The sequence below is a fragment of the Sminthopsis crassicaudata genome, chromosome 1 (genome assembly GCF_048593235.1).
Source record: "Sminthopsis crassicaudata isolate SCR6 chromosome 1, ASM4859323v1, whole genome shotgun sequence".
Taxonomy (NCBI): domain Eukaryota; kingdom Metazoa; phylum Chordata; class Mammalia; order Dasyuromorphia; family Dasyuridae; genus Sminthopsis; species Sminthopsis crassicaudata.
Genome location: NC_133617.1, coordinates 279,982,046 through 280,126,224, shown reverse-complemented (window position 1 = coordinate 280,126,224; position 144,179 = coordinate 279,982,046). Strand labels below are relative to the sequence as shown.

General features: G+C 33.6%; 1 long non-coding RNA gene across 1 annotated transcript; it reads right to left on the bottom strand.

Moving 5' to 3' along the window:
• Positions 1-39,457: 39,457 nt before the first annotated feature.
• On the bottom strand, positions 39,458-127,803 carry LOC141553987 (uncharacterized). The gene is made up of 3 exons (XR_012485750.1): positions 127,501-127,803; positions 40,297-40,442; positions 39,458-40,032 (listed from the first exon to the last, which is right to left on the bottom strand). It is a non-coding gene; the product is annotated as an uncharacterized LOC141553987 (long non-coding RNA).
• Positions 127,804-144,179: the final 16,376 nt, after the last annotated feature.

Here is a 144,179-nt window from a genome sequence, read left to right as displayed (position 1 = left end):
ACACATTTTCCATTCTGTCAAAAAATATCTAAAAGAACAAATGGTGAGATTTTATCAAATACCTCCATAGAAGCATGATACAAGACAGCTATAGTATTCCTTTGACCTACCAATATGATAATCCTGTAAAAATAGATGATGTTTACCATAAATGACTTTGACTCCATTGGTTTGGGAAGAAACTGGAACTGGTTGTTGAATGCACCTCAAACTACCCAGTGTCAGAGTGGGTCCCCAGTAAAGAGTTTATTGATCCTGTGAAGGGGGAAGATTATATAGTCTTAAATGCTACTTCTCTGTTATAGTAGTATTTGGGACTTGGGATGGGGACATAGAGTTAAGATTTGGATTAATATTACTGAAAAAAAGATACTTCACAAACAATTCAGTTTGATGTTTGTGAAAATGTAGAATCATAGAATCTTGACTAGCTAGCCATAGACAAGTAGTTACAATAGGCATTTGTGTCCTAATAGAGAAAGAGGATTTTATGGAAGTGCCTGTCCAATTTCGAATAATTTCTGGTTTGCTACAAGGGCTGGACATTTAGAAAATGCAGATAAAAGAATAAGTTAGGAATATTATGATAAGTATAGATCTCTTAGGAAGATTCGAAATCAAGTCAAGGACTTAAGGCAAGACATAAGGGTAGAATTAGTAAAGTATTCTGTAAAGAACATGAACAAAAAGCAGTTTCTATGTCTGTGCTATGTGTTGCCTTATGCCTAAATAGACCATTACCTTTGCAAAAACATGAAAATGAATTCAAGTGCAAGATCCTCCTGTTCCCAAAATAACATACCTGGAATACTTGCAGTGTTTTGTTCTACCAATAGCCTATATTAGCCCCTTAGCTCTGGAAATCAATCAGCTTGTCTCTCAGGGCAAGGAGAAAGATTTCAAGATCTAGTGACTGTAGGGGACTTGTATCTGAGTCTGGAAGCTCTGGGAATTCCTCAAGGATGTGCATACCCCAATCTTTGATGGTATTGTAGAGGCAGCACTTTCAAACCTGCTTTGCCTGGGAATTGAGTTGGGTACCTGCGCACCAACCTAATTGGCTATTGCTTTTACCCTGGCATTTGATGAAAAAAGGAAGAATTAGGATAATAACTGATGAGTTCAAGTTTAAAAATCTAGTTCTGAGATTCAAAAATAATCTTTTGTCCTTTGTCCCTAGCCCTCCACTGCCATCTTCCTCCTTCTAGAATGCTCCTTGGGGGCAGGGACTGACTATAATGAGGGGTGAAGATTCAGATCCTGAAACTTTTGTAACATTCAATTAGTGGGGAATCAGGGAAGGGACTTGTGCTTCAGAATAGGAAATAAAATTCTGCCTTTGGAATTTCAAAGGTATGTCTACTAATCTAGGCACCCATTCTTATAAGAATGTAAAATAAATCTTTCATATATGTTATACTTTTACTTAGGAAGCTCCCCTAGTGATTATTACCACCATCTGAGCTTAAAAGGTGAATGATTAGTAAGATATAAAGTATTTTAATAGTCCATGTCATAATTTTTGCTGGGGCTATAGCAAGATCAGTTCTTCCTTGGCATTTAAAATCTAGATGGCTGCTGGAGTTGCTTCCAACTACCAAATTCTGTGATTCTGTGAATCCAGGTTTAGACTAATCACATTCTAAAAAAAAACTGAAAAAATTTCAGGTGTGATTTTAGAACCAAGAAATAAGAAAAATTGAGGAAGGTGTCAGAAAACTGGAGATGAGAAAATATTGCTCTAGTTTTATTAAGTAAAAACAAGAGTGAAAGACTCTTATTTTTGTTTAAGAGACTTCTACTTTTGTTTTCACATATTCCTTTAATATATTCATAAAAATATGGTAAACTTTTTTTTTTTATCTTCAGCTGACACCTTCCTCATTTGCCATAGTTTCTTTCTGAAAGGTAAACAAATAACATTTCTACAATGGTACTTGCAATTCCTATAGTATCTTGCAATGTAATTAGTCTAGGCTTGGGTTCCAAAAATTATAGAACAAGTTAGTTTGCTAAATGCCCAACACAGATCTCAAATGGATTATTAAACATTTTTCAAATTGGTTAGAATATTCTACTGTTAGAATACTAAATTGGTTAGAATATATGATATATAACATTATGCTTATATTAATGTAAATGTAATTTACATCTAATTGATTACAAATAATGTAATGAAGTATAAAGTCCTGGGAATCCTTATCCAAACTTCCATTCACACAGAGGAAGCTACATCTCCTCCTTAAGGTCATAGTCAAATCCTTTGAAGTGTTGAGGAATGATTATATTATCAGCTCAAATTTCCACTGGTATGCTTTCCCAAGATTGTCTGTCAGTTGAGAATAATTTTATTCAGCTAGTTTTAATTAGCTTTTGGAAATAGATATTTATTCTCATGGAATAGTAACAACAATTCGTGTAAAGTATACTCTCATACCTTCTCCCTCACTTCTCTCTCCAAATCTTTGGCATACTCTCCTACAAATACATACAGAGTTCAGAAGAAAGTGGGTTCAAGATTAGAAAACACATGTGACAAAAGGGGAAATTACAGCTTTGGCAGTTTTTGGTGGGGAAAAAAAAGCATTTGAGTAATACTTTTTAAATTCATTAGTCTACTTATTATTATTTTTACCATTGTTGGAGCAACCTGAATAACTCTTCTGCTTTTGGTTTTTTTCCCCTAAATAAAATAATAGACTGTCTCACATTATTTTCAATCATATATAAATATCCAGTTACCGGGGGAAAAAACAGAATAATGTTATTTTTCTTTTTCACTTTAAATTACAAATAAATCCTTTTAGACACATCCTTTTATGTGGCTACCTCCACTCTGATTTGACACAACTTAAAAAGTCTCAGAAACAATTCTCCAGTCCTCAGATGTCTATAAAAGCAGTCTCTTACTTGCATCATATGTTGCAGTTGTACTAAAAGTCACTAAATTATTGCTTGAAACATTGATTGCGCTTCTTTATAGAAATCAATTTTGTTTACAAAATTCAGTAAGTTGTGTCAAATCAGAACTCCTGGATTCTTTCTCCATTGTTTCTGATTGCTGTTTCACATCTGTTGTCTTCCCATTTATCTAGTTTTCTAATTTTATCTACACATTTTTCTCCCTCCTCCTCAAATTTCACTCTTAAGCTCTTTTGATTACATGTCTCTTTCTATGAGGTTATGATAAACCAATCTTTGACCCAGAAATAGAAATAGAGAGCAGATTCTGTCTTTGGAAAACACCGTGTAAGTAGTAGAAAGGGTGAATAGAAGGGGGAACAAGGCTTGGTTTGTAGCATAGATAGATTCTGATTAGTCTAAATAATTATTTCTGCATTATGATTACATTATTCAAATTTACATAGTTTCATTGTGTTGGGTTCTATTTTCATATTTTATATAATTGCAACTTTAAGTAATATCAGTATGAAAACATGCAGCCACATCATGGGATTCATTATTAGCATTAATCAATATCTAGCTATGTCTTTTAAAAATTAGGGGAGAATTCAAAATGAATTTTACTAAGTGGGAAAAAATAAGTTAGGTCTACATAAAAAAGAACATATTCTGTATAACTATATCTAAGGAAAAAGTAACCCAAAAAAGAAACACAATACATAGAAAACCATAACCCATGCAATCTTAGAGGAAAAAATGTCTTCCTTCTCTTAAAAATCCCGCTCATTCAATTCATAATTCAATTTGATTCATCTCAATTAATGCTTCCATGGAAGATCAGATGTCATCATGAACAAAGAACTGGCTTCAGTGAGAGGATGTTGTGTTTGGACCTTGCTTTTGACTCAAAATTCTGATTCTGTGATTCTGGACACATCACTCTTAGCCTCATAGCAGCCCCAGAAACAATTGCAGAATTAGTTGCATATTTAAATTAATTTAGGATCTTTCACATCAGGAGTTCCCTTTAAAACAGGTTTGCTTTTTGTTGTTATTGTTTGTTTAATTGTTTTTAAGAAAAGCAGACGGATGTACTAATGCTGTAATGATAAAAATACCCCTCAAATCCATCATTTCCTTTTCCCTGCCCACCATTGTGGTTCAGGCCCTTATTGCTTCTCTCTATGATTTCTGTCTAACTTGTCACCTGATCACTGACTTTCATTTTGTTCTAATCTTGCACATAGTTGTCAAATTCCTCTTTCTAGTGAATAGATTTGATCACATCTGTCCCATATTCATAAATTTTCCCAAATTTACCATTATCCACAAGGTAAAAAAGGAACTCCTTGTATTGACATTTAATGCTCACAACAATTTCTCTCCTGCCCACCTTTCTAGCCTTATTTGCTTAAATTTCATATACTATCATTTCATATACTATGTGTTTCAGCCAAACATTATTATTCATGCCTCCCTATTATGCTACTGCCCTTCTCTACACCAAAACTTCTTAAACTATGGGTCACAACCCCATACTGGGTCATGCAACTGACTGGGGATGGGGGAAGTGTCACAAAAAAATTGGCAACAGTAAGATAGTAAAAGGTTTTTGAATACAATGACGCAAATGATTCAAAATCAAATGCATAAGTAAACCAGTGTTTCTGACTGCACTTGCTGGTGGGTAATACAACTTCATTGCATTCTTGGTACACTTTGCACTACACATGCACATTTGCTTACAGAAACACCTCAGCTCGGTTTCAAGATGAGGTCAAATACATATTTCTCAGGCAAAAGGGAGTCACAAGTGGAAAATGTTTAAGAAACTCTGTTCTATACATCTCCCATTTCTAAAGAACTGTTTTTCTCTTCTCTACTATTTGAAATTTTCTTCAGCTTTCCAGATTAAGATTACATTACTTCTTCCATTATTGTTTCATGATCTTTTCATACTAAAACATAGCTCTCCTTGAATTTCCTATATTGTATTATTGATATCTAATATTCATTTAACAATATACTCATTTGTATTATCAATATTTGTGTATATATCTTATGCACTTCCCCTAGTTTGCAGGGTCCTTGAAGGCAAATATGTTATCGTTTTCTTTTATCTTCATAGACAAATAATGATACTTCATTCAGGAGGCAATTACTGAAAATTTGTTTAATTGTATGAAAGTTAGTGTAGCATAGAAGACAGAATGGGGATCTGAGATTAGAAAGTTCTAGGTTTTAATTCTACTTCTGACATATACTTGCTATCTGATCATAGCAAAAACATCATTTTAACACTTTAAACCTCAGTTTTTTTATTGATAAAATAGGCATACTACTACCTATAGTGCCTGCCTTGCAGCTTTTGGAATGTTCAAAACAAGATATGTGAAAAGTGATCTGTAAATTTTAAAGCATTATATTTGTCAAGATTTTTATAGAAAAAAACTCAATGGATAGAGTACCACCCCTAAAGTCAGGAGGACCTGAGTTCAAATCTGGCCTCAGACACTTAACACTTCCTCCCTGTGTGACCCTGGGCAAGTCACATAACCCCAATTCCCTCAGTCAAAAAAAAAATCAATGGCCTGTGAGAAAGAAGCCTTTTTGTTTTTTAATCCCATATGCTTCTTATACTAGCTAGGTTGCATTTTGCTCATTTAAAAATAGGAGTAATAAAAGCTATTGGGCTTACTTCACAGGGTTTTGAAATGTTTCAAATGAGACTGTATGTAAAAGCACTTCAAAAAGTGTGAAATACTAAATATATAAATACAAGGCATTACTATCAATAGTGATTATTATTGTTTTATAAATAGGATAACTTCCTCAAAAGACCCAAAGGAGATAGGATAACATTACAAATGAGCATTTTCCAATTGGATTCAAAACTATGAAATATATTCTCATGATTAGATCAGTATATAATTAATAACTTGAAGTCATTTTTCTTCTCTGAGCCTCAGTTTCCCTAACTGAAAGAAGGAGTTATATTAGTTAGATTGAAAACCATCAAAATAGAGATGGTAATTAAATTAGTGGAAAGTGAAGTAGTAAATAGGGAAACGAAAAGAAGGTACAAAATAGAACCCTGAGGCTCATCTGTGATTAAAGAATGTGATCAGGAGGAAGATCCAGCAAAAGAGACAGAGGAGTCAACAGATACATAGAAGGACTAGGAAAGAATGGTGTCTTGTAAACCTAGAGAGAAGAGAAAATCAAGGAAGAGAAAATGATCAATTTGTGTCAAAGGCTGCAGAGAGGTCAAGGAGAATGAAACCATCATATTTGGCAACTAAGAGATCCTTAGTAACATTGGAGAGAACAGTTTTGGTGGAATGATAATGTCAGAATCTCAAATAAAAACCAAATAAAAAATAAGAGGAAAGCAGAGACACCTATTGTAGACAGTCTTTTCAGAGTTTGGTTACAAAGGAGAGAAAAGATATAGAATGGTAGGGGATGGAAAGGGCTAGTGAAGTGTTTTTGTTTGTTTTTTTTTTCCCCCAGAATAAAAGAGATGACTTATCTTTGTAGGTAGGAGATTTGTGAGTAGAGAGATATTGATAATAAACCAAAGAGTAGTGACAACAGAGGGGATTATCTTCTACATTACTATTTATTAATTATGCATTAATAATGATAATTAAAGGTGATTATTACTGTTGAAAGAGGAGAATGCGTTGACCATCAGAACATATTTACCATAAAATATATAGAAGCAATGAACCTTAACTATAGTGTTCAGACTACTGGAAACTGACAGAAATTAAGACAAGACCAGGGATTCTTAATCTCTTTTTTTAAATACATGGACCTCTTTGGTATTCTAGTAAAACTCATGGAAGAAAAACATTTTAAATACAGAAAAAAAGTTGCATATGGCAGGTAGGTGGAGAATGGTTAGAACACAGGACTTGGAACCTAGAAGCCCTGACTTAAATTCCTGCCTCAGATTAACTGGTTATGTGACGCAAGACACATTTAATCTGCCTTATTTTCCTCATCATAATAAAAGAATTTACCCATCAGGGGCATTGTGCAAATAACATAATATTTGTAGAAACTTTTCAGTTCTTAAATTGCTTTATAAAAGCTAGTTTATGTGTATATATGCAAATATTTCATTTTAGAATACATTTATGTGCAAAAATAACAACATTGTTAAGAAAAATAACTGAGAAAGTCCTAAAAAGACTAAGCATGCAATAATCAATCACAGTACCAGGGAACTAATGATGACACATGCTGCTCACTTCCTGACAATGAAGTGATGAACTCAAGATACAGATTGAGATATATATATATATATATATCTTTGGTCATGGCCCTTGAGGGGATTTGTTTTGCTTGACTATGCATATTTGATGAAAGTTTTTGACTTTCTTTGTTTCAAATTGGGGAGGGCAATATTGGTGGGGGATGAAAGAGGAGGGTAGAGATAGGATTACCAAAATGAAAACAAAAAGAAAAAAAACAAGAGAACATTGTATACAGTAACAGCAATATTGTTTTAAGAACTACTTTGAGTGACTAAATTTTTTGATTATTATAAATATACAAATTAAAAATTAAGGACTATGAGGAAAGACATTCTGCATCCAGACAAAGAACTGAGCTAATGGTATTTGTGACTAATGGTAACCATCTCAGGTAGGAGTCAGGGAGGGGAAGAGTAAAAATGTAACTTACATGATAGCTTTGTTATATATTTAGAGGGAATAGTAAGTTGCAATTATATGTGGGATCATCTTTCCTATTGTATTGTGTTATGGAAGTGCATTTTATTCCATGAACAGAAAATAAAATTTAACAAATTATAAAAAAAAATTTAAAATGAAGTATTTTTAAATTTACTTCAGGGATCAGAAGGATCAGTAGCCAACACAGCAAATAAGATATCTTCAAAATTAACACAATGAATTTGTACAAAGTTGGAGAGAGAAGTAAATTTAACATGGTATATATTTATGACTTCATGGGTAGTTCTTTTTTCTGGTCTGCTTTGTATGTGGAAACACTCCTTTTATTTGGTATGTGTTGAATCTAGAATAAGGACCAAAATTAAACTAAAAGATGTTTTTTTTTTATTTAAGCAGAGTCTTGGACTTGTTATAGAAACTGTCTAGTTTTTCATAAGCAATCCTATTTGCTTTCCTCTTCCTGTTCAATTCTGAGGCTGAGCTCATCCATTAGCAGTATCTATAATTGCAGACAATCTTATAAACTGTATAGTTCTTACACAGTGCTTTTGCATATATTATTTCATTTGATTCTCCACAACAGCCCTTTAAGGCAAAGGGGCAGATGATGCTTCCCTTTTTTGAACAATGTGAACTGAAAGTTAGATACATGGAGTGACTTTTTCAAGGTTGTGTTGCTAGTAGGTGGTCGCGATAAATCTTGAAGCTAAGTGTAATGCTCTAGTCCGATGCTCTATCTACTACAGATTTCAGCATGAAGTATGATAGGATATGTGATAATGGCACCATCTGGTGTTTAATACGAGCATAGTCGGCCAACATGGAGAATGGAACCAAGCTTTATCCTTTACCCATTGATTCCAAAGTAGTTCATATAACTGATAACCTGACCTAGCAAACATCTTCTTGAAGTTGTTCCTGTATTCTCTTATTCTCCAGTAAGTTTATTTAAATTCAAAGTCCATTAGTTTAAGCAGGATTGGTTAGTATCACACCTGTTTTCCAAATACTTCTCGACATTTCACCATTACAAATTCATTTCTAAAATATTACTTTAAAATACAGTACATGGGCTGTTCACAATTTTTGTACCTTTATTATTAAAATATTATCCCAAGGATCTGGAATATCATTTATATGAGTGTTCCCTCTATCACTGAGTTTTGTGGTTGTCATTATTGATGCTCTGTCAACTAATATGCTAGTTATTTATTTTGTGTTTTCTGTAAATTTTAATTATACCATATATCTTTATTCAATTGAATTCAACAGACAATAATTAAATGCACATTATTGACAAAACCTATTGTAGACACTGGGGAAACAATAAAACAAATGAAACATTCAGCTCAAAAGGCTTTTTGAGTCTGAGTCATTTATAACAACATAGATAAGAAACTGGAGATATTCCAGGGATAGGAGATAAAGAAGATAATATAAGGAAATGCATCATTGCATTCAAAGGATTTTTTCATAGGAGAAAGATGAAACTTTCTCTCTTGATCCCAAGAATGGCTCTAAGAGCAATGGAGTTGAGATTGTAGAGATTAAAAAGGGAATATTTCAGCTTGATTTAACAATTTCCTAACAATTAAAACTATGCCAAAACAGAATGGGTTGCCTCAGAAGTTTGTTTCTTTTTCTTTGACTTTTCCAAGTAGAGTTTAGGTAACTTGCTATTGATTCCACAGAGGGAGTATAATATTTAGGATCAGGTTAAATCCACTCAACATCCATTGTCTCTTAAAATTCCTACAATTCAATGATTTTGCAATGTTTTTACCTTTCCTGAGCTAGAGAAAGATTAAGATCTCACGAAAAGCATATATTAACATGTATTAGTCCTGACCTCTGGTGGCCACCACTGTTATAACAGGGACCATAGAAAAGTGTTGGGGGTAGAAATGAGAAAGCATTTATTTTGAGAAAGCTCATTGGCGGTTATTATTATATCACTTTATTTGTATGCTGTTAAGTCCAGAATCATCTTGAAGTCAGTGATTTCATGGTCCTGTTTCTATGCCTGGGATTTATCAATTTGTTTACTCTAAAATAATAATAAATATATATAATGTTTTAGTTACAAAGTGCTTTCCATTGTTACATCTCCATTTTATTTCAGCTTCACAACAATGCTATATAGAAGAAAAATATATTATGCCCACTTTTATAGATGAAGAAATTGAAATATGATATCAAATTGATTTACTTGAAGTCAGAGGTTGTATATGGTAGAGCCTAAGCTTGGGTCTAGCTCTTCAAAAGTCTAATCCACTGATCTTTCAACTTCATATTTATAATAGTCTATTTTAGAAAATGTTTCATCTATACAATAAATGACTTCCATTATATTTTCATTTCCAGTATCTAAATATTATCCCTTTCCCTAGCTTCTCATTTTCTTCTTAATCTTTCAATATGAATGTTTTCCAAAGATACATTTTAATTCTCTTCTGTCTCAAAAATTTTCTCTGAATACAGCTTCCAAATCTATATCTTTATTTCTGACCTCTGGGCCTAAACCTCTAGTTTTCTTTAGGACATCTTCATTTGGATGAGTATGGATATCTCAAATCCAACATATCAAAAACCAAGGTAATCAAAAACAAATTAACAAACAAAAACTTATACACACAACTCTTGCTTCTTCTGATTTTTCTGTTTATATATGTGATGCCACTATTCATTCAGTGTCTATTTTTTATAATTTTCTAAAATTTATTTTCAATTCTTTGCTATATCTTGTATATCACTAGTTACAAAATTCGTTGGAGCTATCAGTTTTGCATCTCTGTTTTTATTGCCACTCTAGCCCCCCTTACCTTCCATCTTACTACCTGCCTTGGCTATTACAGTATCTTCCTTAAATGTATCTCTGACTCTTCTCTACCCTTTTTCCAATTCATCGTTCATCATTGTGAGGAATAATTTTCCTTATTGGTAAACTAGTAACATTGTCTACTAAAAAATTCTATCATGGAATACTAAAGAGCAGAAAGAGACATATATGTGCCAAAATGTTTGTGGCAGCTCTTTTTGTTGTAGCTAGAAACTGGAAGATGAATTGATGTCCATCAGTTGGAGAATGGTTGGGTAAACTGTGGTATATGAAGGTTATGGAATATTATTGCTCGGTAAGAAATGACCAGCAGGAGGAATATAGAGAGGCCTGGAGAGACTTAAATCAACTGATGCTGAGTGAAATGAGCAGAACCAGAAGATCACTGTACACTTCAACAACAATACTGTATGAGGATGTATTCTGATGGAAGTGGAAATCTTCAACATAAAGAAGATCCAACTCACTTCCAGTTGATCAATGATGGACAGAGGTAGCTACACCCAGAGAAGAAACACTGGGAGGGGAATGAAAATTGTTAGCACTAATATCTGTCTGCCCAGGTTGCATGTACCTTCGGATTCTAATGTTTATTGTGCAACAAGAAAATGATATTCACACACATGTATTGTACCTAGACTATATTGTAACACATGTAAAATGTATGGTATTGCCTGTCGTCGGGGGGAGGGAATAGAGGGAGGGGGGTAATTTGGAAAAATGAATACAAGGGATAATATTATAAAATATATATATATATAATAATAAAAAAATTCTATCATGGAACAGTGACTAGGACTTAAAAAGTATATCATACTTGTTTATTGAATAAAGAGAAAAATTCAAAATGACCCACAGAAAATCAAAATGATCCACAGTTTTGAGTACCAATCTTCTGTTTTTTCAAAAAAAATGATGGCAAGGCAATGAAAAGGGAAACAAGAGAAGCAAAGCATTTAACTATGTGTAAACAATTTATGTTTTAAGTCCTAGTACTCTAAATATTCAGGCAATTCCTATAACTTTTGTTTACCTAAATCTATTGGAGAAGGAAATAATAAACCATTTCAGGATTTTTTCCCAAAAAACTTCATGGAAGTTATGATTCACAGGGTCAAGGAAAGTCAGACACAAATGAATGATTGAAAAACAATACAACTCTAATTATGAAATATTTGTCTAATGCTTCGCAGTTTGATATACCTCTGGAGGGACTAAACCATATCAATAGTAACATTGTCACTGAAAATGAAGAGAGATATTGTAAAGAAGTTGTAGCTGAAAAAAAGTATGATTCACAGGTCCTTTTTTGTTTGTTTTTGGAGAAGGAAATAAAGGAATAGAAAATATATCTCTGATCTGTCCTAATCATTGACCCTCTCACCTTGAAGTATTTGTGATGACTATAAATAGAAAAACCATCATGAAGATCATTGTAGCTTATACATCAATATCTACTTCTGAAAATCAAGGAGAAATTCTATAAAGACCCCAATCAGAAGAGAGGGATCATGGTAAAGTGAATAAACCACTAGTTCTGTAGTCAAAGGGCCTACGTTTAAATCCAGACTCTTGTGCTTATTGCTTATGTGCCTTGAGAAAGTCATTTTGGGCTTCAGTTTCTTATCTATAAATTAAGATTATTGTCTAGATGGTTATCAGAAAAGTGATTTCCTTAAGCCCTAACTCTATCATCCCATGATCCTTCAAATTAAGGTTACCCCAAATCTCTCAGATTTCACTATTTCTCTACTCTCTTATATTTGTATTTAAGTTGTAGAGACTTTTGAATAACTTCTTATCTTTCAAAAATTATTGTTGGGAAAATTCTGAATTTAGCTGAGGCCTAGGTATTCAGATGCTCATTATGCCAACAGATCTGGACAATTTATTGCCAAGATACTAATATTGAAATAATATAATACTTCATTTAGAAAAATTAATAATAAAGCAACAGAAGACAGTAAACATTACTATCCACTTTAATAAGTACTGTGTTCTCCCAATTTTCCCTTTCCCATAGCTTAGCAAACACATTCCTCTTAGAGTGGTGACTGGGAAAGTCATGGATTTGCTATGTCTCTATAGAAGACCAAACGACATTGGTGAAGAATCATGTTTTTAACTAAGATTATCTCTCCAATTAGAAAGATCTCCTTGAGATCATTTTTTCCTATTTGCTTTCCCACTAAAAACAGCATGTTGTATATGTAATAATTAATACATTTTTTCCCATTCACTTAAGCATTGGGATTTCTAAATGTGAGAATCTTGTCTATCAATTAATGAATGGAAATCTAAATGAACAAATTAAACCATTTTAAACCTAACATTCATGCTAAAAATGAAACCAAAAGAAAAGAGAAAGTTATGGCTAAATGGACTACCTCGGTATCATTATCAAATCAACTATCTCCAGTCAGATTATCAACTTTTTTAGTGCAAAATTGAAATAAATATTAAAATTAGAAGAGAGAATAATATTGAGAAGATATGGCTATTAAATGAGAAACTCCAACCTGACCTTTTAAAATGAACTTTTAATGGGTAAGAGAGTAAATATTTATACGGACTTAACATTATTTACCAAGAATTATTTTTGTTAATGTTTATTAATACCTGTGGTTTCATCAGTGTAGCAAACATGATTTCTTCTAGAGTAAAAACTCTCTTTCACAATTAAGATTCAAAATTTTTCAGTGTAAATTGGTCTTAGTTGCCAGGAGGCACTGAGAGAAAATAATAATAATAATAATAATAATAATAATAATAATAATAAAAATAAAAACTAGCATTATATGATACTTTGAAGTTTGTAAAGCACTTTACAAATATTATCTCATTTGATCCTTACAATAACCCTGAGAAATAGGTATAATGATAGTGATCACTATCATTCACATTTTGAGAAAACAAATGTAAATAATTAGGTATAGATAGATACCCAATAAGCTAGACATATTTGGAAATAAAAGACATTGGAAATAAGAGAGATTGAGAAAGGCTTCCCTGTAGAAGGTGAGATTTTTGGCTTAGACTTGAAAGTAAGGGAAGTCATAAGGTTGAAATAAGAAGGAAGAATATTCTAGATATGAGGGACAGCCAATGAAATTGCTCAAGGTTAGAAGATGAAGTGTCTTGTTTGAATAACAGCAAGGTAGCCAGATCACTGGATCACAGAGTGTTCTCTAGGGAAGTAAGGCATGAGAATACTGGAAAGGTAGAAAGGGATCAAGTTATAAATACTAGACTGTGAGCTCCCTGAGTAAAGAGACTGTCTTTTATTTTTCTATCTCCAGAACTTAACACTTAACCTTGATAAAGGTTCAATAATTTCTAATTGTTAAATAGACTAGTAATCTAGTATTACATTCTTACAAGATATCTCATGGGACTATTCTACATATATACACCAAGAGGATCATGAATGTGGTTATTAAAAGGAAATAAGCAGACTTTTGTAAGCAATATATTCTACAGTTGATTAATTCTTTATAGTCAGACAATAGGTAGAAAGGTATAAGGAATATAATATATCAGTGTGTCTAATATTTGTGTACCTTTTAAAAGTTTTCAATTCAGTAGAACCAAATACTGCATTAAAGACAATTCTCCAACAAGATATGTAATATATAGATCAAAACAGTAAAAGATTTTTGAAAGATGGATAATACAAGTTATCCTGGGATATTAAAACATTGTTGGTGGAGTTGTGAACTGATCCAAACATTCTGGAGAGCAATTTGGAACTCTGCCCAAAGGGCTATCAAATTGTGCATACCCTTTGATCCAGCAGTGTCTCTACTGACTTTGTATCCCAATGAGATCACTATAAAAGGAAAAAGGACTCATACATGTAAAACTCTTTTTGTAGTGGCAAAGAATTGGAAACTGAGTGAATGCCCATGAGTTGAGGAATGACTGAATAAGTTATGAGATATAAATGTTGAGAAATATTATTGTTCTATTAGATACAATGAGCGGGATAATTTCAGGAAAGCCTGGAAAGACTTGTACACAGCAACAATATTATGTGATGGTCAACTGTGATGCATGAAACTTTTTTAACAATGAAGTGATTTTAAGACAATCCCAATATATGATGGAAAGAGCCATGTGCAATTCTTCTAAACATTCTGTAGGATTTTCGCCTTTGTTGTTGTATCATTTTTCATGTTTTTTTCCACTTTTGATCTCATGTAGCATGACAAATATGAAAAAACTTTTTAGAAGAATAGCACATGTTTAATCTATATTGTCTTACTTGTTGTCTAGGGAAGGGGAGTTGGGAAAGAGGGAGGGAGAAAAATTTGGAACACAAGATTTTGCAAGAGTAAATGTTGAAAACTATCTTTGCATTTATTTTGAAAAATAAAAAGCTATTACTAAAATTAACAATATAAGTTAGTTTGTTTAATGATACCACGGTTGTAAATAACATGACAAGCATAAAACAAGGAAATGTGCTCAAAAATATTATTTCCCATCATCATAGAAAATTTGCCAAATAAAAAAAAATATCCTTTACAGATAGCTAAGTCCTTGGATCCTTTAGTCTTACAAAATATTAGGCTGATTATACACTTACTCCTAAGTGAGATACATAATCACTCAGAAGATTTTAGTCTGACTGGAAAAAACCAAAGTGAGTTAAGAGTGACTATTTCTCATACATACATACACATACACGTCTTGAATAGGACATCAGAAAACTGGACATTAAACCAGGTTCAATAATTAATAGATGAAAGAGAGCAGGCCTGGTTGTTTTGGGAAATTACAGTGTCTTAATGATTCCAATCTTCTATTTGAAAGAAAGGCCATTCTCTTACCTTTCCTTTCTCTAAGTCTCATGACTAAAGATATTTAGTGGATTTAATACAGAAAATACACAAACACTTAAGAAAAAGAGATAAACAGACAAACATACCTTTCCCAGGAACAAAGAGAAGGAAAAGTGAATCATCAAATGTGAGTTTGCAGACTTGTTTAACAAAACAGAATTTGATAGAACTTGTCATCAGACACTTCTATATCTATGGTGAAATTTCTATGCTTTTGATATCTTTGCTACTTATCAGAATTCTTTGTTCTCTACTATTTCTGTCTTTGTTTTTTTTTTTTTTTTTTTTTTTTTCCTCACCCTATCTGGCATGCTAACACTCAAGTTACCCTTGATTTTCCAGAGATTCCACTGAGATATGCCTTCTACCTTCCCTTCCTCTGGATAAGAGGGCAGGCTTATTAGTCAAGTCTGACTGAATTAATTAATAGTTTAAGGGAGAATCACAGGAATTTCTATTCTGATAAGCAGGCATACATCTCCAGCAAACATTTCCCTTGACACCCAAAGAAGGATTTTATACATATATACATATATATATATACATGTATGTATGTATATACACCTATATTAAAGATGCTTGCAAATACAATTTATTTTGTATTTCTAGCTGTCCCAGGGAGGAAGGCCCATCTTTTTAATAGTAACATTCTTTTGATGATTTTTCATGTCCACAACTTATGGAATAATATATACTTTTTGAAAATTAACCCAGAACATTATATTGAACATTGGACAGGTGTGTAGCAGGTTTGATTAGGTTGCTCCATACCAACAATCAAGAATTGGACAGAACCCATGTATGATCAAAAAGAAAGAGAACTTGTCACATAATGAAAATGAAAGACAGCCAGTGGCAGACTGAGTGCTCCATTTTCAACTAGGCAATGTCATGACATCTAAAGGAAAATCCCCAGCTTCCTGAGGTTTGGGGAACCTTCAATGGAAGACTTATGGAAGATCATTTACAAGAAAATCATATGATGAGCAGGCATAGATGGAGAGAGTACTGCCATTCCTTCAGGAAAACTTGTATTTCTTCAATTGGAAATAAACTTTCTCTTCAGAGTTCTCATAGCTTGTTGTGTTTACTCATCCTCTAGTATTCTGAACTTTAATTCATGTATACCTAATATCCCTCTGAGATTAATAATAATAACAATAAAATTTATTTAAATATCTAACTGAGTTGAGGTTTTAAGCCTTGTAACATTCCTTCAGAAAATTCTGAGTGTTTTACAGCTACAACACCCCAAGGATAGTATAACGTTTTAAAAACAGTAAATTTTTCTCAGGTAACAATTTGGTCATACATTGTTATTACTTGAGTAACAAGTAACAACAAGCAAGATGTGTGATAAGATAATAAAAACTCATACATGTTTGGTCAACATGAATTACAAAACATTGGAAATCCAATGTAAAAGGAAATAAATTGAGTGGTCAGTGATTTATCATGGAGAAAAGGATAACATCAAATGGTTGAAAGTGGGCGTGGTTTGTAAAAGGGAGAGACACACACATACAGAGACAGACAGAAAAAAAGAAAGGACAAAGAGGCAAGCACACACACATGCAGAGAAAGAGAAAGGGAGAAAAGAGAGAGGGACAGAGAGACAAAGGTAGATGGGAATTGAGACAAACAGAGAGAAATAAGCACACACATACAGAGAGAGAGACAGAGACAGAGAGAAACAGAGAATCAGAGACATACACACCGAGACACCCAGAGAGACAGAAAGAGACAGAGATCGAGGTAAACTCAGACATAGAAATAAGGGGAAAATGGTTGGAAATGAATGATTGGCAAAATGCTTGAATAGACTGTATGGGTAGTTTCTGAGTATTTGCAAAAGGAATTGGTAATAATTAGAAAATATGAGTTCATTCAAAACAAACTATTTGCTTTATTTTAGCTGTCAATTCTGCATATCTAAATTTCAGTGAAGCATCATGATATTCTGGTGGATAGACTCTAACATGAGTTAGATCATGGGGGGAATTGATAACTGAAAAACCATACCCAAAGTGTGGATTACTGGATCAGTCAGTCAACAAGTGTTTATGAAGCATTTATTGTGTGCTAATTATTGTTCTAAGTGCTGGGAAGACAAATGCAAGCTAAGAGAAATATAGAAAGAGAAGATAACTAATATTAAGGGAAGTAATACTTGTGAGGAATGGAGGCAATATTTATATCCTTATTCTATGTTATTCAGATATCACAAAAAGAATTGTATTTGATTATGGACCCTTCATTAAAGATGAAAGGACAAGTTCAAATATATGTAGAGAAGGGTGATAAATACATTGATGAGAATCAAAACCACACCATGTGAGCCAAGAATAACTTACTCAGAAAAAAATGAGTATACTGAATTATTTTCTATCCTAAGAAATTACCCAATCAAAACTACAGGAGAAAAATTATAGAACTTTAATTAAAGAGCTTCAGTCCATTCTGATGAAAAGAACAGAGTGAAATAGAAACTCTAGAGCAGAAAAATTGTAATTAAGAAAAACATTTAAAGGTTAAAAAGACAAGTAAACAAAAGGGACTTTAAAAAGTTTAAATGTTTGCATTTCTTTCTGGAAGGAATGATACATATATCTCCTCAGAATTGTTAAGTCAAGCAGGTTCATAGAGGAAGTCAAGTTAGACAGATGGCCTGAGGGAGGATGGAGAATGTAGTAGAGAAGAAAAGAACCAGAGTGGGAGAACACATCTCATATAATCAGGTTGTACAAGTTAAGTCTATGCTAATGAGAAAGAGAGGAAGGGGAAGCAAATGACCCTTAAATCTCACTTTCATCTGAAGTAGTCCAAGGAGAGTAGAAAATATATAGATTTATACAGAATGAATTTGGTATAGAAATAATTCAGGAAAACAGAAACAGAAAAAGAAAATAAGAGAAGGTAGTTTCAAGGAGTTATGAATCATAAGCAGAATAAACAGCTGTGAAGGTAGATTGTGCTATAGAAGTAAGAGGGGGAAGGGGGAACAGAAGGAAGCCAATAAAAGGGAGGGCAAGAGTAGAAGGAGAAAGAGATAAGAAAAAGTAGGTGCTGACAAAAAGAGAGAAGATTGATTGAGGTGGGGGTCAGATGAAAATATTGGTGAGAAGGAAAGGAAGAAAGAAGAGAGAAATGTATAAATGGGGGAAAATCTTTTTTTTTTAATTCATTTTTCCAAATTATCCCCTCCCTCCCTCCACTCCCTCCCCCCGATGACAGGTAATCCCATACATTTTACATGTGTTACAATATAACCCAGATACAATATATGTGTGTAAATACCATTTTCTTGTTGCACATTAATTATTAGCTTCCAAAGGTATAAGTAACCTGGGTAGATAGACAGTAGTGCTAACAATTTACATTCACTTCCCAGTGTTCCTTCTCTGGGTGTAGTTATTTCTGTCCATCATTGATCAACTGGAAGTGAGTTGGATCTTCTTTATGTTGAAGATTTCCACTTCCATCAGAATACATCCTCATACAGTATTGTTGTTGAAGTGTACAGCGATCTTCTGGTTCTGCTCATTTCACTCAGCATCAATTGATTTAAGTCTCTCCAGGCCTCTCTGTATTCCTCCTGCTGGTCATTTCTTACAGAGCAATAATATTCCATAACCTTCATATACCACAATTTACCCAACCATTCTCCAATTGATGGATATCCATTCAACTTCCATTTTCTAGCTACAACAAAAAGAGCTGCCACAAACATTTTGGCACATACAGGTCCCTTTCCCCTCCTCAGTATTTCTTTGGGATATAAGCCCAATAGCAGCAATGCTGGATCAAAGAGTATGCATAGTTTGAAAACTTTTCCGGCATAGTTCCAAATTGCTCTCCAGAATGGTTGGATTATTTCACAACTCCACCAACAATGTATTAGTGTCCCAGTTTTCCCACATCCCCTCCAACATTCATCATTATTTGTTCTTGTCATTTTAGCCAATCTGACAGGAGCGTAGTGGTATCTCAGAGTTGTCTTAATTTGCATTTCTCTGATCAGTAGTGATTTGGAACACTCATATGAGGGGATATAGTTTCAATTTCATCATCTGAGAATTGGCTGTTCATATCCTTTGACCATTTATCAATTGGAGAATGGTTTGGTTTCTTATAAATTAGGGTCAGTTCTCTATATATTTTGGAAATGAGACCTTTATCAGAACCTTTAATTTTAAAAATACTCTCCCAATTTGTTACTTCCCTTCTAATCTTGTTTGCATTAGTATTGTTTGTACAGAAACTTTTTAGTTTGATGTAATCAAAATCTTCTATTTGGTGATCAATAATGATCTCTAGTTCTCCTCTGGTCATAAATTCCTTCCTCCTCCACAGGTCTGAGAGGTAGACTATCCTCTGTTCCTCTAATCTATTTATGATTTCATTCTTTATGCCTAAATCATGGACCCATTTTGATCTTATCTTGGTATATGGTGTTGTATGGATCCATATCTAATTTCTGCCATACTAATTTCCAGTTTTCCCAACAGTTTTTTTTCCGAATAATGAATTTTTGTCCCTAATGTTGGTATCTTTGGGTTTGTCAAAGATTAGATTGCTATAGATGTACCCTTTTTTGTCCTTTGTATCTAATCTGTTCCACTGATCTATCGTTCTATTTCTTAGCCAGTACCAAATGGTTTTGGTGACTGCTGCTATATAATATAGCTTTAGATCAGGTACACTTAGACCACCTTCCTCTGACTTTTTTTTCATTAGTTCCCTTGCCATTCTCTACCTTTTATTCTTCCATATGAATTTTGTTGTTATTTTCTCTAGGTCATTAAAATAGTTTCTTGGGAGTCTGATTGGTATAGCACTAAATAAATAGATTAGTTTGGGGAGTATTGTCATCTTTATTATATTCGCTCGGCCTATCCAAGAGCACTGAATGTCCTTCCAATTATTTAAATCTGACTTTATTTTTTTGGCAAGTGTTTTGTAATTTTTCTCATATAATCCCTGACTATTCTTTGGTAGATGGATTCCCAAATACTTTATACTCTCAACATTTGTTTGGAATGGAATTTCTCTTTGTATCTCTTGCTGTTGCGTTTTGTTGGTGATATATAAGAATGCTGAGGATTTATGTGGATTTATTTTGTATCCTGCCACTTTGCTAAAATTCTGAATTATTTCTAATAGCTTTTTAGCAGAGTCTTTGGGGTTCTCTAAGTATACCATCATGTCATCTGCAAAGAGTGATAGTTTGATTTCCTCATTGCCTACTCTAATTCCTTGAATCTCTTTCTCGGCTCTTATTGCCGAGGCTAGCGTTTCTAGTACTATATTGAATAGTAATGGTGATAGTGGGCAACCTTGTTTCACTCCTGATCTTACTGGGAAAGGTTGCAGTTTATTTCTATTGCATATTATGCTTACTGAAGGTCTTAAATATATGCTCCTGATTATTCTAAGAATAATCCATTTATTCCTATACTCTCAAGAGTTTTTAGTAGGAATGGATGTTGGATTTTGTCAAATGCTTTTTCTGCATCTATTGAGATGATCATATGGTTTTTATTAATTTGATTATTAATATGGTCAATTATACTAATAGTTTACCTAATATTAAACCAGCCCTGCATTCCTGGTATGAATCCTACTTGATCATAGTGTATTATCCTGGGGATGATTTTCTGAAGTCTTTTTGCTAATATCTTATTTAAGATTTTAGCATAAATATTCATTAAGGAAATTGGTCTATAATTTTCTTTCTCAGTTTTCTATCGACCTGGTTTAAAAGGAGTTTGGTAGGACTCCTTCATTCCCTATTTTTTCAAATAGTTTATATAGCATTGGGGCTAATTGTTCTTTAAATGTTTGGTAGAATTCACATGTAAATCCATCTGGTCCAGGGGATTTTTTCCTGGGGAGTTGATTAATAGCTTGTTCTATTTCTTTTTCTGAAATGGGACTATTTAAGCAATTTATTTCCTCCTCTGTTAATCTAGGGAGCCTATATTTTTGGAGGAAGTCATCCATTTCACTTAAGTTATCAAATTTATTGGCATAAAGTTGGGCAAAGTAACTCCTTATTATTTCTCTAATTTCCTCTTAATTGGTGGAAAGATCCCCCTTTTCATTTGTAAGACTAACAATTTGATTTTCCTCTTTCTTTTTTTCGGATCAGATTTACCAAAGGTTTACATATTTTATTGGCTTTTTCATAAAACCAACTCTTGGTTTTATTAATTCAATAGTTTTTTTACTTTCATTATTATTGATTTCTCCTTTTAATTTTTGTATTTCAAGTTTAATTTTTGGTTGGGGGTTTTTAATTTGGTCTTTTTCTAGCCTTTTAAGTTGCAAGCCCAATTCGTTAATCTTCTCTTTCTCTATTTTCTTCAAGTAAGCTTCTAAAGATATAAAATTTCCCCTTATTACTGCTTTAGCTGCATCCCAAAGATTTTGTTATGATGTCTCATCATTGTCATTATCTTGGGTGAAATTATTAATTGTTTCTATAATTTGCTCTTTTACCCAGTCATTCTTTAAGATGAGATTATTCAGTTTCCAATTACTTTTTGGTCTATTTACCCCTAACTTTTTACTGAATGTAGCTTTTATTGCATTGTGGTCTGAGAAGAAGGCATTTATTATTTCTGCCTTCCTACATTTAATTTTGAGATCTTTATGTCCTAATATATGGTCAATTTTTGTATAGGATCCATGAACTGCTGAGAAGAAAGTATATTCCTTTCTATTGCCATTCAGTTTTCTCCAAAGGTCTATCATACCTAGTTTTTCTAATGTTCTATTTACTTTTTAAATTTCTTTCTTGTTTGTTTTGTGGTTTGATTTGTCTAAATCTGAGAGTGCAAGGTTGAGATCTCCCACTATTATAGTTTTACTGTCTATTTCTTCTTGCAACTCTCTTAACTTTTCCTTTAGAAAGTTAGATGCTATACCACTTGGTGCATATATGTTTAGTATCGATATGGCTTCATTATTTATGCTACCTTTCAGCAGGATATAGTTTCTTTCCTTATCTCTTTTAATTAGATCAACTTCTGCTTTTGCTTGATCTGAGATAAGGATAGCTACCCTGCTTTTTTGGCTTTTCCTGAAGCATAATAGGTTCTGTTCCAACCTTTTACCTTTACTCTGTATGTATCTCCCTGCTTTAAGTGTGTTTCCTGTAAACAACATATTGTAGGGTTCTGATTTTTGATCCAGTCTGCTATCCATCTCCGTTTAATGGGAGCGTTCATCCCATTCACATTTACAGTTAAAATTACTAATTCTGTATTTCCTGCCATCATATTATCCCCAGATTATGCTTTTTCCCTTGACCCCCCTGAACCCCTTCCCCAATATTTAATTTATAGACCCCCCCTTGTGACGCGCAGCCCTCCCTTTTTTTTTTAGTATCCCTCCTCCCTCCCTCCACGTCCCTTCCCTTATTCTCCTTTTCCTTTTCCCTTTTCCTCTCCCCCCTTTTAATGAGGTGAGAGAGAATTCTCTGAAAAACAAATATGACAATTATTTACTCTTTGAGCCTCTTCTGATGAGAGTAAGATTTACACAATGATTCTCCCCCTCTCTAAATTCCCTCAGATATGGTGTATTTTCTATGCCTCTTCCTGGGATGTAGTTTCCCTCTTTTTATCACACCCTCCCCTTTTTCTGATACTACCAATGGGGGAAAATCTAATGAAGGGAAATACAGAGTTAGTAACTGTTAATTGTGAATGGAATGAGCCCCCCTAAAATGAAATGGATAACAAGAGTTAATTAAAAGCCAGAACCTTACAGTATGTTATTTATAAGAAATACATTTGAAGCAGAGAGAGATACACAGAATAAAGATAACAGACCAGAGCAATCTATTTTGTGTTTCATTTAAAGAAAAAAATTCAGGGATAGTGATCCTGATCTCAGAACATGGAAAAGCAAAAATAGGCTAATTGGAAGAGATAATGAAGGAAACTACATCTTCCTAAAGGGTACCATAGGTAATAAAATAATATCTTTACTAAACATATAAAAACAAATAGTATTTTTTTTCCTCTTAGAGGAGAAATTAAGTGAATTGCAGGAAGAAATAAATAGCAAAACTATTTTATTTACTTATTCAGTGCCATACCAAGAAAACTGAAAAAATTATTTTTTAGAGCTACAAAAAATAATAATGACATTCATCTGAAAGAACAAAGAGTCAAGATTAGCAAGGGAATTAATAGGAAAATGAAAAGGAAGGTGGTATAACTATACCAGACCTATAACTATATTATTAATCAACAATTGGGAAAAAAATTGATACTAGCTAAGAAAGAGTCGTAGATTATTAGAATAGATTAGGCACACAAGACATAATATCAATGATTATTGTAATCTACTATATCTCATGCTCTACACCAAGATTAGATTGAAATGGGATCATTATTTAAACATAAAAGATAATACTATAAGCAAATTTGGAAAGAAGGGATAGTTTACCTATGAGATCTTGAGAGAAGGGAGGAATTTATGGCTAAAGAAGAACTAGAGAATATTATGAGATGCAAAGTGGATAATTTTAATTACATTAAACTGAAAGGGTTTTACACAAAGAAAACCAAATGCAGCCAAGATTAGAAGGGAAGCAGAAATCTGGGAAATCCTTTTTTATTGCCAATGTTTCTGATGAAGGCCTCATTTCTAAAACATAGAAAACTGAGTCAAGTTTATAAGAATACAATTCATTCTCCAATTAAAAATGGTGAAAGAATATGAATGGTTTTCAAATGAAGAAATTAAAGATATCTATAGTTATATAAAAGGCTCTAAATCATTGATTAGAGAAATTCAAATTATAACAACTCTGAGGTAGTGCCTCATACCTATCAAATTGGCTAAGATAATAAGAAAAGATAATGACAAATGTTGGAGGGGATATGGGAAAACTGGAACACTAATTCATTATTGAAGTTGTGAAGTGACTCCATCCATTCTGGAGAGTAATTTTGGACTATGCTCAAAGGACTATCAAACTGTGCATATCCTTTGATCCAACAATGGCACTACTGGATTTGTATTCCAACGAGATCATATGAAACAAAAAAAGAGCCACATGTGCAAAAATGTTAGTAGCAGTTCTTTTTGTTGTAGCAAGTAATTGGGAATTGAGTAAATGTCAATCAATTGGGGAATGACCAAATAAGTTATGGCATATGAAAGTTATTGGTATATGAATATTGTTTTTCTTTAAAAAATGATGAGGGGGCTAATTTAAGAAAACCTGGAAAGATTTACGTGAACTAATGCTAACGGAAGCAAACAGAACCAAAAGAACATAGTATATAGTAGGATTATGTGATGATAAATTATGATAGACTTGGCTCTTCTCAGTAATTCCAAGACAATTCCAATGGATTTGGGATGGAAAATGCTGTCTACATCCAGAGAACAAAGTAGTGAAACTGAATGTGGATTGAACTATAAAACTTTAACTTTTCTTTTTTGGTTTGGCTTGGTGTGGTTTGCTTTTTTCTTTCTGGTGTTTTTTTCCATTTTGGTCTGATTTTTCTTTCATAACATGACAAATATGTAAAAATGTTTAAAATGACTATACATGTGCAACTACATCAGATTACTTGCTGTCCTGGGGAGGAGGAAAGTAAGGAAAGGAGGGAGAAAAAATAGGATCCTCAAATCTTACAGAATGAACGTTGAAAACTATCTTTTCATGTGTTTTTCATATGTTTTCATGTGATAAAATGCTATTTGGAATTGAGGAAAACAAATGTATGCCAAACTTTGTTTGGAAAATATCATCTATATCAAGAGAAAGAACTGTGAAGACTGAATGTGAATCAAAGTATACTATTTTGACCTTTTGGTTTGGTTTTGTTTTGCTTCTTTCCATTTTGTTCTAATATTTCTTTCCCAATATGACATATATGGAAATATGTTAAATATGATTGTGCTTTATAACCTAAAAAAATTTAAATGAAAAAAAAAATTAAAAGAAAAAAAAAGGAAAAGGATTTCAAAAAATATATATATAAAGAATAAGAAACTGTAACTGGGAACTGGGTGAGGGGAAAAGAAATAGTTATCGTGCTTGAGTAAAGTCTTTCCATAGCTTCTTGTAGGTTCTCCAGTGACTTTTTCAGTAATCTCCAGGTACTTTCTCTGGTATAGGGGGTCTCATTCCATTCACAGTTAACAATTACTAACTCTGTATTTCCCTTCATTAGATTTTCCTCCATTTATATATTTCTCTCTTCTTTCTTCCTTTCCCTTCTCACCAATATTTTGCATCTGACCCCCACCTCAATCAATCTTCTCTTTTTGTCAGCACCTACTTTTTCTTATCTCTTTCTCCTTCTACTTTTGCCCTCCCTTTTATTGGCTTCCTTCTGTTCCCCCTTCCCCTTTCCAAGTCCTTTCCAAGGACTTAGATCAAACTCTAGATACAGTGGTCCTCAAACTTTTTAAATAGGGGGCCAGTTCACTTTCCCTCAGACTGTTGGAGGGCCGGACTATAGAAAAATAAAAATTCACACTCTGTCGCAGCCCCTCAGCCCATTTGCTATAACCGGGCAGGCTGCATAAATGTCCTCAGCGGGATCTGGCCCGCAAGCCATAGTTTGAGAACCCCTGTGCCATTAGATTGCTTTTTTGCTGGACTTGCCAAGCTCCCAGATTTGCTTGCTGTTTTATTCAGTATTATAGAAGTTTTAGCTAACCAAAGAATTTGTCTTTTATGGTATCATCTAACTTCATCTAGTGATCAAGAAATTTTATTCCTTTCAAATTGATTAAAGATATATTGATAACTAATTTACACTTTGGATTGAGTCAATGCCAGTGTCAGAAACTTTGATTATTAATTGGGGTATGGGTGAATACACAAGAGAAACTTACATTAAAAAACAGTAATAGAAGGTCATAGATTCATATACAACTTTTTTGTTATTTGTATATTAAAATGTTCATATTTTTTGATGATTGTTGTTTTCATCAGAAAAGGAAATTTCTCAAAAAAAAGTGTTGTCAAAGAAATTAATATTTTAAATAAATTTCACAATCATTATATTTTAAAATTATGTAGTAATTGTGAGAAGTGTGCTGACTATAGAGGAAGGACTTCTTCAATATCACATTCATAAGGTTTATTTACACTGTGAATACTCTGATGTTAAAAAAAAAAGCTCTCCAGCAAAAGGACATCCCACATTTGTTACATTCCTAATGTTTCTTTCCAATGTAAATTATCTCATGTTCAATAAATATAGCTGTCCAACAAAAGACCTTCAAACAATTCATAATATTATTTTCCATTATGAATTCTTTGGTATACAGTAATGTAAGTTCTCTGGCAAAAAAGTTTTCTAACATTCATTCGTTAATAAAATAATACTCTGATTTACAGTAAAGAGAACTCTCTAACAAACAGCTTTCCTATAGTCATTTCATTCGTAATGATTCTAACTGAAGTGCATGTTCAGACAGTTCAGCAATGTAGCAAAAAATTTCATATTCCTTACATTTATAAGAATTTCTCTAATAAGAATTCTCTGATTCACAGTAAGGCAAGCTTTCCATCAAAGGGTCTTCTCAGAGTCCTTACATTAATACCATTACTTATTAGTGTGAATTCTTTCATGTAGAGTCAATTCATCTTTCACAAAAGGCCTTCAAACATTTACTACACTAAAATATTTCTTTGCAATATACCATTTGAATAGCATGTCCTCTAGACTTCTCCCTCAGACACCCAAAGAGCTTCTCTTCAATCCAAATTGTCAACAGCATCTGGGTCATAATCTTCAAGTCCTAGTCTGTGGAAATTAAAGAATTACAGGAACTGATTGTTATGTCAGAATTCATTGTCTATCCTTTTCTTTTAGAAGGGGGAAATGGTAATTAAAGAAAGATCCAAGTTATTACAAGTATCTTGAAGGATTTTTTGCATTATGTTCCCAGAAAAAACAAATTCTTTTAGTGTCAAATGTCCCTATAAAAGTGAGAATGGTCCAAATACTCATATTCTTCCTGAATTTATTCTCTATTGGAATTGTGAATATTATCAGTACATCAGCTGCAATGATTTCCATAGGGCAGCTGTGTGGCATAATAGATAGAGTTTCAGATCAGGAGGACTCATATTCCTGATTTTAAAGCTAGCCTCAGATACTGAGCAACTTACTCAGTCCTGTTTGCCTCAGTTCCTCATTTGTAAAATAAGATGGAGAAGGAAAATTTGATCATGAAGAATCAGAAATGAGCCAACAACAATAATACTTTTTTTGTTCTTCCAGTGATGGAATCTCTCATGATCCTAGATTCCAGTCATATTATCCCTGAGTAAGGTGCAAATGGTTCTGTAAGTAATCAGGTTTCCAGACTGGGATTCAAGTACTTCTAATACCTAGGTCCAGCACTGTGCCAGGATGAGAACTCCAGCAATATATAATTATAAGAAATATACTTGAAACACAAAATCGCTGCAATAATGTAACAAATTAGAGCAAACTCTATCCTTCGGCTAACCTAAGAAAAGTGGCAATCATTGTATCAATCAAGGCAACAACAAAAAATAGATTTGACTAAAAAAAGATAAACAGGGAAATAGTTTTCTGAAAGGTGCCCTAAACAATTAATTATTTTCAATACTTAATATAGATGCATCAAATGATATACCATATAAATGTCTAAGGTAAAATCTTAATGGGTCATGGGAAGAAATCAGTAGTGAAGCTACAATATTGGGGAACTTCAAGTGCAATATCAGTAGTTTTGGAGCCAGACAAAAATAAGCAAAAAGTAAACAAAAAAGGAGGGAAAGTTGTAAATAGAACTTAAAAGTTAGATAAACTAGATAAATAGTAATTATAGAATTGAAATTGCCAGGAGTATGCATATAGTTCTACAAATATGCAGTCTTAGCTGTGCTTGGCACATTTTTCATAACTGACCAGGTACTATTAGGCTATAAAGATCATAAAATTGCAAAAATATTAAACATATTCTTTATTGAAAATAATTAGTAAAATTATATTCAACAAGTATCATTAAAGAAAGTCAATTCAACAGCAAACATTAAAAGGGAAATATCTAAAAATAACAAGATTAAATAATGTAATAAGGACAGTTAGACAGCAAGTGGGACAAAATATTGGGTCCGTAGTGAGGAAGACTCATCTTCATGAGTTCAAATCTAGTCTCAACTCAGAGGTACAACCACTTGCCTCTCAGATGACAGAAAAAGATAATGATAAATATTGGAAGGAATGTGGAAAAACTGGGACACTAATACATTATTGGTGGAGTTGTGAATTGATCCATCCATTCTGGAGAGCAATTTGGTATTATGACTAAAGGGCTATCAAACTGTGCATACATACCCTTTGATCCAGCAGTGTCACTACTGGGTCTATATCCCAAAGAGATCATAAAAAAAGAAAGAAAAGGACCCACATGTGCAAAAATGTTTGTAGCAGCTCTTTATGAAGTGTCAAGGAGTGAGTGGATGCCCATCATTTGGGGAATGGCTGAATAAGTTATGGTATATGAATGCTATGGAATATTATTGTTAAATAAGAAATGATCAGCAGGATGATTTCAGAGAGGCCTGGAGAGACTTACATGAACTGATGCTAAATGAACCAAGAAAACATTGTACATAATGACAACAAGATTATGTGATGATCAACTCTGATAGATGTGGATCTTTTCAACCATGAGAAGATTCAGGACAATTCCAATAGACTTGTGATAGAGAGAGCCATCTGCATCCAGACAGAAGACTGAATATAGATCACAACATAGCATTTTCATCTATTTTGTTGTTGTTCACTTGCTTTTTTTCCCCCTTTCTCATTTTCCCCCTTTTTGATTTGACATTTTCTTGTATGGCATAATAAATAAGGAAATATGTATAGAAGAATTACACATGTTTAACATATATTGGATTATTGGGAGTGAGGTAAGGGGAAGGAAGGGAGAAAATTTGAAATACAAGGTTTTGCAAGGGTGAATGTTGAATACTATCTTTGCATATATTCTGAAAATAAAAAGCTATTATTAAAAAATTCCGGCTTCCTCTCTTCGATTGTCTGCTCGAGGAGTGGGACGCCCTTCTCTGGAGAATGTACAATAAACTTTGCTTTTCTCAAAAAAAAAAAAAAAAATTCCACTCTCAGATACTTATTAGTTATGTAATCATGGGCAAGTCACTTAATCTTGATTCCTTCCAAAACCCAAAACTAAAACCCAAATTAGCAGAATGATAAACAGAGATTTTTCAACCACCCGATTTATTAAAAAAAAAAATTCAACAAGTCACAAATGAACTGGGGCCAGATGAATTTATGAGATAATTCTATCAAATATTTAGAGTACATTTAATTTAAAAATTATGCAAACTCTTTGCAAAATTAAGAAAAAGAATGGGTCCTACAAAATATCTGATATGAAACAAAATATCTTTGATACCTACAATAGAAGAGTTAAAAACAAAGAAAACCTATAGACCAATATCTCTAATTAGCATTTGCAATATCTTTAATAAACATATTACAAATATTAATCATTTTAATCAGGCTGGAATCATATCAGAAGTGTAGAATTGGTTCAAAATTGATAAAACTATAAATAAAATTTACCATGTTAATAAGATAATGATAATTCCAACTGATTAAAAAGCTGTTGATAAAATGTAATATACACTAGAAACATTAAGAAAAAATGGAAATTTACTTCTCATGGTAAGTAGTGTTTATTTAAAACTTGAGATCCAAGATCATAGTTAATGGAACTACTGTTCTTTAATAAGATTAGGTGTAAAGCAAGGGTATCTGTTGTAACCCCTACTACTTGATATAATGTAAGAAATTCTAATAACAGCAAAGCACAAGAAAAAAATGGGCAAAAAAAAGAAGCATAATTATTCCTTTTTACAGATAATATAATGGTATGCCTAAAATCCCTAGACAATTAACTAAAATTGAAGGAAATTAATAAATGAAAATTTCAGGATATAAAATAAATTCACATGAATCATCAGCATTTCTATGAATTCCCACCAAGGAGAAGGCAGAAAAAGAAATTTTCTTTAAAATAACTATAAGTTAATATCTATTTGGCAATTTACTTACCAAGTACCATACAGGAATTAAACATACCCCAAATAAAGTAATACTTACATTAATAAAGACAGAAGATTTTGCAAATATAAATCCCAATGTAGCTAAGTTTAGAAAGATGCTGTTACTTGGAGAAAATTTTTGCAGCTAAGTTTTTCTGATAAAGATTACGGAGGAGGAAAGGTTTTGCAAGGAGGAAACTGAAAGTCCATTTCACATCTATCTGACTGGCAAAGCTGAGAAAAAAAATGGAATGGAAGAGAAAGGAAAAAGGGAGGGGGGTGGAGGAAAGGGGAGGGGAGAGGAAGGAAAGGGAGAAGAAGAGAGGGAAAAGGAGAGGAGGGGAAGGAAAGGGGGGGAGCAGAGGGGAGAGGAGGGCAGGAGAAGGGAGGAGAAGGGAGAGGAAGAGAAGAAAGGGGAGAGGAGGGGAGAGAAGGGAAGAGGAGAGGAGAGGAGGGGAGAGGAAAGGAGAAAAAAGGGAGAGAAGAGAGAAGAGAGGAGAGGAAAGGGAGAAAAGAGGGGAGGGGAAGGAAGGGGAGAAGAAAAAAGGAAAAGGAAGGAAAAGAAAAAGAAATGGCAGTACTTTGTGAAAATAGGCATACTGATATACTTTAGGTGGCACTTTCAATTGGTATAGCAATACTCCCAAATTTGCTTATGAAGTATCTATTAATTGGAGAATTACTAAACAAACTATAGTATATAAATATAATTGATTAATATTTTACTTCAAGAAATGATTAAAAAATTGGTTCCAGCAAACCTGCAAAAATTTATATAGATTTATACATAATGAAGAGAGCTGAATCAGGAGAACAATTTATACTATAAAGACAATTTTGAAAGGCTTAAGAACTCCAATCAACACAATGCTCAACAATAATTTCAGAGAACCAATGATGAAGAATTCCATTCCCCTTCTGTCAGAGAAGCAATTAAATTAATGTGCAATTTACATACATATTTTGGGATCATGCTCAATATGACAAAATATTTTGATTATACATATTTGTTACTAAACTTCTTTATGTTTCATTTTGGTTTTCTTTTTGAGTTGGTGAAGATAAGATGGAGAAGAAATAAATACTTGGTGATAAAAACAATTTTAAAAAGAGTTAATAACTCTTATTAATTCAATAAACAATCATGTCCTAGACAGCTGATGAGAAAGTATATTATCCAACTTCTGACTGTGAGTTGAAGATTCTAAAAAATAATCTCATATTTTTTTGACATGGATATTATGTAGAATGATTTTTTTACTATAATTTTTATTTTAAGATTTTCTTCTCCCAGTTTTTAATTACAGGTGTGGAAGTTTGGAGGGGAAAGAAGGGTAGTAGTGAAGATGGCAAAAACTGAAGGCTAGTGAAACTTTTTTTTTATAAAATAAATAAAAGTTCAGAAAGAAGCATGGACAAGAAGGACAGTTTTTAAAGCAATATGTGGGATTTGTTATATACTATTAAAAACAGCATGAAATGGAGATTCATAATATATATATATTTGTGTGTGTATGTGTGTGTGTATATATATACACATATATGTATATGTATGTATATATATATATATATACCCACATATATACGTATATGTATGTATATATGCTAAATTAATATATGATGATAATGATCAGGCATTACTCCCCAGTATTTTTCTTGGTCAGACCAAGAACATACATACTTCCTTTCCTGCTCCTTACATGATGATTTCAAACACTCTCACTTTCTGTCCTAGTCACTTTGCTATTGAAATATTCAGGTTTTTCAATATTCTTTCTAAAATATGGAGCTTGGGAACTGATCATGAAAAGAGGACTTTAATAATGCAAAAGAAACTTTATGACTATATAGTAAACATAGTGATCTGCCATATGATAGGGAAAAGTAAAGGAAAAGTAAGATAATTTATTTCAAGGTAAACATTACTGGAATACATTCCTTCCAAAAAGCTAAGTTTATCAAAACAAAATAGAAATATATAACTTATGTAGAAACGTAATTTAATTCTACACAATTAAGCAGTGACAATACACTTTTCATCCTCATAAATTAAATTTAAAGCATAAATTCAAGTAGTAAGAATTATCATCTTCCTACTATTAAACCAGGTAATGACTTTTTAACTCAGGAGCTCTTGGCAGATAGCCAAGGGCAGCTGCTCAAGAAAAATAAGTCTTTTCCTGCTTCAGAGGAACTGCTCATAAACACCTTGGCTCTAGTTCTTTCTGTAGCACATTTGGCTTCTAAAAGTAGTCTCCAAACTCCACTCTATCAGTTCAAGGCTCTACAACAAGGCTAATACATCCCTCAGATGCAGGTTAGGGAGAAGTAATTCTGAAGATTTGAGCAGTATTTTTCTAATATTTTCGTTTATAAACCCTCCCTAATAAGTTTCCCCTAATGATGATCAATTGATATAAATTAGCCAGTCAGACATAATTGTCTTTTTGTTGATGTTTAGTTGTGGTAGTCATGTCCCATTCTTCATTGACTCTATGGTTTTCTTGGCAAAGACACTGGAATGGTTTGCCATTTTCCTTCTCGTGTCTGGAGAGAAGGATTATCTAAAGTAGCATAGTACCCTTAGGTCTAGATACTTAAATGTTACATTTTGTTCATTGAAATTCTAGGATTTTCAATGTGCAGAAATAAGACAGATATTTTCTGGTAGTTGGAAATTATTTTTCTTTCACTTATGGTATAAAACAGAATAATATGCATGAATAAGATTTCTATAAATCTTTAGGCTAACAAGTAGAAAGTCAAACACCACATTAAATTCAAAACTACTGTTTTAGATGTTCTGATAAATTATAAGTTCTCATGTATAATTCCATCTCCTACATCTCTGCCTGTGCAGACACTCTGGTTCTTTGTGTGTGAAATAGTTTTTCTTAATCCTCCCATTTCTAAAAAATTTCTAGATTTCTTCTAGGATCATCTCAGGTGTTACCTCCTATATTCACCAGACCTCTCTTATCCCCAAATTGCTTGTGTCTTCTCCTTCAAAATAATTTTTATTTACTTCTAAATATCTCTGTGTATTTGCAATATCTTACATATGTTGTTTTCCTTCAATAAAATGTAAATTCTATGAGATCAGGTATTGTTTTTGATTTTGTGTCTGTTTCTCCTTTACTTGTTATAATTCCTAAAATATAATAGGCTCCCAATAAATACCATTAAATGAATGAATTATCCAGGAATTTTCAGTTCTGCTAAATTTTTCCACAACTTCCAGTAGTTCAGTCATGTTAAATGGCCAAAAAGCAACTTCAAGAGTTGAGAGTTTCGAATATCCTTCTTCAGGGAGCTAGGAACTGTTAGAGATTATTGTAGATCAGTACCTTCGTTTTGCAAATCAAGAAATCTAATACCAGGGAAGTGAAGGTAGCGGCTCCCAAACTGTACAATTAGTCACTGGTAAAGTCTATTTGAGCCTACACACACACACACACACACACACATACACACACACACTGGATATTTTTCAGGTTATTTTTAATATAAAATTAATTTTTGTAACTACATATCAAATTTGATATTATACCAACACTATCTTTCTTGTGATCATCTTATTCTAATTTTTTTGTGTGTGTGTTCTCTACTATAAGTTCTAGAAAATGTTTTTTGACCCTTTTCCCTCTTTATTTTAAATTATTATGATTACTCTGCTACTCCCTTCTTAAGGACTTAACAGTACTTCCACAAAAATTAACAAGAACAATAATACCCCTTGATATACATAATTGCAATCAAGGAAAAGCTACATACATACTAACCTTTTTAACTACCAACTATGTAGTTTGCATTTTATCTCATTCATTAGATTGTGAACTTCTTGAGAGACTCCTGTCTTTTGCCTTTCTTTATATCCCCAGCACTGAGCAAATGTCTGACAATAGGAACTTTATAAATAGATAATGAAGCTATCTCAATATGGCTTGCAGGGAGACAAGAATAACATCTCTAGTGTCTCTCTCATCTATTCTTTTATGAGAAATACTTTAATATCAGACGGGAGGAGAAGTAGGAGGTTGGGACCAGAAACTGGCCACTCTGCTCTACTCAGAAAATGGGGTACAGGGCAAAAATTACATCTGTTTGTTACCTTAAATATTATTAATCTAGAGAAAAACTTTAAATTCTAAAATACTAAACTCTTTCTTCTTAAGAGAATAGCCTCAAGCTTTATATCCAAGGCTTAATTCTCCACCAAACATCAGTTCCATAATGAGCATATACAGCCAATAACAAAGAAACTAATTTTCTCAATATGATGGCAAAACAAGATTGAGTGATAGCATGTATAGGAAAATACATACCAGTGATACAAATTAATGGAACTTTCCCATTGGAGTAACATATTTCCTTCATTTGAGATCCATTGGGAGTTCAAACAAGAGAGACAGAGATAGATAGAGATACAGAGACAGAGTCAGAAGACTCCAGATCTCACCCCAGAAGAAAATTCTCTAAAGACTATTATATAGTAAACTGAGAATAGGAACATGATAGAAACTACCAACTTTGTTCCTGTTGGCTTCTTCACAGTTCCTTTCCCTTCAGTTACCTGAAGGGAGAATTGCATACTTATTGACTGATTGACCATTATTATGCACACTATTAATAATGATAATAATATTACTGCCTGTTAATAATGATAATTAATTATTATGCTTCAAGACTTATGCAGTGCTTTCTTTGACAAAAATCCAATTCATTTATACTATGTTTCCTTAAGTTGTCATGATTTTCTAAGACTTTGGCACATCTTGATTTCAAGAGCAATTTTCTCTGAATTAGTAAATGTTATCATAATAATTTAGGAAAGTACATAAATTCCCTTTACCACTGAATTTTCAATGAGATTTGAGAAGCCTCAGAGTAGAGAGGATAAACAGTAAATCTCAGATTGAGGAGAGTTAGAGTTTGAATCCCTCTTCTGGTATACACTAGTTGTATGATTCTTTCCAAGTCTCTTCACCCCAGGCCGCCTTATGAGAAAATAAGTTGAAGAGTAAATACTTACTGAAGAAGAGCAAATTATTATTGAAAAAAGCCTGTTTTTATATTATTTTAACAAAGAGGTTTGTTTGTTTGTTTGTTTTTTCCTTCTGCCAGTTTACTGAGAGGAATAGAAACTAAGTTGGGGAAAGATGTGGATAATGTAATACATTGGGAAGACTTTTGGACCAGCATTCAGAAGACTTGAGTTATTGTCCAAAATGTATAAGTAATTATGTCTTAGATATTTGACAATGACTTCCCTTCCCTGAGTCTTTTTCTTTAATAAAGGAAGGTATTAGAATAGATAAATCACAAAGTGTTTTTCAACAACAAAAATGTATTGTCTTCCCCTGTCTCTAATCCTAACTATCCAGACTTCATCACCATATCACAGGTACCTTGTCACCTTGGGAGGATCCTTTTGCCCCTGTGGCCCTCTCTTTCTATTGATGAGTTACTCCCAGAATATCCATTTTGAATAATTGCCCAGGCCAACTATCCTCCACTCCTTTTCTAGTACTGCTCCTGGAACTGTTCCTGGACTTCCTAAATTTCTGGCTTGAAATCTATGATTCTCTGATTCATATAATATTTGGGATTTTCCAAATGCTTTATCTACATGATCACAATAACCCTGTGCTATAGGTACTAATATTATCCCCATTTTACAGATGAGGAAATTAAGATTTTTAAAGTTCAATTGACTTCCTTGAAGTCACATAACCAATAATTATCATAACACAGGTTATAATTTCATTCCTTCCTGATTCCAAGACCAGCACTCAATCTAAAATTAAAATGGAGAAATGGCCAAGTATTATTTCATCAGATTCAAAGATTGAGAAAAGGATCTACAAAAAAAAGGGGGTACAGTGGATAGAGCACAAGCTCTGAAGTCAGAAGGACCTGAGTTCAAATCCAGTCTCACACACTTTTAACACTTCCTAGCTGTGTGACCTTGGACAAGTCACTTAATCCCAATTGCCTCAGCAAAAAGAAAGAAAGAAAGAAAGAAAGAAAGAAAGAAAGAAAGAAAGAAAGAAAGAAAGAAAGAAAGAAAGAAAGAAAGAAAGAAAGAAAGAAAGAAAGAAAGAAAGAAAGAAAGAAAGAAAGAAAGAAAGAAAGAAAGAAAGAAAGAAAGAAAGAAAGAAAGAAAGAAAGAAAGAAAGAAAGAAAGAAAGAAAAAGAAAAGAAAAGAAAAGAAAAGAAAAGAAAAGAAAAGAAAAGAAAAAAAAAGAAAAGAAAAGAAAAGAAAAAAAGAAACTGATCTACACAGAGCAGTTTTTTTTTTCAATTCTTCTGTCAATTCAACTTCATCATCCTTTTTCCTCTACTCCACCTCCCCCACCCCCTACCAATTCTATTGACCACTTTTGAATGTTTTGCCATTTATTATTTGGATGCAGAGGTTTATTTTGAACAGCAGAGGGCACGCTAATCCCAGTAATGAAACAAAGTGATGGAAATACAAAGGTGTTTCCAAGACCGAGAAACATTTTTGTTATCGGCTTACTTCACTGAGAAATCATTAAATAATCTTTATTGAATGAAATAATAAAACAACATTTTTAAGTCTATACTACTTGTTAAAGCAAAGTGAGTTTTAAAAACAAAGCAACTTATTTTAATGGGAAATTTCCCCTTGATCAAACACAAATGTGGAAGGTAGATGTTTTAATAGTACCACTTATGGGTATAGGCTTTTCAGTGAAGGGTATTGTCAAAGGCTGATTTGTGAATAAAATCAGGAGTCCCTAGAGATCTCTGATCTCCTCAGAGTAGGAAGTTTCTCCAGAGGGCATAGATGGAAACCATCCACACTCTCTCATCCTCCTTGACAAGTGCTCATTCCTTAAATAAATAAACAAACAAACAACTAAATCAATCAATCAATTGATAAAGTAGAGGTCACAGGACTTTTAGAGTAATTACTGATATAGAATAGATGCTGGAGCAAGAGGGCACAGTGTATCAGTTCCTCATCCTCACCTTATGATTGGCCCACCTTCATTTCTTTTGAAAAACTCTTTATTCCCTACTTCTTTTGCATGATTCTTTCTTTAGTAACATGTTTTAGTCTACTTATGTCTACCAAGCATAATAGCACAACAAAATACTATCATATAAAATATAATTAATAATGGAAGGGAATAAGAATCTATTAAGTATTTACTACGTATTAGCCACTTTGCTCAGGGCTTTAAAAATATATTTGATGACAACAATTCTGAGAAGTAGGTACAACTATATTCCCTATTTCACACATAAGGAAGCTAAGGCAACTTCCAAATGAAAGAGATAAGTATTTCCCACACTATGTATAAAAAGTTCTCACTGATTTTTTTCCTCCTAAGAAAAATTCAAGAAAGAAAAATACCAGCTAAAGAAAACCACATGACTGAGTCTGGATGGTAGAGAGACAAAGAGGAAGTGTTCCCAAAGACAGTGCATAACATGCACTGAGACTTTTTATAAAATGTAAACTGTTTATAATAAATTTATATAGTTATGATAGCAAATAATAAAATATACTAATAACATGCAGATTTATGCATTTATGATTTACTAATTCTTTTGGTTTTCTTTATATACACATATTGCAGTTTTCCACAGTACTTCACAAATCTCCACAAATTCCATTTAGTTAATCATGACCAAATCAGGAATAACCAAAACCCATTAATGTGAAACCCTTGAATATAGAGGTGACTATTTCTTCACTTTCCCTATGTTATTATTGCAAGAGCCATTTTTCATTTTGTATATATTAAGTATCAAAGTGGTAGAATACAAATAGGGTTCTTGTTCTGATACTAGATCACTGTAAAACCTGAAGAATATCTATTGTCTTTTTTTTTGTTTCATGTTTCTAGAAGAACTAGCAATGTCATCTAACACCAGTCTCCTTGAAAAATTATTTTCCCCTCTATTTGTGTTATTTCCTTTTTTATTAGAACATGCTATTTTGAAATCTTTCACCCTCCATAATGTTTTGCATAAGAAATTTAGCTTGCCTGCTAAATCAGTATGTCCCCTAGGTGCTTTTGGTATTTTGTTTTGTTTTGTTTTATTTTTGCTTTTGCTTTATAAGTTCAGTCTTTTGCTACTTGAAGTGATTTTTGTGGTCTTGCCTCTAGCAGTTCAGTCAATCCACAAATATTAATGATTACATACTTATATACCAGGCACTGTTGCTAAGTGATAGGGATATAATGAAAAGTAAACTAAATCAAACCAAACCCAACCCAAAATAGCATGGTCCTTTCTATTGAGGAATTCAAATTCTAATGGGAAGACAACTTGAAAATATTGTTCTGTAGGGGTTACATTAAGAATAACTAGGTGGCTTGGGTGGGTTGGGTGCTGGGCCTGGAGTCAGAGAAACTCCTCTTTCTGAATTCAAATCTGGCTTCAGGCACTTATTAGCTGTGTGATCTTGGGCAAGTCATTTAACTTGTTTGCCCCAGTTCCTTAGTTATACAGTGAACTAGAAAAGGAAATGGCAAAATACTCTAGCATATTTGCTAAGAAGATCCCAAATGTGTTTGCTAAAAGTTGGACACCACCAAAATTAACAAACAAAAATTAATTTTGTCCATTGCTCTGGCCAATTAATGATCTTATTATACACAGACAATTAGTTCTGATATGCCAGAATGTAGTAATATCTTTCTTTTGCAATAAAAATTTCATTTTTAGTTAATGCTTACTATTTCAATATATATATTTATTATTACTTACTATATGCACTATACTAAACACTGGGTATACAAAGACAAAAATAAAAGTGGGAACCCTGCCCTCAAGTTCCCTACATTCTATCAACTTTCTGGGAATGAGCTTCTCTATACTTAGTCTCAGATGGAGGGCACAAGTTGTCCTCAAAGACTTCAAGAAGCCAATGTCACTTCCATAACATGAGAAAGCATTGTAGTAGTATCCAAACTATATCCAACAACTATCCAACTATATCCAAATTAGTTAATATTAAATTCTATGAAGTTTTTTATGACCCCTTGTCAGTAATAAGACTTTGTTATTCAACCTCAAGCAGCACTTTTTTTTCCACTTCTTTTAATATTTTTCTTATAAATTATTGTACATTAGAGCTATTTGTTTGCATACCACACTGCACTACTGGACCACGAGGGCAGGAACCATGTTTTATCCAAACATTGTATTGCCACCAGTGAACTTGCTTCTCATTATTAAATGGGCACCTAATTCCTTTAACAGCTCAAATTTCCACAAACATTTTGTATTTAAAAGTGATATATAATATAATATTATTTGATTTTCACAATGACACCATTTGAGGCATCATAGAAATGATATGTCCATATTCTAGATGAGCTAAAAATGCAGTTCAGTAAAGTCAAATCATTCAGTAATGTCAAGTCACACAAATAATAATTTTTCAGAGATCTGGGATTTGTGCCTAGATTTTGACATAACACTGCAGTTCTTTTTTTTTTCTTTCTTCTCTCCTCCTCCTTTCTTCTTCCTCCTCCTTCTCCTCCTCTTTCTCTTCCTCCTTCTTCTTCTTTCTTCCTCTTCTTTCTTCTTTATAGTATACAAAAGGTTCATAGTCATTTATTGCAAACTTCTTTTGAATTTTACACAATGGAAAAGCTGAATATAAAACAAAATGGGATCTACTTGTTAAGGATGTGATAGAAGAGATTTTTTTACATGAGAGTGAGGTAGAAAGAGAATTTCAATATGTACTGAACTTTTCTCCAACTTATAAATTCTCTGGGCACCTGGAAAGTGAGTTATAGGAGAAGGGATTCTATCAGAGGATTTTTTCAGAGGCAACATCTCTGACACTTCCTTGGCAGGGACTTGTTTTGTTCAAAAGGTTGAAGACATGGGAAGAAGGAAAGAAATACCTACTCTTTTACAAGTACTGGGTCATATGTTTTTCATCTTCCAACAAGCTGGTGGATTTGCCATATGTAGAGTCCAAGACCCACCCCTCTCTATTCTGGAGCTTTTTCTATGGACATTTATTTCAGGACATACTGATTGTCAGTTTCCATCTGGAATAGAACAGAATACATAAAATGGGGGGAGTAATAAAACCTCTACAACTTTGTGCAAAACAGCAATGCCCTGAACCACTGTAATGAGCCGTGCTCCTATCACCTTTTGACACTACTTATGGGCATACAGTTATGACTATAACGATTCTCCAGGAAGTACTGAGAGATATATAAATACATTTTGATACCTTTTCTTTATATCTAAAGCTAGACATAGGCCAAATTGTAAAGCAAGAGATAGAATAAGGATTTTCCCCCCATGGGGCAAACATAGTTGTGAGAATAAGAGGCTTAGTGGTGAACACAGAAATCAGGGTCGTCAGGGGTATAGTCATCTAAGGAAAAGGTTATTTTTTTCTCTCACCCCACCCACATATATAACCTTTATAAATTGATCTATAGATACTGTATTTCTTTCTGTTTCTGTCTCTGTCTCTTTGTCTCTATCTGTCTGTTTCTCTCTGTCTCTGTCTTTCTCTCTGTCTATGTCTGTCTCTCTGTCTTTTCTCTCTGTTTCTGTCTCTTTCTCTGGTTCTCTCTGTGTCTCTATTTTTCTGTCACTGTCTCTGGCTCTGTGTCTCTGTGTCTCTGTCTCTGTCTTGCTGTCTCTTTGTCTCTCTGTCTCTGTTTCTCTGTCTCTGTTTCTCTCTCTTTTTGTCCATAAGGTGTTGTTTCCCCCCACAATACCCATATAGTATGGGCTTAATGAAGATTAGTGATCTTTAGTCTTTAGAATGTGGAATTATCAAAGTGCTGGTCTTATCCCATCATATCAATGTGTGAAGCAAATTCCTAGATGCCCTGCTGTAACTATGGTTTGTGAGAAATCTACATGTAAAAGATCCTGATAGATTTAAAAGTTTTACTGAAACTTTGTGACCCCATGTGGGATTTTCTTAACAAAACTACTAGAATAGTTTTGCCATTTCTTCTCCAACTCATTTTATAGATGGGAAAATTGAAGCTAATAAGGTTAAGTGAATTGCTCAGGATCATACAGCTAGTAATTCAAGGAATTAGGCATGTAGCTTAAAAAACCTAGAAAAAGAAAAAATGTAACACCCCCCCCAATTAAGTACTCAATTAGAAATTTTGAAACTCAAAGGAGAGATTAATGAAATAGAGTCTAAGGAAATTATCTAACTATGAAAAAAAATTAACAAAATAGATAAACCTTGGTTATTTTGATCCGAAAAAGATGAGATAAAAAACCAAATTACCACCATCAAAAATGAAAGGACTTTGAATTTGAATTCAGGACTTCCTAACTCCAGACCCAACATTCTATTCAGTGTGCCACCAAGCTGCTCTAATTGATCAGCTAGGGAGTTCTGAACAGGGAAACCAGGATAGTGAAGAATCTTGATGGCATACTATATGAAAATTGGGTGCTGTAGCATAGAAAAGAGAAAATCTGAAGAGAGCATGATAGCTGCTTTTAAGTAACTGAAGTGTTATTTATAAAAAGGATTACATTCATTCTGGGGCTACTTTGGCCACAGAGGAGTAAAAATTCAAGCAGCAGATGCTGCTCTTAGCAGTTGCTAAGAGTCAAATTTGAATATTATTAAGGGTGAACTATAGAAAGAAGAAGAACAAGAAGAAGAAGAGGAAGAGGAGGAGGAGAAGGAAGAACAATAATAGAACAAGAACAAGAATTAGTGTTGAAATGACCAGAGCTGCATCAAAAATAATTAACTTTTAAATATAAAAGTCTCAAGAAAAGCATAAAAACACATGAATATGAAATCATAAAGGATTCAACAAGATTATACTATTTACCTTTCTATATAGAAAGATGATGCATATAACTTCTAAGAAGGATTCCTAGAAAGAGGGTAAGAAATTGACTCGATTATGCTAGGATTATGTTTTTAAAGATAGATGGAAAAGGTGGATACCATAGGTGAAATAAGGAGGGACAGGAACAATAAGGGAAATTATCTCACATAAAAGAAGAATGAAAGGAAAAGCTTTTACAAAGGAAAGGAAAATGAGAGGTGGGCAAGTCTTGAAAATTTACACATTTAAATTGGTTCTAAGAGAGAAAAAATATATATGTATATGTATATATGTATAAGTGCATTTGGTTATATAATTTTTCTTTCCCTAAATTGGACCTATTTAAATATTTTATTTCCTCTTCTGTTACCTGGATAATTTATATTTTTGTAAATATTCATCCATTTCAGTTAGATTTTTAGATTCGCTGCCATAGAGTTGGGCAAAATAACTCATTATTGCTTTAATTTATTTTCCTTTTGTGGTGAGTTCACCCCTTTCATTTTTGATGATGATGATTTAGTTTTTTTCTCACCTTTTTCTGATCAATTTAACCAAGGTTTACCTATTTTGTTAGATTTTTCATAAAATCAGCTCTTAGTTTTATTTATTAGTTCAATAATTTTCTTAGTTTATTTTATTCATCTCTCCTTTGAGTTTCAAAATTTCTAATTTGGTGTTAGTTTTTTTTTTTCTTTTTCTAGCTTTTTTAGTTACATGTCTAATTCCTTGATCTCCTCTTTCTCTAGCTTATTTATGTAGTTATTATTAACTTATTATTATTAAAGGAAATATTAAATTTCCTCTAAAAACTGCTTTGGCTGCATCCCATAGGTTTTGGTATGTTATCTCATTATTGTCATTTTCTTGGATGAAATTATGAATTGTTTCTGTGATTTCTTATTTAAAATTAGATTATTTAACTTCCAATTGCTTTTTAGTCTGTCTTTTCCCAGCCATTTATTGAGTATAATTTTGATTGCATTGTGCTCTGAAAAGGAAGCATTCACTATTTCTACCTTTCTACATTTGACTGTGAGTTTGTATTCCCTAATACATGGTCAATTTTTGTGTAAGTGCCATGTACTGATGAAAAAAAGGTGTATCCTTTCTGCCTCCTATTCAATTTTCTCCAGATGTCTATCATATCTAGGCTTTCTAGCATCCTATTAACCTCTCTAATTTCTTTCTTGTTTATTTTGTGGTTATATTTGTATGATTCTGAGAGGGGAAGATTGAGGTCCCCCACTAGAATAATTTTACTATCTTCTACTTATTACTGGCTTAAAATCTCTAGGAATTTGCATGTTCTGCCACTTGGTGCATACACATTTAGTATCCTTACTTTTTCATTATTGACTTACCCTTTATCATGATGTACTTTCCCTCCTTATTTCTTTTAAAGATCTGTTTTTACTTTTGCTTTAGTTGAGATCAGAATTGCTACCCCTGCTTTTTTGTTTTGTTTTATTTACTTCATCCAAAGCATAATAAATTCTGTTCCAGCCTTTCACCTTTACTCTGTATGTGTTTCTCTGTGTCAAATTGTTTCTTGTAATTAACATATTGTAGGATTCTATTTTTTAATTCCCTATGCTGTTTGCTTTTATTTTATAGGTAAGTTCATCCCATTCACATTAAGTTATGATTACCAGCTATATATTCCCTCCCTTCTAATTTCTCTCCAGTATATATTTTTGTTCTCTCTTTCCACCCAATTCTTAGTACTGTGAATTTTTTTTACCTCATCCCACCTACTATCTTATCTCCTATCACCCCTATTCCTTTATCTTACCAATGTTTTTGACCCAACCCACCCACTATCTTCTAAGCTCTATCAATCCTTCCCCTCTTCTCTTACCTTTTTTTCCTAGTGCTTCTGCCCTCCCTTTGATCCTCTCCCTGTTTTTTTTTCTCTTTCTCTTCCTACCTCCTTATAGGATTAAATAAATTTCTATATCCAACTGAATAATTAATTATTCATCATTATTTCTTTCTGGCATCTTAACCAATGTGAGAGGTGTGTTGTGGTAGTGGTACTTCAGAGTTGTCTTAATTTGCATTTCTCTGATCAATTGTGATTTAGAGCACCTTTTCATATGACTAGAAATAGTTTTAATTTCATATGAAAATTGTCTGTTCATATGTTTTGACTATTTATCAATTGGAGATAGAATTCTTTAAAATTTGAGTCAATTATTTATTTATTTTAGAAATGAGGCCTTTATCAGAACACTTGAATGTAAAAATTTCCTCCCCCCGTACCCCCCAAAGAAACAGTTTTGTTTTTTCAATAGAAATAATTGAAAGTCTCTTTCTTCATGGGAACTCCATTTACTCCCCTGAAAGATGATGCTGAATCTCACTGAATAGTTAATTCTTGGTTGTACCTTTGCTTTCCAGAATATGGTATTCTAGGATCTCCAATCCTTTATTGTAGAAGCTGACAGATTCTGGATAATCCTAAGTGTTGCTCCTTGATATTTGAATTGATTTGTCTGACAGTTTGCAGAATTTTTTCATTGAGATTATAGTTTTGCAGTGTCCCAACAATGTTCCTTGGGGTTTTCCTGGTGGGATCTCTTTCCAGAGATGATAGATGGATTCTTTCAATGAGTATTTTCCCCTCTATTTCTAGAATATTGGAGCAGTTTTCCTTAATGACCTCTTATAGAATGCTATCCAAGCTCTTTTTTTGGTCATGGCCTTCAGGTAGGCAATAATTTTTAAATTGTCTCTTTTGAATCTATTTTCCAGGTTATCTGTTTTTTTTTTTTCAATAAGATATCTCACATTTTCTTTTATCTTTTCATTTTTTTTTAGTTTGCCTGATTCTTGCTGTCTCACAAAGTCATTAGCTTTCATTTGCTCTAATCTAGTTTTTAATGTGTGATTTTCTTCAGATATCTTTTGGATCTCTTTTTTCCATGGATTTATTCTAATCTAAAGTCTAAGTAGTTATTTTCTTCAGGCATTTTTTTTCCTTCTTTTTCCAAACTGTTGACTCTCTCAGGCATACCTCTCATTGCATTTCTCATTTTTATTTCTGTCTCTTATTTGCCATTTGAAGTCTTTTGTGAGCATGTCTAAGAAGCATCTTTGGTCTTGAGATCAATTTATCTCTCTCTTTGAGATGTCTTCTGTGGACATTCTGTCATCCTCTGAGTTTGTGTTTTGCTCTGCTCTGTCCCTATCGTAGCTTTTTATGGTCAAGGTTCTTTTCTGTTTCTTGCTCATTTTCTTTCCTTTGCTTTTGGTATTTCCTCTCTCTCTCTTTTTTTTACTTTTAAGGTAGAACATTGTTTCTGGGGTAAAGGTTGCACTGTCCCAAGCTTCCTGTGCAGCTCTGAGGCTTGGTTTTGAGCACAGAGGTCCCTTATGTTTGTAGGAGCTTTGTCTACTCTGTTCAGTAAGCAGCCTGATTTCCCAGAGTTTGCCTTCCGAGCTGGGATTGGAAACTGCCCCCCTGCTGTGTCTCTACTGAGTCAGGACTGAGGATTTTAGCCGCTGATATACTGTGATTAAGACCCTCTCATAAGCTTTCCTAGGTTATATCTGAGTAGTGCTGAGTAGTCCTTTTCACTCCAGTGAGATTGGCCTTTTTTGAAGTTTTTTGAGTTTATTTTGAGCTGGAAAGTGACTTCATTCTGTCAGATTCTGTCCAGAGGTTTGTTTTCATGTGGTTTTTGAGGGAAACTGGGAAAGCTTGAGCGGGAGATGTAAAGGGCTAGAACTGAGCAATGCACTTGGATGATGAAGCACGTGAGACTAATTGCCAATTGGACAGTTCCCTATTAACTTGTTTAAGGTTGACCCTCCCCAGCTGTTCTGTGCTGACTTGATTGGTGAGACAAAGAGAGGGAAGTGACTTGTGTGGGAGGAGCAAGAGAAACTTGGGTGGTGGAACTCACGCTCACTTGCACTCGTGACCTGGCGTTGGAGGCGACGGTAAAGAATAGAATAAAGACGTTTAGTGATCCTGACTCCTGCTGATTTCTGGAAAGATAGAGTTCATCTTGGCTCCACCCTGAAATTGGGGAATGGCTGATTTATGATTTCTTTGGAATATGGACCCAGTAGTGGCACTTCTGGATCAAAGGATGCATAGTTTTATTGCCCTTTTGGCATAGTTCCAAATTGCTCTCCAGAATGGTTGGACCATGTCACAACTCCACCAACAATGCATTTGTGTTCCAGTTTTCCACTCCCCTCCAACATTTATCATTACCTTTTCCTATTATTTTAGCTAATCTGTGAGGTGTGAAGTGGTAACTCAGTTATTTTAATTTGCATTTCTATAATCAATAGTGATTCAGAGCATTTTTCATATGACTATAGATAACTTTATTTTCATCTGAAAATTGTCTGTTCATATCCTTTGACCATTTATCAATTGGTGATATCTATACCTATTTATATTTCATGGTAGCCATCTCTATGGCAGGTAGGTGAAGGAGAAAAAATAAATAAATTTACATAGTAACTTTGGTGTGCATTTGAAAAGAATAGCAAGTTGTACAATCATATTTATTGTACTATGTTATAAATTTTTTAATCTATTCCATAAATAAAAAATGAACAAACACAAGAACATAATCTCTTTGAGGGCAGGTTCTATCTTTTTTTTTTGCTTATATTTCTAATCATAATATAAGTATACTTCCTGATCATAATAAATGGTTAGAAAATGCTTTATCTATCCATCTACCAAATTTCACATAACCTCATAGAAAGATTCAAGCTCTTTAAAGCCTTACACCCTTTCTCCTCTGACTCTTCATAAGCTTAATAAAATCATAACTCCAATGCATTTTATTTTCAATTCAATCAGCCTTTATTTAAACATCTTCTGTGGGCAAAGCAATGTGCTACAGGCTAAGTTAGATATACAAACTTTAGATAAAATTAAATCTCTCCCTTCAAGAAGTTATAATCTAATTAATGGCTAAGATATATACTTGGATTTTAAAATAATAATATGAAAACATGACAATTTTTTGGAAAGTTGTAAAATTAAGTGTTGTATGACCTTGAGAGTTATTGTGACATTGTGGCTTTACAGCTGACCTCAGAGAGAGAAAAAACCTGAGTTCTAATCCTGCCTTTTACACATTTTGACTTTGTGAGTCTAAGTCATTTCTTGGGAACTCATTATCAAAGAGAGAATGTTATTGGTCTGTATTGAGAGAGGAATTTTGCTTATCTGAGAATACCTTAAACTAAAGAGATCACAGATATAGCCCCTATGCCTTTATTGGATCTTCATGGGGAAGATCATTGCCAATTGTAGAGGTAGGGAAGGTTTTCTGAAGGAGGTGATATGTGAGATGGACTTTAAAAGATGGGTAGGAATTGAGCCCAGCAAGAGTGGGATAAAGGGCATTCCAGGCAAAGGAAATGGCATAAACAAAGCCATGGCAGAAGAAAGGCACAGAACATGGTCAAGGGCAGTTCAGTTTGGCTGAAGAAAAGAGTGTTTCAGTGGGAGTAATATGAGGCAGTGCTGGAAGCATCTGAAAGAGTTATGATTCCAGAAATACAGGATCTCAGCTATGGGTCATATTTTCCATTTTTATTATGATTTTGACATATTGACAAATTACAGTTTTTACTCATGGTGCAATTTCTGGTCTTGAATAAACTTCTTTCAGACTTCAAGTCCGTGAGCTTGTGCCAATTTGTATGTATGAAGCAATAAGGAGAGGCTTGCCCCACTTTCTCTCTCTCTCTCTCTCTCTCTCTCTCTCTCTCTCTCTCTCTCTCTCTCTTTCTCTCTCTCTCTCTCTCTCTTTCTTTCTCTCTCTCTCTCTCTCTCTTTCTCTTTCTCTCTCTCTCTCTCTCTCTCTCTCTCTCTCTCTCTCTTTGTCTCTCTGTCTCTCTCTCTCTCTCTCTGTGTCTCTCTTTGTCTCTTTCTCTCTCTCTCTTTGTCTCTCTGTCTCTCTCTCTTTGTCTCTCTCTCTGCCTCTCTCTCTCTCTGTGTCTCTCTTTGTCTCTTTCTCTCTCTCTCTTTGTCTCTCTCTCTCTCTCTCTCTCTCTCTCTCTCACACACACACACACACACACACACACACACACACACACACACACACAGAGTCAAAAGGGCAGATACTTAATTGCAGATCAGCTATGTTCTATCCTTTACTTCATGTATATGGAAAAGGTACCTCAGAAAATCAGTTGTATGAACCCTCAGTATTCATATTGTATATTCCCTGCCTGGAAAACTTATGTCTTCTACAATGCTAATGATGATGATTATAATAGCACTTACGTAACAATCAGCATGTGCCAGGCACTATGCTAAATTCTTTACAGATAACTCATTTAATCCTCATAATAACTCTAGGAAGAAGGTGATAGATGGTGATAGGGGGAGAAAGTAAAGGAGAAAGGAAAATTTGGAATTCAAAATCTTACAAAAATGAATGTTGAAAACTATCTTTACATGGAAAAATAAAATATTTAGTGCAAAGAGAAAATAAATACATTTTAAATGCAAGAAAAAAAGAAACATTTTCTGAGTATACAGGTCACAAAGAAGCCTGATGTCATAGTCCGTATTTCCAGACAAGAAGAGGATTTTTGAAGACAAGTTAGGCATGAGGAACTTAAATTTAGGGTTTGATGATGAAGTTTAGTCAGGAGACAGTCTAAGATTGAGTAGTTTTCTTTTAGGTGCACTTATAATTATATTATTCTCTTAAATTATTTCTAAATTTGGGTACTTTACTTGTGAATAAGCTATAGAAAATATATTCTTGGCATTTTTAATTTGTAATAATCAATAGTAGATTGGAAAAAGGATGCAGATGCTTGAGTAGAACATCTCATTCCAGTATCAGCAACTGAAGAAAGGAAAAGGTGATGAAGGATCTGATGCTGCAGATATCTGAATCCACAGAGAACATCAAAGCTGATAGATCCTTGAGTTAGACCTTAAGAATCAAGAGAATTTGTAAGAGAGTGAAAGGGAAGAGCATTTTAACCAAAGTTAAATTCACTTGCAATTGAAATTAGAATCTCCAATAAAATGCCTAAGGTGGGCTAGTCCTGAGGGACACATTTTCTTTCCCAATCTCTAATATCCTGTCCCACTGCCTTCTCATGAAGCAGAGGTGATCCCAGAGATAAGTGTAAGCTGGTTGCAAACTCTGTTTCTTAAAAAATGGAAAGGCTTTAAATATAGACCTGACAAGAAAACTAAATTAATAATAGCTACAGTAATGTCAATAAAGTGAAAACTAAACTGAAATTGAATGTGACAAAATTATAATTAACCATCTATGTCAGTTGGAAGGGATAAGAGAATGTACTTTCCACCTTTTATTGAGGAGCTGAAAGACCTGGAAATGGCATATTGCTGGAATATGCTATAAGATACTTAAGCTATTTTGGTTAATTTGACTTTATTATTACTATTGTTGTTGTCATCACTATCGTCTGTTGTTGTGAAAGAAATTTCACTGGGCAATAGTAGCAGAGAGAAGGTAGGGCTAAGTTCAGAAATGACTAGCATATGAAAACAAAATCCATTGAAAATCCTAAATAAAATAAAATAAACATATATAGGATTGGATCCAGGCTGTCTTCCCATGACTAGCCTAGTTGAATTTTACAGAGTTCACAATTAGAAGGATAATTAGAGGATAATTCTTTTTCACCCATAGAAACTCATAAACACAATCTACTAAGTCAAAGGATCAGAGCTTCAAAGGAAGCTGAGACTATTTACTTTGATCCCATTGTTCTTTAGATAATGAGAGAGGTTCATGGAGACTAAAGTGACATGGTCACTCAAGTAGCAATCATCAAAGGTACGATTTGAACTCAGGTCCTCTGACGCTAAGATATGTTTTTAATATTTTCTTGCACTGTCTCCTGTAGTATAGAGATAGTACCTTTTATGAGAAATTAAGGAATTGTTGAAATATTAACTAAAATCAGATCAATCTTATATTTCTATCTAATCAAGATTTCTTGGGATGTCAAACCGGCTATCCAATGCATAAGCTATCCTTCTCTGTCTGGTATCATTTTAAAGCCTCTAATTTCATCCTAGCCTGTATAAACTTTTAGACTATCAATGGATCCTAAGGTCTATCTATGACTAGACACAAGTGTCTTCCTTTTATTTCCCATTAGACTAAATTCTGGACTCCTCTATTATCCCAAAGGAACTTTTCATTTTGCCAAATCATTTTTGCTCTGCAAGTCATAGCTCAAAAGTACCCTCCACTCCTTTGACCCTTCCTTCTGATCAGACAGATCCTCAAAGAACCTCCATTTAAGGGGAAAAATGCAGACCCACCATTCCATTCCCACTTTTAACTTTTTTTAAATATATAAATTGTCTTCCCCCATTATAACATAAAATTCTTGAAGGTAAGGATTGTCTCTTTTTGCTTATATTTTATTCCCTGTACTTATCAAAATGTGTAGCCTAGAGTGAGCACTTAATAAATCTTTATTGACTTGCTGATACTTATGATGTCATTCAAGGAGAAGACAGTACATGAGGCAATGATGTTAAGTCATATGTCATATCTATTATTTGTATAAAAATGCATGGTTCTAGTATCACTAGGTACCTGAATTTCCCTGTCCCTGACTTTGTTGACAAAATGAAGCTTATCTATCTACTTAAAAAAATAAACTAGAGAAGAGGTTCATAAAATGCAAAAGTGGAGTAGCTTACATAGATCCCAAAGCCACAAAGTCCAAATGTCTTTGAAATTACTCCCACACATTCTCACATTCCTATATGTTATAGATAAGGGTAATGAGCCTAAGAATTACTGCCCTCCAGCTTCCAGGGGACTGAAACATTTAAGGATTATTTGCCATGTAATATGATTCCATACAGCTGGATCAATATTCAATATTGCCAAGGTTTTGCTGAAGGCAAATTTCTGCCTCTCTGTCCTGGATGTCATAGTGCACTCCAAGACAAGGAAAGTTGGTCTCCTACAGGATATTTAACTGCAAGATGAAAATAAAATTTCCTGGTTTGTGGTTTTCTCTTGTCCTTAGAATGTGGAATACAGCATGAATGTTGGCATTTGAGGAAAACAGGGAAACCACTGAGTCTTGAATTAATTAGTTCCTGTTTGTCCTACCATTCCTCAAATACAAGTACTAGTCTCTTGAACAAGAGCCAAATGTATGAGTTTCAAACTCAAGAGTTACATAGATATAGAGCAACAAGTGACCTGAGAAATCCTTGAATCTAAAACCATTCTTTGAGAGATAATAAAATACATTCCATAGAATTTCAGTGGTTTCCCCCAGGTTACCCAATTTACAAGCGGCAGAGTCAGGATCCCAATCTAGATCCTCCCAATCTAACAACCTTTTCTCTGTGCTATAGTATAGGCAAAAACCAAAGAAAGGATCAATTTGTTTTTTATTCATTTCACTTATATCCAATTCTCCATGACCCCATTTGGATTTTTTGGACAAGAATAATGGAGAGGTTACCATTTCCTGCTCCATCTTATACTGCAGAGGAGGAAACTGAGGAAAACAAGATAAAGTGACTTGTTCAAGGTTATATGGTTAGGAAGTGTCTGAGGACAGATTTGAACTCAGGTCTTCAGACCTGGAGCTCTATCTCTATTGGACCTCCTAGTTTCCCCAATGATCAGTTACTTACTTCGATAAATTATATAATTAATGGAATCATTATATGCATTCATTTATCACGTCTTAGAAGTAGCATGGAGTATGGAAAGGGAGCTGGTCTCATCATGGATGAGCAAAAAGTCCCAGCAAAAAATGTTGGGATTCCAAGTCCAATCTCACATACACTGACTATGTAACACCAAGCAAAGAAATCACTTAACCTCATAGTGCCCAATGTATCTAAATCTCTATATTGTCAAACATGTATTAATTGACATTGATGGATGGAGCTATTTCGCTGGAAATTTCCATCATCAATGAAATCAATAACCATGATATTTTATAGATTTATCTATGTAACAAACTTAAAATAATTTCTCCTCAATAGAGAACTAAAGCATGAATGATAAAAAAAATCTTAGTGATACAATATAGTAAAGGTTGAAGCATAATAATTTCTTTTAAGTTTTGGGCAAATTTAATTCTCTGTCTTCAATAAACTTCCCCCTTGTTGATTAATGTATTGGTTTAACTTCCTAATCTTTCCTCCATCTATACTTCATTTTTCTTCCTCTATTCTGATCCTCCTCTTTATGTCTATTATAATAACTTATGCCACTAGCTATTTCCAGATGCTATCACTAAGAAATAGTAACTGAAGCTGGAGCATGATAGATTTTGAAAAGATCTGAGTAGCACAGTAATCCATTTTGAATTGATTCAAAGTAAGTCTCCTCAATCAAAAACTTTTATTTGAAACAGGAGTTGAAATATATCATTTGGTGACAAGAGCAATTCACTCAGGCACTTCATATTTAGCAGTCTTATTAAACTATGAGTTTTATATTATTTTTACCCCTAAAATATTACATTGCTACCAATGAAGACCTAGAATTACAGAATCTCTGATTCTGAAAGTACTTCAAGTATAACTTGGTTTAATTGTTGCAAAAGACATATACATCCATACTTTTTTCCCCAATAAGTGATCATCTAGCTTCTACTTGGAGGTCCTCATAGAGGGGGTACCTCACTACTTCTTCACAATTCATTTCCTTTTGGAATAATACTAATTGTTAAAAGTTTTCTTCTGATATCAAAACTAAATTCACCTATTTGAGATTACCAGATTTCATTTGTAGTTCTGTTCTCTGATGTCAAGTGGAATAAATCAAACCTTTCTTTCCACATGATAGCCCTTCAGATACTCCAGAATGGCTGTAATTTTTCTCCCTAAAAACTAATTAATTAATAGCATTTATTAAGTCACTATTGTGTTCCAGGAAGCTAGATGACTCAAAATATAGACATTTGGACATGGAGTCAGCAAACCCTAGGTTCAAATGTAGCCTCAGAAACTTAATAGTTATGTGACCCTGGGCAAGTCATTTAGTTTCTTAATCTTAAGCTACTGGAGAAGGAAATGGCAAACCTCTCTAGTGTTTTTGCCAAGAAAACTCCATGAACAGTATGGCCCATAAAAATCACAAAGTGTCAGACACCAATGAATGACTGAACAGCAAATTATATTCCAGGGACTAGACTAGATGCTGGAGATACAACTACAAAAGTGGGATTAGTGCATGGCTTCAAAGAGCTAGCATTCAATTAGATCTCTCTTTTCCAGGCTAAATATCCCCTGAAATATAAATGCCCCTATATTCTACTCACTATAGTTCTGCTCCCTGAGGGCAATTAGATCAATACTAATTTGATGGAGGAGACAGAGCTAAGATGGTGCAGAAAAGGCAGAGTCTTGCCTAAACTGTCCCTCATCCCCCATTGAAGGCTTTTAAATAATGTCATAAAACAATTCTAAAGGGCAGAACTTGTGAAGTAATTTTTAAGGCAAGGAAAAACTAGAAGATTGGCAGGAAAGGTCTCTTCCACTGAGGTGAAAGTGGAGCACTGTCCAGCACAAGCTGTACAAACACAGACCAGTCTACAGCAAAACAGGAGTAGGTTTTGGAAGGTTTTGAATTTTCAATGGTAGTGCATATATCTCAGCCCACCAACTGATCAGGAAAAGATTACATGCACTAACGGCAGGATTCTGTGTTTTTTTCAAATTCAGATGTGGGTCACATTGCTAGGTGGAAGTCCCAGGACAATAACTAGCACACCAGAGCTTTGGATACAGTGCAGCAAGGATCCTTCTCATAGTTCTAGGCCATAAAAGAGTCCTTGTGGTCACTCATAGACCAAAAAATAGGCCAGAAGTATAGTAAACACCCCTCCTTAGATCATACCACCTGAGAAGAACTAAAAACTTAGAGATCTCTATAAGTATCTCTGAAATAGCTACACAAAATTCTTGAAGTTTAGGACCCCTATGCTGGAAGCAGAACCTTAGTTTACTATAGTTAAAAGTCAAGATATAAACTGGAAAAATAAGCAAAAAACAGGAAAAAGCTGGCCCTAGAAAGTTACAAGTATGACAAAGAAAATTGAAACTCACTCAGAAGATAATAAAATCAAAGAGCCTATACCCAAAACCCCTAGAACAATAAGAATTGGTCTCATGACATGGAAGAACTGAAAAAGGATTTTGAAAGTCAAATTATAGAGGTAGAGGAAAAATTGGGAAGAGGAATGAGAGTTATACCAAAAAAATCTTGAGAAAAAAAAAAGAGTCAAAAGCTTGATAAAGGAGACTCCCCACTAGGAAACTGAAGGAATAGGCCAAATGGTAAAAGAAGCACAAAACAACCAAAGAAGAGAAAAATGCATTAAAAAGCACAATTTGCAAAATGGAAAAAGAGGCACAGAAATTTATTGGAGGAACAAAAAGTCTTTTAAAAAGTAGAATTGGCCAAATGAAAAAGGAGGTACAAAATCTCAACAAATAATATGATTAGAATTAGAATTGAGCAAATGGAAGATGACTTCAAGAAAAATCAAAGACAAAATGAAATATCTCTTTGGAAAAACAACAAACCTGGACAATAGATGCAGGAGAAGTAATTTTAAAAGTATTAGGCTACTTGAGAGCCATGTTAAAAAAGGATTCTTGATTTTATCTTTCAAGAAATTATCAAGGAAAACTGTCCTGATATTCTAAACCAGGGATAAAGTAGAAATAGAAAGAATCCACTTATCAACTCCTGAAAGAGATCCCAAAATGAAAACTCCCAGAAATATTATACTCAAATTCCAGAGTTTCCAAAACAAAATATTTTAAGCAGCTAGAAAGAAACATTTCAAATATTGGGAAGCCGCACAAAATTTAGCATCTTCTACATTAAAGAATCAGAGGACTTGTAATATGCTTTTCCTGAGAGCAAGAGATCTGAATTACAACCAGAAATCACTTACCCAGCAAAACTCAGTATAATCCTTGGGGTTGGGAGGGGTGGACATTTAATTAATTAAATAAAGGACTTTCAAACATTATTGATTGAAAATCCAGAAGTGAATAGAAAATTTGACTTTCAAATATAAGATTTAAGAGAAGTCATAAGAGGCTTAATAATATTATACTGTTGACACTCTTCATGAGAAGATGATACTTGTAACTCATAAGAAATTTTTCATTATTAGGGCAATTAGAAAGAGTATATACAGACAATGGGCACAAGTACAAATTGAATATGAAGGGATGATATCGAAAATATAAAATAACGACTGAGAGAGGATTGCACTGGGAGAATAGAAAAGAAAAAGGTAGAATGGGGCAAATTGTCTCACATAAAAGAAAAAAAACTTGGGGGAAGGGAAATAAAAGGGGGAGGGGAAAATGAGGGAGAAAAGAGGGAGTGAATGAACCTCAATCTCATCAGAATTGGTTTAGAAAGAGAATAACATATATGTTTAATTGGGTGTAGAAAACTATCTTGCCCTAGAAGAAAATAAAAGGGGAAGGACATAAAAGAAGGGAAAAGGATGATAGAAAGGAAGGCAGATTAGTAAGATAGTAAGATAGTAAGAAACAAAACACTTTTGAGCAGGTGAAAGGAGGGAGAGAATACAATAAAACAAAGGGAGAATATGGTGGAGGGAAATATAGTTATCAATCATAATTGTGAAAAACATTTGAAGCAAGTTTTTCTGATAAATACCTCATTTCTCAAACATGTAAAGAAAAACCTGAGTCAAATTTATTAAATTAAAAACCATTTCCCAATTGAAAAAAAAGTTCAAAAGAGATGAACATTTTTCAGGTGAAGTATCAAAGCTATCTGTAGGCATGAGGGAAAAAAATTAAATCACTATAGATTGAATAAATACAAATTGAGAGAATTTTGAGGTACTGCCTCAGAACTATTAGATAGGCCCATAGGACAGAAAAGGAAAATGACAAATGTTGGAGAGGATGTGTTAAAAAAAAAAAAAAAAAAAAAAGACATTAATTCACTGTTAATGTGAAGTTGTGACCTGATTCAACTACTCTGTAAAGCAATTTGGAACTATGTCCAATGGACACTGAAACCACGAATACCTTTTGACTTGGCAGTACTATCACTAGGTTTGTATCAATTTAAAGATTTTTTTTTTAAAGACAAAAGGATCTAAAGTACAAAAGTAATTGTTACAATTATTTTTGTAACAGTTTTTTTTTCCCTGGGGGTTAAGAATTGGAAATTGACAGGATGCCTATGAATGGGGGAATGACTCAGGGGTTCTCAAACTAAGGCCTGGCCCATGGGCCAGATGGGCCCGCTGAGAACATTTATGCGGTTGCCCAGGTTATGGCAAATGGGCTGAGGGGCGGAGACAGAATGTGAGTCTTTGTTTTTACTACAGTCCGGCCCTCCACAGTCTGAAGGACAGTAAACTGGCCCCCTATTTAAAAAGTTTGAGGACCACTGGTCAACAAAGTGTGCTTTATAGTTGTAATAGAATACTATTAGTACTATAGGAAATGATGAGCAGACACTCTCTGGGAAAAAATCCCATGAAAATCTTACAGAAGCTGGTAATAGTGGCACATATGATGTACAAAGTGACAGCAATGCTGTTAAGATGATTGGCTGTGAATGACTTAATTATTCTCAGCAGTGCAATGATTCAACCCAACTCTGAAAGACTTAAGAAAATTGCTATCCATTCCCAGAGAAAGAATTGATGGTGTCTGAATACAGATTGAAGTATACTTTTCAAATTTGCATTTTTCTTAAATTTCTTTTAAATGATTATTATATAAATGTTTTTCATGACTATTCATAATCTCTATTGAATTGCTTACTTTCTCAGTGAAGAAGGTGGGGAGAGAGTAAGAGAGAATATTTGGAACTCAAAGTTTTAGAAACAAATGTTAAAACATTTTTAACATGTGATTGGGGAAAAATAAAACAATCTACAGCAACAAAAAAACCCCCAAACCCTAGTTCCTTTTCCATATTATGGTACTTAAAGTACTTAGAGAGAGCTGTCTTTTTCCCCTAAATCTTTTCTTCACCAGTCTAAGGTCCCTAATTTCTCCAAGTGATCCTTGTGTGATATGGTTGCCTTGTTTGCTCCCCAAACTCTCATCCATTGGTCTGTTATGGTCATGCATTAAATATATGTCATCTATTTAAAAATTTTAAGACAGTTGAGAGATTAATGTAGGGGAAGGAAAGAAACTTAATGTGAGATCTGAATGGTGGGCCACTTATTGGAGAGTAGCGGGTTATAAATTGAGAATAATATCTTTTTTTTATGGCTGGGACTGACATACATACTGTTAGTTCTGATTAATGTTTGTGTAAACCAAAGCACTTTAAGACTTTGAAGAGTTAACAAAAGGTAATTTACTTAACCAAAACAAAGAAAAGATGTTCAATAAGGAGATAGTGACACTTAATCTTTATAGACAAGAGCTCTTTCACTCCATGTGAAAATCCATCTGATCAGAAAGACAAGATGAGGTGACTTGTGTTCTTTAGACATCCACTAAGTCAAGAGTCAGGACTCTTATGTGAGTAGGATTTTGATATTCTTAGGGAATAGCAAATTATGTCAACAAAGCCAGGAAACTCTATTAACTAAGGTAGATTCCAATCAGGTCCTGGGGACAGCTTTTTCTCTTTTTTTAAGGAAGATGAATCGACTGGAAATGGGTGAGGAAAAGGGGTATGGGTTTAACCTATAAATGAGAGAGGGGTTCCAGAAACCCTGGTAAATAATAATCTAATCACACCATCAAAGCCATAGATGACAATTCTAAATTTTTCATATCACAGATTATTTAATATTGCAAAAGTGCAATTTAGCATGTATTTTTTAAAAGTTGTCAAAATCTTTTCCCCAGTGTTTTCACTTCTGTAAAATCCAAAGGACATTTTGGCAAGTGTTTTCTTCTTTCTTTCCTTTTTCAACAGATATGTGTTAATAGAGATTGCATCCAGATTTTTCTAATTCATCCACACTGCAGGCATAAAAATGTTATTTTTACAGTGCTACTTGAGGTCCAAGTCACTTGTCCAAGTACACATATTAGGCCTGGGGCAGCTCCAGAATTCTAAACACTCTGACCATTAATCTCCCCAGAACCTCATGGCATGAGCTCCAGAAATGTATCCTTCCAGACAGGGACAAGCCTTTACTTGAGGGAATTGTTTCAGTATCACCCAATATTGTTAAACTTGGCTTAGGGTCCTTGTTTTTTTCCCTTTCTTGGTTTTAAATATGTACTAAAATACCAGTTTTTGCATATGAAGCTAAAATACAAAGGCAGATCTCTGAAGACATTGGCTTAAAATACAAGAGAATTGTTTGTTTTTTTTTTCCCTGGGACTGACCATGTCAACATTTGTTCCTTTGATATTATTATCATCATTCAAGTATAGCAGTTCCTTAAAGCTCTGAGAAAGCCATTTTTGATATATGTTTGGAACATCAAACCTTTGTAGGTGAATGAAATGTATACACATTAGTATTAAATGTTTTGTTCAAATGTCAAGCATCCACAATCCACATCCAGATAGTCATCTGCATTTTGATTTAAATATATAAATTATACATAATAAACTGAATTCAAATAGCATATAATTCCAATAATATATCTAACAGAAATATCTATATATAGTGATAATTCCTTATAGGAAAAATTTTCTTAACCCATTTCTCCTTAAATGCTAGTAGAAACTATGTTAAGAATAAGCTATTTTAAAAGTAACTGAAAGAATGGATCATGGAGATGTCAGCTACAAAAATCAAAAGATTGGCACCAGTTGGATCATGATATTCCTGTCCTTGGATTCAAGGAGTCAAATTAATATATAAAATATGGCATGAAGAGGTTCATAAATTGACAGAAATTTATGTAAAAAAAGATCTGGGAATATTAGGAGTTGGCTAGTTCAACATGCAATGTGCAACAATGGGGCTTCTTGACCCATTCTTTCAGTTTCTTATAAGACAACTTCTTCCCAAAAAAACTTTTATAGTGGCATTTAAGGAAAAATTGGCTTAGGGTCCTTTCCTATATGGAATTATAATTATATGTAGATATTTCTGATAGATGCATTTTTGGAATTTGGGGTCATTTGAACTGTTTCATGATGTGTGATGTCAAGATGTCCTCATGTTGTTTAAAAAAGTTAAGAGAGTCTTATAAAACAGAATGATAGACCTTTCATTAATTTTGCATTCTTTACACATCAAACCATACCTTGCATTTCACGGTTAATTCTGGATGGCAAATTTTAGAAATCTGGAGGCACTCTGGAAGATTATAAAGAGGTAGTAAGGGGATGAATGACCATGCTATGTTAGGATTCATTAAAGGAACTAGACTTGATAAAACCAGAAAAAGCAAAAGATTATGATATGAGAGAAGTATGGTTGTGGATGAGAAGAGAAAATGGGATAGAAAGAGCATGAGAGTTCATTTCAAGTGTTTAAATAACTTACATGGAGAAGACTGACTAGATTTAATATACATCCCTCCAGAGGACAGAATGAGAAATAATATATGGAAGTTGCAAAGAAGCAGATTTGGGCTTGATATTACAAAAATACTTCCTAGTAATGAGTTAGCCAAAAGTAGAATAAACTGTTTCAGAGTATAATAGGCTGATATTCAATGGAAGACTTCAAATAAAAGTTGCATGATTGTTCACTGGGAAACTTCATGTTTAAATATAGTTTGATCTTAAAGATTTTTGATGAGAGATTCTGTGACAGGGAAAAATCCATGAACTGTTTCAGAGAAGTTGATACTTCTGGGGTGGAATTAACATTCTTGTTAACTCTTTGTATTGTGATAACTAGGACATACTCTTTCTCTTCTCCCTTTCAACCCCTAAAGCATATTATTCATTTCAAACAGAAACTTGTGGTGCTGGAAAAAGCTTTAGAGATCATTTATCATAAAAGCTCCCTTTTTAAGTAAATGAGCAAATTGAGGCTAGTAAATGGCAAAGTAGAAATTAAAATTCCAAAATCGTAAATAATAATCTTGTTTTGCCAAAAGGTACATTTACTTAGGAGAAGAGATTATAGACAAAATGAAGAGGTAAAATAGGTACAAGAAGAGATAAACATGAAATAAATTTGGGAGAGCAATAGGGTTAGAAGTGAAAGAGATTTGGAAGAACCCATTAAAGGAATATGCCATGAGGTGTGAGTATGCTATCAGACTAAATCCATAAAGGAGTTTAGCAGATTAACCAGATTTAGCTATAGCAAGGAGGAAGATGCCATTAAAGGGAAGATGTTATAAGAAGGGAGAGAGTACCTCATTTCAGGCTTAGTCCTGAAAAGGACTTAATGTCCTGTGCTCATTCAATCACATTACAGTGACTGATTTAACCATTATATCTAGTTTGCTTATAGAAAACTGAGACTTCAAACTGCAGATCCTCTGATGGACAACTATATTTTCAGCATATGAACTTAATATATATCCTTCATATCCATATATAATATCCTTCATACAAACATGCTTTATAGCCTCAAGATCTGAGATATATATATATATATATATATATATATATATATATATATATATATATATATATAATTTTTTTTTTTTGCTGAGGCCATTGGGGTTAAGTGACTTGCCCAAAGTCACATAGCTAGGAAGTATTAAGTATCTGAGATCAAATTTGAAATCAGGTCTTCCTAACTTCAGGCTGGTGCTTTATCCACTGTGCCACCTACCTGCCCCAATTGATATTTTCAAATGTCTGTAAGACTTTCTTTTCTGAAAGTGAAGGTAATGAATTTTTTTTCTTTGAGTTAGTTTAAAGAGAAAAAATATAACAGAATAGAGGGCCAGCTTAATTTTATTCTTTTATTTGTTTATTTTGCTTGTAAATAATATTTTCCTTCCCTGGTTACATGTCAAGAAAAAAATTAGCATTCATTTTTACAAGACTTTGTGTTCTATTTTTCCCTCTCTTCCAACCTTCATTCTACTCCCCTCTTCAGAAGATGGTAGGCATTTTGATATAATTTATACACTTGCTATCATGTAAAACATATTACATATAAATCATAGTTGTGAAAGAAGAAACAGGTCAAAAGAAAAAAATAACACAAGAAAGGATAATATAAGTGGAAAATATGTTTCAATCTACATTTAGAATTCATCAGTTCTTTATATGTTTATGCATAGCATTTTCCTTCCTGAGTCATTTGTACTTGTTTTAGATTATTGTGTTACTGAGAACTCAGGGAGTCATATCTGATCATCACATATTTTTGCTACTATGTATACAATGTTCTCTTACTTTTGCTCATCTTACTTAGCATCTATCTATTCATTCAAGTCTTTCCAGGTTTTTCTGAAAGAAATAATAAGAAATTTATCATTTATTATTATTAAATAGTAGTATTTCAATACATTCACATACCCATTTGTTCAACCATTCTCCCAATGATGGACATCTCCTCAGTTTCTAAAATTTTGCTACCACAAAAAGGATTGCTATATTTTTGCACATGCATGTCCTTTTTCCCTTTTTATGATTTCTCTGAGATAAAACCAAAATACTTTTATTGTGGGGTCATAAGGTGTTCACAGGTTGGTTGCCTTTTGACACAGTTCCAAATTGCTTTCCAGAATGGTTTGATCAATTCATAATTTCACCAATGCATTAGTGTCCCAATTTTCCCACATGTTCTCCAATATTTATCCATCATACTGATTATATCCCAAAGTTGTTTTTATTTGAATTTCTCAAATTAAAAATGATTTAGAACACTGCTTCATATGCCTATAGATAGCTTTGATTTCTTCATCTGAAAAGTACCAGCTAATATATTTTGATAATTTATCAATTGGGGAATGGCTCATATTCTTATAAAATTAACACAGTTCTCTTTATATATGTTGAGGAAATGAGGCTTTTATTAGAGTCACTTGTGGTAAATAGTGTTTCCTACCTTTCTATTAAGGACCAAGCCTAAGTGTGAAGGGGCAGGTCAGTTCTCAGAACCCCCCATTGCTATGAATTATAACACACTTGAAGTAATTGCAAATCAGCCTTTATTGACACAGATGTTTCGTGTGAATTGGGAATGAAATAAGTGGGAGGCAAGAAGGAAGGGGAGAGAGATCAGAGAATGCAATTGCCTCTCAGTCTTCTTGTATCATTATCATCGTCTCACATAAAGGGATTTATTTTGCTATTCAGAAATAGATCCCCAGCAGCCACTAAGCAGGTAGCACCCTTAACACCTAGCAGCCTTTAGCAGGTAACTCTCCTAATTTGATTATTAGATCTTATATTCTAATTACTTCCTTAATTTCTTTCTTGTTTTTTTTTTTGGTTGAATTTATTAAGTTCTGAGAAGAAACAGTGGAGGCCCCCCACTAAAATAGTTTTGCTGTGAATTTCTTCCTGTAAGAATTTGGATGCTATGCCACTTGGTGCATGTGTGTTTAAAATTTGTCTTTCTTCATTATCAATAGTACCTTATAGCAAGATGTAATTTCTTTCCTTTAATTTGATTTAATTTTTTGCTTTTACTTTGTCTAAGATCAGAATTGTTACCCTTATAACTATACTATTAGGGATACAATTTTTTAAAATTACAACTATCATTTCCCTATGTACAGATGTAAATGGTTTAGAATCTATTTAATTTCTTATGCTTTCTTTCCCCTTTTTACCTGTTTATGCTTCTTTTGGATCTTAATATTAGAAGTCTTTTTTTTTTTTTTGCTTTAGTTTATGAAAGTTTGAAATCCCTGTATTTCATTAAATAATATTTTGCCCCTTTATGTATTATACTTATTTTTTCTCATTGATTCTTGTTTATAGTCCTAGGTTCCTTTACCTTCTAGAATATCATATTCCAGGACCTCCTATCCTTAAATATTGCAGCTGCTAAATCTCATCTAATCCTGATTATGACTCCCTAATATGTGAATTGTTTCTGACCATTTGTAGTATTTTTTCATTGACCTGATAGTTCTGAAATTTGACTATAAGATTTTTTGAAGTTTTTATTTGGGGATTTCTTTCCTAAGGTAATCAGTAGATTCTCTCAAAGCCTTTTTTGCCCTCTGATTAGAGGAAAATCACAACAGTTTTTGTTGACAATTTCTTGAAAGATGCTGTCTAAATCATCCTTTTAGTTATGGCTTTCAGGTATTCCAATGATTTTTTAATACGGTCTTTCCTGGATCTATTTTTCAGATCAGTTTTTTCCCTTGAGATATTTTACATTTTCTTTTATTTTTTCATTCTTTTGAATTTGTTCAATTGATTCCTGATGCCCCATAGTGTCATTAGCTACTATTTGCTCAATTCTAATTTTAAAGAGTTATTTTCCTCAATTAGCTTGTATACTTTCTTTTTCATTTGGCCAATTGTATTCTTTAAAGGATTGTTTTCTTCAGTAGGTTAGCCAATTATACTTTTGAAGCAATTTTCCAAGTTGTTGACTCTTTCATAATTTTCATGCATCACTCTAATTTCATTTCCCAATTTTCTCCTATCTCTTTGATATGCTTTTGAGACTCCTTTTTGAGCTTTTTCATGAATTCTTTCTGAGTTGAGATTACTTCCTGTTTTGCTTTGGAGTTTCGTCCATAGGTTTTTTACATTATTGTCTACTGAGTTTCTGTTTTAGTCTGTTACCATAGTAACTTTCTATGGGCAGAATTATTTTTCCTTTTTTTTTTTTTGTTCATCTATTTTTGTTTGTGACCTTGTCCCTGACTTTTAAATTTGAGCTCTGCTCCCATTGTGTAAGAAATACTGTCTCAGATTTCTTGAGCCATTATCTAGAAGTCCTGGCTTTTTACCTAGTGCTACACTGATGTTGACCTGAGGCTCAAAAGATATCCTTGTGTCTGGTGGCTATTGTTGCTGGAAGGTATAAGAGTCTGGCAGGTTGACTGGTGCTGAGTGGGGTCCTGGTGGTGATTTTTGGTATGTTCTAAAGCTTCATGGGGTGTCTCTGCATTTACCTAGAGTTACACTGAAGCACAGGTGGTTTGGCCCTTAGAGACCTACCTGCCCTGGGGTCATATGGAAGCACATGGTGATTTTTTGAAAATGCAGTCCACAGGATGTCCTAGCTATGCCAAGGCATTGGGAAGTGGGTCTTGATATTGGCATTCCACTGTTATACCACACTGGGGCTCAGTATCCTCTGCTGGTTTGCTGACTTGGGGACTTGCTGCTGGCTCACTGTGAAGCATCCTGTCCTGGACTATAACTCTTCTTACTTGAGTGAGGAGAACCCCTCCTGCCGATACTTCAAGTTTCCTGGGCTATAGATTATTTCATCCCATCTCCTTGCTGGTTCTATTATTCTAGTATCTGTCTTCTGGCACTATATTATGATTGCCAAGAGGTGAACATGGGAGAGTTAAAATGATTCACTTGGCTCCCAGAAAGGAGTTCTCATCCTAGCCTTAACTTTAAGAAGACTTAGAATTTAAATATTAGCTCCAACAATTTTAGATTATAAGATCTTTTAGAGCAGTGACATATTTTGCCTTTTTGTGTTTCCCCTGCATTTAGCATAGTGAAATGCTATAATAAATACTTAGTAAATATTTATTAACTGGCAACATATTAATTATATGGCTATAAACAAATTAATTAGGCTATCAGCATCATCTCTAAAGATATGAAATAACAAATGAGTTGGTCATATGTTTTGGCAGGGAAAATTCCCATACCAAGAATTCCCAGCACTAGTGAAGTCACAGATATGTCCCAACTCTCTCCCCTCTCACCTTCAAAATGAGTTTAATGGATATGGAATAGTTTTGTTATTTGCTAATTATAACTTCACTTTAGATAAGTATGGTATCACAAGATAGATTGCCAAAGTTGACACGGATGCAGGAAATACCTCAAAAGAGCAATGGTAATTATTCTTCTGAAGAATCTTGGGTTCCATTCAATTTCTCAATAAAGAACTAAAAATCTGATATCAATTGTATGACATCAAGAGTATTAAACCGCAAAATGAATAGAAGGAAAAGATATGATACTGAAAATGTCATGTCAGAGTAAATAGTGGATCTCTTTGTGGCTGAGATAACTTTACATCAGCCCAGATGCCAACATATGGAAGCCATTAATAGGAACATTTTTTATGAGGAACAGGAACATGTCTATGACTACTATTGAAATATACTCAACTTGATGAACTTCTTGGAGAGGGTGAAAGAATAATATTTGTGTTTTAAAAAGTAAAATAAGGGGCTTTTGGCCTTTGTATAGCACTGGGTAATGTCAATGCTTCTTAAGCTCTTAATTATTTGAAAACTGTCAAAGCAGAAGTTTAGAGATCTAAGTATCCTAAATCGTAGGACCATACCTTTCTCTTCATCTAATTGGAGACTTTCACCCACATGTGCTGTCTTGAACTACATTTGTTTGTTTTCAAAATGGATTTTGAAATTTTTTGAGATTTTAGAATTGGGTTGGAGTCACACAGATAAATCCCTTTGGGGAGGTTTGTATTTTTTTTTTTTTTTGCTTTGTTTTGTTTTGTTTTGTTTGGGTTATTTGAATGAGAGAAATTGCATTTGCAGGGGTGGTGGAATTCAGACTTTTAATAAACAAAAAATGGCTTCTGATTTAACTTTTTTTTCTTTTTCATGCCAAAATTCATTCTGGTATTAAAAAGAAAAACACAATTCCCTTGGGAATCTTCAAGGTGTGGGATGAATTAGTAGTGACCACAATAGCTCTAGTGATAAGAATTTCTCAGTGAAAATGATGCCTAGTTCTAAAATTAACATAACAAACATGGAAAGTCAAATGGCTTTTGCCAAGTTTAAATACTGAGGATTCAAATGAGAACTGCACCTTTTTTGTGTCTGAATTCATTTACTCTTGGCAAAACTAGGCTTCCTGTTGCAAAGAGGAGGTGGGGAGCCCTAAAGACATATATATATATATATATATATATATATATATATATATATATATATATATATACATACATATGTATATGTATATATATATATATATATATTTAATCTTCAAAAGACTTTGGAACATCAAATAGCTCTTAGAGAATAACATTTTTTATGATTTAGGTTTAAATGAGTCAGAAACATATGGATTACAGTTCCCTTAAAATCCACGTGTTCAAATATTAAGGGAGAAAAGGTACTTGGCAAGCATATTTGGGGTTTCATAAAACTCCAAATGTCCCCAAACAAAATTTAGACTAGAGAGAAACCCAGCAGCTTCCAGAGATGTCAAAGGTTGGTCACAAATTTTAGCAGATGGACCATGTAAACATATTTGGTTCTATAATTAAACATTTTGAATGGTATACTTATTAGTATTATTGTTATTAATACAAAAAACTCAAGTCTATGCTTTATGTCCCAAAAGACTTAAATGTAATTTTATGGAACTAAAGCTTAAAGCTGAATATTCTGTTTTGTAGTTTATCACATAAGCTTTGTTAGGAAGGCAGTGCAAATAAGTATTATTATCTTTGCTAGGTAAAGAATCTGAGTGTGAAATGTTTAAACTTTCTTTATATTTCTTTTTTTATTTTTGCAACATGGCAAATACAAAAATGTTATGAATGACTTCACAAGTATCATTAATATCATATTGCTCATTTTCTCAATGTGTTTTTTTGGTAAGCAGTAGGGACAGAATTTAAAATTCAAATTTAAAATTCAAAATTTGTAAAAAGAATGTTAGAATTGGATTACTGAAAAAATCAAATAAATGGATTAACTTTAAAAAAATAATCTGAATTTCAAAGAGGTTATATAACTTTCTCATGATCTCACAGTTAGCACATGACCAAGACAGAACTGAACTCCTAGTCTTCTGGCTGTAAATCTAGGGCTCTTTGAATTACACCAGTACCTTTCAATGTTCATTTAGTCAAATCATCATTTAGAAACATTTACATGATGAAAAAAAGTTTAAAAAGTCACATACTGTTAGAAGAACAAACCAAGTAAAAAATTGCAGGAGATAGTCAAACCAAATGAGCTAATGACCAAAGCTTGGAGAAGAAAAAAAAAATCCCAAAAGTTTAAATACATATATTAAGGCTTTACCTTAGAGTAGGCTTAATATATTTCTAATAAACTAACTTTTTTCAAAGATGAACTGTGAAAAGGAGATAAATGATGCATATGTATGTGTATTTGTATTTATTTAATGGGCATATTTAATGAGGGAAACATCTTCCATAGTTTCTTGGATTGGATACCTCTTCAGGTCATATAATGTTATCCTTTTCCCACAATCCACAATAAGTGTAATTTATAAGTGAGATTAAGTGAGGGGATAGGGATAAGAAAATAGGCTACAAAAATGGGAAGAGTTGGATTCACAACCCATCTGAGGAACATCTTGGTTGTATACAAATACTATCACTACTCAAAGCCTCAGTTGCCATTGTTTAATTGTCTCAGACATGTCTTCTTCATCACCTCATTTGGTTTTTTCTTTGCAAATATATTACTTTGTTACTTCCCTCTCTAGGTTATTTTTTTTACAGATAAGTAAATGGAGGCAAATAAAATAAAATGACTTGCCAAATATTTGAGTCCAGGTTTTAATCCAGGCTTGGCATTCTACCCATTGTGTCATCCTAGCTTTCTTAGGATCTCAGGCTGCTCTCTAAATTTGGAATCAGGACAGGTAGAGGTTTCCTTATCTGGAATTTCTTGGGCAAATTAAATCCCAGAAGAAGCCCAAAGACTTTTAAATGGAGACAACATCTCCATCATTTGATACCCTAGCTTGTGTTATACTTAATGATTGTTGAATTGAATTTCATTCCTAACTCAGCCCAAACAACTCCTATAGTCATGCTCATTTTTTTTTATTAAGGAAAACTAAGTGAGAGATTATGAATGAAAGAGGGAAAATCACTCCTATAGGCAAAAATAACTCAAAATTCAGTCAAAATTGTATCTTGTTCTGGTGACCCTGAACATCCTCCAATCTCCAGACCTTGTTAACAGTGATTGTAAGATTTTAGGTAACTAATATAAAATAGTAGCAGAAAACAAGATTTCAAAAAGGAATCTCAACATCAAATACAGACTTCCCTAAAACTAAAAGAACATAATTTAAATAAAGATAAATCACTTATAAAATTCAGATCCTAGTAATATTCCTGTGCTGAATTAGGAGAAAACATTGAGTGTTTGCCTTTCAAGGCTTCAGGCCTATGACATGTAAATTCTAGACAACATCCAGATCTCCACAATTCCAATCAGAACATCAAAAAAGTATTGATAGCTTTGGTTGATGGTTTGAAATTTTATTGATAATTTTGAGATGATTTGAATGTACTAATCAACTAAGCCAAAGGTAGCAAAGCACAGATAGGAGATGAGATCTCAAACTCCTTCTTTCCAAATACACCTATCTCCATTGGTTCTAGTTGCTAGTATTGCCTAGGTCTCCCAACTGTAAGTCATAATTATATGAGTGATATTGTCTTTCTCTATCCTTCCCTAATATCCTCCCCAAACTGCCTGCTTCCCTTCACCATCCTATATCCTATGTCCACACCACCAGCTTCCTCGGTACCACTTTTGTAGTTTGATTCTGCTTTTTGAAGCTTTTTACCCCTATGCCCTTTGTATTTAATTAAATTGATTGCTGGCCCATTTCCTGCTGCCAACCATCATCTTTCCTGACTAGTATGCAAAAGTCCAGGTGTGCCTGCCTCTTTCATTATTTCATCATTTAATTATCAATTCAAAGTGAAAGATTATGATTCATTTAATACATTCACTATATAAAAAGGACACAAAATTTACTTAACAAATCTAGTGATTAGTGAAGAAATTATTCAGCATTTAAATTGATGACAACATACTTCCTGATCCTAAAATCTAGCTTTTTAATACCTAGGTGGCACAGTAAATAGGGTGTTGGAACTGGAGAAAGGTGGACTGAGTTCAAATCTAGTCTAGATACTAATTTTATGGACATAGACAATTCATTTAATCTGTTATTGACTTATTTGTAAAATGAGAATAATAATGCCTGCCTTTCAGGATTGTCATGAGGATCAAATGAGATAATGTTTATAAAGTGCTTTGCAAACCTTAAAGCACTATATGGATATGATTAAGAATAATGATAATTATTATTATTACTATTATTCTCTCCATGATAACATTTCTCTATATATTCTCCTAGATTCTCTAGGAGGGACATGGATTAGAATGATACAAGTTGAAAGGACATGACTTAATTGTCTTAGTTGTAATCTATACCAATGGAGGGGATAGCCCCATTGAGGATATCTTGGATCCCTTGATTTATTGCAATAGGGCAGTGCCTATATAGCAGCTTTTTGCCCTGATTTCTTTCCAAGGCCATTTACCCTGCTGGAGAAATGAATGACTTTGGAGTCAATAGGAATTCTTGTTCACTCAATTCATTTTTATTTTATCAAGATCAAAATGGTGAGCAATACAAGGGCCAGTGGAGAATGATGCTTGTTGGGTGTAAGTACATAGGAAAGAAATAAACACTTATTAAACACCTATTATGTGTCATTAGGCAGCGTTTAGAGTCAGAATGGATCAATCCATCTTTGTAAGTTCAAATCTGGCCTTAGCCACTATTAGCTGTGTGACCCTGGCCAAGTCATTTAACACTGCTTGCCACAGTTTCTCATCTGTAAAATGAATGACAAACTACTATAGCAAACCACTTTGTTAAGAAAACCCCAACTTTGGGCAGCTAAGTGGTTAGAGCATCAGCCCTGAAGTCAAATCTAGCCTCAGACACTTAACACTCCCTAGCTGTATGATTCTGGGCAAGTCACTTAACATCAATTGCCTCAGGGAAAAAGTGGGATCACAAAGAGTTGCAAATAACTAAAATGACTTAGCAACAATAGCACATGTCAGGATCAATGCTAAATAGTTCTCTAATATCTCATCTATATTCTTACAACCACTCTGGGATATAGTCACTATTGTCCCCATTTTATTTTACAGTTGAGGAATTTGAAGCAGCCTGAGGTTAAATCACTTACCCAGGTGGGCACAGCTAGCAAGTATCTCAGGCAGGTTTTGAATGAAGGTCTTTATGATTTCAGGTCCAGATCTCTATTTGCTGAGCTCTCTAGCTACTACAGTATATTACTAATACATAGGCTACAAGAAAGGACATCTAAGCGATGTTATGATGATAAAAGGAGGTGGGTTGATTATGTGGGAATACTGAGTGAGGGATAACTTGAGGGAACAATCAGAGCCCTATACTGGTACTCCAAAATGTTTAAAGGATTCCAGTTCATTGGCTAGATTCTCTAGGACAGACATGGATTAGAATGGCACAAGTTGAAAGGACATGACTTAGTTGTAATCTATACCAATGGAGGGGATAGCCCCATTGAGGATATCTTGGATCCCTTGATTTATTGAAATAGGGCAGTGCCTATATAGCTACTTTTTGCCCTGATTTCTTTCCAAGGCCATTTAACCTGCTGGAGAAATGAATGACTTTGGAGTCATTAGGAATTCTTGCTCACTCAACTCATTTTTATTTTATCTGGCATGAAGCAATAATGCTTATGAGAGCTGTTACTCCCTCACGTCTCTGTACACAATTATTTTTTTTTCTAATTTTCACATAACTTACCAGAATTTAGGCTTTCATCCAACCTTTGGGAAAATATATATGCCTGTGTGTCTGTATGTGTGTATATATAGATTTTATATATACATATATATATATATAGTTTTTAAATAAAATCTCATGCATATCTTGAATGTTTATAGTAGTTCAGATTTATTGTTTAAGAGTTACTTCCTTATGAAGAGAAAATCTTCTCAAAGAAATTTATGTTATATGTGTATCCTACTCCTGGGGTGAGGATAAAAGTGGGGAAGGAGGCTGTCATCAACCTATTGAGGGAGGGATATCTTCCATAGTGGAGGGGAAAAATCTCTTTCCCTCAGGTAAAAGTAACCCTATAAGTAAGAAGATTTTCAGGAAGTTGCATCTGTTGAAGGAAACAGTACCTCAAGGCCAGCTCTACTGGCATTATCACAAGAACTTAAAGGGACAGCCCTTCTCTTAATGAAATAACATACTAGAGAGGTAGCATAGAAGGACATCAGAAAGAAGATAATTTTTCTCATCTTTACGTTATGATAGAAGCTGAGAAAAGGCTAAGTACATTTTGGCCCTAGAATTTGTAATTTTTTTCAATGACACAATTTTCTAAAGACCTAATCTAGAAGGAGACAAAAATAAAATATTATAAAATACTTTGTTTTGTGTGGTGTGACTTACTGGTCTTATTATTTGAGTCTTACAACTAACCAGTCAGGTAGATGCTACAGGTATTACTATCTCAATTTTATTGATGGAGTAATCGTGGAGTAAAGAATCTCAATTAACTTTTAGATGATCACACTACCAACAAGTATCAGAATAGATATTTGACTTTTAAATCTTCCTGATTCTAAGACAAACACTATCCATTCTGTTATTAATCAAAGCATAAAAATGTACTTTCTATATAAAATACCAACACACTGTATACATTATGTCTTTTATTTCTTCTCTTGGTTGACTTTTTTTTTTCTCATCCTGAAGTTCATATTTGCTCACATTGTCAGAGACAAAACAACCAACCAACCACTAAAAATTCATCTATAAAATAACAACAAAGTGGCCTTTGGTTATTGTTTGACCTTTTCCACTACTTACCATCTGTGTGACCTTGGAAAAATCACTTAATTTCTCTGAGTTCCACTTTCTTCTTCTGTACAATTAGAGATTTACAGTAAAAGGCCTTCAAGGTCTCTTCCATGATTAAGTCTATATCCTTACACATCTCTTTGACCTTATCCAAAGGATGAATATTAAAAACTGGTTATTCCTTATTATTTTTTCTCAACAGTATGATTCAATGAACTAGACATTTTTCAATATGAATTTTTGATTTTGGACTAAAGAGGTCACTTTGAGTACCAATGAGTGCAGATTCCAATTAAAAAGTTTGGACAGTTGTAAAATCTTGCCTTTATTCCCCCATGCAGAAATGAAGAAGAACATTGAGCTTTACTTTTTTTAGTTTTGTTGATACTTTTTTTCTCATTTGAAACGACATGCAACATTACAGATCTGTACTGTTTACTCCCTCTTTTTTTAATGAACAGAAATCAATTTTCTCTGTGTCTGCTATCCCATTGAAAAAAAGAAATCAAAATAACATACATAGTCAAACAAAATAAATTCCTATCCCCAAATATATATTTCATTCTGTACCCCAAATTCATCATCTCTCTGCCTCGATAGCATATTTTATCATCAGGCCCCATAATTAATTATTATATTGATCAGAATTTTAACTTCTTTCTCAGTTCTTTGTTCTTGTAGGATTGTTGTCCCCACATAAATAGTTCTCCTGGTACTGCTCAAGTGAATCTTGATTTTAGGCTTACAATTTTAGGCTATCATTGAGTGTGAACGAGAAAACCTGAGAACTCTTAACAACTCTTTCCCTTAAAGAAAAGCCTTGGTTCTTTCTATTTTGAAAAATCATGTAGAACTCACATGGATGCTGGGTCATCCCTACCCTCCTACCTCACTCTGTTTCTGGAGCTGAGTTCACCAGTGGTTTGGAGGACAGTATTGGTATGTGATTGTATGCTTCCCTGTGGTTGTGGCTGCTATGGGAACCACCACTTTGGTATTCAAATGTTCAGCACATCTGACTCACTTTGGGAAGAGGTACTGTAATGTGAGTACTCAATTTCAGGGAAAATAAACATGGAAAATCAAACAGAATCTCTTTAAGATGAAATAAGAATATTTGACATCATCAAAGTTAATCAAGTTAACAGAGGCTAACTATGACAATCTAATTTGAGAGAAATATTCAGAAATTATACTTTATTCATTAATTCAATCAATTATTTATCCCTTCAGCAATCATTTATTAATCAAGGTGCTGTGTTCTTGGAGACACTTTATAGGATTAAGTGAGTGGGATATAGTAGAAAATAAACTGGGTTTGGATTCAAATGTCTTTGACTTTAGGCCATCACTATCTCTCTCTGATCTTCATTTTCTTTACCTGAAAAGGAGAGTTTGGACTAGATAGATTGTAAGTTTCTGATTCCATTAGAAATTAAACTTTTTGCCCAAATTCTGACTTTTGTTTTGATCATATATCAAGGAAAAATTAGGCAGAGATTCATAATAATTAATATATCATTTTCCTTGCTGGTTTAATAACAACCAGGAGAAAAGTGAGATTAAGTTTTAGGTTTTATTTCAGAGTTAAAGTTTTTATCTTTTTTTATTGATGCCTTTTGCTCTTATGTCCCATACATTCCCAAATATGTCCTTTCCTCTCCTACTTTTGTCAATCTTGAAAAAGATATATTTTAATTCATTTTATCAAAATGGACCAACACATTCCTCCTCTCTTCAAAAGTGGGAAAGGTGTATTTCCTAAAATCTTTTCCTGGGATCAACTATGATCATTATAATTATTCAATTATACTAATTAAATTTCATTACTATTACAAGTTGTTACAATCTATAGGATTTGGGATATGTCATTTTATCTTTCTTGGTTATAATTTCATCATTTGTCTAGTAAAAAGTTAGACTAGATTCCTTCCAGATTTAAATCTTTGATCATATGACCTATCTAATTCATACTCTGCTTTGGAATTGGGCACAGAGAATGCATTAAGACAAGCTCTCTCTTATGTATTGTGAGTTTTTAAAAACTTCTATAATTTTTATTCCAGACACTTAGAGTAATATATGATTCAAGAAACAATGTAGAGATGCTTTTTTAATGGGAAAAAGGATTGGGAAGGGAACCAAAAATGTCCTAAAAAGCATTATAATCTCATACCACAACCCTGCAAGTAATTGTTAGCAGAGAAGGCAAAGTGCTTTGAGGATGCAGGAAAAAAAAGAAAATAGAAATAAATACTTTTAAAGATTTCATTGCTAAGAGACTGAAAAAGTAGTCAAGATTGATGAACAAATATCAGCAAAGGGGACTCACAATAGACAGGAAAATGGAATGCTTTGACAATGTTAGAATATTCTGGCTCAACTTGTAATGGGTCTGTCCCAAATAACCTTAAAGAAAGCATGAGTCTTCCTTCACACCAGGAAGAATCTGGTTTCAAGAGGAATTTGTGTCACTAAGACATGAAGGCAGAAGGTGAAGAAAGTGTGATTAACGCCAGACAAACTGAACTCATACTTTGAAATTTATTTTTAACATGAAACTTTCAGTCTATGTGAATAGGAAGGAAATCAAAGAATAGCTGTAACGATAGCCATTGACAAATAGTCAAGGGAATGTTTGGAAAATGCAAGGTTGAAAAAGTCAGAGCAGCTCAATAACATAACACAGCTAAAGGAAGTGGCTGAACCACTTTTATTTATCTTTGTTCTTTTAATCATGGAAAACTTGGAAAGATTCAGAAAGATTGGGTAAGAGTAAGTATGGTACCAACACTCAGACAAAAGCTTGGAAACTATTCCAAAATGTCAAAACCTCATTGGACAGAGAATCCCATGAGGATCTGCTGAATTCTGAGCTAAAGAGAATCTAACTTTTAAGGAGAAGGTTTCAGGATTAAACTTGGCAACACAAAGCTCAAATAAGCTCTAAATTTCATCTACTATAATATACCTTTCTCAACTCTCCAAACTCCTTCTGCACAAAAACAAGCTTGCTGTAAAGTGATTGGTTTTTTAAAGAAGAAGTACTGAGCAACTGTGGTTTGACTGATATATAGCAAAAGGCTAACATCTTGGCAGGGAGTAAATAATATAATTTGTACCTGGAACAATGATAGGCCAACTCTTTACCTGTTGTCTTCTTTGAGAAAAATGAAAGACAAAAGGGTAGGGGAGAGAACCCAGGATTTCCAATGACTCCCTAATGATTCAATTTCTCTTATTAAGAATTCTATGACCCTCTTTAACAAACCTGAGAGAAATTAATGGAGAAATCTTTATTAAGCACCTAGTATGTGCCAGTCACTAAACTGAAGTTATAAATAATAAAAAGCTCCACAATTACTGTCCTCAAGGAATTTCCAGTCTGAAGGAGAAAAACATACACAAAAGATAAAAGCTAAATCCTATTCCTATATACTTACTAAGTAATACGGTAACAGCTTAAATTTTGTGTTTAATTTAAACTGGATATTGAGTAAATAACCCCTGATCAATTGAGTTCTTTCTTCTGCTTTCCACCATATTTGATGAAACTGTAAACATAAGGAAGCTATTGATGATTATTTTTCACTCTCAAAGACCACCAAATGACATCACTATAGCAGAGTCAAGTTAGTGTGTCCAATTATGACTGATCGGATAAATCTGAGCTTGGAATGCTTTGCTACAGGTAAGGCATAAATAGTCCCTATGAACATTTGGGGTGGCTTCTCTAATTTTACATATCTCACATTTCTTCTGAACTTAAAATCAGTTATGCTTTGCTTATAGATCACAGAACTTTCTCTCATAAGTATTTGGGGCATTCCTATGTCAGTGTCCTGTGTCCCATACAATACAATCATATAATCAATTCTAAAGTTCCTATGAGAGATCTTGATTGTGTCCTTGTATTAATTTTTTTCTTCATCTTGTGAGTGTTGGCCCTGTGTGAGTTCTCCATAATATAATCTTTTTGGGAAGTATCCATTTGGCATTCAATGTAGCCAGCCCAACGGAATTGTGCTTTCTGAAGTAGTTTCAATGATTGGCAGTTTAATTCAAGAAAAAAGAAAATCTTAATCTGCCAGGTGATCTTCAGAATCTTCCTAAAACAACTCAAATGGAAGTGATTCAGTTTCCTGTCATGGTACTGGTAGACTGACCAGATTCAACAGATATATAACAATGAAGTCAGTCCAATAGCTCTGTAGACCTTCAGTTTGATAGTCAGTCTAATACCTCTCCTCTCCCACACTTTCCTTTAAAGCTTCCCAAATACTGAGCTAGCCCTGGAAATGTGTGTGTCAACCATATCATTATCACTATAGACATTCTTGGAAAGTATATTGTCAAGGTTAGTGAACTTGTCCACAACATTCAAAATTTCTCTATTTGCTAAACTAATGGTTCCAAATATAGATGATGCAGTGCTGACTGATGGAGTACCTATGTTTTCTTGATGCTAATTGTTAGGTCAAAATTAGCATAAGCAGCAGAGAATTGATCCTTACCTTGTTGGTTCTCAACTTCAGAGACTTCATTGAATGTATAATCATCTGCACACACAAAAATCATACATCAACACTCCCTCCACTTTAGTTTTGGCTTGTAGTCTTTCCAAGTTGAAGAATTTATCATCAGTGCTGGTAGCTGATTTTGATATCATGTTTGTCCTTATTAACACATTTCTCAGCATGGCTGGAAACATCACACTAAAAAGGAAGGGAGCAAGCATTCAGCCTAATTTCATTGTATATATTGGTAACTTGGAAAGCTAGAACTTGGGCAAGCATTCCGTAATGGTTTTGACATATTGCTGATGAACTTCTCTGGGCCACTAAATTTTGACATAATTTTCCATAAACCCTCATAATTGACAGTATCAAAGGAATTGGTCAGATCTACAAATGTTGTGTACAGATCTCTATAAGAGAGACAATGAAGTACCAAACTCTCCCGGCATAAAGAACAGAGGGGGGCTGGGGGGAAGAGAAAGCTACTACTTCAAAAGAAGAAAAGTCTTCAATCAAACTTGATGTACTTGTAGGGCCTAGGCATTGACTCATTAAAGGTTCTGTAAAAGCAAAATGCACTCTCAGCAGTCAAGACTGTTAGCTCTTAGGAGAACTTCTAGCAGCGTTCAGCAAAGGTAAGAGTAGGATTTCTTTTTCTCCTATCCTGACTACCACATGGCAGTGTCCCATGTACTGGAGTCCAGTCATGAGAAAAGGCAGAAGATAAGAGTTTTGTGAGTCAAGAAAGAACTGAGAATTGGCCAGACATTGAAATGAGTCTTTCCCAGAAAAGAAGCTACACCTGGAAATTCAGACATTATGAGAAGATAAATGAAATTAAGGCTCTATACCACTGTAGATCTGAGTGATTTTGGCACCACATGTTCCCTGAGTATATACTTCTATACTAGTATTTTCTAAGTAGATGTCTACTCTTCCCACTAATGTTGTATTTATGGAAGAGTGAGGTGTAAGTTTTGGGGGAGAATATTTTGTAGCTTATCTTTTAATGGTGCTATCTGCAAATGTCTTTGCTTTGGCTAATTATATACAATAATTTGGACTGATTAGTAAAGATAAAGTCACTGGTTATATCATATGAGTTTCACTAATTTGGGCCCATGGGTCCACATAGACAGATTTAAAGTTGGCATAATCATCCCTTGAAAGTCTCAACCTGTGAGTGGAAATTAATGGATATTTACCAAATGCTACAGGTTATTTTTCTTTGAAGAAAGACAGGTTCGAGTTTACCATGGAAGAACTCTTTAAAAAAAAAGTTAGATAAATTCCCATAATTCTCAATGCTAAAGAAGAATTTCTAGTGTTTCAGAACATTGCTGTTTCCCTTCCAATTCCTGGATAAAAATACAGGAACATAGCTTACCCTCAGTTCATTAGGCAACTACACAAAAAAGTAGTCCAATTCTTCTGGAACGCTATTCCCCAAAGAGTTTCAAAATAGAATAGAAAAACAGCATGCACAAATACATCTAACTACTATGTAAAGTCTTGCCTTGTGCCAATTGAGAGCAAACATATAGTTATTCAGTTTTCTACTTCTTTTTGAATTTCCTCTTTCAGTATCTCAGCACCAGAGGGAGGATGGTCAAGTCTCCTTTCAAAACAGCTTTATCCTTGAATGATGTTTAAAATATGCCCCTGAGTTTTCAGTTGCCTTAGAGAAAAAAAAGTGTCTTCTAATTTCACTCAGGTTATTTTTAATTATCTTAAGCCATTTGACATTCTTACACAGAATGCAAAAGTAGATTATTATATGAAAATGAAAAACAGTCTAAGGAATATCATTCTTCTGTTGAATTTCCCAGAACTTCTGTTTAAGTGGAATTTGTTTCTCATTTCATTTAAATGGATTCATTCACTCCTGTTTTCACCCTTTTTTCACTTTCCCCTTATTTTCATTACAGGGGCCTGGACAACAATCTTGTCTTAGCCTCTGTTTCTATTTTGTTTAGTTGAAAGAATGCAACAATGGAACTTCTAGTTTTCCTTAACCCCTACTGAATTGTCAACTCGAAAGTAAATATGCATTTCCCCTACTAGTATTGTTCTTAGTGTGGAAAGATTTGAATAGGTCTGATCAATTTGCATAGGATTATATAATAACATATATAGAATTGAAAGGGACTTTACAGGTGATTTATCCCAATCCCTTCATTTTACTGATGAGAAAACTGAGATCCTGGAGGGTATTAAGTGCTTGTCCTATGTGAAATAGGTACTGTGTGACAGAAGCAAGATATTCTATGTTGTTAATATTCATTTCAGTGAAGTCTGATTCTTCATGATTTTATTTGGGATTTTCTTGGCTGAGAATCTCATAATAGCTCTGTGAGCTAGGGATTACCAGAATTATAATCTATATTTCAATGAAAGGGAAGTTGACCCTCAGAGAAATTAGACTTGTTCAACATTAGTGGCCAAGATGTGATTTGAACCCATGTTTTCTTGGCTTTGTAGTCAGTACCATAACAATTTGCATTTTTTGCTTCCCAATCTACTGAGCTGAAAAGAATTGTGAGAGAAAAAAAATCTCCCTAATATATATCAAATTTCATCTATGGTCTAATTTTGAATGAAGTTTTTGTTAATTCCTGAAATTAGTAGTAGTAGTAGAAAGTAGGAGTGCTTGGCTATTTTCTTTTCCAGCTTATTTTACAGATGAGGAATTAAGGCAAACAGGAATAAGTGACTTATCCAAGATCATACATCTAGTAAGTGTCTGAGGCTGGATTTAAATTCAAGTCTTCCAGACCTGATATTCTATCCACTGTGCCATCTACTGCCAGGGTGTTCTATATCAAAATGGCAATAAATAAATCACTTTGCTTGGGACAGTATTTGAAGCATAGGAAGCTCTTATTAAATGCTTTTTTGGTTAATTCCTTCAAGTTTTCTATGAATAAATACAGTTCCTTCTCTTATTCAGGAGACCTTATTAGATCTGTAATTTCTTGATGGACTTCCAACTGCCAAATATTCATAGGATCATCATATCCTGGACCTGGAGCTGGAAGATACATCAGATGCCATTTAGTTCTATCTTGTGTTTTGCATATTCAGAAACTGAAGAACAAAGAGCTTAAGTTTCTTACTTGAGATAACAGCTATTATAAGGGGGCAGAGATGGGATTTGAATCTGTCTTCTAAATCCACATTTTGCACCACACATTTCCCATAGAAAATAAAATACATTTGGTAAATGACCATGTTAGACTAATTCCTTAAGCTTGTCATAAAGAATGACATGGAGCTTTGTGAGGTATAGTATTCAAAGGCTTCCTGCCTGATATGCAACAGATGTGATGGGGCTGTCACTCAGAAAGATACTAGAGTTTCCAGCCTAAAGGTACAACAGCTACTTAGACTACTGCAGTTTTGTTACAAAACTGACATTTTGAGGAGGTCAGGTTAAAGGCTGCACAGACACACATCAATTTCAAATCCAAGGTGCTTCTTCTCAGTCTTGTTGGAATCAAACAACTTGTAAGTGGGATAATATTTCATCCCCTTCACTTGCTTGGTCATGATAGCTTTTGTGGTTTTTCCAACTAATTAAAATTGTTCTTAGCCAAAAGACAGGTTTGCAAGCTCTTTTTGCCTGGACTGGATTTTCTCTGTTGATAGAAAGGCAACAGGACTGTTTCTGTACAGAAAATCAAGCTGAAACCATGTAATACAAGATCACAAATCCCTACATTTAGTTCATAAACCAGAAAATGCTTTTGAGAAAAAAGTCTCAATCTAGTTATTTCATATGGCATCTTCATGTTGCCTCCAAAAGATATGTAAATTAAACATAACTTCTATTGTCATTTATCCTTAGTGACAGTAACTGAGCTCTTGTCCGATAGTATCAATTGCCATGAAAAGAAGTGAAACTTCTGGGTTATAGAGGAACTATATTTGTTTTATTAGACTGTCAAAAATTGATGTCATTGACTACTAATTTCAGGAATTAACAAAAACTTCATTCAAAATTAGACCACAAATGAAATTTGATATATATTAGGGAGATTTTTTTTTCTCTCACAATTCTTTTCAGCTCAGTAGATTGGAAAGCAAAAAATGCAAATTGTTATGATACTGACCACAAAGCCAAGAAAACATGGATTCAAATCACATCTTGGCCACTAATGTTGAACAAGTCTAATTTCTCTGAGGGTCAACTTCCCTTTCATTGAAATATAGATTATAATTCTGGTAATCCCTAGCTCACAGAGCTATTATGAGAGCAAAATGATATGTTGAATGTAAAATGTTTTGCATAAATTATTATAGAAATGTCAGTGTGGTAAGATAACATCTTCAATGTTGTCTGAACTGGTTTCCCTTCAGGGGATGAGATCACTCTCAGTAATGTCATTGGTCTAGTGTCCCTGATGCTTAAATCATCAAGACTGATGGAGGGGGAAAAAGAAAAAAAAAAAAAAGGGACACGATTATTATATATTTAAAAGGAATAATACGTTTTGTGGAACAGATTTGCAATTTCATATGCAATCATCTTCTCTGCTATAGAAATTGTTATTTTATTTCTTAAATTAAAAATAAAATAAATATTTTTTAAAAGTTCAGGGTAGAGGAAGTTGATGACTGAGGTGTTAGTGACCTTCCTAATGCCCTTTTGCAATGCTTATACCAATTCAAGTTGGTATCGTTCTCTGTAGCTTGTTGTTGTTCATACTTTATTCCTAAAGAGAGCCAATTACTCATTAGGAGTTCCAGAACTCAGTGAAATCACTGGTCCAATGCTTAACTCTATTCCTGTGTGCAAAGCACTGTGCTGGACTGGAGTATATAAAATTAAAAACAATTAGTCCAAATTTTGGGAAAAAAACAAACAAACAAACATATTCCACTGGAGAATTTTACTAGCGCAATTTGCAAGTAGATCTGTGTAGCAGGAAGTTGATGATGTGAAGTTATAATTCAGGTGTGAGTTAAGAACTGAACATGTAGAACTGAAAACTCTGAATAGAAATGATAATTCAACTCATGGTAGTTGATGAAATCACTGGGGTATAAAGAGAAGGGGACCTGGGAGAGAGCATAGCCAAGCAGGGAACATAGCCAAGACAACTCAAGAAAAAAAATATATATTTTTTTAAAGTGGGAGATATGAGTGGATGCTCATCAATTGGAGATTGGCTGAATAAATTGTGGTATATGAATATTATGGAATATTATTGTTCTGTAAGAAATAACCAACAGGATGATTTCAGAAAGTCCTGGAGAGACTTACATAAACTGATGCTGAGTGAAATGAGCAGGACCATGAGATCATTATATACTTTAACAACAATTCTATATGATGAACAATTCTGATGGATGTGGCCCTCTTCAACAATGAGATGAACCAAATCAGTACCAATAGAGCAGTAATGAACTGAACCAGTTATGCCCAGCAAAAAAACTCTGGGAGATGACTATGAACCACAACATAGAATTCATAATACTCCTATTTTTGTCTGCCTGCATTTTTTATTTCCTTCACAGATTGATGGTACACTATTTCAAAGTCTGATTCTTTTTGTACAACAAAATAACTGTTTGGACATGTATATATATATATATATATATATATATATATATATATATATATATATATATACATATATATATATATATATATATATATATATATATATATATACATATATATATATATATATATATATATTGTATTTAATTTATACTTTAACATATGTAACATGTTTTGGTCAACCTGCCATCTGGGAGAGGTGAGGAGGGGGGAAGGAGGGGAAAAATAGGAACAAAAGGCTTGGCAATTGTCAGTGTTGTAAAATTACCCATGCATATATCTTGTGAATAAAAAAGCTATTAAAAAAACTTAAATTATTTAATAAACTAATCTATTCAGTGATGAATTAAACAGAAAACAAAATAAAGTGGGAAATATATGTACATGTTTGTGGCCAGCAGGAAAGGCACAAGTGAATTGAGACCAAATATTATAAAGAAAAAGGATGGTTAATAGGCAAGATTCCAGAGAAGATAAGAATAGATTAAAACAGATTTGAAGGTACAGGCTTAGTTAAGACAGGAGCTGAGACTGGAGCAAGGAAAAAGAATTGGTGAGGGAGGAATTGGAGGGATTTGAAGTATAGATTTGGGGAGAAGAAAAAGTTGACAAATATCTTCATTTTTCTTAAAGTCTTTTGCTAAGAGGGATTAGTGAATAATGTAGGAATCTTGAGGAGAAAAGAGAAGGTTCAGAAAACATATGGAGGAAAGTGACAAAGGGATTCAATTAGAGAAGAATATAAAGATTATCATGCAGTTCTGGTCCTTCCTTAAAAATTATATCTTATTTTATTTATATGTACATTCATTTTTCCTTAATAAAACATAGTCACTCACAACATAGCATTTTCACTTTTTGTTGCTGTTTGCTTGCATTTTATTTTGCTTCTCCCCCTCTGAAATATGGCATTATAATATGTTATATCCCCTATTATAATGCAAATTGCTAAAGATCAGTGCTTGGTTTTGTGCTTTTTTTATAACTCGAGTGCTTCGTGCAGTGCTGCCATAGTAATTTTAACATAACATTATAATTATAATAAATAAGTCCAAGTTATATACAAAGTAGATAAAAAGTAATTTCAGAGGGGGAGGCACTAGCAATTAGAGCAATTGGAAAATTCCCCTATAGAAGGTGAGATTAGAATCTTTAGTTTATATTCCTTAAAATGACTATTTTGTTTTCATGTTAGATGCAGGTAGATGGCACAGAGTATATAGAGTACTGAACCTCTGCTTCAGTTTTCTCATACACAAAATGGGATAACAATAGCACTTTATCTCCCAGAGTTGTTGAGAGAATCAAATCAGACAAACATTATAAAGTACTTAGTATAGTATCTAATAATAATAGTTAACTTTTATATAGAACTTTCCATATTTTTCCATATATAGCATTTTCCATATTTTTATTTTTATATTCTTATCCCTAGAATATAGCACAGTGCCTAACAGGTACTTAACAAATACTTGTTGATCAATTGATTTAGTTATATACATACACACACACACACACACACACACACACACATACACACACATATACATATATTTAGTTAGCATTACTGTTTGATTTTTTTTCCCCCAGAAGCTCTTGAATTAGAGCAAACAGGATGGATTTGGGGGCCAAACTTGAGTAGAATTTTGGAGAACAATAGAACGTAGGTAGATGAGAACATAAAGTTCAATTGTTTAACTATAGTATCATCATATTTGAGAGAAAATAAGGATGAGAAATACTAAAATCAGGAAAGGATGAAGATCATATTCAGAAAGGGGTGATAACCAGGAAGAAATGAAAGGATCATAGGTAATAATGAGATAGAGAATTTTTAGAATTCTGAATCCAGGAGAAAGATGTTTTTTGGTAATAATGAGTCAAGGGCATTACCATCCCTTTGCATTTAACTGGGTTAAGTAAATGGGCAGATCAGGGAAGGTCCAAGGAACCAAGGAAATAGGTCTTTATATTGATTGCACAAAGTATGAGATTGTGGGAATGGGGTATTAAAGGAAAAAATGTTAGCTGAGTACTGACCATCTTGATAATAGAGAAAAAATCAAATGCCTTCCCCCCCCCCACTGAGGAATAGTGGATAACTGTACCATGATCTAGATTGTCTGATCTTTCTGCATAGAATAAAACTCCAAGGTAGAAAGGTTGTTGAGGATTGGCAGCAAAAAAGTCAGAATAGGAACAATGAGCTAGATGTATAACTATTCTTTTTCCTGGGTAGTACATTATAATAAAGAAGAGAAAGAAGTACTGAAGAGATTGCCTGTGGATGTCTTATCTTTGGGGAGGTTCTAGGTTTCCATGATTACAAGAAGATGGAAGGAATGAAAAAGAAATCTTAAAGAAAGGGCAGTGCCAATAGAAGGAGGGTTCCAGTAGTTCCCATCAATGAAACGAGACAAGTGAGTAAGATAGCAATATAAAAATAGTAAGACTGACATAGATACATGTGAAAGAGCAGATAGTATTAGCAGGGGAAGGCAGTTTTTAAACTAAGCATCCTCCAACTCCTAATCACAGGAATTCTAAAAGGAAGAGAGGAATGTCCCTAACCACAAGGCAGTATAAAATAATACTTTTCTGTAAGACAAGAGACCAATGCCAACACAGGAAGTTGGTTTGTTCTATCAAATATCCCTATCCTAAAGCTCTGGACCCAGGATTATCTCTGGACAGTGAAAAGTCTGCTTGCTATCCTGGTCAGGGCTGGTTATAAAGAAAGCACCAAGGGATTTGTTTTATTTCATAACCTTAACAAATAATAGCTCTGGCCCAGATTCAGACCCTGTATTAAATACTTCAATGTTCACTCAAGCTAGAAGGAAAAAAGACTGAGTTTCTGGTCATAAAAACATGCAGACATCTAGGTGGCCTATTGGTGAGGATCTGGTTCTGGAGTCTAGATGCTTAGCATGTGGGTCCTTCTTAGAAAAGAATGATTGAGACCTTTTCCTCTCAGGAAAGATAACTTCATGGCAGGTCTGGAGTCAGATGAATTGATTTTTCATTTTCTAAGATCTATTTCCAGATCAGTCTTGGAAGCCATAGGGTCTGATGGTGAGGGGATTCTCTAAATGACTTGATAATAAGAATCCAAGAATTAGGGTTTTTACTAATTATTGATTGAATGGCTTAATCATTCCAATTTGAAACACTTCCCCGTTTGCTTTATAATGCAAATGATACAAAGTGAGAAGAGCACTCAGGCACCCCTATGGACACCCCTGTAAGCATTACTTAAGAATTCTCTTCTGGGAACTAGAGGGTATTTCCAAGCAAGTTAGTTGGGGGAGGGGAGATATTTAGAATTTGACACAGGGGAAGAATCTCATTGAAGTACAAAGCACCACCCTAAGCAGTAGGCTTAGTAAACAAAGTCAGCCTTAGAATCAGAAAGGCCTTAGAATCTTGGAGGCATATTGGCAAGTCACTTAAACAATCAGTGCTCTAAGCATCTATCTGATATTATAAGTTCTTAACCTGCAGTTAGAATCAATAGTTATCTTCAAAGTCCAGTTCTGCCCTCACTACCTATATATAAGACCTTGATTTCTTAATTCTGCCAGTTTTTGTATTCTTGGTTAATTAATACATTATCTTACATTTACACTTTATCTACTTTGTACTGTGTACAGTTAGAAAATTCTTGATATCATAGACTATTTCATTTTTTTAAAAATGTATATATCCACCCTACCTCAGACAGTGCCTGACACATGATAAACACAAACCTTTTTGGAGTTGAATTGAATAGATAATGATTTCTAACATCCTACAGTGAAATTCTATCGTTCTTTGTACATGATGTTTCAGATATAGTGGTAATCCACATCCAAAGTAAGTTGATGGTGTTTAGGATAGATCAAAGTGATCACATGCAAAGAAAGAATGACCACAATTCTTCCAGGTGACCAAAGAATAGACAAGAGACTTGTGTACAAAAGCAACAAGAAAAATATTCAGGGCTCAAACTTACTTCCTGCTTTCACTCACCTTTGAAACAAATACAAGTATAAAGTCAGTTTTCACTGCAAAAGGCAGAACAGGTTCTACTACCAGCTCACTCTCTGGACAGTTCCCTTAGGCTCTCTCCAAAAGAAATTAGGTTTAATTACCACTTCCTACAAGTTAGAAAGGACATACACTAGCTATCTTTCTAGTTTACTGAAGTCAATGTGATTGACATTTTGAAAGAGAGTAATTTCCCAGACCTCCTGCCCTCATTCAAGTAGAAAGCATTTGGAAAATCATTTGTCATTGTTTAGGATTTGATGCTTGTGAAGCCAAAGAAAACTTACCCAGTAATTCTGAGAGGACATCTCTGTGAATACAAGCAAATCCATTGTGTAGATCCTGACACTGTAAGTTCTGACAATTCTCTGGTGACAGTGGTTTTGTTTGAATGCAAAAGTTCTTCTAGTGAGTATACTAGTGTAACTGTAACAATTACCTTCCTTTAAGATTACTGCTCTTTGATCATTACTGTATGCTTTACTGTAGTAGAAAGAAAAAAGGATGAGGTAATGGAGTTAAAGTGAAGGAAGTGTTGAAGGAGAAAATAAAGATAGTACAAAGTCATAAAAACAGAAATTCTGAGACTTGAAAGGGTCAACTGGACCAGTCCATTTTTGAGAAAAAATTCTCTGTATTTCATTCTGAATAAGTGGCCATTTAATCATTGCTTGAAAACCTCTAGTCACAGTGAACATTCCTTTTTTGGACAGTTATTGGGAAAGGGTTCCTTATTTATATTGAGCCAAAAAATGTTGCTCTATAATGTCTACCTAGCATTAGTTGCTAATTTTGTTCATTGGGTCAAACAAAATAAATGTAATACTGTTCTTCTCTTTAAATATGAGAACACAATTACCATTTTTCACTACTTCTTAAGTCTTCTCTTGGCTGTAAAATCTCAGTTTCTTCAACTAATTCTTGCATGACGTGGTCTTGAGTCTCATTATCCTGGTATTCCTCTTTTGGATGTACTTTAAAGGACTTCAGTGCCCTTTAAAAATGGGATATAGAGAATGAAAAACAGTACCCCCAAAGGATAGGGGAATCTCACTTTACTCATTCTAGATACTATGCTACTCTAAATCAAGCCTAAAATCAATTTTAAAAGTTTTTATTTAAAAAAAAGATTTTATTTTTGCCACTTACATGTAAAAATATTTTTGTTGATACATGTACATTCATTTTTAAAATGTATTTCCTCATTAATCATGTTAGGAAAGAAAAATCAGAACAAAAGAGAAAAACCACGAGAGAAAAAAGAAAAATAGTGAACATAGTATGTGTTGATTTACATTTAGTCTCTATAGTTCTCTCTCTGGTGTTTTCCAGCCAAAGTTTTTTGGGATTACCTGAATCACTGAGCTGCTGAGAAGAATCATGTCTCTCATAGTTGATCATCACACAATTTTGCCATTGCTACATAAAATGTTTTCCTGGTTGTGCTTGTTTCACTTAGCATCAGTTTATGCAAATCTTTTTAGATTTTTCTAAAATCAGCTTGTTCATCATTTCTTATAGAACAATAATATTCTGTTACTTTCATATACTATAACTTATTCATTGATTCCAAAATTGATGGCCATCTAATTCATATTCCAGTTCTTTGCCAATACAAAAAAAGATGTTTCAAACATTGTTATACATGTGGGTCCTTTTCCCTTTTTTAGGATTTCTTTGGGATATAGATTCAATACAGACACTGTTGAATCAAAGGATATGCAGAGTTTTATAGTCTCTTGGGCATAGTTCCAAATTGTTCTCCAAAATGGTTGGATCATTTCAGAACTTCACCAATAATGCAGTTTTCCCACATCTCCTTCAATATTTATCATTAACTTTTCCTGTCATTTTAGCCAATCTGAGAGATGTGAGGTGGTGCCTAAGAGTTGTTTTAATTTGAATTTTTCTGATCAAATTATCTTTTTAATCCTTCTTTCCTTCCTTTCTCCCTCCTCTTCCTCCTGCTCTCTCTCTCCTTCCCCCCCCTCTATCTTCCTTCTTCCCTGCCTCTCTCACTTTTAGCATCACACCACACTGCTGACATTTTTAATTATCTGAATTTTTCCCACACTAATTATTTATTCATTGTAACTTTTTTCCTGAATAACACATTTTTACAATTGAGTTTTTAACTCAAACATAAGACTTTATATTAATCACTATTGCATTTCTTTTTTTTTTTTCTTTTCTTTTTTTTTTTAAGATGAGATCCATGGTTCTAGGTTGTTAATAACTTTTTGGATTGAGATTCTCTCATCCAATATCTTAGCTATCTCCCTCAGCTTCATGCAGTTTTTAGATTTGATAGTTACAACATGTTTACCTTCATGTAAGATACTATTTTTAAAATGTTAAACAGAACCAAAGACAGACTCCTGTGACAATCAACTTCTGTCTTCATTCCAAGTTGACAGTTATTATTAATCATTCCTTTCTATATATGGTCATTCAACTAGTTCCATATGGAGAAACTAATTAAGAAGAAAGTGTGAAATAGAGTACTAATTGTATTCATCAGCATTTTAGCATAAGTAAACTGCCAAAATACTTTCATAGCTACTAATTAACTTATTCATCATTTAGTGTTATGAATTTCATATAAATTTATTATAAACTATAATTTTATTTCATCTTGGGATTAGTTCCTAAATGAAAACATACTGCATTGATAACACCTTGGCTAGATGTGTTAATTAAGATTAAAGTTACTGTAGAAAAAATGAAATTACACTTTGCAAACCTTCCAAGATTGAATTTTTTTAAAAATAGTGATGTAATGCTGAAAGGTAATGTTGATTGAATTGGGGAATTTTCCCTGAATGGTTGCCAGAAAGCATTTGCTCACCATTCATTGGGTAAGTTACTAATGAAACTCTCTTCTTTTCAAAATTTTCAAATGATCTTGAAGTTTTATGGTTTTGAAACATAATAAATAAGTAGAAGGGCATGAGATATGTTGAGGGACCTTACATGTTAGAATTGAATAAGCCAAAATAAAATTTGGGCAAGTTAAATATGGTACAGAAGACTTAGTACAAAGAAAAATAACTCTCTCTTTTCATCTTTCAACTAGAAAGATGTGCTAACAGAAAATTTTAGTGGAAGTGAAGAAGTGTATGTATTCAAGAACCATTTGGGCAGAAAAATCAAACTCATATGAAAGTCATTTATTTTTTTAATCTTTATAATTGAGCATCATATAGGAAAACCAATGTGACATAGTAGATAGAGCCCTGGATTTGAATTCAAGGAAATTTAGGTGAAAATTTTGTGTCTGGAACTGATTATAAGATGATAAATGAGTCATAGCACCTACCTCAAAGGATTGCTGTGAAGCTTAAATAAGATAATGGATATAAAATATTTTGCAAACTCAACATCAGTTATTAATTGTAAAGCACTATATGGTAAAATATCAGTTTGTAGCAATTTTTTCAATTATTTTCAGTTGTAGGATTGAAGAAAGAAGGAAGAAAGGAAAGAAGGAAGGAAGGTAGGAATGAATGAAGGAAAAAGGAAGGAAGGGAAGGACAGAAGAACAGAGGGAGGAAAAGAGGGAGAGGGGAAGGAAGGAGGGAGGAAGGAGGTAAGAGAGGGAAAAGAGAAAATAAGAGGGAAGAAAGAACAGAGGGAGAGAGGGGGAGAGAGGAAAGGGAAAAAAGGGAAAGAAAATAAGGTGGGAAGGAGGAAGGAAAAAGGAAAAGGAGGAAGGAAGGGAAGAAAGAAGGAAGCAAAAAATAAGGAAAGAAAGAAAGAATAGGGAAAGAGATGATTTTATTAAGCATTTATTATATGTCAGGCATCTTACAAAGTGTCATTGATGCAAATGCAAGTGTAGAAATAAAAGAGGGAGTGGGTCCCAGATTTGTAGAGTTCTATGTATGGCTAGGTGTTATCCTCCTGTGTGCAAGGCAGAATAGACATCTTAGTCTCTTCTCCCCTTATCTTTCTCCAAAATACACTTCCATTCCTGCCAGAAGAGGAAGCAGGACATTGGGCCTAAAAGCAACTCTGCTCTCTTCACAGAAGGGAATGTACCAGACTAGAAGTTTATCAATCTGCTTCCTTAAATTTTGTTCATCTAAGCATAGGGGATTATTTCATGTAACTTTTGGTATTTTGTAATTTGGGGGAAGGGAGACACCCAAGAATTATATCCAAGATTTGACCCCTTCCCCATTTAGTAACAATTCCACAATGAACACCCATAGAGAATAGCAAAGAAACCCATTTATCTAAACCATGATAGAACAAGAATTGGAGAAGATATAAAAAGACGATAGATAGATAGATAGATAGATAGATAGATAGATAGATAGATAGATAGATAGATAGATAGAGATAGATAGATGAATAAGATAACTGCTGAACCAAAAGAGAGGGTCCTGGATTTTATCCAAGAGGCAATCCCCTGAAGTCTCTAAAGTTGTAAGCTGAAAGTAGAAACATTATAGATTATACCTTTTTGCCTTTTCTTCTGAGTCTTTTTCTTTACCATCTTAAAGTGGTCTCTTCCAGCTTCTCTCTCAAAGGTGGAAGCTAAGTGTGGTTAAATGATGAGTCTAACTAATATATTATTCATGGAGTTTTGAGATGATTCCACCATTTTGGAAAGAAATTTGCAACTATGCCCAAAGGCCTATAAAACTGTGCATAGCCTTTGACCCTGCAGTGCCATTACTGGGGGGGTCTGTATCCCAAGGAAGACATAAAAGGAGTAAAAAGGACCTACATGTGCAAAAATGTTTGTAAGCAGCTCTTTTTGTGGTACCAAAAATTTAGAAAATGAGTAGATGCTCATCAATTGGGGAATGGCTGAACAAGTTGTGATATACAAAGGTAATGGAATATTATTTTTCTATAAAAATGATGAACAAGCTGATTTTAGAAAGGTCTAGAAAGATTAATATGAACTGATGCTGAGTGAAACAGGGAGAACTGAAAATATATTGTACACAATAACAGTAAGAATGTAGTATGATCAACTATGAAAGACTTGATTCTTCTCAGTGATTCAGTGATCCAAAGCAATCCCAATAGACTATGGGCAGAAAATGCCATCTACATCCAGAAAAATAACTAAGGAGACTGAATGTAAATCAACACATACTATACTTCATTTTGCTGTTTGTTTTTTATCTCTCCCATGGTTTTTCCCATTTACTCTGATTTTTCTCTCCCAACATGATTCATAAAACAATATGTGCTAAAAATAAATAAATTAAAGACAATTCTGAGGAACCATTACACACCTCTCAGATTGGCTAAGATGATAGGAAAAGATAAGGATGAATGTTGGAGGGGATGCGGGAAAACTGAGGCATTGATACATTGTTGATGGAGTTGTGAAGTGGAGAACTGTTGAACAAATTAAATAATATATTCAAGCCAAGTAGAGTTTGAAGACTCTTTTATCACTGAGGATTAATTAATTAAAGCAGATGATTAATAAATGTTTCTAGGTTCAGTGTGAACAATTTATACCTTGAAAATCAACAAATAGTATAACTATTAATTTGTTGTCAAAATTTAAGAGGACAGTAGAGAAAATGTTAAGAATGTGGATTAAATTTAGAAGTATACCGTGCTTTTTTAGAGATTCAGTTGTTGAATTTACTATTATACTACTGTATCAAACCAATCCCTTCCCCCAATTTTCCTGTTTTAGTTGAGAATATTATTATTCTTCTAGTATCCTCAATAAAACAGTTGGAGTCCTCTTTAAAGAGAGGGTTTGGGAAAATCTTTGGTCTCTCTTCTAGCCAATGCTTAGCATAATCCATGGCACAAAGAATCATTCTAGCTTACATTTGTAAATTAAAGTTTAGAAAACACTTATACACCTTATTTGACCATCACAGAAATTTTTATTATTGTCTCTGTTTTATAGATGAGTAAACTGAGGTGTACATATTAAATTAATTGCCCTGGGTTACCCACTAATTAAGTGTTGGAGATAAAATTTGAATTCATATTTTCCTGACTCCAAGTCCAACACTTCATCTTCCATACTACCTGATAGGTAAAAAAAAAAAATACTTAAGAAATGCTAATTGAATTAAATTGAATGAAATCAAGCAAAATTCTTTTCACCAGAAGAACAGAGGGTTAAGTACTGTATGTAATTAATGTCTCAAAACCAATGCATATTGGGAATGGGTAACGGGAATATGTAGGCTTCATTAATGTATTGGTAAAAAATCAATTTGTCCAATAAATAGCCAGTGTTTTAGAAACTATACCAAGACCTCGATGGAATTTGAAATAGCACAGTTAAATTTTAATGAGAAAAAAATTCCAGAAAAACTTTAGACTAGGAGTTCTTGACCTATTTATGTCATAGATCCCCTTGGCACTCTAGTTTGTTGAAGTCCAATAAACTCCTTCTCAGGTAAATTAATAAAACAAAATACTTAAGATACAACAAAATCAATTATATCGAAACAGTTGTCAATATGTTTTTTTAATTGCAAGTTTGTAGATCCTAGGTTAAGAATCCTTGATCTAGAGCAACATTTTTGAACTGTTGGAATATAACAGATTTCTACCAATCTTTGATATATTTACTTCCAAAGATCATTTCATATTTAAACAAACTTTTAAAAATAAAAAGACTTCCTTTTTTCTAAAATACCTCTCTTCTAACTGCAGGGTTCTTTCCTTTCTCCCATTTCCTGATCTCTTCCTACTATGTTGTTCACAGAGAATAATATTCAATTGTAGCACTTTAGCTATTTTCCCATTCTGCAGCACAACTTGGCTTATGAAATAATATGGAGAGTTTAAAGATAGAGGAAAGGGATTAACTAGGGTAACTAACAAAATAAAGAATCCTTAACAGTCAGAAGTCAACATGAGAAAGATAAATGTGTTGGAATGGAGAACTTAAAAAAGTGTATGTTGTGTGTATGTGTGTTAGACAAAAGGGGGGAGGGGAAGATAGGGATATGGGGGAGAAGAGAGGGAGAGAGAATAGTAACTAAAGATGAATCTTATCTGTTTCTCAGTTGTGCCTGCAAGTTTGCCTTGTTACATAGCACAAAAGCACTGGAATAAATATCATAGGATTTAGATCTGGAAGATTCTGTATTCTGGAGATCACCTGGGGCAATTTCCTTAATTTTACTCTTGTAATTATGTTATAAAATCGACAAATATCAAGAAACATAAACATTTTATATTATAGAGAAAAGTTTATATCGCTATATACATCTGTTATATATATTTTAAAATATGTATTACAATTGATATGATGCTTTTTTTCTTCCCTTCTGCTCTCTTATGAGTATTTTGTGTTTATTTCAAGTTCTTTCCTTTTTTCCCTTTAGTTACAGCAAAAGGTAATTCATGGAAATTAAATTAATTGCCTAAATTCACACATAAAATAAAGGACAGAACTGAAATCTAAATTCATATTCAGAGTTTTTTTTTCTCTTATGCTCTAAATTCAATAAGAGTTTTGAACAGAATTTGCAACATGTTTTTTTTTTTTACAGATCTAGATTTATGATCTGAACACCTTATAATGGTAAAGTAATATTTAGAATAATTTGTTGGGATTATTTGGTAGTAGTAGTCAAATTGACATGCAACTGAAAAGCAGAAAACATAAAATTATTCAGAATACACTGAGATTTGTGAAACTTTTAAGGATGTCTTCAACTTTCCAGGAAATTTTTAGGCTTACTGCAGATTGAAATGATGTTTTATTAATACCCTGAGTAAACAAGCATCTATGATCAATAAGAACCACATCTATGATCAATAAGAACCACATCTATGCTACCAATCTATGTTTGTGGTGATGCAAGTCCAGTAAGTTGGAAAGAATCCTTTATTCCATATATATGGTGGTAAGGCCTGTGAGATTCTTTTTATTAGCTCCTAATCATAGTTAATGCCTTTATTTTGGCATTATGCCTTCTCCATGAGGTGGGAATTAACTGGGCCATGGATACTTGGCCTTTAACATTTGTAGTTGATTCATTAAAGGCCAAGTCCAAAGCACCTGTCTGTGTCCTTGGGCTTGGATTTTAAAATAGAAACCAGAGACAGATTAATAGAATCAGAGCTGTGGCTCCTAAAAAGAAGCTGATCATCACAAATACAGTTACCCCTTCCATATTATAGAGGTTTGGGACGTGGCATCTCTGTGAGCTGAAAAATCCGTGTAAAAGTTTTTGGTTCTCCTTTCATAATGAGAAGTCTAATTTCTTTTCTCTTTTTTGGGATGGTGACAGTGCTTTATTGGGCTAAAGTATTTGATCATAGCTTCTGTGTCATTTACTGAACTTTGTATATCACCTGTGGCTTCTGCAAAACTCTTACAAAATTACCATTTATTTATTTTTTGCTGAGGCAATTGGGGTTAAGTGACTAGCCCAGGGTCACACAGCTAAGAAGTTTTAAGTTTCTGAAATCAGATTTGAACTCAGGTCCTCCTGAGTTCAGGGCTGGTACTCTATATACTGTACCACCTAGCTGCCCACCCCCCATTTAATTTCTTAAGTCAAATCTCAATATATTTAAACTGATTTTGAAGGGATAACTGTGTTTAGTTTTCTACAGGAAAATCCCAAAGAACTGTTCCTTATTCCCCAAAAGAGAACCATGTACAAAAGTTAACTAAGTGGAGTCAGTAAAGGAGGGAACTACATGACTTCAGAAACTGTAGTTATGAACTGGAAAGGTTATTGGCCCATGCTAGGACTGAAGGAGTGAGAACTATAAGCCTATAGAGGATTTCAAAAGAGGAGTTTCTGAACAAGCAGATAAATTCCTGTATCAAATCTACTAGATCCTGGGATCCTAGTTTCCTTAAATGTAAAATGAAGAAGTTGGATTTGATGACCTTTAAGGTTCTTCCCAATTTTCTTTATAATCATGCATAGATGACCACCACTTCTATTCAATATCACATTTCCTGAACCAAAGAAAAAGAGAAATTTCAGAAACAAGAAAGTACCAGATAATCAGGAACAGGAAGAGAATTGTGATGGAGAAATCTTTATATAGAATTGGGATTTATTAATTGTTCCCTAAGAGTTTGATAGAATTCATTTATAAAATAATCTGATCATGAATATGCGACTAGAAAAAAAAAATCTGGAAGCTCAAAGGAGAGAATAATAAAATTGAAAGTAAAAAAATAAAAGTAAGTTTAATTTTTTTTAATTGACCTGATAAATGGAGTTAAGAGCTGGATTTTAAAAAAATAAAATTAAAAAGTGATTTGTGTATTTGATTATAAAGGAAAGAAGAAAATAAAATTGCCAATCAAAAATGAACTTTGTAAATGTAACTCAACTCAACATGAAATTAAAATTATTATATATATATTTTGCTTGAATATATGCCAAGAAATTTGTCAATCTAGGTAAAATGAATGAATATCTACAAAAATATCAGATTAAAAAGGAAGAAATAGAATACTTAAATAACCATCTTAGAAAAATAAAAAAAAAAATTGAACACACTAAGCCAAAAAATACCTCGGACCAGTGAGATTTATAAGTGAATTCTACCAAATATTCAAGGAACAATTAATCCCAATATCATATAAACTATTTGGGGAAACAAAGTAGATAAAGAATCTTACCAACTTCTTTTATGTCACAAATATGGTTTTGATACCTAAACCAGAGAGAGCAAAAACAGAGAAAGAAAATTATAGGCCACTTTTCCTAATAAATATAGATACAACAAATTTAAATAAAATACTAACAAAGAAAATGCAGCAATATATTAAAAAGTCAAAGCACAGTGACTTGGTGGTATTTATATCAGGAATACAGGGCTGATTCAATATTAGAATGGAAAAAAAGCTCAAAATATAATTGACCATGTTACTAACAAAAATCATATGATTATATCAATAAATGCAGAAAAATCTATTGACAAAATACATATTAAAATACCATTGTATGGGGGGTAGCTAGGTGGCACAGTGGATAGAGCACCAGCCCTGAATTCAGGAGGACCCGAGTTCAAATCTAGTCTCAGACATTTAACATTTCTTAGCTGTGTGATCACTTGACCCCAGCCTCAGAAAAAGAAAAAAAAATACCATTGTATGTTAAAAATATATATCAAAATTCCATTCCTATTAAAAAGAGTAACCATACAAAAAGAGTCTTTCTTGAAATGATAAATAATATCTATACCTAAAACCAAGAGCAAGCATTATTTGTAATGGAGAAGAAAGCTAGAAGCCTTCCCAATTAAATCAGGGGTGAAACAAAGTTGTTCAATATCACCACTATTATTTAACATATTAGAATAAACTATAGCAATAAGACAAGAAAAAGAAATTGAAGTAATAAAAATAGTCTATAAGAAAATAAAATTATCATTCTTTGAAGTTCATATAATGGTATGCTTAGAGAAACTTAAGGAATCAACTAAAAGATTCATTGAAACAACTTACAACATTAGTAAAGTGTCAAGAGACAAAATAAGCCACATAAATCATCACCATTTCTAAATATTATTGACAAAATATAATAGAATGAGAAATTGCATTTCAGAAAATGTAAAATACTTAGGAGTCTACCTGCATAGACAAAACCAGGAACTATATAAGCACAATTACAAAATACTTTTTCACACAAATTAAAACATTTTCAAGCAAATAGAGAAATATTAATTGCTTACAAGTAAATCAAGTCAATATACTAAAATGAAAATTCTACCTAAATTAATTTATTCAGTATTATAAAAATTAAACTACAAAATAATTACTTTATACGGTTAGAAAAATAACACAATTCATCTAGAAGAAAAAAAGATCAAGAATATAAAGGAAATAAAGGGGAAAATGTGAAGTAAAATGGCTTATTAATACAGATTTCAAACTATATTACAAAATGCTGATCACCAGGGATGGGGGGGAACTAATATTGAATAAGAAAATAGCCTGTGGATCAGTGTAAAACATAATAGCAAATGACCATACCAATCTAATGTTTGATTAACCCAATGATTCAAGCTTTGGGAGCAAAATTCACCATTTGACAAAAATTTCTGGGAAAATTGGAAAGTCATTTGGTCAAAAGTAAATATAGATCAATATCTCACACCATATACCAAACTAAGGTCAAAAAGAGTACATAGTTTAGACATAAAAGTTGACATTGCAAATAAACTAGGGGAGCATGGAAATTTTTACCTGTTAGATTTAGGGAGAAGGAAAGAGTTTTTGAGCACATAAAAGACAAAGGTGATCATGGAAAGCAAAATAGATTCTTTTGATTGTATGAAATTAAAAAAATTTTTGCACAAACAAATCAATGAAGCCAAATTTAGAAGGAAACTGGGGTATACTTTACATCAAGTTTCTCTGATAAAGACATAGATTTTAATATATAGTGAACTAAGACAAAATTTTAGGGGGGAAAGAAGGAATGAAGGGAGGAAAAGAGCTATTTCCCAATTGAAAAACAGTAAAAGGATATAAACAGGTAATTTTCAGAAGAAGAAAACAAATCTATAAATAATCACATCAAAATGCTCTAAAATACTATTGATTAAATAAATTAAAATTAAGCAACTTTGAGGTACTATCTTACATCTATCAGATTGATTAACATGACCAAGAAAAATATTATAAATGCTGCAGGAAATGTGGAAAAATAGAATTGCTAGTTAATTATTGGTGGAATTGTGAACTAGTCCAACCATTTTGAAGACGAATTTGGAACTATTTTCAAAGGACCACAAAACTGTTCATACTCTTTGACCCAACAATCCAGCTAGTAGGCTTGTATCCCAAAAAGATCAAAGAAAAGAGGCAAGAGTCTATATGTACAAAAGTATTTATAGAAGCTTTTTTGTAATGCCAAAGAATTGAAAATTGGAGGAATGCCTATGAGTTGGAGAATGGCTAAACAAGTTGTGATGCAAGGAAACTACTCTGCTATAAGAAATAATAAACAGGATGATTTAAAAAAAAACCTGGAAAAATTAATATGAACTGAAGTAAAATTAAGTAAGCATAATCAGGAGAATATTGATGATTAGCTACTTTGATCAATTCAAAAAATTCCAAAGGACTCCTGATGAAAAATGCTTATCCAGAGAGAGAGAGTACTATTGAATTCTGAATGCAGATTGAAACACAATTTTTCATATTTTTACATTCCTTGATTTTTGTTTTTGTTTTTATAACATGGTTAATTTAAAAATTAGTTTTGCATGACTTCACATTCGTAATTGATATCATATGCCTTGCCTATTCAATGGGTTGGGGAGGAGCTTGGGGAAGGAGAAATAAGGTAATTGTAAATCCATAGAAACTGATGAGGTTTCTGGAGAGAGTGGAGAATTGGGGGAGAGGATCTAAGACCAAATTTAGAGAATAGATGATGAAGCAATAAAAAAGATTGAGAGGAAGGCAGGTAGAAAAACATCACAAAAACTAAGACAGGAGAAAGTATTCAGGAGAAGGTACTATGAAATGTAGTACATAGGTCTATAAAGATGAGGACCGTAAAAAAGCCATTATGTCTGAGAACATCATTGGTAATTTTGGAGTGAGCTATTACAGTTGAGTGAAGAGGCTAGAACTTGAACTGAATAGGGTTGAGTGAGAGAAGAAATAGAGGCAGGAATTGGAGATGTTTTCTGAAGAAGTATGATTGAGAAAGATAGAAAATAAGTAAGATAATAGCTCGAGGGGACAGTAGTAATTAACAAATGCTATTTAAAGAGTAAAAAAAAGAAGAGATTATTTGAAAGCAGTAATAGAAAATAATATAGATAAGGAAAGGCTAAATATTAGGGAGGGGGAGAGAATTGAGGTTGTAACCAGCTAGAGAAAATAGAATAGAATGGGATCAGACACATGTGTAAAGAGATTATGTTAGCAAGGAGAAAGGACATATTTTTGCCAAAAATGAGAGAGTAGAAGATGGTGTCAAGGGGTTTTGAGATATAAACAATGAAAATAAAAGGAGCTCACATTAAGTAGATCAGGTGACCCTTTTCCCTTTTTTGTGGCACTCTAGAAATGATTCTGAACTTCTTCGGAAAAGCCCTGAATAGGCACATGAAGTAAAGAATATGGAATATGAAAAGCCTTGTAGATTGGACTTGGTCCAAGTAAATCCAGAGAGATGATTCTGGGGCAAATTACACTTAAAAGTTACACATTAGGAAAGGAAGGTTGAGCTAGATGACCTTTAAAGATCCTTTTAGGTCTAAATTTATCATATTTTTAACTGTAGAGTCATGACAAAAGGCAAGTATCATTTCTACTTTAACAAGCACTTCATTGCCATGGAAGGTGAGCCTTGTTCAGCAGAACAAAAGGTCAGCTTAAAAATGGAATTCTTTTTAATTTGTCTTTGCTTACTTTTGAGTGCTAGAATTTCCCTTCAGGGAAGAGCACAATGCCATTTATATGACCATTTATTTGACTTAAAAGGGAACAATTCCTCCACAATGCCAATAAGAGGGCTTGTGTATGTTATATAAATGTATGGTAAGGAAAATCCACCTCTTAAAGTTAATGTAGTTTGTGTGATTCAATTTATTTGTCTTATGTTTGGAAAAAATCTGGATTTAGAATACTGTATATCATGAGTAAATTAATTCTTGGTTTCAACCATCCCAATCCATAATAACTAAAAAGGTGATTTTGAAATTTAGTATCCTCCCAGTTTATAACCCAAGTCAATTCTACCATCTTTCTTCAGCCAATTCATCACTTTATCACTGCATACTGTTCCTCATTTTTTTGTTTGTTTGTTTGTTTTTTGTTAGTTATCAGTACCCACCATCTTATCATTGTCTGCAGGTATAGGTACCACATCTTACATCTGAGTTTGACCTTAGGCATCAGGGGCCTGGCAGTAGGCTAGATTTCAAACTCTTATCTTTAATCCTAGTCAGAAATTGTCATTTTCAACAGGAAAAAATGAGTAATCAGCTTTTCACAGATTCTGAATGGATTAAAAAACCTTCTTTGGCTTATAGACAAAAAATTATCTTCCTTTTATGTGAACGTATCGCACTGAAATTCAATGCTCTATTTAAAAGGTTCACAGCAGCTAATTAACTGGCATTCATTAGGCACTTTACTATATTCCAGGTACTTTGGATAAAGTGCTGGATATATAAAGAAAAGAAAAAATATGAACCTTGTCCCCAAGTGCTCACATTTTATTAGGGAAAACAATATGCAAATAATGATGTACAAAAAAGTGACTATAGTCTTAATAGGAGTCTATCTTAGAGGAAAGGACTAATATAGACTGGGGATGGCAGAAAAATAAAGGGAAAGAATCAGTACGTCTATAAAATGTGAAATTTGAGTCTAATCTTAAAGGAAATCAGTGAAGTCAGTAGGTAGATGTAAAGAAAGAGAATATTCTAGGCTCTGTAGACTTTCAGTTGGGTATGAATCCTAACACCTCTTCTTTCCCACACTTTCTTTTGGAGTCTCCTAAATGCTGACAACATGTACATCAACTTCATCATTTATGTATGTATCCCTGGAAAGAATATTGCCATGATAAGTAAACTTATCTACAGCATTCAAAATTTCTCCATTTCCTGTGAACAATAGTTCCACATATGGCTCAGTGCTCATTGAGTAGAACTTCAGTTTTCTTAATGTTGACCACCAAGCCAAAATCAGCACAATGGCAAAGAATTACTCTATCTGTAAAAACAAACAAACAAGCAAACAAAAAAAAACATGCACCAACTCTTTTTCCCCTTTGATTTTGTCTAGTAGATTCTCAAGCTAAATACTTTACCATCAGTGTGGAAGATGATCTTGATGTTGGAATGGAGGGAACTTCTTGTGGGAGAACCCATAAATTAGTGACTTGGTATTTTACCTGGAACATATAATAAATACATGTTGACTGACTGACCAATAGCACAAGTAGATTCTGATGAGTGAGAGAAATTACATGAAATGAGTTAGAATTCTTTTATAGGCGTGCATTATTTGTGGGGACTAATGACTACATTTTACATAATTAAATCTTTGCACAGTATAGTTTCAAATACATGCAATTACTTCATAGGATTCTGCATGCACATTAATTCAGATCTCACTGGAGAGAATTCCTAGAGAGTTGTCTGAGGAACAACTCACAGGTTAAATTATTTGCATGTGACCATACAACTAATAAGTGTTAGAGGTGGGAATATGAATCTTAATCTTTCTTGCTACAAACAGTGCTCTATCTACTACATCACAATGACTCTAATTAATATCTGTGTCATCTTGCACAAATAATTACTTTGGTACTTCAAAAGAGTCCAAAGGAAAGGTCACTAAATCCATGAACTTAGTCACCAGATCAAACTTTTGTAAAAAAATAAAAAGAAACAAGAAACAAGAAACTACAATACATATGAATAAATACTTCAAAGTAAAAATCTAGCAATAGATTGAAAATGCAAATACATAGAAGTGAAAGAGAACCAGAAGAGAATTTTTTTAAAAGGACATATTCCCTGCTTTGGATTATTATTCAAATTTTGTTTGCTTAGGAGAGTACAAGTATTAATTAGAGTCATCATGATATAATGGATATAAGACTGGGCCTGGAATAACAAAGGCTTCAGTTCAAAACTCATCTCTAGTATTCCTAACTATGTGACCTTGATGAAGTTACTTAACCTATGTGTACTGCAAGTAACCCCTTAGGGCTTATTTATTATATTTATCAGTCATTTAACAAACATGCATTAAACATAATCATAATTTTATTGCTTTGCTCTTCTCCCTTCCTGCTCACTTTTTTAGATAACTAATTTCTAATATACCTCAAATCTTTTCTTCAGATCTAATTTTTTATTTTATTTATTTTCTATAGAACCTCTTCACAATACTGTACTACTTTTAGATCAAACCTAAAAGCTCATTATCTCCATGGTATCATCCAATTCCAATTTTTTCAGTATTGTTTATGTAGTTTCATCTTCCCAGATGCTAAGGCTTAATATGCTGCAGACATCTTGGACATTTCTCATCCCTAGTAGTAACATGGAAAATGAGAACAATTTTCATTAATTAGAGATTGTAGGAGCATAGATTTAGAGTTGGAAAGGATATAGAGATCATCTAGTCTATTCTGTGAAACCTAGAAAAGGTGATTGACTTGCCCAAATGAAAAAGAGATTTTCATAATGTTTTTTTGTCATCAAGTGTTGGGATAATTGATTGGATTTACAAGTTGTTATTTAGATATTTTAACATTCTGTGGATCCAACCTCACTCTTAAATGAATATCTGAACATTCTAGAATTTCATTCTAATTATTTATTTTAACCTTTGTAATTCTAGCAAATATGGTTCTCTAGCAGCACAACCAATGAATCTGTGAATCCCTAACTTGGGAAATGAGAGAAATAAACAATATGTTGGATTTAACTAACATAAATTTCAGTTTTCAGATTGTCAGCATTTTAGGGTATCATTTCCAGATGGGAAGAGGATGGAGTGAGCAACTACTGTCTCACAGGGAACACCTTCTACAACAAATGGAATGAATTAAAACATTAAAAGTCAAAGGTGAAAGCTCTAAAGCTTCCTTTTCAGGGCTGGAAATATAAAGTGATTTATTTCTTTATTTACAGGTTAGGAGTGTAAAAATTTACACTTTCCTTTGCCTTACCACAAACTTTTTCCACACATTCACAGAGCTGCTTGGAATGTGAAGTTGGGCATTTTTAGCTGTATCCCTTTGTTTCACCCCAGTGACTGGGCGGAGAGTAAAAGAAGAGGTCAATTTGACCTATGCAAACATGTCAGTAAAATCAAATTAATGCACTGAAGTAACTCAGATACTGAAGTGTGAGCATTTGATTCATATATGATTTGAACACTAAATTGAGAAAAATGTAGAAATTGTGAAATAAATAAATCAGATCTTGAGATTTGATTCCCAATAAAGGAAATGAGAGTTCTGATGATTCTTACTCTACTTTTGCTTCTATATATTATTTTTGCATTTAATTTTCAAAACTTTGCTTGCTCTGTTGAGATTTTATTTAATTTGTGAATACTATAGGGTTTATGTCAAAAGTCATCAATCCTTAAATCTTTTCTTGATAAAAACTTACTTGAATCTACTGATTTTTAACATTCATATTTCATGTCTCTTGTTAGTAGAAGTTCACCTTCATAGCAACCCTATAACCCTTCAATAGCCTTAGAAACAGATTTATTTTACATGAATGGAAACTATTAAGTAGTAACTTGGTGCTCTATATAGCAATTTTAGACTTTTTTTTTTTCTATTGCTAGCAACAATCTTGTCCTAATTAAGAGTTGGATATTTTCCTGTCCACATCTGGAAATAAGAATCTATCAAACTATTTTTGTCAGTCATTATTAACAGTTCTTTGCACATCATCTTAGAAAAATTATTCAGGATGGCACTTGAATATTGCTAAGTCACTTCAAAGAATATATGTTAGTTGTTTCCAAAGCACCTGCACAATTCTTCTAGATACTATTATGACACTATACATTTTCTTTTTAAACGTCCAGTAGGACACATTCTCCCTCAAACCCACAAGAGGGCACTAGTTTAACATCTTTTGGGGGACATATAGTTAACCAGTATAAATTCTCCTTTGAATTTGGTTTCTTAGGAAGCTTGATGCCTGGCTACAGAGAAGAATTCACAGTAGCCTTGCTTGCATTTAACACAGGAAGGAAGAAGCTGGGAGAAAATGTCTAAAGATATGTATCTTTCCCTAGATCAAAGTGCATCTATCAGGGGGTCAGAAAGGCAGACGAGACTCTATCACTCTCTTGAAGGTCCTGCTATGACATATTTGTCTGTCAGTCTTAATTGTACCTTAAATTTCAGGGTAATGAAAGGAAGATAATTCTCTCACAATTCCTTTTGAAAGTATACTCTGATACATGTGTTCTCTGATGACATCATGTGCCTAATTATTAACACTGTAGAGATAAAAAAATGGGACACTGATGCTCATGCACCTATAATAGAGAGTATAACTGTGTATACTTCTTTTAGGAGTATGCTTATGCAGGAAGTGTTGCTGTTTCATAGGAGATCAGGGAGAAGAGTAATAAGAAAATGAAGACAGAGCTAATCAGGAAAACCTGAGTTCAAATTCCAACTCATGTACTCCTTGTGTGACCTATGTAAGTTCATAATATTTTTCAGCTTTAGTGCCTATGTGTAAAATGCACATAACAATAACACCTCTCAGGGGAAATCATGAAAATCAAATGAAATAATAAAGTTAGTAGCTCTTATCATCAATTCAACTTAATTTGATTTTGAAGGTATTATGGCAGTAAGCTGCAGTTGTCTTTCCCTTTGGGGAATTCCAAAATGTTTAGTCCCTGGCCTAAAGGGACAGAAGTATAGAAAGAAGATTGATAAGAGGTCAGAAAATTTAAATGTATTACCTCATATCTGATGCTGACTTGCTTAGTCAGGCCATAGCCAAACTGGAGAGAGTCCTAGAGAATGTTGAGCTACTAGTATTATTTTCACATGAAATCTACCTTTGGCTGCAACAGATGTATGGGTAGAAAGGAAATATTTTTACTCAGCTTTCAAACAGGAACAACTGACAAATAACTCATTGTAATTTTGCCCTGAATTGGAAAGCCTAGAGTAAATATCTTACTAGGTCCAAGTTAGGACTTGTTTGGAGGAGAACTTGAGTTTTTGGATTTAGGGCTCAAAATTTTGGACTTAAAGTCTTCTCTCCTCAATATCTAAAGCCAATGAGTCTCAGTTAAGTAATTTCTTTCTTTGTAATACATTTTATATCCATTGTTTCTTTTCATTCTGATTGATACTTTCTTAATCCAAGCCCATATTTTGTCATATCTGGATGATTTCAAAGTATTATTCTGATATCACATGTGGTAGTGAGGTGACCATATATTATTTTTTTAATATTTTAAAAAGTTTTTATTAAATACGTTTTAAAGATTTCATAGCTTTCTTATTGTATCAAATAATTTAACCAGGAACAACAAAGCTAGAATGACTGGGATTTTATCTAAACTTTCTATCTAAAAAAGAGATTATATGTAGTCAGTTTACAAGCATTGACTGATGCTTTTATCATGTGCCAGCAACCTTAAAAATTCTGAGATAGGTTGGAGCCAAGATAGCAGAGAGTAGGCAGAACATTGCCTGAGCTCTCCCCACTTTCCCTCCGAATCAATGGTAGGTCAAGCCTCTGAACATATTTTGGAGTGACAGAAACCACAAACATTTGAAATGTAATAATTTTTCCAGCTTAAGTTATCTTGGAAGGGCATCAGGAAATGTCTGTCTCAATTGGGCAAGAAGGAATGTAGCTCAGTATAGGGATCAGTATATTCCCTGATGTAGGGAATCTATCAAAAGACTTTTAGCCAAAATATTTCAACTACTATGTACCGATTTAGAAGGCTATTGGTCATTAGACTAGCTATGAGAACTTCAAAGCAACTATAGAAGGACAATTGTGAACCTCTGAACCCTAGCATGGTAGGTGAGACTCAGCCAGGCTCACACAGATCAGCGGGGAAGCCTATAGCACCACTAGCCCCAATACACTGAGAAGTCTTCTACAGAAGAAGCTCTGAACAATCATCCTTGTGCCCTAGTTGCAGACATCAGACTTTAAAAATGAGCAAAAATTCAAAAAGAGCTCTGACCATAGAGAGCTACTATGGATTCAAGGAAGATCAGAACACAAATCCAGAAGAAGACGACAAAGATAAAATGACTTCAGTTGAACCTCAATGGGGGATATGAACTGGCCTCTAGTTCAAAAGTCTTAGAAAAATAAAAAATAGGATCTTAAAAGAGAGATAGAAGAAAAATTGGGGAAAAAATAGAGCTATGCAGGAGAATTATGAAAGTTTTTTTTGGGAAAGACCAACACCTTGGAAAAGGAAGCACAGAAATTGGTTAAAGACAATAACTACTTAAAAATAAATTTGGCAAAATGGAAAAAAATAGAATGAAGAAAACAACTTACTAAAAAATAAATTAGGTGAAATGAAAAAGGAAAACAACTTAAAAATAAAATTGGCAAAATGAAAAAAAAATCCACTGGACAAAACACCAAACAAAAATTTTCCAAATACAATTGGCCAAATGCAAAAGGAGGTAGGTAAAAAAGCTTATTGGAAAAAATAATTCACTAAAACTCAGAATTGGACAAATGGAAGTGAATGACTTAATGAAACATTAAGAATCAGTAAAAAAAAAAAAAAAAAAATAGAGGAAAGTACAAAATATCTCATTGGAAAAACAACTCATCTGGAAAATAGATCCAAGAGGGATAATCTAAGAATTATTGAGCTACCTGAAAGCCATAATGGAAAAAAAAATCAAGTCAAGAAATGAAAAGGAAAAGTGGCCTGATATCCTAGAACCAGAGTATAAAATCGTCATTGAAAGAATCCACCAATCTCTTCCTAAAGGACACCCCAAAATGAAAACCCTAAGGAATACTATAGTTAAATTCCAGAATTATCAGATCAAAGAGAAAATACTGCAAGCAACCAGAAAGAAACAATTCAAATATCAAGAAGCCATAATCAATATTACACAGGACTCAGAAGATTTCACATTAAAGGATTGAGAGACTGGAATGTGATATTCCAGAAGGCAAAGAAGCTTGGACTATAACCAAGAATCAACTATCCAGAAAAATTAAGAATTATCTTTCAGGAAAAAAACATGAATAATCAGTGAAATAGGGGATTTTCAATTATTTTTGATGAAAAGACCAGAACCAAACAGAAAACCTGATCTCCAGATGCAAGACTCAGGAAAAGCATTAAAAATCCTACTTTTTAAAGATTAAATTTTTTACATACCTCGTTGGGAGGATCATATGTGTAATTCTAGAAAACTGTAACTTTGTCAGGATAGTTAGCAGAGATATACTTAGAGAATATAGGTATAAGTTCATTTTAATGTGATGATGTTAAAAAAAGGAATTAGGAGTGGAAAATCATTGTACTGGAAGAAGAAGAAAGAAGAGGTATAACAGGATAAATTACACTACATGATGAGGCACAAAAGACCTATTAAAATTGAGGGAAAGATTAGGAGTACGATGAAAATTGTTTGAACCTTAATCTCATCAAATTTGGCTCAGAAATGCAATAACATACATACTTAATTTGGTATAGAAATTTGTCTTATCATATAGGGTACTAGGAGGGGGGAAGGGAGAAAGAAAAAACAAGGCTAATAGAAGAGAGGGCAAAAATAAAAGGGGAAAAGGATAAAAAAGGAAAACTAAAAAAAAAAGAAAGGCAGATTGAGGGAGGTGGTGGTCAGGAGCCAAAAACACTGGTGAGGAGAGAAAGGGTAAAAAGAGAGAGAACAGAATAACTTAGGAAAAAATAGGATGGTGGAAAAAACAGTAATCTTAATTATGAATGTGAATAGGATGAACTTTCATGCAACACAAATGGATAGCAGAGTTGATTAAAATCCAGAATCCTAAAATATATTATTTACAACAAACACAATAAAAGCAGGAAGATACTTAAGGAAGTGGAAAAGTAAAGCCAAGAAGCTGCTCAAACTTTCCCAGTTTCCCTCAAAAACTACATGAAATCAAGCCTCTAAACAGAGTCTGAAAGAATGAAACCACTCTTCAATTGAAGATGAATTGGAAAAACTTCAAGAAAGGTCAGTCTCACTGGAGTGAAAAGGGTATTCAGCTCAGTTCAAACAGTCTCTGGGAAAGCTGGTGAGAGGGTCTTACATGGCAAATGAGCAACTGAAACCTTCAGTCCTGGATCAATAGAGGAGTAGATCAGAGGGATAGAATCCAGACCCAGATCAGATGTCAAACTCTGATAAACCAGGGTATTTCTTGAAAAGAATAGGCAAAACTACCGCTACAAGCACAAGGGAGCCCCTATGCTCAAAGTGAAGGGTCAGGGCTGCACAGAAAGATTAGAACAGCTCTCCCTTTGCCCCAGGAGCAGAGCTCTATCACAAAAGTTTAAAAAAAGAGGAAATAAACAAAAGAAAAGGAAAGAAAATGAGCAAGAAACAAAAGAACCTTGCCCATAGAAAGCTACTATCATGACAGGGAAGACCAAAACACCAACTCAAGTAAGATAAAATGTCCATAGAAGAAATCTCCAAGAGTGATATGAATTGGTCTCAAGCCTGAAAAGCATATACAAATATGCTACTGATACCAAAACCAGGAAGAGTCAAACTGAAAAAGAAAATTATAGACCAATCTTCCTAATGAATATTGATGCAAACATTTCAAATAAAATATTAGTAAAGAGACTGCAGCAACTTATCAGCATAATAATACACTATGACCAAGTGGGATTTATACCAGAAATGCAAGGCTGGTTTAATATCAGAAAACTATTGTCTTGATTGGCTATATCAGTAAGAGAACTAAGAAAAATCATATGATAATCTCAATATATGCAGAAAAAGCTTTTATCAAAATATAATCCCCCCTATTAAAAACACTAGAAAGCATAGGGATAAAGGGAGCTTTCCTTAAAATAATAAGCAGTATCTATTTAAAACCAACACATGGCATTATTTATAATAGAGAGAAGCTGGATGAATTAAAATCTTGCTAAAGTTGTTAATTATTTTCAGTAGGTTTTTGGATGATTTTGTAGGATTATCTAAGTATATCATCATATCATCTGCAAAAAGTGATAATTTTATTTCTTCATTGCCTATTCTAATTCCTTTAATTTCTTTTTCTTTTCTTTTTGCTTTTGATTATTCTCTCCCAATATAATTCATAAAGCAATGTGTATTAAAATAAATAATTAATTTGAAAAAAGAATAAAGGTAAAAAACTGGAGCAGAATATATTATGCTTTGGCTGAAGTAAAAAAAAAGAAAGAAAGAAAGAAAGAAAAGAAAGCAGGGTTTGTGATCCTGATCTCAGAACAAGCAAAAGCAAAAATAGATCTAATTGCAAAAGACAAAGAATAAAATTACATCTTGCTTAAGGATACCATAAATAATTAAATAACATCAATACTAAAAATATATGCACCAAATGATATAGCATCCAAATTCCTACAGGAGAATTAAGAGAGTCGCAAGAAGAAATAGACAGCAAAACTATACTACTAGGGAATCTCAACATCCCTCTATCAGAACTGGATAAATCTAACCACAAAGAAATAAGAAAGAAATTAAGGAGATGAAAAGAATATTAGAAATTTTAAGTATGATAGACCTTTGGAGAAATTTAAATAACGATAGAAAGGAATGCAATTTTTCTCAGTGTTAGAAGCATCTACATAAAAACTGACAAGGCATTAGTGTATAAAAACCTAAAAATCAAATGCAGAAAGGTAGAAATAATAAATGCATCCTTTTCATATCATGATGCAATAAAAATTATATGTAATAAAGAGCCATTGAAAAACAGACCAAAACTAATTGGAAATTAAATAATCTAATTCTAAAGAATTTTAAAACTGGATAATTTCATTCAAGAGAATGACATTAATGAGACAACATACCAAATGTCATAGGATGCAGCCAAAGCAGTTCTTAGAGGAATTATTTTTTTATCTCTTGATGCTCACATGAATAAAAAAGAAAAAGAGAAAATCAATGAACTAAGCATGCAACTATTATAAAAATAATAAGTTAAAAACTCCCAATTAAATACCAAATCAGAAATTCTGAAAATCAAAGGAAATAAGAAAATTATTGGACTAATAAACAAAAAAAAACAAACAAACAAAAAACTAAGAGTTGGTTTTATGAAAAAGGAAACAAAATAAAGCTTTGGTTAGTTTGATTAAACAAAGGAAAAAAGAAAATCAAATTGCCAGTATAAAAAATGAAAAGAATGAATTTACCCCCATAAAGAGGAAATCAAAGCAATAATTAAGAGCTATTTTGCCCAATTGTATGCCAATAAATATGATAATCCAAGTAAAATGGATGAATACATATAAAAATATAGATTGCCCAGATTAACTGAGAAGGAAATGAATTACTTGGTCCCAATTTTTAAAAAAGAAATTGAACAAACAATTAATGAACTCCCTAAGAGAAAATTTTCAGGATCAGATGGAGTTACAAGTGAATTCTACCATACATTTAAAGTACAATTAATTCCAATACTATGTAAACTATTTGGAAAAAATATGGGAAGAAGGAGTACTTACCAAATTCCTTCTATGACACAGATATGGTGCTGATATGTAAAAAAGGAAGGGCAAAAACAGAGAAAGAAAATTATAGACTAATTTCCCTAATAAATATTGATACAAAAATCTTAAATAAAGTATCATCAAAGAGGTTACAGCAACTTTTCATCAGGACAATATAATATAACCAAGAGCAATTTATACAAGAAAAGCAGCATTGGTTCAATTTCAGGAAAACTATCAGCATAATTGAAGATACCAATATCTGGATTTACACACATATATTGTATCTAAGTTATACTGTAACACATGTAAAATGTATGGGATTGCCTGTCATCTAGGGGAAGGAGTAGAGAGAGGGAGGGGAAAATTTGGAAAAAATTAATACAAGGGTTAATGTTATAAAAAATAATTACTCATGCATATATACTGTCAAAAATTTTATAATTATAAAATTTAAAAAATAATAATAAAATTTTAAAAAGAAGATACCAATATCAAAACTAACAAATCATATGATTATCTGAATAGATGCAGAAAAGGTATTTGACAAAATATAACAACCATTCCCATTAAAAACACTAGAAAGCATAGGAATAAATGGAATTTTCCTCAAAATGACAAGTAGCATCTATTTAAAATCACCAAGAATCAAGATATATAATGGTGATAATTTAGAAGCATCCTCATCAGGGGTGAAACAAAGTTGGCCATTATCATCACGATTATTCAATATTGTACTAGAAATGTTAGCTTTAACAATGAGAGAAGAAAAAGAAATCAATGGCAGCGTGGAGGCAGACAGCTGCTTGAGCTCCTCGTCTTCTCTCAGAACTTACTTCATGACAAGGCTCTGACTTAATGCTTGACCCAGAAAGAAATCCACAAATAATCACCAAGAGAAGACATCCTTGAAAGTCACCAGAAAAGGTCTGTGTTTGCTCGGGGGAGGGTCAATCAGACTGGGCGCAGACTGAGGGCAGGCAGCCAGAGCAAGACAGGCAGCTCACACAGCTCAGACCTGAGGGGGAGGAGTGTGATCTCTGCCGTTTCTGCTAAAGGGCTTTTGCCCCAGTGTGGATGCTCCGTCTTGGCAGCAAGCCAGGAGCAGGGAGAGGGTGTAAACACCGGAGGTGAAGATTAAAACCCCAGAAAGCCAGCATCTCTCAGAGCCCGGCCACCCCCAACCCCCACCTGGACTGACTCAGTGAATTCTCGGAGCCTCACAGCGCAGACTCAGTACAGTCATTGCTGTTCTGTTAGTGGCTCTCTGCTGCCCTACCCCCAGTCTATAGAGGAAGCCCATTAATACCATCTAGCCTCATCCCCCGCAAAACAGACCAATTGTTTCTCTTGTCAATTTGTTTTCTTTGATTCCTACTCTGACAAAATGAACAAAAAATTCAAAAGGGCTCTAACCATTGACAGCTTCTGTGTGGAGAGGGAGCAGACTTCAAATGCTGAGGAGACTAGGAACAGACTGTCCCCAGATGTATCCCCTGGGAGGGATATAAGCTGCTCCTCAATACAAAAGAACCTCATAGAGGAAATCAAAAAGGCTCTCACAAGAGAGCTGGAAGAGAAATGGGAAAAGGAAAGGGAAGCTTGGCAAGAGAGCCTGGAGAAGTCATCCCATGCATTCAAAGACAGAGTGGATAAAGAAATCAAATCATTGAGAAACAAGATTAGTGAGCTGGAAAAGGTAAACAACTCCAAGGAAAACAGGATTAGTGAGCTGGAAAAGGTAAACAACTCCAAGGAAAACAGGATTAGTGAGCTGGAAAAAGAAATCAGCTCTCTAAAAAATAAAATGGATAAAATGGAAAAAAATTCCATAGAAGATAAAAACTCAATTGGACAATTACAAAGAGATATAAAAAAAGTGAGTGAAGAAAATACATCATTGAAAATTAGACTGGAACAAGTAGAAACGAATGACTCAAGGAGAAACCAAGAGGTAGTCAAGCAAAACCAGAGAAATGAAACAATTGAAAAGAATGTCAAGTACCTTACCAGAAAGACAACAGACCTGGAAAACAGATCCAGGAGAGACAATTTGAGAATAATTGGACTCCCTGAAAAATGGGAGGAAAAAAAGAGCTTGGACACCATTTTCGAGGAAATTATCAAAGAGAACTGCCCAGACGTTCTGGAAACAGAGAGTAAAATAGACATTGAAAAAATTCATCGATCACCTACTGAAAGGGACCCTAAAATCAAAATGCCAAGAAATATAGTGGCCAAGTTAAAGAACCATCAGACAAAGGAAAGATATTGGAAGCTGCTAGAAAAAAACAATTCATATATGGAGGATCCACAATAAGGATAACCCAGGATCTAGCAGCGTCCACATTAAAAGAACGCAGGGCCTGGAACATGCTATTCCGAAAGGCTAAGGAACTTGGTATGCAGCCAAGAATAACTTACCCAGCAAGAATGAGCATCGTTTTCCAGGGAAGAAGATGGACATTTAACGAAATAAATGAATTCCATCTATTTTTGATGAAAAAACCAGACCTACATAAAAGATTTGATCTTCAAATACAGAACTCAAGAGATTTCTAAAAAGGTAAAAAGAAATCTTGAGAACTATACTTCTGTCAAAAAAATATGTAAAGAACATATGTACAATTTGTCTTAGAAACTAGAGGTGGAAAGGAAATTATATCATAAAAAAAGTGTAAAGTGGTGGTACTACATCTCATGAAGAGGCAAAGGTAACCTATTATATCTGAGAGAAAGAAAGGAGGGAGATGAACATAGCGTGTATCAATAGACATATTCAATTTATGGTGAAACTTCTTCCACTTCATTGAAAAGTGAAAGGGAAGGAGTAAGCTAAGGGGAAGGGAATACAGTAATTTCGAGGAAAAGGGGTAAAATAAGGGGAGGATCTTTAAGGTGGAGGAGGGATCCTAAAAAGGGAGGGCTGTGAAAAGCAAGTGGTGTTCACCAGTTTAATACTGGATAGGAGGGTAAAAGGGAAGGAAAGGGGAAAAGCATAAGCAGGGGTTAATAGGATGGCAAGCAATATAGAATTAGTCCTTCTAACCATAAATGTGAATGGGGCAAACTGCCTCATAAAGAGGAAGCAGTTAGCAGACTGGATTAAAAGTCAGAATCCTACTATATGTTGTTTACAGGAAACACACCTGAAACAGGGTGAGAAGTTCAAACTAAAAGTAAAAGGGTGGAGCAGAATCTATTATGCTTCAGGCAAAACCAAAAAAGCAGGAGTAGCCATCCTCATCTCAGATCAAGCAAAAACAAAAATTGATCTAATTAAAAGAGATAAGGAAGGGCATTATATCCTGCTAAAGGGCAGCATCAATAATGAAGCAGTATCAATATTAAACATATATGCACCAAGTGGTGCAGCATCTAAATTCTTAAAAGAGAAATTAAGAGAGCTGCAAGAGGAAATAGATAGCAAAACTATAATAGTGGGAGATCTCAACCTTGCACTCTCAGAATTAGATAAATCAAACCACAAAATAAATAAGAAAGAAGTCAAAGAGGTAAATAGAATACTAGAAAAGTTTGATATGATAGATCTTTGGCGAAAGCTAAATGGAGACAGAAAGGAATATACTTTCTTCTCAGCAGTTCATGGAACCTATACAAAAATTGATCATATACTAGGGCATAAAAACCTCAAAATCAAATGCAGTAAGGCAGAAATAGTAAATGCATCCTTTTCAGACCATAATGCAATCAAAATAACATTTAATAAAAAGCCAGGGGAAAATAGACCAAAAAATAATTGGAAACTAAATAATCTTATACTAAAGAATGATTGGGTAAAACAGCAAATCATAGCCATAATTAATAACTTCACCCAAGAAAATGACAATAATGAGACATCATACCAAAATGTGTGGGATACAGCCAAAGCAGTAATAAGGGGAAGTTTTATATCTCCACAGGCCTACTTGCATAAAATAGAGAAAGAGAGGGCCAACGAATTGGGCTTACAACTAAAATTGCTAGAAAAGGAACAAATTAAAAACCCCCAGACAAACACAAAACTTGAAATTCAAAAAATAAAAGGTGAGATTAATAAAATTGAAAGTAAAAAAACTATTGAATTAATTAATAAAACTAAGAGTTGCTTTTATGAAAAAACCAACAAAATAGACAAAGCCTTAGTAAACCTGATTTAAAAAAGGAAAGAGAAAAAGCAAATTGATAGTCTTGAAAATGAAAAGGGTGAACTCACAACTAATGAAGAGGAAATTAGAACAATAGTTAGGAGCTACTTTGCTCAACTTTATGCCGATAAATTCGATAACTTAAATGAAATGGAAGAATACCTTCAAAAATATAGCTTGCCCAGATTAACAGAGGAAGAAGTAAGTAGTCTAAATAGTCCCATCTCAGAAAAAGAAATAGACCAAGCTATTAACCAACTTCCTAAGAAAAAGTCCCCAGGACCACATGGATTTACAGGTGAATTCTACCAAACATTTAAAGAACAACTAACTCCAATGCTATGTAAACTATTTGAAAAAATAGGGATTGAAGGAGTTCTACCAAATTCCTTCTATGACACAGACATGGTACTGATACCTAAACCAGGTAGATCAAAAACTGAGAAAGAAAACTATAGACCAATTTCCTTAATGAATATTGATGCTAAAATCTTAAATAAGATATTAGCAAATAGACTTCAGAAAATCATCCCCAGGATAATACACTATGACCAAGTGGGATTTATACCAGGAATGCAGGGCTGGTTTAATATTAGGAAAACTATTAGTATAATTGACCATATTAATAATCAAATTAATAAAAACCATATGATCATCTCAATAGATGCAGAAAAAGCATTTGATAAAATCCAACATCCATTCCTACTAAAAACGCTTGAGAGTATAGGAATAAATGGACTATTCCTTAAAATAATAAGGAGCATATATTTAAAACCTTCAGTAAACATCATATGTAATGGTGATAAACTAGAACCTTTCCCTGTAAGATCAGGAGTGAAACAAGGTTGCCCACTATCACCATTACTATTCAATATAGTACTAGAAACTCTAGCCTCGGCAATAAGAGCTGAGAAAGAGATTCAAGGAATTAGAGTAGGAAATGAAGAAATCAAATTGTCACTTTTCGCTGATGACATGATGGTATACTTAGAGAACCCCAAAGACTCTGCTAAAAAGCTATTAGAAATAATTCAGAATTTTAGCAAAGTGGCAGGATACAAAATAAATCCACATAAAGCCTCAGGATTTTTATACATTACCAACACAATCCAACAGCAAGAGATACAAAGAAAAATTCCATTCAAAATAACAGTCGATAGTATAAAATATTTGGGAATATATCTACCAAAGGAGAGTCAGGAATTATATGAGCAAAATTACAAAACACTTGCCACAAAAATAAAGTCAGATTTAAATAATTGGAAAGACATTCAGTGTTCTTGGATAGGCCGAGCGAATATAATAAAGATGACAATACTCCCCAAACTAATCTATTTATTTAGTGCTATACCAATCAGACTCCCAAGGAACTATTTTAATGACCTAGAGAAAATAACAACAAAATTCATATGGAAGAATAAAAGGTAGAGAATTGCAAGGGAACTAATGAAAAAAAAGTCAGAGGAAGGTGGTCTAAGTGTACCTGATTTAAAGCTATATTATAAAGCAACAGTCACCAAAACCATTTGGTATTGGCTAAGAAATAGACTAGTTGATCAGTGGCATAGGTTAGGTTCACAGGGCAAGATAGTGAATAAAAATAGCAATCTAATCTTTGACAAACCCAAAGATCCCAAATTTTGGGATAAGAATTCATTATTTGACAAAAACTGCTGGGAAAACTGGAAATTAGTATGGCAGAAACTAGGCATGGACCCACATTTAACACCACATACTAAGATTAGATCAAAATGGGTCCAAGATTTAGGCATAAAGAATGAAATCATAAATAAATTGGAGGAACATGGGATGGTTTACCTCTCAGACTTGTGGAGGAGGAAGGAGTTTGTGTCCAAGGGAGAACTAGAGACCATTATTGATCACAAAATAGAACATTTTGATTACACCAAGTTAAAAAGTTTCTGCACAAACAAAACTAATGCAAACAAGATTAGAAGGGAAGTAACAAATTGGGAAAAAATTTTTACAGTTAAAGGTTCTGATAAAGGCCTCATCTCCAAAATATACAGAGAATTGACTTTAATTTATAAGAAATCAAGCCATTCTCCAATTGATAAATGGTCAAAGGATATGAACAAACAATTTTCAGATGATGAAATTAAAACTATTTCCACTCATATGAAAGAGTGTTCCAAATCACTATTGATCAGAGAAATGCAAATTAAGACAACTCTGAGGTATCATTACACACCTGTCAGATTGGCTAAGATGACAGGAACAAATAACGATGAATGTTGGAGGGGCTGTGGGAAAACTGGGACACTCTTGCATTGTTGGTGGAGTTGTGAAAGAATCCAACCATTCTGGAGAGCAATCTGGAATTATGCCCAAAAAGTTATCAAAATGTGCATACCCTTTGACCCAGCCATACTACTACTGGGCTTATACCCCAAGGAACTACTAAAGAAGGGAAAGGGACCTGTATGTGCCAAAATGTTTGTGGCAGCCCTTTTCATAGTGGCTAGAAGCTGGAAGATGAATGGATGTCCATCAATTGGAGAATGGTTGGGTAAACTATGGTATATGAATGTTATGGAATATTATTGTTCTATAAGAAATGACCAACAGGAGAAATACAGAGAGGCTTGGAGAGACTTACATCAACTGATGCTGAGTGAAACGAGCTGAACCAGAAGATCTTTATACACTTCAACAATGATACTGTACGAGGATGTATGCTGATGGAAGTGGATTTCTTCAACATAGAGAAGAGCTATTCCAATTCCAATTGATTAATGATGGACAGAACCAGCTACATCCAGAAAAGGAACACTGGGAAATGAATGTAAACTGTTATTTTTACCTTCTGAATCCAATTCTTCTTGTGCAACAAAAAATTCGGTTCTACACACATATATTGTATTTTGAATATACTGTAATATATTTAACATATATAAGACTGCTTGCCATCTGGGGGAAGGGGTTGGGGGAGGAAGGGAAAAAATCTGAATAGAAGTAAGTGCAAGGGATAATGTTGTAAAAAAAATTACCCATGCATATGTACTGTCAAAAAAATGTTATAATTATAAAATAAAATTTAAAAAAAAAAGGAAAAAAAAAGGAATTAGAGTAGCTAATGAGGAAACAATGCACTCACTCTCTGCAGATGATATGAGAATTCTAGAGAATCAACTAAGAAAAAAACTAGAAACAATTCACAACTCTAGCAAGTTGTATTCAGTACATAAAATAAATCCACATAAATCACCAGCATTTCTGTATATTATCAACAAAGTCTAGTTACAAGAGATAGAAGGAAAAATCACATTTAAAATAATTGCAGACAATATACAATATTTTGGAGTCTACTTGTCCAGAGAAATCTGGGAATTATATGAACACAATTACAAAGCACTTTTCACACAAAATTAGATCTAAACAATTGGAAGACTATCGATTGTTCGTGGTAGGCTGAGTTAATATTAAAATAGAAATGACAATTTTACCTAAATTATTCTACATATTCAATAACATACCAATAAAACTTCTAAGTAATTACTTTATAGAACTAGAAAAAATAAAATGAATCCGAAAGGAAATAAAAAAGTAAAAAAAAATTTCAAGGGGATTAGTGGGAAAAAATGCAAAAGAAGGCAGTTCAATTATACCAGAGCTAAAAGTATATTATAAAGTGGTAGTCATCAAATCTATTTGGTACTGGCTAAGAAATAGTATAGTGGGTCAATGGAATAATTTAGGTTCACAAGACACAATAGTCAATGACTAAAATAATCTAGTGTTTGATAAACCCAAATACTCTAGTTTCTAGGATAAGAATTCACTATGTGACAAAAAAAATTGGTGGGAAAACTTGAAAACTGTATAACAGAAAGTAGACATGACCAATTGACCAACATCTAATACTACATACACTATATTAAGTATATTAAGATAAGGTTGAAATGGATTCATGATTTAGACATACGGGTGATACTATAAGCAAATTAGGAAAATAAGGGATAGTTTACCTCTCAGATATGTGAAGAAGAGAATTATTTATGGCTAAAAAAGAACTAGGGAAAAATTCAAAAAGCAAAATGGATATTAGAAGAAAGCAGAAAGCAGGGAAAATAATTTTCTGCAGGCAATCTTATTAAAATATATAAAGAATTGGAATTTAAAATATATAAAGAATTCTTAGTGTTGATAAATGATAAAAGGATGTGAACAGTTATTTTTCAGATGATGAAATTAAAGCCATTTCTAGTCATTGAAAAATGCTCTAAATTACTAGTGATTAGAGAAATACTAATTAATACAGTTCTGAAGTACCATTTCACACCTCTTAGATTGGCTAAGATGACAGACAAACATAATGATGAATGTTGGTGAGGATATAGGAAAACTGGGACACTAATGCATTGTTGGTGGGGTTATAAACTGATCCAACCATTTTGGAGTGTCTCTACTGGATCTGTATCCCAAAGAGATCATAAAAAAGAGGAAAGGACCCATATATACAAAACTGTTTGTAGTAGTCCCTTTTGTAGTGACAAAGAACTGGAAATTGAGTGAATGCATTGGGGAATGACTGGATAAATTATGCTGATGAATGTAATGGAATACTATTGTTCTATAAGAAATGATTAACAGGCTAATTGCACAAGGTCCTAGAAAGGCTTACATGAACTGATGCCAAGTGAAATGAGCAGAATGAAGAGAATATTGAATATAGTAACAAGAAGATTATATGATAATCAACTGTGATAGACTCAGCTCTTTTCAACAATGAGGTAATTCAAGGCAGTTCCAATAGTTTTGATGGAAAATGCCATCCACACCAAGAATTATGAAGATTGAAACCTTTTTTTTGTTGTTGTTATTTGTTTGCTTTTATTTTTCTACTCATATTTTATTTTTCCATTTGAATCTGATTTTTTTTTTTTTGCTCAGAATGATGAATTTGGAAATATATTTAGAAGAATCACACACATTTAATCTACATCAGATTTCTTGCTAATTGGGGGAGGGGAAGGAGGAAGAGAGGGAGAAAATGTGAAACACAAGGAAAAGGTGAATATTAAAAACTACTTTTGCATGTATTTGAAAAACTAAAATATTATTAAAGAAAAGAAATAACAAGGTCAGTTAATTTTTTTAAAAGGGGGCTGAATTATTAAAAAAAAAAAATGGTCACTGATCTCAAGGAACTTACACACACCTAGGAAATGGTGTCTCATCTTTTAGTAGAAAGTTGAAATAAAGACATAATGGCCATATATTCTAAATCACTTGTGTTAAACTCAAATAGAAATTAAAATTGAATTAAATTATATATACTGATTTAGAAAGCTACACATATTTTCTCTGGTATTTTTATTTTTTAAATATTTAATTTAACATTTAATATTAAATTTGTTACTCAAGAATGATGTGAAAAGTTAAGTGACTTAACCAGGATTACCAGCCAGCATGTATCAGAAAAGGGACTTGAAGTCAAGTTGTCAATGAAAATTTATTAAGCATCTACTATGTGCTAGACACTGTAAAACACTAGAAATTTTAAAAAGCAGGGGAGAGACAAAAACAGTCCCTTGCACCAACGTGCCCATAGTTAGTGGAGGATATAATATCAATTTCAAAAAAGTATATACAAATAAGATATGTACAGGATAAAATGAAGGTAATCTTAAATATTCCTGACTTTATTCACTGTGCTTTGCTGCCTTCGGCCTGGAAAACAGTAATAAAATAACAAGTGATTATTGATTGACTGTTTAATTAACAGATCAAAAGTTTTGGGAAGTTAGTGACTTAGTGTATTTTCTCAGGGGCAGAATATGTCCATGGTATCAAGACCTACATAACTATATACAAAGAATTAATTACCATCAACTTGGCTACTACTTAATGTATTCATGAAATTACAAATATGTAAAGTAGCCATGGGTCATTCATAGGAAAGCATGAAAATGATAAATAGGAATAAAAATTATAGACAGTTCTAGGTTTTCAGTTTGAAGAATCAAAAAGCATAAACAAAATCAGTAGCAGCAAAGCTAGGTTTGTAAGTTTAAGGGAAATCACAACCCTCAAGGAAAGTTTCAATAATGTTTACAGTTTGGTAATACAGAAATCTGCTTGATCAGAGACTTCTACCACTTTTACCATTCATCATCATCACCATCATCAACAGCAATAGTATTCATCATACCAATTGTAGATGTATAAGTAGGAATAGTAATATAATGAAAAGTAGCTTAAAACTATGTTTTTATTGTTTTTATCAATCTTTTCATTTATAAATGTATATAAATATATGTATTAAATATAAATATCATATATAAAAATTTATATATTGATAAATATAAAATATGTTGTATTTATAAATGAAATAACATTTATAAATATGCATACATATTTATATTTTGTTTCCTTCTCCTCTAATCAATGAACTATCTTTAATAAAATGTGAAAAAGGAAGACAAAAAGTTTCATGAAAAAATGTTCCAAAAGTGTATTAGAGTACTCATTTTCCCTCATCTCCCTAGCATTTGTCATTCATGATAATTGTGAACTGATAACTGCAAATGGTTTTAATTTGCAATTAGGGCATTTTATAAGTCTTGATAGCTTTGCTTTTTTTTCTTCTGAAAACTAATTTTTCAGATCTCTAACCATTTATCAAATGAGAAATAGCTCTTATTTTTATGTTTGACTACATTCTTTATATATTTGAAAAACAAGTTTTTATCAGAGAAACTTGCTACATTTTCTTCTTACTATTACTTCATTGTCTATATTAGCAAAGTTTAGTTTTTATGATCATCTCTTTTAATTAGGTATTTTACTCTGCTCTTGCTTTTTTTTTTAAATAATGATTGCTACCTCTGTCTTTTTTAGATCAACTGACCCCCTTATCATTTCTAGATTGATATCCTAGAGCTGAAACTGTTGCTGCTGCTGTCATGCTTGCCTCCCAGGCCCCCCACTAATATTTCTTTTGAGTGAGTTCTGAGCTGCCCCCATTCTAATGTCACAGACCTCTCCTGCTGACCTTCTATATTGAATTAGGCTTTAAAATGCCTCAATCTGACCTATTGTTAGATTTGTTGATAAAAAAAAATTTAATTATATGAGTTATTTCAAAGTTGTTTGGAAGGGAGTATCAGAAGAGTTTTACTTTGTTGAGGCCTCTACTCTGTTCTCTTCCTATTCACATTTTTAAAAAATTACTTTAAGAAGGCACAGATAATAAATTTATTAATTAACAAATGACAGACTTGGGAGAAACTGATAATCTACTAGGAAATATAATCACAATTCAAAAACAGTTTAATGGACCAGAATGGTAAGCTGAATCTCATTCAGTTGTATTTAACAAGGATAAATATAAAGTTTTACACTTTGTATTGAAGGGAAATAACTTACAGAAAAATAAAATGAGTAAACATAGATAGCATAACTTTTTATATAAAAGAGATTAGGTTGGTTCTGGTGAGGCAAAACATCTAACATAAAATATAGTATTATATGACAGTTAAAAAGACCTAATGATCCTAGTCTAAAAAAGTCATATATAGAATTAAAGAGACATTTGGACGACAATATTGATAAAAGGGGAGTTTATTTTATGAAAGGACTTTGAGAAATTGGAATGCATTCAGAAAAAGGCAACCAGAAATTATTGTCATTCTAAGATGAGTTCAAGGACTTAGGGCTTTTTCTCTTCTATACCAGAAAATTTAGAAAGTAAAAAGGGGGAGCACTGGGAACAGAAATAAGTAATTTGATGTAGTTAAAGGATTGTCAGATGGAAAATAGATTACATTTATGTCAGCTGATCTCTGAGGTCAGAGCAACAATGGGAGGATGTTGTAGAAAGGCAGATTTCTCCTGAATATAAACATAAGATTCCTAAAAATTAACTCTGTTGAGGATATAAATGCACTTTTGGGTGACCCTTTAACAAGCTATTGTCCTGAAGATTCCTTTAGTAGACTAAATGATCTCTGAGGTCCTTTCCAATTCTGAAATCCTTTGATTCTTGATTAAATTCTCCTTTTCATAAATTATCACTTTTGCTAATGAAATCATCCCTATTGGCTGAATATTGCCTTATGATCCTCATCAATCTGGGGGAGAGTCTGAGTCCCCACTTCACTTCAAACCTTAGATTCTCTCTTTGCCTTTCAAGATGGTGAATTAGTTCCCTCTAATGTCTCTATCTACCCTTCCAAGGTCTCTTTTGGTTGAGCAAGGAATTGCTAACAGATTTTTTTCTGATAAGATGAAAAACCTCTAAGTCTTACCATTTGTTCTACAACTGAATCTTCTATACCTTCATGCATTGTCATTTCTTTCCAATGTATTATTAGAACCACAGGCCTAATCTTTCATCCTGCATTTATATTCTTGGGACCACTGGATTGTTCTAGCTACCCTACATGGGAACCCTTTTTATGTGTGTCTCTGAAAATTAGAATGTGAGCTTCTTGAAAGGGAGGATTGTCTCATTTCTATTTGTATTTCCATGGACTAGCAGAATACTTGACCCAAAATAAGTGCTTTATAAATGTTTTTTTTAATGTATTTATTTACCCAGTTCGTCACTCATTTGATTTATTATAGAATATCACTTGTGTTCCCTTCTTATATTTTCATCAATAGCACCTTCAATATAGGTATAGATATTTTTTTATTAAAAAGATTTTATCAATGAGAAAGCAGTCATATAGTTTGGTAGTTATTGATATTCTTTTGATTTACATTTTGGGAGGGGAAGATAATTAAAAGCTTCAAAGTTGTGTGTTTTGGGGGATTTTTCCCCATAACTTTGAGATTCATGTTCTGTGTCACCTACAACATGGACCTTCTCTCTTGTAGATGCTTCTCTGATCTTTGTTTGCTATACTAACATTACTAATTCCTTATGTAGAAAGCACATCTATTGCTGGTTTAAAATCCAAATATGGTAACCCCACTGTACTTGAAGGTGTACTTGAATTTACTATTTAATAACAATAATATTAAAAGCTAGGATTTTAAAGCATCTACAATCTGCCAGACTCTAAGCTAAAACCCTTTAAAATCTCATTTGATCTGCATAAGCCTGGGAGGTAGGTACTATCATCATTTCCATTTTATAGATGAGGAAATTGCGGCAAACATGTTAAGTGATTTGTCCAAGGTACCCAGCTAATTAAGTGTCTGAGGCTGGGTTTGAACACAGGTCTTTCTGACTGTACTGGGCCTGCACTCTATCCATTATGTTACATAGCTACCTATTTTTTAATTATAGTTTTTCTACCTTTCTAAAATAAAGAAAAAGAGTAAAAGAAAATACAATGTAAATTTTATGTAAAGAAATGTCTCATAATTTTCTCTCTATTTCTGTATTTCAGCCAACTGTCAAATACATTTGCTAATCATAGATAAGTTTGACTTTCCCTTTCTAGGAAAAAATAATTTTCATCTTTAAGTAGTATAACTTCAGCCCTGCAGATAAAGTATTCTTGATCTGAGGTCTATGAATGTGTTTAAAAGAAGAAGGAAAAAAAAATAATAACTGCATTTTAATATGATTAGCTTCTTTGAAATATTATATATTTTCTTTTATGTGTTTAAGATCATTTTTGTAAGTAGGGGTCTGTAGAGTCCCTCTCATTGCCCACGGAGTGTACTACACAATAAAAGTTTAGAATCTCTGCTGCACATTGTTTCTAAAGGAATTCCATTATAAAATTCCAGAAATAGTCCTCAGCATGGGCTTATCCCCAGCAACTAAGAAAAGACTTCTTTTTTAATCCATAGAGTACAGTATGCTTTAAAATATTGCTAGTGTTTGGTCAATGTATGTGTATATATTTAAGTATATATGTGACACAGAGAGACATAGTGAAAAATCCAATTCTAATATGTCTTTTTTATCACCCCACCACCAGTACCATAAGCATCATTAAGAAAAAAAAATATATGAGGGTACAAAGGAGACTTCCATCTATCAACATGAACAAACAAAATTTCTAGCCTTCATTTTTAAAAAAAATCTTCAATCAAAAGAGCTTTCTTACATATTTATTATAAGCTGATAACTGGTTGGACAAGCTCCTCCTTAGTGAGTTGTAAGGGATCACCTTAGAATCACAGACTTTAGAAATCCTGTGTCTCTAGCTTCTTATTTGACAGATGAAGTAAATCCTTCAAGGAGGACAAGTTGCATGTCCAAGGTCATGCTGCTAGTTAATGAAAAAGGTAGGAATAGATTCTATATCCTTGATGTATTCATACTGTCAACAGTACAAGAGTAAATATCATAAGATCAGAAGGAAACTTGGACCAAACCTAATGTCCATTGCAACTCTCAATTTAGCAAGAAAGTGTACAAATGAACTTATGTATTACTTTGTATGCAATGATCTAAAGATAATTAATTCAAGAAACATTTATGGAGTGTCTACTACATATAAAACCCAGAGAGTTGCAACAGAGATTATAGCCATCACACAGTTCCTGTTTGTAAGAAATCAAACAAGATATAGATTCTGCCTTTAAGAAATTTATAATTCAGTAACACATCTGTACAATGACTCGTATTCAGTAACTTTTGAGATTACTTCTAAATTTCATGTTGTAGAACATGCTTACAAACTCTACCAGCAATGGAATAATCCTCCTTCCTCAACTTAATAACTATCCTTCTTCAGCTAAAATTAATAATGTGGGAATATGTAGAGATACTAGATGTAACCCCACATTTTGGTTTTATTTTGTTTTGTTATACCGTGTTCCTTAAAAGTGGATTATTTTATACCTTATTAGAGGTGCAGATAATTTTCTGCATTCCCTTTTTGTGGAAGGATAGTATAAAATTAGACTTCTTGTTTGTCTCTTTTTTCTCAAAGAGGACCATGATATCGGGACAGGATGCTACAACATGCAAGTGAATTGGATTTATGTGAAGTTAAGCTGTGCAAAGTCACCTGCCTCCTCTGGAATCATCTGAGTCCAAGGGTGAGATATAGATCAGTATGACTAGAGATGGCTCTGGATGTAGTTGGAGACAGTTCTTTTTAAAGTAAAGTCTTTAAACGGTTTCAGTTTGACTAAGGAAATGTCCAATCTATGATTAAGGCTAAGTAAAAAATGGAAAGACAATGATCTTGTGTGTGTGTGTGTGTGTGTGTGTGTGTGTGTGTGTGTGTGTGTGTGTGTGTATAAGGGAAGACCTTCCGGGTTTCTGGCCGAAATAATTGTAATTTACATTCACTCTGAGTAAATCAGGGCCCAGTGACCAAGTGAGGCTTGGTCTACGCTCTTGTATTGGTCAATCAATGAGAACTAGAGTGATTTGGGTTGGCCTTAATCTCCAAAATATATTGCAAAATTTCAGCTATCCAAACTTCTATTCATTAGGGCAAAACACAGTTTCACAGGCAAAGTAGTATGCCTGTGAAACATGGACAGTATACCAACTCCATGTTAAGAAACAGAATTGCTTCCATTTGAATTGTCTTAGGAAGATTCTGAAGATCACCCGTCAGGTTAAGATATCAGACTCTGAGGTCCTTTCTTAAAATAAATCAATTCTATTGCAGAGAGCGCAACTGCTTTGAGTTGGCCACATTGTTTAAATGTCAAACGTACACTTGCCAAAAAGACTATTTTATAGAGAACTCACAATGGCAAGTGCTCCTGTGGTGGTCAAAAAAAAAAAAAAAATGCTGGACCTACCACCTCTCTGTATACTCTCCCTCCCCTTTATTTTAAATCTCTGTAGGCATGGAAGAGATTATAAAAAACTATGCTGAGTTCCCCCTCCCTTTTGTTTTTCACCTCTTTTCACATCCTTTCTTTGCTTTGCACAAATACAAAGATTAGATTATTGAAGGAGTGAATTATTAAGAAACATCTCCCTAATAAAAATAAATCCCTTAAAAATTGTCTGTTCCGGCCTTAATGAAAAATCAGATTAAGCTCCCCTCCAAGAAAGCTATCTACAATCAATCCTCAGATGCTTTCTTCTTTCGCTCCACACCTCTTCCCCCTCCTCTTTCCCCCTTCCATTTGCTCTCAGTGTCAAAGTTGCTACTTAAAGATATGACCGGGGGCAATGAGGCTCAAGGCCTCAGCTGTCACAGGATCATGAGAGATGAAGTGCAGGTAACAGCCACAATATTGTTTCCTCAGCATACAATAAATCATGGGAGCTGTCTCCTGTCAGGGACTTGGTGTGAACCCCCCTCCAAACACACACACATACACACATACACACACACTACAAGGCATGACAAACCTGTAAACTTGGAAATAAAGAAGTTTACAAAACCCCCAGGCCATGGAAACATCAAATAGCTGTTTCATAGTAAGGAGAGAACAGTCTCATTTTACTAATGACATATATAATCAGTCTTGAGAAAATCAGGATCATCTAAGGAAAAAAATGCTTCCTTTCTAGTATTTGCATAACATTTAATTATCTCAACATGAAATATAGCCATGTGTGAGTCACTGATAGTCATATAAATGTTGCTCCTGTCCCTTTCCAAAATATTGCATAAGCAGAAAATTTTCAACTATTGGCACTAAGATTTGGAGTTTGCTTTCTGCAGAGTAGAAAGACTCAGTAAATGAAAATTTGGGGGCCCTTAACTAAGTACACTAAGTACTGCTAAGTACTGGAAGTCAATTTAAAAAATATAGAGGTCTCTTAGGTTTAATGAGGAAGCATCTTAACAGTAATAATCAAGTAGAAAAGTAAGTTCAAAATTCAGAAATAAGTTCCTTTCCATTGTTCTGTTTCAGAGAAAAAGAAACCCTCTTCCAGTACACATATCCTTTTTTGTCCTTCATATATCTTAGAGGAAGTAGAATCTGATTCCTCTATCTGGACCATCTGTGATTTTTATGAAGCAAAACATTGATTGCATCATTGCAGTTCATAAAGTGTTTTTATCTGCCCATAAAACATAACAATTTTCCTATTAGGAAAGCAAATTAATTTTTTACACATGCATACATAGATATTTAACCATTTCATCCCTTGATGGAAATCTTCAAGGGCAAATTTCAATGAGGGTATAAATGGAAAATAACAGCAATTTCTTGTTAAGTGAAATCTGCTTATAATGCAAATTACTCTAGACTATATTGTCCCTTTAGAGGTCTATAAATTTATCCCAGTAAGCCATATCAAGTTATCCCCATTTGATAGACAATCAGTATACCTGAGAGCTGCCCTTTTCTGTTGAGGCATTGCATCTGATAGAGGATCAAATGGCTTGTTGATTATTCTGACTTCAAAGGCCACTGGTGCTGATATCTTCAAGGTGGTCTGTAATGCCCTGAGTGATGAGGCCACCTGTCAATGTGACTTCAAAATTAAAGAGAATCTGTGGGGAAATGAAGGGTAAACTTCCTCTCTTTCAGATTAGGCTAGTTAACCTTGAACAATTTAACTTCTTCAATACCGGCTTGTTTCAGTGAGGAAAAAATATACCTGCCCTAGTTGACTTTAGGTTGTTGTTGTCATTATTGTTAATGTTCTTTTAAATCATAATGAACATTATTTGCCAGTTTTCTGAAAATTCTATGCTATTTATATGATATCATGCTGTCTCTTTCTTTCTCTTATATATAGAAACATATATATATATATATATATATATATATATGCAAACATGAAACAGAACATAAAACACTATTTGAACAGATTGTTTTTAATCTAATATTAATTTTAAATTACCATAATATTACTTGTGATATTATAGTATCATATCATCATAACATTAAAATATTTTAATTAAAATTTAACTAATTTAATTACTATGTTATTATAATATTATATTATCATAATTCAGAAGACAAAACATATTAAGTCCTTTTAAAGTCACTAACATCTTTAGTCAATATCTAAAAATATAAGCTAATATGCTATTTTCATGTTACTTAAATGTATGCCTCCTTCTGTTATTTGCATACAGTTGTTTAATTAATTAATTGTTAATTAATACATATTAAGTGCTCCCAATGCTAATACAGTGTTAGTAGATTTATTTGTATTTATATGATGTACTTGTACCTACAAACCACTTCGGGTGGTTTTGTCCAAAGGTATAAGTATTCAACGAGATGAATTTAAGAAATGCATTCAACACTTTGGGAAAGGCATTTTGCTGCTCATTTAAAAACATGAATAAAATAAGGTTATGAAATGATATAAAATAAATTATGCTGTCAAGAAGATTGCATTCAAGTAAAGAAGTATTTATTAGGTATGTACTTTGAGCCAGGCACTGTGTTAAGTGCTAGAGATACAAAAAAGAAAAAAAAAAATCACTCACTGTTCTCAAGAAGTTCACAGTCAATGCATAACCAGCTATATATAAGTAATGAACAGCATCATTTATCATAGTTGTTTATTGTAGATAATCATAGAAGGTAGTTACAAAGATTAAAGAATACTAGAAACACATTCTTGAAGAAGTTGGTAGTTTAACTGAGACTTGGGGAGACAAAAACAAAGCAAGAGGAAGAAATGGAGAGGAAATGAGATCCAAGCCTGAGGGATAAACAGCAAAAATGCCCAGAATCAGAAAACGAAATATTTTTATAATGAAGTTTACATCACTGAATCACAGAATATGTAAAGGCAAACCAGGTGAAGAAACATGGTAAAGGCCATATTACAAAGGGCTTTAAAGGCCAAACAGAGGATTTTATATTTGATCCTGGAGTTAATAGGGAGTCACTGGATTCTATTGGATAGTGGTGTAGCATGTTCAAATATGTCCTTTTGGAGGATGTGTTTGACAGGAGACAGCTGGGATGGGCTGGAATAGGGAGAAGCTTTGGCAGCAGGCTATTGGGATAATCCCTGAAGTAATGAGGGTCTGGATCATGGAAGTGACAATGTCAAGGCAAAGGAGAGAGCATCTATGAAAGCGTCAAGGAAAGTAGACTTGGCAGAGATTGGCAATTAGTTATAGAGAATCTGAAAGATTAATTATGTGAGAATGATACCTAAGCCATACTGAGGTGATTGAACAGATGTAAAAGAGAAGTTAGAAAGAGGGGAGAATTTGATGGGGAAAATGATGATAGTTTAGTTTTGAACTTGTTAAGTTTAAGATATATAAGGTATTGATATAGCCAAAGGGAGGATGAGATACATAGATGGATATGCATGATAAACTCTAAGGAGTCAATATTATGAGACAGAAGAGAATACATTAGCCTCTAGAAAATCCTGAGAGGATGGAACAAAGTATATACTGAAATTAAGGGAAGCAAACAGAATTTTAAAATTAAATTAAGTGAGGTCAATGAATGGGAGGAAATTCTTCAGCAAGTCATTTTGGAGTTTCAGATGAATTTTTAACTGAACATGGTTCATCTCTGAGAATTCCTGTCTTATTCCTTTCTTCTGTAGTCCTTCTTGACAATGTAGTTAAAGTACAAAGCTCAAATTTGGATTTCTACATGCTTTTTCCTATGTGTTCTCTGTATGTGTGTGTGTGTGTGTGTGTGTATTAGATACAAATTGATTTTTGAGCTCAAACTTATTAAAAGACTTATATGTTCATTGTATTTTAGAGGAAGAATTTGGTATCATATAGTCTATCCCCCACCTAATTTTACCAATTATTGAAACTCACTGAGTTTCTAAGTATACTGAAAGAAAAATACAAAACAGGTTCTCAATTAATTATTTTAAAGATTCTCAGTACTGTATATTTTCCTAAATTTTGAATGACTCAAAAATGAATCTGATTAGAAACAATGTACTAAAAAATACCTTCTATCTTTTTATATCTCTTTACCTTTCTCCTTGGCTTTGTTTTGACAATAGTCTTGCTATTACCATATTTTAAAAAATCATAGAAAATAGCATGTGACCATGTAGAGAAAAATTTTTGTTACCTCCACCATTCTCTCTGGTGTTTTGGATTTTCTCCTACATGTGAGAAAACTTCATGAGAATGAATTAATGCCAGTACAGCATCCAATGCTTTTTTTAGAGAAAAAAAATCTGAAATTTCTTTCCTGAATATCCTTCTTCTAAAACCCAAATGAAATTTTGAGAGAGCCTTAACATAATCACGGTTGTATGGCATTATGCTCTATTTAATGAATACATTTAGCAGATATTTAGTGATCATCTAATGTATATAAATATATAAACATTAAGGGATATGAAGGTTTATGACACAGTTTTTGTCACTTAGGAGTTCAATGTTGGGAATAAATAGGGCAGACTATAAAGACACTGTGTTATTGTTCAATCATTCAGTCAAAGTTCAAACATTCTGACCTCATGGACCATACCATATCTAGCCATTTTCTCTCCTCTAATAAGTCCTGAAGTCTGTCCAAGCTCATGTTTGTTGCTTCCATGACACTGTCCATCTCATCCTTTGCTATTCTCTTCTTTTGTCTTTAATCTTTCCCAACAATATTCTTATAATGTGGCCAAAGTATTCTTCATCTCTAGAATTTAAATTTCCAATGAATAATCTGAATTAAATCTTTAAATATTAACTAATTTGGTTTTCTTGCTGTCCAAGGGATTCTTAAAAATCTTCTCCAGAACTATAATTCACATGTATTGATTTTGCAGCACTCAGCTTTTATTTTATTTTATTTTAACAATCCAACTCTCACAACCATAAATTGCTTCTAAGGGCAAAACATAAAACATAAAACTTTAACTATTTGGTCTTTTGTTGGCAAGATAATGTCTCTGCTTTTTAGTATGCTCTCCAAATTTGCCTTAACTCTTTTCAAGGAGCAAGCCTCTCTTAATTCCATATGTGAAGACATCATTTGCAATTATCTTTGAGCTCAAAATTGTAAAATCTGCCAAAGTTTCCATTTCTTTTCACTCCATTTGCCAGGAAGTGATGGGACCAATTATCAAGATTTTAGTTTTGTTTTTATTTGTTTTGTTTTAGTTTTAGTTTTAAGTGTTAAGCCTCAAACCAGCCTTTTCACTTTTTTCTTTCGCCTTGATCAAGAGACTTCTTAATTCTTCCCTACTTTATTCCATCAAAATGATGTCATTGGTATATCTGAGATTACTGAGATTCACTTTTTGATTCATCCAGCTTGGCATTTGTTTGACATATTCTACATATAAGTTAAATAAATAAGGTGACAATGTACAGCTTCCCATACTCCTTTTCCAGTCTTGAACCAAAGCAGTTTGCTATATTCAGTCCCAAATGCTGCTTTTTAATTTTATACAGGCTCTTCAGGAGACAAGTAAGGTGATCTCATATCTCCATCATTTTGAGGACTTGACACATTTTGTTATGCTCCACAGAGTCAAAGATTTTACTGCAGTCCATGAAGCAAAAGTATAGGTCTTTCTGGAATTCCCCTGTTTTCTCCATAATCTGGTAAATGGTGACAATTGTGTCTCTGGCTTCTCTGCTTCTTTGAAAATCAACTTACTCTTCTGGTAATTCTTGATTCACATCTTATTGAACTCTAGCTTACAGAATCTTAAGCATTGCCTTCTGGCATGTGAAATGCCAGTAATCTGAACATTCTTTGGCATTGCCCTCTTTTCAGATTGGAATGTAAACTGATCTTTTCCAAGAATGGGACAGAGAAACCTATCCTAATCCTTAATCTAAGCATTAAGTTAAGATTATTGACACTCAGCTAAAGATAGAGTAAAGTCTACATGATATTATTGTATATATCTTTATTGTAGCTATAGATGACCATGGTCCAGTGGGACTCTTGAGAAACAAGAGTCTCAAAGTTCATGGAAGATAGTCTTCTGTCCCCTAAGATGATCAGTTTTCTGCTAAAAACACTCCTACCAAGTATCTCCTTATCTAGGTGAAAGATTTCTCCAGGTCTCTGTTGAACAAATTCCTATAGGATTTCAGGGTTAAGATGGGATACATATAGTAAAAATTTGTTTTTTTCTTGGTTCCTAAAGTATCCACATTCTAAGGATGGAGAAAAAAGAATCAGAGGACTGCCCAAAGTTGATTGTGGTATTTCCTCAGTTACTTGCCATTGTCTCTGAACTAGATAATTTAATGGCCTTTGGAATACTCAGTTTACATGGGACCTTCAAAAAGGCCTTCCTTTCAGCTTCTAATTTTTCCTTCAACACACTGTCCCATGTTAAGACATCCCGCCTGGAAAAGAGAAGCAATCCGCCCATCACTGGGTCACTGTCTTAGCCTTCTCTCCATCCCATGCCATCCTTGCTTTCCTGACAAGTAATATAATTTTTCTCAGAATTATTCCTTATATTTCAAGTCTGTGCAGGCATTGTGAATACTTTAAAAATGTGCTGAATGATTTACAATATAGCTAATGATCTTATAAATCATTTTACTTTTACAATCTACACTCTAACTTTTGATGTAACAATTTAAAATATAAATTACTTTTTCCTGTTATGTTGTCATACAGAGCAAATATCTGTTTTGAAAATAAAAGAAATTATTATTAAAAAACAAGAAATATGTTCTTAGAATTCAATCTTGGAAAAGTACCACTCACCCACAAAGTATAAGCATAATTCTTGTATATAATCTATTCAATCAAGCTTTAACATGTTAAATAAGTTTAATGGAGAAATACTGGAGAGAAAATAATAAATAAAAGGAGGTATGCTCTCTATCATGCCATGTAAAATCAAATTTCCTCCTTTTGGAGGAAAACAAAAAGTATTAGTATAAACTATATTTTATTTTCAGAAAATCATAATTCTACCACCACAACAACCACTACCCCACTCATATAAATAAATGGCTCAAGGAACAAAGCCCTGGGTCTGGAGTCAGGAAAACCTGAGTGCAAATCTGGTATCAGACACAGACTAGCTATGCAGCCTTTGTTTGCCTTAATCTACTAGAGAAGGAAATGACAAATCTCCCCAGTATTTTTGCCAAGAAAATCTATGCATAGTGTGGTCCACAGAGTCATAGAGTTGGATAAGACTAAGCAGCAAGAAAGAGAATCTCCAGTGGAAGGTAAAAAAGAAAAGCACATCATGTTAGCATCAATGATCCAACCTTGTCAAAAAAAATTTGGGTTGGTTTTTGTTGTTGTTGTTGTTGTTGTTGTAGTTGTTGTTGTTGTTTGTTTGTTTTTTTGTTATGGTGTTATATTGTGAGCTCAAGTAAGATAATGAGCAGGAAAGCCCTTTGAAAATTACAAAGTGTTAAGAAATGCAAGTTATGATGACTACTGATGCTGCTGCCTTTTCTGCTGCTACCATAACTATTGCTGCTGCTATTAATAAAATGAGTCTAGTCTGCCTTTTTTGAAACTTATAATCTAAGATAAACATGCTAGATAGAGTCAATAGACCAGATACTAACCAAATGCATCTATCAAAGTAAAGATTTAGTGTAGAATACTGGAAAGCAGTATACTTAGAATCATGTTGATTTCCATTTATGTTATTAGATATATAATCTTGGGCAAGTCACATAAATGCTCTGTCCCTCAATTCCTCATCTGTAAAGTAAGGAGGATGTATTAAATGCCCCCACTGAAGTCCTTTCTATCTCAAAATCTATGATTCTAAGATCTAGATCTTGATCTTAGCTGGTTGTTGATCCACATATTTACACATTACTTTAAGCTTTCCTAACTACTTCATATGTATATCTCATCTGATCATCACAACAATGCTGTAAGGTAGATATCATTTGTGGTTCAGTCATTTCAATTGTATGTGATTCCTTTCGGGGGTTTGTTGACAGAGATACTAGAATGATTTGTCATTTTCTTCTCCAGCTCATTTTACAGATGAGAAAACTGAGGCAAACAAGATTAGTGACTTATCCAGGGTCACACAGTTAGTAAGTTCTCTGAGGTCAGATTTGAATTCAAGAAGATACGTTTTCCTGCCTCTAGGAACTGTATCATCTCTAATAAGCTACCTAGCTGGCCAGGTGTCATTACTATACCCATTTTACAAATGAGACACTATTAATTCAGTGAAGGGAGTCCCCCATGCTGATGAAATCACAGGTCTTTGTTTTACATTATTTCTTAAATAAGTACAAGCAAAGGAGTGAATGCAATACTCTAAGGAAGAATTTGTAGGTTCTAAAAGGAATATTGTAGGGGAAATTTTGCAGGGTTTGAGTGGCTAGACAGACAAGGACAGGAATGTGAATGCAGTGCAGTGAGTCTGGTCTCAGAGAACCTGAGTCTGATTCCTATCTCTGACACTTACTATCTCTGGGACCACCCACGAGCCACTTACACCCCGTGGGACTTAGTTTCCTCATCTGCAAAATGAAGAGGTTGGACTAAATGGTCTTTTCCAACTCCAGTCTATGAATTCCCCACTTCTGTTTCAATTCTCTTCCATTTATTCTTCCAGAAATACTTTTCTTTAACTGGACAAAGAAACAACTCATCAGCCAGGACATGGGAATAGGAGGGAATATGATCTCAGAACATTATTAATTGCTTTGTTCCTGGGCTTCAAGGCGTATAATTGTTTTGAAGACAAGCAGGTGGGGAAATGTTACTGGCTTTCAGTGCCCATCACATACCATACGCAGAAAGATTAGTAAGCATGGGGGAAGTATGGGGGCTTTGAGGCTACGATAATGGTGAAAACAGCTTTTAAGCAAAAATGAGAGAGATGGCACTCTGGTGCATGGAAGCTGAAGGAAAGAAGGGCTACACTAACTGCAATCATGACCCTGAACAAGAATTCCTTACTAGGAAAGATTATCACCTAATACTGCCAAGGTCAGAGAAATCTTAGGCCGTCCCAGGTGGTGCAGTTTTAATCCTCTTGTGGCCACCTTTGGACAGAGGAATGCACACCTGAAAAACTGAATGCCTCTAGTCCTAGGGGCCACCAGGAAGAAGTGATGAGGAAAGGAGCTTCCCCACTGCCTGTCACTCCAGACCTCCTCTTGCAGGGGCTTGTTTCTCTAGAGCTAACAAAGAAGTTACTTCTTACACACCTTCTTTATCTTTTCCTTTACTCCTACTAGCACATATTTCATTCAGTTCAATTCTATTCAGTTCCTTTTCATCCAATCCATTCCAATAAAGATTTGTCAGTTACTTACTATGTGCAAGGGACTTTACTTTGGAAACACAAAGATCAAAAATAAAAATGAAAAATCCAGTCCCTATCCTCAGCAAATTTAATACATTATATAGAGGAATGGAATATGAACAAATGCAAAGTATAAAACTGATTTCAGAAGAGAGAAAGAGCAGTAACGAGTGAAGGTGGGCAAATTGGGGGAGGATGGGAAGGAAGCCTCCTTCAGGAAGTGGCACCTGGACTGAGTCTTAGAAGGAGTCTATCTTCTTTGAGTAGCTGATAATTTCTTTAAATTTCAGTAACAGACTTTTTCTAGCTTCTAAACAGACTTACTTGAGAGGAGTTAAGATAGATGTTAAACTTTTTTTTTAACCTTTCTTTTTTCTTTTTTTAATAGTTTTTATTTACCAGATATATGCATGAATAATTTTACAACATTGACAATTACCAAACCTTTTGTTCTAATTTTCCTCTCCTTCTCCCTCCAGCCATGGCAGGTTGACCAATACATGTTAAATATGTTAAAGTATACATTAAATACAATATATGTATACATGACTAAACAGTTGTTTTGCTGTACAAAAAAGAATTGGACTTTGAAATAATGTACAATTAGCTTGTGAAGGAAATCCAAAATGCGGGTGGATGAAAATAGAGGGATTGAGAATTCTATGTAGTGGTTCATAGTCATCTCCCAGAGTTCTTTTGCTGGGTACAGCTGGTTCAGTTCATTACTGCTCTATTGGAACTGATTTGGTTCATCTCATTGTTGAAAATGGCCACATCCATCAGAATTGATCATCATTATAGTATTGTTGTGGAAGTATGTAATGATCTCCTGGTCCTGCTCATTTCACTCAGTATCAGTTCATTTAAGTCTCTCCAGGCCTTTCTGAAGTCATCCTGTTGGTCATTTCTTACACAGATGTTAAACATTTTTATCTGACTTTCAGGTGTATCTCAATATTTAAGAAGTGTACAAACAATAGCTATTGAATTTTGTTCAGTCTTATTCAGCTAAGACTGACTCTTCTTGTTTGATGTTTTCTTGGCAAAGATCTGGAGTTAATTTTACAGATTAAGAGGCTTGCCCAGAGTCACACAGCTAATAAATGGCTGAGGTCAGATTTGAACTCAGAAATATGGCTTTCTGATTTCCAATACAATGTTCTCTCCACCAAGACACCTTTCTGGTAGCTACTTAATATATATATATATATATATATACACACAAATATCTATATATATATATATACACAAATTCACATATACATACATGTTTTATGTACATATACATGTGTGTATATCTATATCCATATAGACATATAGATATAGATATATGTGTGTGTGTGTGTGTATATATATATATGTCTGTGTACATATACACAGACAGGTATACATACCCGTACCTGTGATATCACTAGCATAAGAAACTCCCTTTACCAATGAAGTTCAGCAGCTGTTCCACATCTTTTGGTCTTAGTTGCCTGGAGACACTTGGAAGTTATAAGGCTTTCCCAAGGTCATACATTAAATAGGAGCATGAATCCAGGTCTTTCTGACTTGGGTGCAGTTCTCTTATCTATTAAGTACCCTGATATTATAGTTGTGCAATAACTCAGGGACAATTTTTCCCCTATCCCATTAGTATTCATTGGTTTTATGTAGCTTGAACTCTTTATAATTGAAGTTTCTATTCCTTTTCCCACTTTTATCTAAATCTAAATCCCAAATCAATTCATTCTTTGATTTTTTTAACCTAAATATTCCATTAGATACATCTGTTTTATACAATAATCCAAGAATTGGATTCCCAAATGAATTTCAAATTGTTCAAATCAGATGTGCTTCTACTTCTACCTTGTTCAAGATGAATTGGCTTCCTCACACTTTAAAGCATAAATAAGTATCTTGAATGTAAATTTATTTCTTGAAAACAGGGTCCATTCCATTTGTTTTTCTATTCCTGGTTCTTGGAACTTAATACATTTTTAAAAATTAAATTCTTAAGAAGACATATTAAAATGCATTTTTTGTGTTCTAGTGATGCTAAATTCTTGTGCACCTTGTTAAAGATGTATTTATTAGTCCCTCAGAGGATGACTGATCAGACTTCAAGATTGAGATCATAGTTCACAGATTTCAGCAAACCAATGTGAAATGCTTTTAAACACATTTTCCTCCTGTTTACATCTCAACTGTTGACAAGCTGGATCATTTAAGGAGAAAGAAGAATGGTTTCCAGCAGCTGCTGGGCCTGCCATGAAAAGGAACTGGAATAGAGTAAGTGAAAGCCTGACAGATCGTCCCATGGAACACTGCAAGATCTCCCTCTGAACATCACACTGTCTGTTTTCTCTGAATATCTTTCCCATCCTTCTTCTGAACTCAAATTCAGTCAGCTAGGTATGATTTTGGCTTTGTTTAGGGTATATTTCTCTGATTCAGCAATTTTTTTTTTCATAACTCCTAAATCTAGTTTAACGGAATAAAAGGATATCTTTGGGAAACTTTGGGTCTAAACTGTATAAATTGTTCCCGATTTTAGGTGATGGAAGAAGACATATGAAATGATTCTTTCCATTCTCTTACTTTTAAATAAATGCATAGGTATGGGAAGAGAGGGGCATTTAGCTGAATCATTATGTAGTAGGTGGAAAAGTACCACATAACTTAATTTTCAATCAGGAAGCTTCCAATTTGAGAATTACTATGGTACTGAAAGAATGAACCAATGAATTCAGTGTGAAGGGCCCTGGTAGGAAAGTTTTAAAATTGACTGAGAGAGTAGTAGAACAGCATGAGACAGAGGTACCCTTCTGACACTTATTACCTTTGTAATCTTTAGCAAGTCACAAACTACCTGGGATTTTAGAATTTCTTCATTTCTTCATTTCTAAAATAACAAACTAGGTGTTCTTTCTCTTAGGTTCCTTCTAAGCTTTAGCTCTATAATCCTATGATTAGGTTAGGAAATTTAAGATGTAATTCAGTTTTACAATGGATAGATTTATACATATTCCCAATTACTTTACCCTCTGTGGTTATTTTTGAATTTGTATGTTAGGAAATGTTAAACATCCATCATTATAATCCCAGTTATCTGAAAATGAGATAGAAGAGAAAAAAGAAATCCAATGCCAGTGTTGTTCAGTCATTTCAGTTGTACCCAACACTTGGAGATCACATTTTGGAATTTTCTTCCCTGCTCATTTTACAGGTGAGGAAACTGAAACAAACAGGATTAAGTGGCTTATGCACTCTCAGCTAGAATTGTCTGGGGCTAGATTTGAACTAAGGAAGATGAATCTTCCTGAGTCCAGGACTAGTACTCTATACATTATTACACCTAGCTGCCTCCAAAGGTAAGTCCAGGACTGAAAGACAAAAATTTCCTGAAGTGGTTATATGAAAGGTATATGTGATCAACAGGCATAACTAGCCTGTTAGGTCTTCCCAGTTCTAAATTCTATTCTTTTGTGATTCAGGCTGGATCCAACTCTATGCTTCAACAGCATATTTTGTGGTTGTTGTTTGTTTGTTTCTGTTTCTAGTATTCTGGTTCCTTGCCCCAGGCAACAAAGGCCAATCAATACTTCCAGCTCTGGTATACCAACTTCCTCTCTTGGCTGTTAATACAGATGCTAGCCATTAACTCTTCCCTTCCTACCATCTAGTAGTAGGAAAGGACAGGCAAAATTCCTTGCCATTCAAGTAAAATTTTCTGGGACAACCAGAAACGCTACCTAAAATGGCTCTTATCTCCTACTTCTGAGACTTTTCAGTGGTTGTCTCTCATACTTGGAATTCACTTTCATCTCATCTTTTCCTCTTAAAATCCCTAGTTTCCTTTAAGGCTAAGTTCACTTTCCTTTGGGCAATGTTTGATGATTCTTTTAGCACTCTCTCTCCTTCTGAAATTTAATAAAATACATAGATGGAATATATACATTAAATATAAATACACATTCTATCTATATATTCTAATATATATATATATATACACACACACACACACAGTGTGTGTATGCCTGTTTATGTATACACAAATGTGTATATATGCATGTATTACATATGTATATAGATCCATATGTACATATGTACATGTATATACATGTGTATTTATGTGCATATATGCCTATATGTATTACCATGTACCTATATGTTTTATTTTATACCTACATTTTTATACATACATGTATATGTCTACATATGTGTTTTGTAGCCTCCTAATAGAATATAAACTCTCTGTAAGCAGAGATTGTTTTATCTTTTTATCTTCAATGAATAATACTGCAATTAGTATGTAGTGAGTAGTTAATAAGTACATATTGTGTTAGATTGGACTTGATTTTTTTTTTTGTCTTCCTCAATGCTAACAAGATAGCATGACACTGATGTTAATAGACTTCCCATGATAATCTTTTGATATTTCTAAAGAAAGCATGATGTAGATTAAGAAAGGGTTTACAATTAGAAGACTTAAATTTGAGTCACAGCTCCAACATCTGACCCAGGCTAACTCATATCAAGTTTCTGTTCCTCAGGTCCCTTGTCTGGAAAATCAGGATGATAAAGCCTTTCAGGGGAGACTGCAAAATTTGAAGCATTATGTAAGTATGAGCTGTTATTTTTGTCTAATAGGTTTTGCTATTCAACTACAGCTTCTCAACATCTCTCAGAATACAGATTTTCTAATAGCAAATATTTCTCTTGTTACTCTTTGAAGGCAGAGACTGTTTCATTTTTGTCTGGGCATCCCCATGACTAGGCATAGAATCTGAAACAAAGTAGGTTCTTGATAAATGCTTGCTTTAGAATTGCAAATCTTAGTGTGTTTTTCCTTCACAGAACACAAAGGCAATAATATGATTGATATTTGTTATTATTATTTCTCTATTCCTTGTAATGACAGAGACCAGTTTTGTTTGACTACCTGGCAAGTCTGATCCTTCATAATTTAAATAGGTTTGTGATTGTTTATAATTCAGATAATCCATTGGAAGAATAAATATTGAAGCTGAAGTTTAAATACTTTGACCACATCATTGGGAAAGACTGTGACATTGGGATAAATTGAAGGTTAAAAAAAGAAAGGGATGGCATAGGGAAAGATGGACAGATGCTGTCATGGAAGCAACAAGCATGAGATCAGACAGACTTTGAGCGATAGGGGAGGATAGTAGAGCCTGGTGTATGATGGTTAATGAGGTCATAAAGATTTGGACATAACTGAATGACTGAACAGCAATAATTGGTTATGTTTCAGAGTCATCAAAAAGAGCCAGATTATTGCCTATCAGTAGAAATAAAGAGATTTTCATGTTTTGAATGTCATGGTCACCTTTTCCCCCTTGGTTAGTCAAGAAGCTTTGACCTAAATGTTCCTTGGACCAAACTTATATAGAATTGCTATAGGATTAAAAAAATCTTGTCAGCAGCATTGAAAATTAATGAGCTTTCTATAATTTGCTATCTAGGGACTGGGATCTTTACACATAGGAAGATCATTCTGAGTTATATGGCTTAAAAAAAATGTCCAATAATGAAAAAAGAAATCTAATAAAAACTAAAACAAAATATACTATGAGATTTGTCAGTTTGACATAGAGAAAATTTTCTACCTATCAATGATTGATGTACTGATAGCCATAACGTGGAATAAAGTGTCCAAATGGCAAAGAGCAAGCAAAGAGGTGACAGGGAGCCCTTATATGACCAATTTGTCCTCGTGTGGGTGAATAAACAAATGCTGGGAGATGGGGGAAAGTGTCCCAGTGAGTAATGATGATTAGATGTGACCCGAAGAGAATAAAATCCAACCTGAAATAAGCCAAACACATAAATTGCTATTAAATCAAGGCTTTTATTTTCCTTGCCTTTGTCTTCCTAACGTTTGGTTTCACAGTAAATGAAAGGAACCATTTGAAGTAAGGGACAGGAGAAGACAGGCCTCTGACCTCTAGCTAGACCACAGAGATCAAAGGCAGTCCCCATATGTGTTAGATATTATCTTTTCTAGGCAAGTGGGCATGATGTTTTGTGATGCAGTAGCGTGGAAACAGACAAATAACCAGGTTAGTGACTGCTGAGAGAAACATGATTGGCATTGTGACTAAGAAGGAAGTACAGGAAAATCTGAAGGAAAGGTTTATTTTTTTGTTTTGGTTCCCACAAGTCCTTCAATTCTTTGAATGATCAAATGCTCACATTGCTGTCAATTTTCAAGATAAAACAAATCCTATAACCTACACCTCAGAAACAATTTTTGGTCTATTATTCAATTCCACAGATAATTTTTGAGTACCTTCCATGAGGCAAGAAATTCTGGGTCCTCCATGAGACACAAACATGAACTTTTTAAAAAGTCAAATATAAACTAGTTTCTTCTCCCATTCTCATGTTGATGTTTTTATATGCACTATTGTCATGTGATTTTTTTTTTGGTCTTATGAAAATGAATTTTAATAAATTATTTATGTTCAAATGATATAAGATGTCTGTGACTTGCTTTTTGGATTATCCAGATAGAAGATTCTTTTAAAAATTAAATAACTTTATTTTTAAAAATGCTTTTTTATATCTTTGTTTTTATGCATCTTTGTTTTTATGCCACATTCATTTCAAAAAATTCCTTCCTCAAGTGAGTCATCCTTTAAAAAAAAAATATGATTCTTTCTAAGAATTTTTTTTTTACTCTTAGAAGTCTTACATCAATATGACTATTAAAAACAAAATGTTCTAAATGCATGGGAATAATATTCTCTTCTTTCCTTCATTTCCCTGCCCCTCTGGGGATGGATGGTGGAGGGAGTAAAGGGGAGGAGAAGGGGGAAGGGTGTATGTGTGTGAATTCATTCCAGGAGAAAACTCTTTCAGTTCTTCCTCTATTTGAGACTGTGTTGACAGGAGAATGTTGTCAAATTCCTCCACATCACTGAAAAAGCTCAGAAACTCAAGCAAATCAGTCCACATAGTGCCCTCCTTCAGGTTAACCATTTAAAGTTCCTCAAATCTAGGGCAAAACAAAACTCAAGGTGAGTTGGATTTCAGGCTCTGTTGTTGAACTTGACTTTCAAATAATTTCTCTCCCCTCCCACCCAATATAATGATAGTTCTCTTAAGTAGAAGCCAGGGGCACTTATCATCCCTTAGGTAAGGTTCACTCTCTTTTCTCTCTTTCTCTGTCTCTATGTCTGTCTCTGTTTCTCTCTCTGCCTCCCTACCTCTGTGTGTGTGTCTGTCTCTCTATGTCTCTGTCTCTGTCTCTCCATGCCTCTCTGTGTTTTTGTCTTTTTCTCTGTCTCTGTCTGTCTGTTTCTGTCTCTTGGTCTCTCTGTCTCTCCATATCTGTTTTCTGGCTCTCTCTGTCTCTCTTTGTCTCTATTTCTTTTTCTTTGTCTCTATCTTGACTCATATATATTTCTCTCACCTCATTTTGTCTTCACTATATCTAGCTATTTTCAATGAAAACAAAATAAAATTTACAATATACAAGATACAGCTTTAAAAAATTATACTAATCAAGCTCTCCCTCCCCCATACCCCAGCATCCCCCCCAAAAAATCCTGAAACTACTTCTAAGCTCCGGAACATTCATTCATTACCCGACTGACAACTCTCAGGAGTATACTCAAATTGCAAGAGAACTTACAAGTTCTTGTGTTATGTTCATCGATAACTGATGAGAGGAATGCTTGTTACTTTCTTTGTGTATTAAAATTAAGTTCTTCTTGAAATAGAATCATTGTGCCAGAAATAGAAAAATAAAACCCCTGGACCAAGTAAAATGCTGAGCTAAAAGAGTTTGGTTTTCTGCTTTGAAGTCAGACTCCTGAAATAAGTCTAGCCTATTACAGTCAAGCTTTGTGGATAGGTCCCACTCTATAGTCATATATTCATCACCAGCCAAGAGGGGATATTATTCCTGCTAACACAATTTTCATAATGTTGAAGCACCACAAGATAATGGACAAATCAGCACTATGGTTTTATCAAAACAAATGGATTTACATTAGCAATTTCTAAACTGTTTAGCATGAAGGGTTATGCAATAAGTGAATACAATGGTATTATCAGATTTTTAAAGTCATTTGGCATGCCTCATGGCCCTTATATCTGTCTAGACGATTTTAGACAAAAGCAGCTCATATTGACTGTGTTGAATGAGAAGTCATGGGGCTGGGGGGGGGGGGAGTAGGATAGAGAGAGAGCTGAAGCAGATTTCTTGTGCTTCTCAGTGATGTGGTATTACAAGAATCACATTAGGAAAGGCTAGGAAGTAGATCAAATGCTGAAAGCAAAGAGAATTCATTCAATTTCATCACTTTCCTCCAGCACCACTAAATAATCAGATGGTGAACTAAATCATTCCACATCTTTTTTTTTTTTTTTTGCTTTCCCAAAAGAAAATTTGTATTCAATATAATATGTGCATATATACTATTTATGCTATAGGGCTACTTTATAAGTGAAACCATTTTATAGTGAAGTCAATTTGATATTTTAATAACCAAATCTTCTTTGAAAAGTCTAAAATAGACCTTTATAGAGAATTTCACTTTTTAATGAATAATAGTATACCAAAGGTTCAATTTCATTTTATGAATTGCTGCTGCAATTAGGTGCTAGACTACATAGAGCACCAGCCTGTAGTCAAGAAGACTCATTATCATTCTCAAATACTTTCTTGGTATGTGACAATGGGCAAATTTCTTAATCCTGTTTGCCTCAGTTTCCTTATCTATGAAATGAACTGGAGAAGGATATGAAAAACTACTTCAGTATCTTTGCCAAGAAAACCCCAAAGAGGGTCACAAAGTGTCAGACTCTATTTTTTTAAATGACTGA